The following is a 144,179-nucleotide window of genomic DNA, read 5'->3' on the forward strand; positions in this document are numbered from 1 at the left end:
AACTTACTTTAATTATTAAAGAAATTTAAAATCCATTTCAAAACCTCTCTTTGAGGTTAAGAATACCTAAATTTATGGAATGCAGCAAAAACTTCCTCCAAGAAGGAAGTTTATAGTGATAAGTACCAACATGAGCACAGTAAAATAGGCATCTAGTCAAAATTATGGCATGGGTGGATGTGACACTCAGAAACAACCACGTGAAAACTACAACTTAACCACAGAACCACAGCATCAAGACTGGTAGGACTGGTGGAGAGGCAGAGCGGGCTGGGCCTGCACCCGGGGGTGGTGGCAAATATCTGGAGGGATATTTAGGTTTGGAGGTCCCCTCTAAGGAGCCAGAGGTCTCCGCCCCACATTGGCCTCCCAGCCCAGGCTTTCAGCAGTGTGAAGAGAAGGCCTCACAACTTCTGGCTATAAAACCAGTGGTGATTGTGGCCATGTAAGATGAGGACTCCTGGAGTCACAGTGATTCTTCTTAAAGGGCCAGCACATGAACTTACTCAGACTCCCTTGCCCTAAACTCCAGAGTTGAGGCAGCAGCCCTAAAGGCACCAGGGACAAAAGGGGAGGAACTGAACTGTGTGAAACCAGGCAAGAGCTTGAGCGGCAGCTTCCTCCCACACAAAATGCTGGTAAGGCCATTGTTCCTTTCTGTGCCAGGCGGCCAGTGCCATACCCAATTTCTGGGCCCACACAACTTTTGGGCCCACCCAATCTCTTTCTGATGGCTTTTCCATACAAATGCTCTGTCTTGGTTCATGCTGCCAACCTTCCTCAAATCTCTTGATGAAGCAGCATCTGGTCTCGACATGCACTCTGCTTCTTGCTAAGTGGCTTCAGGTCTTGTCTTGGTTCTCAGCTTAGCCTCTCCTGCGCACTTCTGAGCCAAGCACAAGTAGTAACCATCGGCAGATCACTTTGTAGCTCATGCCACCTGGCCCCGGACAGGGCATAGGTGGTGGCTGACCTTGGCCTGCACCTCCCAAGAGGCCACTGAACCAGCACTGGTAGACAGCTTCAGACCATCCTGAAGCACCACCCAACCACAACCAAACCAACACCCAACCACCTTCAGGAGCAACAGACCCAAAGGGTGGATTTAACAGGTCCCTGAGCCAGACTGAAGTGAGCTCTGTTCCTTATATGGTGTCAATCCCTGCCCAGCAGATCCTCCATGGTGGTTGTGGCAAATCCTTACAGTGAATTGATCTAGGACTAAATTTCTCCCATTGACATGCCAACAGCAATCAAGATTCGACTACTGCAGGGCCCTAAGGACACCCACTACATTAAGCCATTCTCTCAAGATGAGGAACCATAGCAGCTCTACCTAACACACAGAAACAAAAAAGGCAGGCAGCTAAAATGAGGAAGCAAGGAACATGCCCCAAATGAAAGAGAAGAGTAAAACTCCAGAAAATGAACTAAACAAAATAAGAGACAAGCAAGCTACCAGTTGCAGAATTCACAGTAGTGATATAAGGATGCTCTTAGGGGAAGAGTAGAGGAACTTAGTGAGAACTTCAACAAACAGACAGGAGACATAAAAATGGAGATAGAAAATATAGAAAAGAATCCGTCAGAAATAAAGAATGCACTAACTAAAATGAAGAATAATTTCTAGGGAATCAACAACATTAGAGTAGATGAAGCAAAGAATCAAATAAGCAATTTGGAAGATAAGGAAGCAAAACACACAGTCAGAATAATAAAAAGAAAAAAAAATATCCAAAAATATTAGGATAATAGGGGAGGGATTTAGAGGAACATATATAAAGGATACATGGACAACAATTGAGAAAGGAGGAAATGGGAGGGAGGGGGGATCACGGGGGGGTGAGATGGGATGGGAGTAATAGACAGAAAACTGTATTTGAAAAATAATTAAATTAAGAAAAACAATAAAAAGAAAATAAATAAATAAAGGAAAAAATATGAGGATAGTGTAAGGAGCCTCTGGGACAATTTCAAGTTTGCCAATTATTGCATCATGGAGGTGCTGCAAAGAGAAGAGAGAGCAAGACATTGAAAATCTGTGTAAAAAAAAATGGTAGAACAGAACATCCCTAACTCGGTGAAGGACACATACACTTCCTGGACACATACAAGTCCAGGAACTGCAGAGTACCAAACAAGTTGAACTCAAAGAGGCCCACACAGACACATCATAATTAAAATGCCAAAGGTTAAAGACAAAAAGAGAATCATTCTTAAAAGCAGCAAGAAAAAAGAAGTTAGCCACCTACAAGGAAGCTCCCATATACCTCCAGCTGATTTCCCAGCAGAAATTTTGAAGGACAGAAGACACTGATATCAAATATTAATAGTAATGAAAAGCAAGGACCTACAACAAAGGTTACTCTACCCAGCAAAGCTATCAAGGTGAATAATAAAATGGCAATGAATACATATCTTTCAGCAATTTCTTCAAATGCAAATGGGTTAAATACTACAATCAAAAGCCATGTAGTAGCAGAATGGATAAAAAAAACAAGACCCTTATTATTCTGTCTATAAGAGACTCACGTCAGATCAAAAGACACACACAGACTGAAAGTAAAGTGGTGGGAAAGATATTTCATGAAAACAAAAACAAACAAACAAAGAAACAAACAAAAGGTATTGTAGCAAAACTTACATGAAACAAAATAAACTTAAACAAATTCTATAATAAGAGACAAAGAATGACCCAGAAATTATACTTCTGAGTATTTACCTGAATAAATCCAAAGCACTAAATCAAAAAGACATATGCATCCCTATGTTTATACAGCTTTTTTTTAACAATAACCAAGATTTTGAGGCAATCTTAGTGTCCATCAATAGATGAATGTATAAAAAAGAAGTGGTTTATATACATAATAGAATATGATTCGGCCATAAAATAGAATGAAATCTTGCTGTGTGAAACATGATTGGACCCAGAGGGTGTTGAGTGAAATAAGTCAGACAGAGAAAGACAAATGCCAGGTGATTTATGTTATATGTGGAATCTAAAAAATAAATAAATGAATAAACAAGGGAAAGAGGGACAGACTGATACACAGAGCGTTTTGACAGCTACCAGATGGGAGAGGTTGGGAAAATGGGTTTAAGAAGCACAAACTGATACCTGAAGAATAATCATGGGGATACAAAATACAGCATGGGGAATGTAGTCAATAATATGGTAATAACTATAGAGGGTAACAGATGCTGACTAGTTTTATTGAGGTGATTGCTTTCTGAGTTATATAAATGTCTAATCATGAGGTTGTACACTTGAAACTAATATAATATTGTACAGTAACCATAATTTAAAAAGTTAAAACAATTTTTTAAAAGAGATCAAATAGTACTCCAGGGACTAGCACGAGAAGACTAAACCAATCCCGTTTAGCAGATGGAAGGAAATAATAGAGATTAGAGCATAAGTTAAAAAACAAAGAATAAAAAACTACTCAAAAACCCTCAACCAAATACTAGCAAACCAAACTCAACACTCCATTAAAAAAATCATATACCTTGACCAACTGGGATCCGTCCTTGAGATACAAGCACAGTGCTACATATGCCAATGAACTAATGCAATCGATCACATTCATAGAACAAAGGATAAAAATCACATGATCATCTCAGTAGATATAGAAATGGCATTTGACAAAATTTAAGAACCTTTCATAATAAAAGCTCTCAATAAACTAGGTATAGAATGAATTTACCTCAACATAATAAGCACAATATACTCATAAGCATGATACACTCAAAGCAAACATCATATTCCATGGAGAAAAACTGAAAGCTTTTAGGATAAAAAATAAGACAAGGATGCCTATTCTCACCACTTCTTTTGACAACACGATACTGGAAGTCACAGCAAGATCAATTAGGTAGAAAAAGAAATAAAAGGCATTCAAATTGTAAAGAAAAAAGGAAATTATCTCTGTTTGCAGAAAACTTTAAAGACTCCACAAACTGTTATAACTAATAAATAAATTCAGTAAAGCTTCAGGATATACAATCAACTTCAAAAAATTAGTATCACTTCTCTACACTAGTAAAAAATATATACAAATACAGAAATAAAGGAAACAATCTTAGTCACAATGGTATCAAAATAATAAATTACTTGAGAATAAATTTAACCAAGCAAGTAAATCACTTCATACATTGGAAACTGAAAAGCAGTGATGAAAGAAACTAAAGCAAACACAAATAAATAGAAAGACATTATGTTAATGGACTGGAAGACCTACTATTGTTCAAAAGTCCATACTAATCAAAGTAATCTACAGATTCAATGCTAACATCAGCAAAATCTCAATGACATTTTTTACAAAAAATAGAAAAACAAAACTATCCTAAAATTCATATAAAACCACCAAAGACCCTACAAAGCCAAAACAATCTTGAGAAAGAATACAAAACTGGAAGCATCACACTTCTCAATTGTGAAATACAATACAAGACTACAGTGTAACTGGCTGGAAGAGAGACATAAGGGTAACAGAAGAGAATTGAGAGTCCAGAAAAGTGTCCATGCATACACTGTCAACTGATCTTTGACATGGTAGCCAAGAATACACAGTGGAAAAAGGCCAGTTTCTTCAAAAAATCATGTTGGGAAAGTTGGATAGCCACATGCAAAATAATAAAATTGCACATAAAAATAAACTCAACGTATACTGAAAGCTTAAATATAAAACCTGAAATTCTAAAATTCCTAGAAGAAAAAAATAGAAGACCCTTGACATTGGTTTGGCAATGATCTCTTGGATATGACCCCAAAAGAACAGTCAGCTAAGCAAAATAAACAAGTGGGACTACATCAAACCAAAAATCTCCTGTGCACCGAAGGGAATAACCCACAGAATGAAAAAGGCAATGTATAGAATGGGAGAAAATATTTGCACACTATATATCTGATTAGATGCCAGTATCCCAAATATATGAGGAACTCCTACAACTCAATAGGAAATTAACAAATAACTCATTTAAGTAATTGTTAAAGGACTTGAATAGACACTTCTTCAAAGAACACACAGAAATGGCTACCATGACAAGGTGCTTGATATCACAAATCATGAGGGAAGTGTGAATCGAAACTGCAGTGAGATACCACAGTTTCTTACACCGGTTAGTGGGGTTACTGTCTTAAAAAGAAGATAACCAATAGTAATGAGGATGTGAAGAAATGGGCCCCTTGGACACTGTTGGTATGACTTTCAAATGGTATAACCACTATGGAAAAACAGTATAAAGACTTCTCTAAAAATTAAAACATAATTAACATAAGATCCAGCAACCTTACTTTCGGGTATCTGCAAAAGAACTATCCAAATCAGGATCTCAAAGACATAAACACACTCCCATATTCGTGATATCCCAAACAGGAAAACAGTCTAAACATCCATCAACAGATAAGTGGGTAAAAAATATGACACATACACACAATGGAATATCATTGATCCACAAAATAAATGGCATTCTGCTGCATGTGAGAAGATGGATGAACCTGGAGCTCATTGCGCTAAGTGAGATAAGCCAGTCACAGAAGGACAACCTGTATGATTCCACTTATACGAGGTATTTAAAACAACCAAATTCGTAGAAGTAGAAGATGGATTACTGGTTGCTGGAAGCTGGGGGCAAGGGGAAAAAAGTATTCATTGTTCAATGTTTATAACTTTTCAGTTATGCAAGAAGAATAGGATCTCAAGATCTGCGGTATAACTTAGCACCTATTACGTCTACCATACTGTATGATGCAGGTAAACATTTTGTGGAGAGGGTAGTTCTGTTGACTGTGCTGATGACACAGAAGAGGGGGTGGAAGTGTAAGGAAACGTTGCAGGCAATGGGAATGTCTGTTTCTGTGACTGTGATGAGGGTTTCATGAGTGTATGCAAGTGCCCGCACTCATCAAATTGTAAACATTAAATATGTGCATGTTCCTGTATCAATCATACCTCAGTAAATGTTTTTTAAAAATAACTTTAAGCATAAATATATACATAAATTAAAACAAAAGAATGAAAAATATTTTTTATTTGAACACTAATTAAAATAAAGTTGGAGTTATAATAATATGAGATAAAGAAGATTTCAGAGAAAAATATTACTGTGGATAAAGAAGAGCCCTTCATAATGATGAAGTGATTAGTTCCTCAAGAGCATATAACAAACCTAAATTTTTATGGAGTTAATAACAGAGCATCAGAACACACAAACCAAGCACTGACAAAATGCAACCGAAGGCAGACAAATTCACAATAACTGTAATTTCAGTACTACTCTCTCATTAATTGATAAACTAAGCAGACATAAAATCAGTACAGATATAGGAGACTTGAACACTATCAACCACTTTACTTAATCAATATTTATAAAACAATCTACCCCCAAACAGCAGAATTCACATTTGTTTTCAGGTGCACAGGAGTATATACCATATTCTGGGCCACAAACAAGACTTGATTCATTTTAGAAGAATTATGTCATTACAAAGAATGAAGTAAAATAGAAATCAAAAACAGGAAGATAGCTGAAAAATGCCCAAATATCTGGAAACTAAGAACACATATCTAAATAACCTACGGGTCAAGAAGAAGTCAAAAAAAATTAAAATTTTATGCTAAATGAAAATGAAAAGGTGAGTTGTCAAAACTTATGAGATATCAATAAAAATCAATGAAATAGAATACAAAAAAAACAATGCAAAACTGAATTAATCCAAAATTTAGTTCCTTGAGAAGATTAAATTAATAAACATCTGAACACAGTGATTAGGAAGAAAAAATGAAGGTACAATTTATCAACATCAGAAATGAGAGAGGGGAAATTCACTATGGGTTGCACAGCTAAAAAAAGAATATGATAAACAATGTGATGCCAATAATTTTGGCAAGAGAAATTGCAAAGTCCCTTGAAAAACCCACTGTCAAATATCACACAAAAAGGAATCTATTGAGGAGACCAACTAAAATGTAAGGGTAAGGAGATCCAAAAATTTGCTTCTCCATAAAAGTGAAGAGAAAACTGGTGAACTATCAAAATCAACATCTTAAGAATTCTAGAGACTGATTAAAGACTTTCAGTAACCAGGAGAAAGAGAGGTTATGCATGGAAGTTGTCTGAATATCATTAAAAGTAGTTAATTTTGTGTGTTTTACCTAGCTAGTCTGTCGTCTATTCCTAGATCAATGGTAGCCTTGTTGGGTGGGGGTAGGGGGAACAAAACCACTCTGGAGCGCATTCAAATGCTCCTTTCCAAATAATAGCCATTCCTTAACCTTTTTATTTAAGGTAAAAGAAAGAACCTCCCAAGAAGCTGTTGAAAGGCTTGTCGTTATTTGTCCAACTCAGAACTCCAGTGTAGCGCTAAAGCCACAGCCAGGGGGAAAGTGGTGTTTGTTCAAAACTTTACAGGCAAATGTATCATTGCTTCTGCCTGAANAGGTTATGCATGGAAGTTGTCTGAATATCATTAAAAGTAGTTAATTTTGTGTGTTTTACCTAGCTAGTCTGTCATCTATTCCTAGATCAATGGTAGCCTTGTTGGGTGGGGGTAGGGGGAACAAAACCACTCTGGAGCGCATTCAAATGCTCCTTTCCAAATAATAGCCATTCCTTAACCTTTTCATTTAAGGTAAAAGAAAGAACCTCCCAAGAAGCTGTTGAAAGGCTTGTCGTTATTTGTCCAACTCAGAACTCCAGTGTAGTGCTAAAGCCACAGCCAGGGGGAAAGTGGAGTTTGTTCAAAACTTTACAGGCAAATGTATCATTGCTTCTGCCTGAAAGACCATGACCATGGCCAAAAAAAAAAAAAAAAAAAAAAAAAATCATAGCCAAATCAAGTTTATCTCAGCAATGCAAGTGTTGATGGAAGAAACTTCCAAAACTGTAACAATTTTTATGAGCTTATTTGAGCCAAACTCATGACAGATCTCAGTGGATTGAGAAAATGCTGTGGAAGATGGCAGTTGTCCCTTTTTCTTTCTTTTTTTAATTTTATTTATTTTTAGAGGGGAAGGGAAGGAGAGAGGGAGAGAAATATCGGTGTATGGTTGCCTCTGCCGGAAACACACAATGTACCATGTGTCCCCTGCCAGGAACTGGCCTGCAACCCAGGTGTGTGCCCTGACTGGGAATCGAACTGCGATCCTCTGGTTCGCAGGCCCGCGCTCAATCCACTGAGCTACACCAGCCAGGGCTACCAGTTGTCCCTTTTTCATATACATCAGAATCAAAGGAGAAGAAGTAAGAGGGTTATGTGAAATCCACTGGTGATAGATCAGAGAGACAGGAGAAAGCAAGGGGGGAAATCTCTGGGACTGGATAAAAAGTAAAACACACACTGCTTTGGAGTGGTAGGTACAGGACAGTTAACCATCAGCATTGACAGCACACAGAGAGGGTGAGCACTGAGCAAGACAACAGTGCGGGGCTCTGTGGTCTCCCGCTCTAAGTGCAGTAGGTGTGCCCTAAGCAGTCTGGAAAAGGGGACTACTCTGGCACTTCAAAGGTATGTTATTTTAGATACAAAAAGACAATAGACAGGCTGTTAAGGAAAAGACTGACCTTTGTCAAGGAAGATACTGGCCTAGGCCATGGCTCCTGGCCGCCACCTGCTTCTAGTTAGAAAGTTTTAATTTCGGACCACCTTATATGTTCTGTCTTCAAGTTTGTGAGGCCACCATGCAGGCCTCCCCTGAGCTTGTCAGGTTTAGTATGCAGACCCCTTTTTGGTCCACACAAGATATATTTCGTATTTGAAAATCAATCACTGTATTCACCAACAGACTAAAATGGAAAACCATACCGTCATTTCCATAGATGCAGAGTGTTTGATAAATAGCATCCATTTTTTATTTTAAAAATACCCAAACTGTCAGTCATTAGTGAATGCTTAATCCTAGGGCTAGCCCAGGAAAAACACCAAATGAGGCTGCCCACTCACCTCCTACTCTCTCAAACAATCTGCTGGTCTTTCGTAGCATTCACGAAGCTTAAGTGGCTACTCATTGCCTACAGTATAAAGTTGAGCTTCTACACATAGTCTATAAGAACACAAAGTTTAACTCCTACATGTAGTCTATAAGATATCTCAGTTCTTGACCTTTCTTTCTAGATTCAATTCCTGCTTGAATCTGCTTGAAACATATCCAGCTCTTAGCTACATGAGAGTAATTCAAAATTCCACACGTGTGCATTTTACTTTCTTGCCTGCATCCCCTTGGCAAGCTGTTTCCTGGACTTCAAGGGCTCCGCTCTGTATTTTTTTAGTGGCAAAATCCAGCTTACCCTGATCTATCCTGATCTAACTTCTGTCTGTTCTTTGCAGGCATACAGGGTGATATTTGTTTTGCATACACATCTGGTCATGGTATACCCTGCTAAAATATTTTGTAACATACAAAAATTTCACAGGCCATAAATTCCCATAAGCCATTTCTTATTTTTAATATATCTATATAACATACATTTTTAATATAACTTTTATTTAAATCTTTTCTCAAGACTCTCTCATGTGTGCGAGAAACTTAAGCCAGCTGTTTTCAGATTCACTTAATTAATGCTTTCTTAGTCATTTTAAGTATAAGTGCTGTTATCTGTAGATATTGAAACTGGAAAAGCCAGCATCTGTGCTGCCTGACACCTACCTAACCCAATAAGCAGAGACAGGGATTAAATCTTTATGGACGCCTTATTCAGCTGCCTGGCAAGCTAAGAATATAATGGGTTTGTACACTAACAGACCATGTTAAATTTCATTTTCAACTGAACCTTTTTACCAGAAGAAAAGTGTAGGTAAGGGATTTAGAATTCAGGGGAAAAGTTAATCAGATATAAATCGACAGCATTCTTCAATCGTTGTCCTGGGTAGTGGTCATCTCACCCTGGACCACAATGGCTCTGATACCATCTCAATGGCTTGCAGTCCTCCTCAAGGCAAAGGTGGAACCGCTTATGGTCTCTTGGAGTCCAGGTGGGTCATTCCTTCAGTTCCTGAAACAATAGCTTTCCTATACACTGATTACTAAGCTCATTAGCTCTTACCTGAAACTAAAAAAACTCTAGCATTGGAGTCCCCCATCTGTATCATTCTTCCCAGACTTCAAGTCAAGATGGCATCTAAGGTGGGGAGGCTACTGGTGTCTACATCAATAAAGACATTTGTTCTGGGATCATTTTCTCTTCTCTGGCATCCACTGAAATGGGTAAGTATCTCCCTGTGGTTTAAGGTCGTAAGCATATATCCCAACTGGTATCTGCTGAAACATCCTTTGTCTATTGGCTTCCATTGTATAATGCACATTGACTGAAACACTATTTCAGGTTCTGTGTCAGTTAACTGAAGTTCTATATCAGCTACTCTGGATCACAGCATGTGACTGCTATCTGATGTTTCTCTCTGTGACCTGTAGTAGACCAGGGTTTTTATCAGGCATATTTTCCTGTCACCTACGTAGCCATCTCTACTCTACTGCTTTTATGCCACTCAAAGTCTGTCCTTGAGTGAAAGCTTATTAAAACCCTTCATCTAAAACCTTTGTTAAGGACCTATTAGTTTTGCCATTCCTTGGGGTTTTATTTGGAGGACATTCAGGTAACTCCAAACATAAAGGCATAACTCAATTAGAATCTCATGATTGAGACTACTTTGCCTTATTAGGATTTACTGCGTGATGTCTGTACCTCACAAGACTATTAGTTCACTGAAAGCAAGGGCTGTGTCTGTCTTACTCAAATTGATGTCTGGTACATAATAGGGTCTTGAATGGACAAATGAATGACTCAGCTTACATGCTCTGGCCTTTCTCAACCATAATTTTTCTACTTAGCATTAAATATTTTGCTCTTGATAGAAGTAACTACTTGCTTTAATCTTGGTACAAAGATCATGGCATTTGGGTTGCAAGAGGTAAGCAACACCAACTTAGAGAAAAGGCAGACGGAACATGATATAGTGTAATCACAGCAGAATTAACAATAGTCAGTACTTATAGCAGGAAGGAGCAGAACTTGCTTCTCTGGTGTCAGGAACCCATGAAGAAGCAAACCTGCTGGGAAAGAATGCATTCTTAAACATCCCATTCTGCTCCAATAATATTCCATGTAAAGCTCTTCTTATTACTTGCACGTCTTTTTGACCACAATAAACACACCATAGATTTTTGTTAAATGCCACATTGTAGTCCTGGAAAGGTGTTAAAAACTGTTTGGTTGATTTTTTTGTAAGCTAACTAAATGCTATAGTGCTAAGAAACTTTTGTAATACCAGTTTATAAGAAACTTTGCTCTTCAAAGTTATATCATTGAGAATGGAGCATCCTATTCTTGGCTAAAGAATGCAAGCAAGGGGTGTCATTTGACCCAAGGAAGCTGGATTTACACCCAGGTGCAGAACTACAGATGAAGAATTTGGAGACGCTACATTTCACATTCTCCCCAACTTTCTAGTGTCCGAGGAAACAGGACCTCGAGACCGTCTGTCACTCTACGCTGATGACAGACTGTATTGTTCCTAACAGAACTCTAAACAGCGTTCCTAGTGGGGCATAGAGAAGCCACACAACCCTCTTTTGGAGTGATTGCTGCTTCCGCCGCTTCCCTAGCCCTGCTTCCTCCCCCCGCCCCACTTCCTGAATAAAGATCTGATTCTGTTTCCTCTACCACATTTTCAGACTCAGCATAAGGCCTTAAAAATCTCATAAAAATCTCCTTCTGGGTTTACTTTTACTGAGCCACTGCAAGGTTTCCCATTGTAAATACGCTGCCTTTCGAAGCACTTAATAAACTTAGCTTTAATGAGCTTGTGGATGAAAAAGCTCTTAGCCGGAATTGTGCTTGCAAAGTGGAAGGCATCCAATTGCTTCGTTCTAAGACAGATGAAATCCCTATTTCCATTATGAGCAATAACCAAAGAATGTTTATGAATGAGCACTGTAAGTAAACCCGGCGTTCTAAATCTCATAAACTCAAACAATCTACCGCAATTCAACCTCTGAGAGAGAAAAAGAAAGGAGGGGCAGGAGGATAGAGACCCTCGGGACAGAACCCTGAAGGTCTGTACACCGCCCATCCCTAGCGGGAAGGAGCACGCGCATGCGCACCGGGCGCAGGCCTCGCCGCCCTCCCTTCCTCTCGTTTTGCATCCGGGGCTTAGGGTTCGCGCTCCTATTGCGGTCCCGGGTCGTTCGGGGGTGCGAAGTGCTGGATGTTCTGGTTGTTTCCAGCGTCAGAAGAGCTGGTGGGACGGCGGGTGAGTCCAGGGCTATTGGCTAAGAAGGAGAGTCGGGCGGTAGGACCCGGCTGGTCCTTGTCTCCTCGGTGGGGCTTTGTACCGAGAGAGGGACGTGGACCCCGGGGCGGTTATGGGGTCCGGGGACCCCGGAGGCGCGCGGGGGCGGGGCAGAGGAGGAAGGACGGCCGGCGTCGCACTTGGCTGGCCCTGCAGGTCAGAACTGGGGCTCAGGGAGGGGGCTTCCCTCTGGCGCCTCCTCTCTGGCGGCTTTCCTCTGACACTTGTCCGAAATTCGTAAATCCTCCTCACTTGAGTGTAGCTGTAGTTTCTGGAGTGCTTGGCCCGGCAACCGCGCAGTGTAAGTGGATCTGCAGCCTCAGACCTTTTATTTTTATTTTTATTTTTATTTTTGGCAGAGACCACACCCTTCTCTGCTGCCCGGGGCACCTTCTTTGGAGCGGGCACCCCGCCCCGCACGTGCTCTGCTTGGTTCGTACTTCTGGGACCTTTTCAGGTTAGATTCTGTGTGGTGTGGGGCAGAAGCCCACGGCCACGACCCTGGAAGTCTGGATCCTAGCATAGATCCTACACTGCCCGTGAAACCCTTGTTGTGTGGAAGTTCCCACCCAGCTCTGAAGTTCTGAGATTTGTGTTCAGCAGCCCTTTCTCCAAAATGAATCAGCACCTGGGGAAGATGAAGGAAGGTGTGGTGCTGTGTCACTTTTTGAGAGGTCTCTGGTTGTGGTGCCAGAAAATGGCCCAGGGCCATAGAAGTTTGGATCTCAGAGAAACCCATTTCCTAATTTGCATGCGTAACTGTGGCAAAACCTTTCTGCTTTTCTCTGGGTGAATTGATTCATTTTGGACTCCAGGCAGTTTAAAAAATAGACAAAACTTGCCTGTACCTGACTTAACTTGAACCTCTTTCCAATGCAGCCATCTAGTGTGGTGTGGGGTTCTTTTCCAAATTTAACCCGATAGTAAGAATCAGATGTGCTGTTTGTAAAGTGGGGACTCCCGGAACCCCATTTCAGAAATACTGTGTTCGGTGAGAGTGGCCTGGGAATCTATGTTTTAAATAAGCAAACGCTACTTACCTCTTGTTACTGTATCAGAGTTCTAGATGTTAGTCATTTTTTGTTGTTATGCCAGAAGCCTAAATTGTTATGTTCCCAAGGACATTGTTTAGGTTCTGTATATTCATTGTAATGTGACCTGCCCCTGTGGATTTAAAGAAGTTGACTTGTTATTCTATGTAAAGCGTGTGGACACAGAATTTGGGACTTCTGCTGCTAAAGCAGTTTCTAAAAGGATTGGTTGGGTGACAAGTCCATGTAAATATAAAGCCAAATTAAATCTGGGATTGTAGAAATAGAAAACTTGAGAATTAAAATGTGGAAGTTATGGTTATAGTGTAAATGTTGTAAATCTTGACAATATTAGAAAAGAATACATCTTACAAAAATCAGGATGTAAGAAAGTATAACAGTGCAATTTTTTCTTTCATTATACTAGGTCAATCCACATTGTCTAAAATGGAAGCATATAATTTTGAAATGATTCTGCTCTTTTAATATTTGTATAATTCCTGTTAACTGTACAGTACTCTTTTAGGAACTGAAATTGCTTTTTGTGAAGAAATAGTTTCCCCGAAGGTCAGCAGTTTCTTAGTTCACTTTGTTTTTCTTTTGTTTAATGCAGGGAAAATTTAGTGCTATGATATCTATTAAAATAGTATGTCAAAAATCAATATAATTTTATTAAGCAATGTCATCCCAATAAGTCTAATTAAAAATGAAAAAATTGTCTCAAATAAAAGTATCTTTAAACACTCAAAATAGCATGTATAGTATGATCTCAATATTAAAAATTATTTCTATACATTCTGTTTACTTGTGTGCATTGGATAACTGCAAGATGTAAGCCTAATAATAATAGAATTATTTATGAGTCATAGGATTTGGGTGGATTTTTTAAACTGTTTTTTACCTTTCTATATTGATTGAAAAAGTTTTAAAGTCCAAGTATCATTTTTATAAAAACATTATTTAATAAAGGGAGGTTTGATTTTTATATTATTTATAGGGAGAATTCTGGATGTTAGTAAATAACCAAAAAGTTGCTGAGTAATCATTACACCATTAACTTGCAATCAAGAAATGAGTATTGCTTTGTTTCCCTTTAGGTTTGTTTTATGTTGATTCATACAGTATCCTTGTAGAGACAACATAGTGTCCTTATAGTAAATTTGTCTTGATAAGAATTCTGGCTTCCTCACTTAGTAACTGTGTAAATTGTGTAAGTCTCTGTCCTCATCTAAAACTGGGCATTATATTTACTTTTGCGGATTGTTGTTAGGATTATTATATGTACTAAAATAACTTAGCCTACTGCCCAGACACCAAGGTCTGTTTAAAAAAGAACAGCTATTACTACTATTAACAAAGCACGGATTGTATTTGTATTCATGCGTGTCATTCTTAAGTAATGTCTGTTTTTAATTCATCAGGGTGTTACACTTCTGTTTAAGTGTCTGTAAGTTATTTCAAGGGTTCTGTAATGAAATTTTCTCAGGTTTGAACTTCTTGTCCTAGAAGCTGTTCATCACTGTGATGAGGCTTGTAATTCTCGATAACTATGACTTGGCTAGTGAATGGGCAGCCAAATACATCTGTAATCGCATCATCCAGTTCAAACCTGGACAGGACAGATACTTCACCCTGGGTTTACCAACAGGTAATACATCTTTCCCCCATTTTAGATATTTGAAATTATGGGATTGAAGGATTTCCTTTAATGAAATGTTTCTCCTTTATTTCTTATCACATCACTGATTAAATATATTAGTATATAAAGCCAGAAATCTGTCTACCTATCTATCTATTTATCTATCATCTGTCTATCTAGCATCTACATTTTGTTACTATATTTTGTTTAAATTCTCTCTCACCTACCACTCCAAAATACAGAAGGAAATACCCTAACTTAAGTGATGGTCATAGTATTTTTTGTACCTTTTTTTGTAGGTTTTTGTTGTTGTTGTTTTAGGGATATCACTTTCACTATTCATATAATTTCTATGAGATTATTCTTCCTATTAACCATGAAGAGGTACCTAGAGTGTGTGTTATTGCCTGTCACTTTCATCTTAGCTGCTTCATATTATTGTATTAGCCCTTTGCTATTTCTGTTTATTTTCCTTCTTTTATAGAAGGATTCTAAGTAAAAAATTACAGATTGGTATGTTTTCATGACAATAAGTACAAGCATTAATTACATATTTTATTGAATTTAGTTCTCTGTCAAGTTTTTTCTTAAAAAATAACCAAGTAGTGTCATTGGCATTGTGGCACTTTATTTGATACTGTAGGTTTCCACAGGAACAGTATTGGACCTGGAAACAGAACTGCTACTTTTGTGCTTTCTGCAAGGCGTTTGTTCTACATTCCTGGGCCTCAATTTCTTTACTTCCTAGAAAGATAAGGATACTGACAGCTTACAATCTGTTTGAGCACAGATAAGAGTGCACGTGCAAGTCCCTTATATACTACAAATATTATATAAATTTAAAGTTCCCATAAATGTGTTTTATTCAAACAGTACTTTCTCCTCCTGTTCTCCCCATCCCTAACACATGCCAACTACATAAAATGTACAATCATAATATTTTTTGCACTGGCATAATTTTTATGAAAGCTGATCTTTATTTACCAAGTTGACTTTTTTTGTCTGTTGTTTTGCTTTTTGCTTTTTGGTCCAGTGCAATAGATGGCAATGAGCATGGCAAATGGCAGAGGGGCACTTTATACAACCAGCCGCACACACCACTACTGGGTCTTCCCAGCGGCCACGGTGCTGATCCGTGAGCTCTAGTGGTTGAACCATGGCTTTCTTACCAGTTTGTACACTGCAGACCTGCGCTACATTCAGGCCACTTAACTCAGTCACTCTGGCTTAAGTATGGTGTGGAAATAAACTAATTTGAGTGTGAGGGCAAATCAGCTTCAGAGTCATAAATGCCAACAGTGCTAAACATTTTGGGGTATTTAGATATACAACTTTTGCTTTGTTTTGGCTAGTATCACTGCCTAGTAATGTACCTGCCAGGAATGTATCTCTGGAAATCTGCTGGTGGTGTTTCCTGCTTTTCTCCTTCATGGACCATTGGCCATCAACAGTGTTAATCATCTCCCCTACTCTTTGTGCTTTTGAAATGTGAGCACACGTTTCTGTAACTGCAAGGAACACGCTCTATTGTAATTACCCTCTAACCAAGCACAATTTCTGAGATGTATCTGCTCAGTGTATTTATTGAAGTGATTTTAACAAGCTTGACATTTAAGGGCATGAATGCTCTGGGCCTGACCTACTTCCCTGACTTATTCCCACTGTTCCTCTGAACTGAATCATGACAGGAAAATTAGCCTGCTTTTAGTTTAAGGAATAGGCCTGAACTTGCCGGCTTTGCTTTCACTCATATTGCTAGTGTGTTATATAATGAAAACTATATGAGCTCTGGAACCAAACTATTGGATCTCTGGCTTCACTGCCATGCGATATTTAGCAGATTCTTTCATCTTTTTTGACCCACATCTTTTATCTTCATAATGGGAAAGATAGTGCCAACTTCCCAAGGTTTGGGGTGTACATGAGCTAATGTGTGAAAACATTAGCATTGTATCTAGCACGTGGAGGGCATACAAAGGCTGTCTGTGAACCTCCTCCCCCATTTTTTTCTGTTCTCCACTACAACTTACCCTCTCTTTGCCTATTGGAATTCCGCTCCTTCAGGACTTAGTTGAAATGTCATCTTCTTTGATCCTTCTACCAACAAGCAAGACTATAGTTTTCTTGGATTCGTTACAGTTCTCTGGACTTCTTATAGGTTATTTATAATAGTTTTCTTGTGTTAAAGTTACTCTGTACTTGCTACCCCATTTTTTGAGTTCTCCTAGGATAGAAATAGTCTTAATCTTTATTTTATCAGAATTATAGTAAGCTCTTGCTAAATATTAATTGTTACTGAGTATTACAAAGCAAATATTTCAATGAATTTTTAAAATCAATATACCCTATACCATATCTTCCATTGTTTTTTTTCTTTAGCCACTTTGATTAAAAAGTGGAAAATGCATGTTTTTTGTTTTCACCATTGTGACAACTTCTCACTTTTTAATTTATATATCCTTAAATTAAAAGGGATTTCCATAGATATAGTTATAGAAAGATAGGCCCAGAATACTTATGCTTTTAGAGGAAAGAAGGAAAAGCATATTTATCTATTTTTTGGCCATTTTTCATGTTAGTGGGCTGTGGTTCTTTGAGAAGGAATCATAAAATTTGACAACATAAATTTTAAATTATTAATTGCATTTTAAAACAATGTGTATTCCTAACTTTAAGAAAATCTATTAGTCTTTTGTTCTCTGAATTGTCCATATGATATTTATTATTTACAGCCACTCTCTTATTGTCTTCTCAAAAGAGAGGCAGTCTTTTTACTATAGAATTTGTTTCTATGTGTGTATATATTCACATACATACATATACGCACATGTACATATATATTTATATGTATAAACATATACACTTTATTTTTTGCCAGAAAAATATAGTGTATATGTTTATACACTAAACTAAACTGTTTAGTCCTGCCTACCACTTCAGTAGAAATTTTGTGCACAGGTGCTTTGTTTTGCAATGATGGGTGGACAAAGAATCGGCACCCTAACCCAGAATGTGAAGACCAGGGCACTTGCTGTTAGAATGCAGCCAATCCTGCCTTCCAGTTTGTAACTAAATGAAAAAGCATAGTGTATTCAGAAAATAAAGGGAGGCCATTCTCAAGTGGCTAAATTGACTTATGTTTATTGTACTATATCATGAAGGATTTTTTAAAATTCTTTTGATTTTATAAACCGTATAAAGAATTACATTTATAAAATAATAAAATAAGGGACTCAGAGGAAATACCCAAGATCAAGATCCCGTTTCCTGGAAGTCATTTTACGTATGCATTCTGCTGATACGTGCTGAAGATAACATATAACAAATGAGGAACAGGAACTCCAGTTAAAAACTTGAAGACTAAGTTTCCTTACTCAATCCTTGCCAATTTCAGAGTCAGTTTAGAAAGTAGGTAAGGACAATATTTAATTTTGGCTCTAGTTTTCCTTTTGATTTTAATACATGGTCAACACTTGATCCATTTATATATCCTTTAGGGTACAAATCCTCTAAATTTTTTTCTCAAGAGGTAGATTTTTTAAAAATTCAAATGTGCTAAAAGTTTCTAATCTTGGAATATATATATATTAGTATATATGTGTATATATATGTGTATATATATGTGTATATATATACTAATTCCAAATACCTAACAACTCAAGAATAATTTTCTGAACTGTAATTTCTATTGACAGATTTCCGACTTTATCAGCACATTCTAGTTTAATAAAATATCAGTGTACCTTCAAAAGAGACTAATTAATCATATATGTGTTAATTGAATACATATTTAAATACTAAGAATTGTTTGCCTATTATAATAGAGATATAGGATAAAGTTAACCTAAACTTTTAAATTAAATTTTTGTTCTGTTAGAAAATAAAATTTTTATCTTTTAGGCAGTACACCATTAGGATGTTATAAAAAACTAATAGAATATCACAAAAATGGAGACCTTTCTTTTAAATATGTGAAGACCTTTAACATGGATGAGTATGTAGGTAAGCTATATTTTTAATATATTATTTGGATATGTTATATATATTATTTTTAAGTAGCGTGAATATATTTTGAGAATAATGTAATTTTGCAGTTATGTTTTCAATATGAATATACTTCTAGAGTATAATATATAGCTTATGATGAGGTTGGGGATTTATTATAAAAAGTCTGTGTTTTTGCAGTAATAGCACAATATAATAGAAGGAATGTGGGACTAAGAATCAGAAGGTCTGTATTCATCTTGGGCTCTGCAATTTACTAATCTTGACCTAATTTGCTAACTTTGACCTAATATGTTCACATTTCTTATTCTTTTAAAAAAAATTTCCTGAAGGCAAAGTTAAGACCAGTCTTCTTGTGGGGAATAGAGTAATAAATACATCAATATAAAAGTAATTAGCAAATTAAAGATTTTGTAAGTTTAAAGCTATTATATTTATAGCGTTAAAGTTTTTATAATTTATTGATTGTTAACTTGCTTAACTAGAAAGATATGTGATGCATATAAACAGTGCTAACATTTAAATATAATAAAACATGTTTATTGGTAGCCTAAATGATAGCCAAGAACTCTTGTGATTCAGTCTATTTTGTAGGCACGTAGGAAGAATACAGGAGGAACACGGACCATCATTTTAGTTGTGTGGTTAATTTACATTGAGTTTAACACATCAGTTCCATTGGTTAAAATTTTGCATGTTCGACAAATGGAATCTAGTGACTAAATGCACATGAATTAGACTTTGGTGTTTGAGTTCCAGCCCCTATATGGCTTATGTAACTGCAAGAAAGCTGTTTGCCTTTTCTGTGCTTCTGTTGTAAACCTGTAAAATGGGACTGATGATATTTTTATAGATGTACAAATTAATAGAGTTAGCATGCATGTACAGTGGTTAAAATAATACCTGGCATATATTCCACATAAAAGTGCTCTTATGTTGAATGTGGTGTAGAAAGATTATATGTTTTAAATAGCATTGAAAGCTTAATCAGAAAAGTACATTTTAGATTTATTTCTGAAAATAATTACACTTATATTTACTAACTTTACATTTAGGACTTCCCAGAAATCATCCGGAAAGCTACCATTCTTATATGTGGAATAACTTTTTTAAGCATGTTGATATAGATCCTAATAATGCTCATATCCTTGATGGAAACGCTGCTGACTTACAAGCAGAATGTGACGCATTTGAGAAGAAAATAAAAGAAGCTGGAGGAATTGATCTCTTTGTTGGAGGTATGTATGACATTTTGTCATTAGTCATTTATTAATACTTGGTTAAGGTGCTGTGAGTAAAAAAACTCACCATTGCATAGTGTGAAGAACACCTGTGTCTTCTACAACACACATTTACTCAGCTTCTGATTTCTATTTTACCTTATTTTCATCAAAAAAATAATCTTATGTTTGAGAAACATAAGAATCCTACGTTTCTTTTCCTAAACGATATTCTTATCCTATTTTTTTAAACATCAACCCAGCTTGTCATGTTAGAGGGTTAAATTTCTAAAGGTCACATGTGGAACAAGTGGATTTTAGCATTTCTCTACTAGTCACTTAATTTGCTCTATCTTACTAAGAAATCAGGTAAGAAAGATGTAAGATTTTATTATCAGCTGCCTTTGGTTAATATGATTAAGCAGTGTGATTATCTTCATAATCTGCCAAAGTTATCAAATGCTGAACTGCCTAATTCCACTAGAAACTTCTGTGTGGAGATGTCTGAGTGTACATACCTATCACTGAAAATAGGTGAAGAATTTCTTCTTTTGTGATAACAACATCGTTTTCTGTCATCAGTTCGAAGCATTTGAAACAGCTAATTTGTTACCAACAAAACAGTGTCTTAACATCAGAATAACATCAACTTCACTGAAATTAAAATAGTTTTTTGGCACATTCTTTAGTATTCAACTAAACATACTGAAGCTCAAAATTAACGTTAATACATCTTTGGATGTATCTTATAATTAACTGATTAGAAGGCTGCTGAAAATTACATGAATTAGCTCTTCACTAGAACTGTATGAGGTTAATTTATGGTTGAGGTGGCCAACTATGGTTGAGTCGGCTGGTTGCCCTTGGGGAAAATTGGGTTTTCCAGTCAAACATAAATTTTCATCCTGTTTTGGCTACATGTTGTCTGTATAACTTTGGGAAGTTAATTGAGGTTCAGTGTAATGAAATCATTTGTAGAGCAGAATTAATATTAACCATTCCAAAATGTGTGAGCACTAACTGTGTTAAAATGTATAAAATGCCTTGCACAATGGTTGATATGTAGTTGGTATTCTATTAAGTGTTCCTTCAGTCTTTTCTCTCTGAACTGTGGATGTTGAAATGATTGTTCCTTAAGTCACTACATTTCCTGCTTTTAAACTGAATAACCTACCTATGAAGGTATCTGGCAAAATTAAAATTCTCTCTTTAAGGGAAGAGGGAATCTCTGCCCAGCAGAACCACTATCAGTTACTTTCTCGTGCAGATGGAATGATTTTTATTTGAGCAAGAGTCTCACTTAGACTGTTTTGCTTTTCAAAATAGAAAAGTTATTTGCATTTTAAATAAAATTTGCTCATATTACCTCAGGATTCCTGGAAAACATTTGTACTTCATTTTTGTCCATCTGGCTCAATTCTGAGATAATTACTATTTGCACTTGCAAATATCAAGGCTAAGGAAGTAGATACTTGAGAATGTTTAAGGAGGCAACTACCCCTGTGTTCTTTAGATTTTTTAAACTCTGGACCAAAATCTAGTAAAATTACTATTATATAATATACCTAAACGGTTTACTTTAGTTATATCACGAAGTATTTTTTCTTACTGTTATACAAAAAAGACTATAGTTAGTGAGATTTTCATTATTAAAAATGGCTGCATAAAACATTTTTAATTTCATTGAAAACTCTTTTCTATTATTTTATTGACTTTACAGAAGGATCCATATGTCAAATTCCTTAGGGACTCAATGTCAGGAAGTAGAACTTACTGGGTAAAAAACTGGTAACTCTAACTCCAGTTTATCCTTTCGCACGCTTGCCAGAAAGCATCCATAGATCAGCATAATATTTAAGGCTGAATCTAATCTCCCTTGTCAAAGATTTCTGGTAGAGCTTTCTTCTTTCCTCGTAGCTTTAAGCCACTTCTCATTTCCTTTTAGCTAACCTTTTTTGATTCATTTTCTCACTATAAGTCACCTTACTTCTCCTGTTGCATAAATTATAATTATCATTCACTTCTACTACTAAAAAAGAACTTTATCTTGTTTTTAACCACTTTTTATCTTAAGCTTTCTGTAGTTTTTGGCCCACAGCAAAAACAAATAAATAAATAAAATTTAACAAGAGGATTTTCTTGCCTCTTCTATTAGCATCTTCACTGTAGTCATGTGATGGTCTAGGGTGCCACAGTTTGTATTTACCATTCGAAGGACGTAATTGCTCTGTGTATACAGAATGAATGGTTAGTTTATTTCATTTTCTTTAAACTTTTTCCTCTTTGGTACCCTGTTATTGGATGTGTACTCATGAAAGAATCTGATTTGATTCTTTGCCTTTGTTGATCTAGGTTTCTCATCATTGGATTTTTAAGATGAGGCTTGGTATCTGGGTCTTACCACTTACCCTTCTTTTGTTCCAGGGTTTGGTTAATAAAAACACTAAGAACTGAGCCAAATGGGATCAAAATATCAGCTTTATTAAAGGTAAAGTTGGATTAGAGATTGCAGGTTGTGCTTGAGGCCAACACGGGGAGTTTAAGGTGTTTAAGCCACAGTGCTCACTGCGGGAGAATGCAGCCGGAGCCCCCTTCCTTCAGAAGGAAAGGGGGAGGAGGAAGGGCCCTCACTCCCAAAGGTTCTCATCCTTCCTCTGATGAGGGAGGTGCTGAGATGCAAGTGAATCCTGCTCTCCCTGACCCACTGCAGCGATGAGGTACACAGACATGGAATTTTATAAGTAACACTCTACAGGCATTGTTAACTTTATTGTAAGACAATTTGTTTTAAAAAGAAAATAAGACAGTGAGGAAGACTTTAACACATTCCTTTGGATACATGATTAGAATGTTTTATTTCCTTTGGTTTGCAAGTAACCTTAAACTACTAATGGAGTCAAAGTTGAATGAATTGGGATGATTGTTGGGTGAGAAGAGTTGAATAAAACCAAGTCTTTGGGAGAACAGGAACCGGGGAGCCTCAGATCTCTGAAGTAGGGGCGACTCATCCACCCTTTCCCACATTGCTATCATCAGATGCCTCAGCTCCAGGTGCCTGTTTTCTTTCTGTTGCCCTCACCAAGTTTCATAATCCCCAGAAAGAAATTCTGATTTTTTCAGGTGGGGACAACTACTTACCCTAGACCACAGTCATTCTGCCTGGGAGACACGCAGGTATTAGGACTGCTCTAGCCCCTGTTCTGGGGGAGCAGAGCATGGCGGAAGCAGCAGGGAGAAACTATGAGAATGTTCAGGGACAGCAACCATCCATTCATTTATTCAGCCGTTACTTCGTGAGGACCTCCCGTGTGTCGTGTGTTGAGCTAAGTGGTAAGGATACAGTGATGGAGAAGATACAGTTGTGCTCTTGTGCAGTTCAGTGTACCCCACAAACTGTAAGGTACACTGGAAAAACAAGGTAGGACAAATGTAGGTTTGCAGTTGTGAGAACGTGAATCAGATTATTCTTGTATTATTATTTATTGTTGTATTATTTTCCATGCAAACATCTGCAAATCTACTTTTGCCCCACCCTGCATAATCCAGACTCTGAGGTTTTAGAGGTGTTTCATAAAGGTTCTGATATCCTAGTTTTGACTTAGACCAAATAAGAATTAGCCATGGTTTTAGATTTCATAATTATTTTTTAAAAAGTTTTATAAAGCCTTGTAAAACACTATGAACATTTTAAAACTGTAATGTTATATCAGAAAGCTCACCTTCTGATGGTTACTAAAGGAAGATATGGAGCCTTCTCCATTAAGAACTGGTGCTGTACACTCATGTGACCCAAATAACCGGTGAGACCACTAGTGTTGATCTGGGAGGACTTCCTGTTTCCCCCAGAATTTTTATTTTCCTGGTTCCATCCTTTCCTCTTTATACACACATGGAGAAATATAAATATTTGGGCAGAAGCATATTTAAGAGGTGAAACAAAATAGTTTTACAAATCTAGAAAGGCGGATGTTTATGATTTAAAACATGTTTTCACAAGCAGATAGATACTTAATAATGGAAACAGTCCGTATGAGCCACTTGTGGGTCTGGCTTTGTGTCTCCACATCAGAAACTCCTGGGTGGTTGTGCTTTGGTGGTAGTATATCTGCTCCCTAAGGTTTTCCTTTCTTCTTTCCTCCTTCAAAACCAGGTTACTCTTTGTCATGTTTTACCTTGTCACCTGGGAATAATTTGTCAGAATTGTGTATTAAAGAGTTGGTAAAATACAGTATCATTAAAGTAAATAAGCAAATTATAAATGTAACCGGATTTTTGACTCAGAGATCTGGTGGGTGTATTTTTTATTGGGATTGCCAGAAATCCAACTACTTAATAGGGTACATTTAAATGAAGCTTGATTTATTATGTTGTAGACAGAGTGTTGATTGTATAAAAAGGTATACCTGCAATATCCTTCAAATTAGGAATGTCATATTTTTACCTAAATTTTAGGGGCAAGCCTAGAATATTTAGAGCTGACAGATCTCCTTGAAGCAGTATTTTCAAACTATATGTCACCCACTATTAAGTAATGAAATCAATATAGTCAATCACATGCAGTATTTCCTTTTTGTATGTGTTGAATGTAATCCAAACTACATTCAAATGAATGTAATCCAGAGTAGCTTGTATGGCTCCTCGCAAGGCTGTTGTTCCATGCAGTTGTTTCAATTATATTTATGTGTGTGTGGGTGTGTACATGTACTAGATTGAAGCCTCAGATGTGTTTCTTACAAGAGTTTACAGTAACAAGAAGTTTGAAGGAAACTGCTACCCTAGGAAATATCTTGTCCAGTCTAGACACTTTCATAAGTGAGGAAACTGTACTACAGGGAGGAGGAGGAGTTAATTGTCCTGTCTAGACTGGAACCAAGCAAGTTCAAGTGTGAGTGAAAAAAAGACCACTGGGTCGGCATCAGAAAATTTAGATTTCAGTTGTTTCAGTAGTTACTGTGTTGCTAACTTGAACAAGTCATATATTATCCTGGAGCAGCAGTCTTTCCTTTTGAGTTTAAAAAAAGTTGGGGGCAATGAGGGAAATAGATAAATCTAACCTGTCTCACGAGGTTGTTAAATATATCTGCTGTTGAGGTGATGCATGTGAAAATGCTTTATAAATGTAAAGTATTAATCTAATATAAGGACATACTTAATTTTACTGCTAATGGAATTATGCCAGCTCAATGCTAAGCGTATAAAAAACATTGAAGTACTTGTTGAATCAAATACATACAGGAACAGATATGTTAATGCAGCATTAGGAATTCAGCTATTGAATAAACAAGGTAAGCATGATTGTAACTGTTTCTTTCTTCTTAAAGACATGTTGAACTTTGAAAGCCTTATTTACTTATCTACATGTGTGTGTGTATTTCTTTTGAAAGGAATTGGTCCAGATGGTCATATTGCTTTCAATGAGCCAGGATCCAGTTTAGTATCAAGAACAAGATTAAAGACTCTAGCGATGGACACCATTCTGGCAAATGCTAAATATTTTGATGGAGATTTATCGAAGGTGCCAACTATGGCTCTGACAGTCGGTGTGGGGACAGTGATGGATGCTAGAGAAGTAAGAATTAACGTTTTTCCTTTGATATTAATAGCTATTGGAGGAATTATGGTGCCTAATAAGTTATATTTTGGTTGCATCCTATTCACATTTTAAATTGTCTAGCTTCCAGTAACTTCTTTTTCTTATTGCCATGTTTAGAATTCAGCTAAATTAAGGCTTTTGAGCTATAAACTAAGAGTTAGGCACTCCCTCTTTTGGGGTACTCCTCCCCTTGCCTACTCCTACTTTACAATTTGAGGTCCTAAAATCACCCAGATTTTATTTATCTGTTTTTAAGTGACATATTCTTATAAAGAACTTTGCATTGCAACAATGCAGTGCTAGATGATTCTCACCTACTTTTGGAGGCTCAGGATAAGTTGGGGTAACATACTCCTTACTGTATGGGGATGTTGGTTTCCAGCAGGAAAAGAACTCCTCTAGGACTGAATCTGTTCTAAATTTAGTACATTTTTAAAAAGGTAAGATCTCTGAACTAATTTTTAAATTACCCTAATTTTTAAATTACCCTATCTAATTTTTAAATTTTTAAGTGGGCTATCATTTCCTTCCCTGAAAATAGCAAGACAGTCAACTCATGGGTAGAAGTGGTTAAATCATAAGGAAACACTAAACTCCTTTTGTTTCTGGCAGCCAGATGGGCAGTTTCAGAGGAATGATTACAGACAAGGGAATGATTAACATGTAACTCATCGTGACATAAATATGTCTAGATTTGAACTTACCAACCGAACTGTCATTCACAATGTAGTTTTTCATCTAAAGTTCATCAATATATGAAAAACCTTTCAAAGACCAAAATTTATTTTATAAATAAGTTGAAAAACAGATTTAGAACAGTCTTATTTCTCAAATACAAAACTGAAAATTATACAAATATTTCTTTTAGTTTAACAAGATTTAAATTATAATGCAGTTCTTATGCTGATTCGTAAAATGAACAGAGAATAACTCAAATACTGATTTTTCTCGTGGGTCAGTTTTTCCAACAAAATTACATGAGGCCATTTGTGCCCCAGTGCCCACTCCCAGCGTGATCTTGAAGAAAGCCATTTTGGCAGAGCTCTTCAGGGGCTGTGTCATCTCCCAGGGCTCAGTGCACTGATGTTTTTGTAGCATTCTTTTGAAACAAGTAGGTCATCATACTTAAGGATTTTCTTACCTTCCATTGTAGGGCTTAATGTGCACGGGTTTTTATTTACCTGTTACCTTAAAGAAGTGAATAAATACTTTGCACTTTGAAGAAAAGTGGAGCTATTTATTTTTGTTTTACCCTTAGAAGAATAGTGGTGCTAAAGTCATTTTAAAGGAAATAGAGGCTATCCATCATCTAGAATGTTTTAAGAATTAACAAGTAATGTTGATGATTTTTCAGGTGATGATCCTCATAACAGGTGCACACAAGGCATTTGCTCTCTACAAAGCAATAGAAGAAGGAGTCAGCCACATGTGGACTGTATCAGCTTTCCAGCAGCATCCGCGAACTATTTTTGTGTGTGATGAGGATGCTACCTTAGAATTAAGAGTTAAAACTGTGAAATACTTTAAAGGTGAGCATTGAAATTTCAAAAGCAGAATGTGAGAATTTTCCCTTATAGATGACAGTTAAAACTGAATGTGCTTGTAGAGTTACATCCTACACTGCGGCCTATTAAAAACTGGCAATGTGCTGACATACTGGCCAGTTATTTCAAGGATAGAAATGGTATTCAAGGAGTATCTCACCTCATATAAGAGCTTTCAGATAAACAAACAGCTTTCTGTTTGTTTTCATGAAGAAAACCTCTTCAGTCTATATTTTCAGTAGATTTTTCCTGAAATCCAAAATTTAGTAAGATTTTAAATTTCATATGGAATATACAAGATTAAATACCCCAAAGGACATTGTGTGTGCGTATCCCTTCTGATTTTTATATCTGCCCACCTCTCTTCTGGGCTGTGTTTAGAATGTAATTAGTGGGTAAGATGGGCTGCCCTCTATCTCATTTAATCTTCACAATTTCTAACAAATTATTCCCACATATTAAAGTTATAACTGTTAAACTGTTAAGTGTCAGACTGTGTGGCATAGTCTCTACAAGCAAGCAGGAGTTTGCATAGACTTGTACGTGTGTATTTTCTTCTTGCTTCTTCCTGCAGTCTGTCAGTGTATTTCGGTAAATCTTAAACCTCACCATACTGGGTTATATATACAAAAGGACCTATGCTTGATGTAACGGGTAATTTAGGATATTTTTAAGGAGAATTTTGAGTATGACACTCAGGTTAGAAACCATTTCCTGCTTGAGTTAATTCCATATACAAATACACGCACCTAAACAAGCTGTATAAATAGGTACTTTTTATAAAGCACCTGTATTTATATAGCTGATATAAAATATTATGTAATTGGTCATAATGTAGGTAAGTAATCCATAAAGTATGTCGCATGTGAATATAAATTTTTAATTTTTCCTCCAGTAACTAGGTATTTACTTAACATGTATTAATAAAATTATACTGAACCAATCAAACATGTATTTCTTGGATATAAAGGTTAAGAAGTTACCATATTTCATTGCCTCTTAGACATATTTTCTTGCACTTTTTTCACATTTTTTTTGTTGTTGTAGTACAGTTGTCTCCATTTTTCTCCCACCATCATTTTCTTTACTTTTATCTTGTTTAAAATTGGGATGTTTTTAAAATTGGTGGCCTATCCTAGTTTATCCAGTAGCACTTTTTTCTTAGTGGTACATAAAATAGTGGTATGTCTAAAAGTTTCAGTACTTCATGAAATATAGTACACACCTTAAAAATGATAAGTCAATTTAAAGGATACCAGTAACTCGTAGTTCATCTGAATGTGTGAGTACGGCGAAACTCCAAAAGCAGACACACAAATGCAAGTTTGGCAAACAATTAAAGTAGTCTAGTTCATAAAACAGAATTGTGATTATGTGTATATAGTTTTGTATTTGCACTTATGTGTTGTGAATTTTCCTGTTACACAATATTCATCAAAAGTATTTTTATGAAACGAGTATTCATTAAATTGTGTACCCAGAGTTACACAGCTTATGTGTGGGTGAGCCAGGTGGGATCAGTCTTACCTCAAGTCTGGGATTTGTCCACTGTTACAATGCCTTGCAGACGAGTGAGCCCTAGATGCAGTATGATGCAAATGATATTGCTTCCAAAAAGGCACAGGTATATGTTTAAATGTGAAACAGAAGGGAGGTAGATGGTTACATGTATTTAGTTCTTTCAGTTCACCTGCCCAGACTCTAGCTTTTCTGAAACATTTTGAAGTGTACAGCCAGCTAGTCAGAAAAGTGCCGCATTGCTTTTCTGATGGCACTGTATTTCCCCTGGGAGCCGTATGTATTTGAAGGGGTTCAGGATATTAGGTTCTGTCGGGATGCCTCTCTTAACATGGAGAAAAATGGAACTGAGATACTGTCTTGGGGCTCATATAGACCTCACCTTACAATAAAGTATTTTGATATAGGTAGAATAATCACTATAAAATGCATTTATAATACTATCAATAAATATAAAATCTATTAATATAGCTTTTATATTTGCTGTACCTTACTTGGGTTAATATATCACTTCACTGTGTACTGGAGGATATGAATCCTAGAGTTATCTATAATTCAAATTCCATTCTCATCATTACCATTTCTTCTGCCATAACTAAAAAGTACAACAGGAATTTAAAGGGTTTTGCTGATTTAGCTTCTGAAGAAAATGTAGGTTAACTCCATACAAAACAAAATCATCAGTAAATGGAAGTTTATTTTAACATACACCTTTTGAAACATAAGTCTATTACAGGAAAACATAGTAATACTTGTTTCTGTTTTTTTAAAATAAAACTTATATTTTATGTGCTTTATATATTTTTAAGACGAACACTGTTGTTGTTATTGCTGTTGCATCCTTTTTAGGCCCTGCTCCAATTTCTTGACGATGGTAAAATGAGTTTACAATAAGCCCAAACTGTAAAATTGACATTTAAAGTTTATGATATTTAACTTTTCTTCTGGCAACATGTCAGGAAGTCTGTACATTTTTCAATACTCATTAGAAGAATTTTACTTATTACTTAAGTAGCAGTTATTTATTTTACCAAATTCTTTTTTTGTAGAAAGTTACCAATTTTTACCTTAAGTCATAGTAAATTCTTGACTTATCCAAAATCAAGTAATAAAATTTTTAAGATTTCTAGTTGGGAAGCAGCTTTACCTTTTGTATAAAAGATAGCCCCAGTGTATAGTTTAAAAAAGAAAAAAAAGAGAGAATTTTATCAAGGAGTTGAATTTTTAATGTTTATACTGACGTTTTAAGTTGTGTTTTTAAAGCATTAATACATTCTTTTCCATGATCAAAGCTGTAAGAAATGATAGATAAATTGTATCAAGAATGATCCTTAAAAGCTGTTCCTCTAGAAAACAAAATATTTTGCGCACCACATGGTTGAAATTACAGTCTTTGTTGTGCCCTCTTCTTGGTTCTCTCCAGTCTTTCTACTGTTCTTTATATACTGGTTGTGGAAATGGATTAAACATCTCAATTAAATACTGTTTTAGGTAAGACTGGTTCTGTCTGGAGATATCATCTGGTAAATCTTTCTTACTAGCAAGTATTTCCTTTGCACTATAAAACATTGTCTTTTGATGTATACTTTTGGAAAATGTAAATATGTTTCCCAATTAATTACATCAGCCAAGAAACATGGGCGAAAGTATTTTCAAGTACATTGTCTGACACAGGGTTAATCAAACGTAAGAGTTATCCTTGCCTGAAAGTGGTTGACGTTCTTCTTAAAAAGTTGGCTCATTCATTTCCTGATTTGAGAAAATACGATGTAATATATTGCATTAAAACGAAAGTTTTGCAAAGGTAAGGACTTTCTTGACTACATTGTTTCACCATCTGGAAGTGGACCTGGTACACTGGAGGTGCTTGATCAATGTGTGGGTGGTGGGATTAGACCACAGGACTAGGAGACCCTACCAGTTCAAGCGCTTTATTATGTAAGTCACACAATGAGGTCCAGAGGATATTGAATGAAGGAGAGAATTATAGTCAGTCATTGAAGAAAACTCTAGTTGACCTACTGGTATTGAGAGCCCTGGAAGAAGGGTACATGATGTAAGGATGAGCTAATATAGTAGTAGAAAAAGCTATGTTAATGGAACAGAGAACAGAGAACATTAATTTGTGTTAATAAAATGGGCTAGATTAAAAGGGAATGTATAAATTAAGAGCAACAAGGCAAACCAGGGTTGACTTGTTAGTGATTCTTCACCTCTTTTAGGACATGGGCCACTTTGAAAATTTGGTAAAGAGATTGTCCTCAGAAAAATGCACATAGGTGTGCTCACGCATGCACATACATCATGCAGATGAGTTTATAGATTAATGCAGGGGAATTGAGGACTGCTTGAACCTTTTCTAGGACTCCAGGTTGACTGATGCTCTGCTTGATTTTTGTCAGGTGGACGGCTTCTGTCATCAGAGGTGGTTCAGTACTGACTACTTTTTCCTGCATTCTAAGTTTAACTTGTTATTTTTAAATATGGAGTGTTTAACTTTGTTTTTTAACAGTGATGTTACCCTATGTTTTGTCTTTTTTTTTAACCTTGAAAATTCCAATATTAGAATGTAGGCCATGGGAAAAATGGCTAGTTTAGTTTAAAACTAGCCTCCATGAAGAACACAAAGAACATTCACTGAAAGGGTGCTTGTGGAGTCATTCTGCTCTGGCTTCCCTCAGAACTCTTTGAACATCCAAGAGCTGATTTCTTCCCTATGAGGGTATAAAAGTAACTGTAGCAGCCTTTATAGCACCGAAAGGATATGGGAAGGAGGTTTTATTAATCCTGAGAAAAAGTTTTACATATTGAGAACTCAGTGATTTTAAATCCAGCCTCAGGGATACCTCTGCATAAAACAGTCTAATGAATGAAACAGTCATAGGTTTGTCCACATATTCATGGATTCTTATCACAGGCTTTTTGTCTTCAAAGCACTAGTAAGTATCTAGGGTCAGAGTTGTATAACATTATAGGAACGGTCACTATGGAAACATTCAAGTATTAGATACTATACTATTTAAGACATGTATAAACCAAACATGTTTTGAATTTTTGAGCTGAGATTGGTCATTTTATAAATAAGTCCAGATAGTTAAATGGCTGCCATATATCTGAGGCGGAGGCTGAACCAATGAAATGCCCTTTATGGTTAGTTTAGAATTTGTACAAAATCCTTTTATTTCCTGGGTTAGTTGTTGCTCCAGGTTTTGCAGTTTTTAAACTTTTCCCATTATTCACTTTAACTTTTTGACCCTTCTTTCCTTCCAGCTTCATGGAAGGCTTAACATGCGCCCCTCCAAAGCTCTATGTTCAAGACTATACATTTACCTTGATGCTTAGCCATCCTTTCCTTAAGGTCTAACCATTCTGTCAGTGCCCTTGACCTTTCCTGTCCTGCCTCCAGGACTATGAACTACAGAATCTCTGTCTCCTGTCTGTTCCTACTGCCTTCTTTTTAGCATTATATGTTCGATTGATTTTTAAATTTTAAAAAGCTACTAGATATCACCATCTCAGTAAATCTTCACAGACTTTTTAAAGTAAATGTTTATTGAGCTACTATGTGCAGTGACCTTTATAAACCCTGGACTTAAAGCAATGAATAGAAGGTCCTGGACCTTAGTTTCTAGTTGGAAACATGGCAGAAAATATTGTCTATGAATGAAAACTGCTTTTGAGAGCATAAAGTGGCATTAATATTGTAAGGTGATGTGTGGGCTGAGACCTGCATACCGGGGAGAGAGTCGTGCTTGGCTCAGGGAGAAGAGCATTCCATGCTGAGTCAAACAGCAACTGTAAAGGTCCTGCACTGGAACCAAGCCTAGCTTTTCTGGGGTAACAGCAGCAAACCTGGGGTTGAGTTCAGCGTAAAGGTGGCAAAGTGAGAGGACAAGAGATTATTTTCTAAACCTAAATGATTTCCTAAGTGACCAGAACAACTGGAGAATTTTAATCAGGGAAATGGTACAATCCAGTGTGTTTTTAAAAGACAAGGTGCATGCAGTCGTGGGGAGGGTGGGGGTTAGCATCTGTAGTGCCCAACTGGTCTTGCTGCTGAATTATAAAAGAGAAGAGAGAAAATAAACAGTAGATTGTAGTTGTCTGACTTTGATTCATTGAAGGGTAACAGGCTTTTCAAAGATATGGTTTGGAAGGGAATGGATGGGACTGGACCCTGTTGAATTTAAGGTGCTGAATAGTTAAGACAGTGGAGTGGGCTGTTGAGCGATTAGCACTATCTCACTTTCAGATCTAATGAGTTTTCTTTTCTCTCCTTTCAAGACTCTTAGCTTCTGGTTTTTCTACTACTACGTGAACACTTAAGTGTTCTTTGCATTTTCCTGTCTTTGCTTATTTCTTACAGGTCCTCCTCCCAGTTTAGATTTTAGGGTACTTTACAGCTTTCCTGACAAGGACTACTTATAATCCAACACTCACTAACCAAGTGTGCTGTCTCCCCAATCCAGTCATCCCATTTCCCGAGAAAATGACATTATGAGTCCATTTCCTCAGCCTCTTTGTTCTGGACAATCTGAAAAATTTAGCTAATTTCTTTAACTCTTGAAATAGAAAATCTTTAGTTCATTAATTGGGACAATCTTTGTTTCCCTCAAAGAAATACAGTATGTGTGTATGTATGTATTAAAGCATTAGTAACTGGAAGATATTTCCCCAGAAGGTTTAATAAGAACAATTTAAAGCATACCAGTTATAAGAAGAAATTTGAATTTGCATGGAAATCAGCAGTTAATGTAGGTTCTCTTCTGTTTTGGTTTAGTAAACCTCCCTCCGTGTGGTTTGTAATCAATCTCTATTGTATACACATGCCCGAACAGTGGGAAATCACTGCCAGATGGATGGATGCAATGACTTTTGGAGAACTAAAGCTATCCCAGTGTTAGTGGGCATTTGATCCCGTCCAAGAAGTCCGTGGAGACATTTGCTATACACCAGAAGGTCCTTAATTTTTGGTTCTGAGACATCCATGAAGACACTTGGACCATGCCAAAAAACGGTCTTTGAGAGTATTTTTCTATGTATTAGTTCTGTAAACCAAAAGTGTAAACATTATGGGCTACTTAAACCCAGGGATGTTTTCTAGGCACGGACATTTCTGATAGGGCCAAATTTCAAGGACCATTTGGTGTGGCCCGAGTGTCTCCGTGGCTGTTTTCAGTGAGACTGAATGTCCTGCAAGCCTATCCTAGTGGACGGAGAGTTCTAAGTGTTTCACTGGAGTCTGGCAGAGGAAATGACTGAGGCTCAAACTCAACGCTTCCGCGTATGATTACAGTGTATCAACCGAGTCCATGTTAAACTGTGTTATTTTGTCTTACCAAAGCTCTGAAGACAAGAACTGTTCCTACTCCTACATATTCCCAAAGGACCTGTACACATTCTGGAACTACAGATTCATAAATAATTGAAAATTGGCATTTACTAGGTATTTAAAAGTAAACATTCTGAAATATTTCTATTTACATTTTTAAGAAAACAATTTTATATCATGTGGGAACCTACATTCTCCCATTCTTCCACATCTTTTGTTTTCTAAAGTATATGAGACAGTTCAAAATTTCTAATGCAATAGAACTGTGCTTTTTTTCTTCAAGGTTTAATGCATGTGCACAATAAGCTTGTGGATCCACTACACAGTATGAAAGGAGGAGACTGAAAGCAACTGGAGCCAAATTCCACTTGAACGAACAGAACACTTTTATAATAGATGGATTTGCAGCTATGCAATATGATAAAACATGGAGAATTTTGAAGACTCATTTTTGAAGCCCAATATCTATATATTAAACATTCCATATTTAGAATGTATCCATTTTATAGTATGGTTTAGGAGTAGTTGGCTCTCATAATTAATCAGCTGTTAATTTTAAGGTACAGAAACCACATATTCACTGTAAACAGCAAAGAAATGAAATGTCTACCTGTTTAAAAATTTCAAAAGTCTTTTTAAAGATGAAGAGTCTGTTACATCAAGTACATTCATATTTCTCCAGTGGCATTGTTAGATTAACACTTTTAATCACATGAAAATATACTATCATTGCAAACCTTTACTGGTACTTTTGAAACGCTCTTTGTATTTTTCTGTGCATTACACAAGCTTCCTGCACGTGGTTGCCTTAAGTCATTTTCTGGCATTAGTATCTGGACATCAAAAGTCCTGCTATGTGTTGTAGGTACAGAAAATCTGAGGAGATGACAGTGCCTAAAAATACGTATGCGACCTTCTGACGAGTATGAATGAGGGCATGGTTTTTGTGCGCCTGTTTTTACATCTGTGCTCTTGTTTTTATTTAATGACTTGGGTTCTTGCTTTTAATATAAATATTTTGGCCACTATGAGCTTTATACCTAGCAACACACATAAATTCTTTTGAAGAAAAATTTTCTGATTATTGTTAAACTTCATAAATGATTACCTTTATTCCTTACATACATCTCTAAAAGGATAATATAATGAAGTATATATAAAAGTAATTATTGTAAACTATTTTACTTTGTCATAAGAACTTGAATCGTTAAAAATAAAAGATATTGTTTTCTATCTTTAACTCCAATAAAGCTTATAATAAACAAATATCAAATATATCTAAATTTTATTTCAAGACATGAAACTGAATATATGCATGAGGTTTTCTAACAATTAATAGTGGCTGTTGAGCCTGCATTTAATAACTTCAATTGTTGTCATCATGCAAATAGGAGAGACATTGTCTCAATTTAAATGGAGACAATGATTCTGCCTAAAATTTCTTAGTCTTGCTCCTTGAGAGTAAAAACAACACTCCCCTTTTCTCTGAATGTTTTGCATGTTATAAGCCTAGTTAGTAGAAGCAGCATTACTTACGTACCTGCTCAATTAATTGCATTTGTGATTGAAATGTATTTATAGTTAAGTTCCTTAAAATACTAAAATAGCAAATAAATTAAAAGTTAAATAAAAATAAATAAAACTATTAGGGTAAGAAAATATATACCACTTTAATTCCAGATAATGAAGCTGTAACAGCCTTAAGTGTTATAAATGGTTTTTTAATGACTAGTCAGTCAGTATCATCCTCCTCAAGTCACACTTAGTAATAAAGTACTGGTTACTGAAAACTACCTTAGAAGGTTAAGCAACAAGAGTGAAAAAGCTGAAGACACCAGTTTGGGTGCACGGCTCACCAGTTATCCCTGTGCTTTAAATGTGTTCGCTGAGACACAGTCTTCCTGCTTCGCGGCCCCTGATGTGAGGAGGGCAGTTTAGGTCCCTGTACTCCATCCAGCTCCTCGGTGCATGGCTTTCTGGCCACTCTCACTCAAGTTAGGAGCTAAGCTGCTGTGAAGGAAAGACTGAGAAACCACTGGGGGTATTTTCACAAGAGGCAGTAAAGCGGGGTAGCCAGGAATTGGGGTTTGGAGAAGGAAGCCAGTTTGAACCCCAGCTCTGTGAGAAACTGCTGTTGGATAGTACAAAGTCTCAGTTTCTTCCCCACGAAATGGGACTGTGACGTAGTTTAAAGGGGGAAGGCATACAGAGCTCAACACAGTTGCTATCACTATAAACGGGGGCCACTGTAACATTCATGTCCTAGTTTATAATTTTAATGTTTGCAAATTTCTTAGAAACATAAGGTCCTCTGGAGAATGCACTTAGAAGACATACAACTTCAAGTCATGAAAATCATCTGTTTGAGAGCATGGCCAAGGAAGAGAACTTAAGCTTATGCTAAAAATTTGAAAAATGGGTTTTGTATCATCATTACTACCAGTGAAACTTTCATAGAGGTTGAGAATGTGTTCAAATTGAAAGCACTGCACACATACAAAATATTTAAGGTTCACTGAGCGCTTAGTATGTGCCATGCACTCGTCTGAGTATTTTAACCATATTATCTCATTCAACAACTTATGGAGGTAAGCAATAGGAAAATCTGACTTTACTAAGGGATAAACAGACTGAGAGAGGTAATTTACCCTGCTAGTAAGTGGTGGAACAGAAATCTGAAGCCCGGAAATAGGGTTTCAGAGTACAAACTCTTATCCACTCACTATTACCTTTCAAAGAAAAGCCAATAGGTTATTTAAATCTGAAAATGCTGAAAAAGTAACAAGCACATTTTATAATGTTCATTCTATGTCAACATATTATAAATTTATAAGAAAAACTAAAAGATAAATCATTTTTAATTCATAAAAAATCCTTTTATTTTCATACCCATTATTTATCAGAGTGTGCCTTCAGAACTTTTATAAAAGCATCTTTTGGAACTTCAACATTGCCAACTTTCCTCAGTTTTTTCTTTCCTTCTGCTTGTCTCTTCAAAAGCTTCATTTTTCGGGTAATATCACCACCATACTGAAAAATATTTTAAAATTTGGAAGTGCAAATCACTCCACAGAAAAATAATCTTACAATTACATATTGACATCATTACAACCACGTTACAATTACCACCCGTGAATCATGAGGAAGACATCTACAAATACGCCTCTCTGTCCCTCTCTGGCAGATCCGATTTTTACTGCCTTCAAGGATGATAAAGGCTTTATTTTTGGATGGAGATGAAGATCCACAAGGAAACGCAGTACTAAATCATGTGTGTCAAGGAAGAACTGTCAATCTCCTTACTGATTCAAGACTCCAAATTTTGGATTACATAGCTGTAGTCTATACATAAACTTGCACAGGTATAATTGTGTTAGTCCCTATGCAAGGGATTTAGAAATAGCATCATTTGATTCTCAAAAACTGAGCTAGGGACATTTTTGTTGTCTCATTTTAGATGAGACAACAAACTTGGCAAACCAACACAAGAGAGGTGGGTTTCAATCCCATATTCTTTCCTCTGTTTAGCCATTGTCTTCAAAATCTTTCCTTATGAATTAGATCAACAAATGCGTTACCTATTCATAACTGTTATAAACTACACAGTCTGGCACAAATAACGCCTTTTTACTACAAAATCTTTCACAAAATCATAAGCATGTAATTCTGTACCATAACAATATCACACTCTAACACACTACACGATGACATTTTAGGTGAAATGTTCGAATTAAAACTATAAATTATTATACCCATATTGTTACCCTACCAACCACACCCAAGCAGGCCTTACTTCTGCCAGACCCTGTGCTTAGTGTTCCACATAAGAACATTTTTATAAGTAAGATGAAAAATACTTAAGGATATTATCAAAACAAGTATGCTATTTTAGTCAAGCTGAAATTTACTGATTTAAAAAGAAAACTTGGAGATGAAATAAAGGATATTATAAAAATGAACAATGGAAACCAATGTATTTATACATCTTTAATTTTAAACTCATAAAGTAGATTTATTATTTATTAGGTAAATACGTACACATTTTGCCAAAACATTTTTCCTATAGGCTTTCACACTGTAAAAGACAAAAATGTGTTACCAGTGCATAACAACTTCATTATACTGTTTAAAAATTTATTTTCAAAGTCTCACCTTTATTAAAGATTTAAATGATAGTGTCAGACCTATGTAAAACTGTCATAAGCAAATCATTAGGTAGCTCAAATACTCTTATATTTATGTATTTGGGATAACATAGGGAAAGATTCAGCATGAGTACCAACATACATTTTACTAAGAATAAAAAAGGTCAAGCTTGTAGGTAAAGCTGAGGCCAAATTTGAGCATGGTATGACCTCAATTACAAGAACTGTATCAGGTCAATGCTGGCTCATCCTAAAAGTATAACCACTTCTATTTCCAAAACTCCACTGAACGTGGGGAAAGAGTGACAAGGGATATAAAATATATTAGTTTCATAAACCCATTTTAGGGTAAACTAAATTTTCATATATCCATCCAAGCACTTATAAACTAATCTAGTTTTACTCCTATAATGTTGCTGAGAATTTTGGAGGATGAGAAATTTGAAAATAGCTCCATTTTTATGTATTCCAAAAGAGAGAAAAATCTGTTTTTTCTTTATTATCTACCCCAGCATTCTTAATGTTTGCTAACTATTCTAAATTGCACTTTCCAGGAGGTTCCCAGTTTATCAGCTTCCCTCTGCCTCATGTCCGGGTGTTCAGGAACATAAAACGACTGCCTCTCAAGCAAAATGGCGTTAGAAAATTAAATTCATTGCAAATGTTGGCATAAAATTTATTCCAAGATTACATAAAAGTGACAGACCATCAAGGAAAAAAGAGGAACTGCTCCAGGATACCTCCTGCACTTTCCGTTACCAGGAAAGCAGCTCGTTCGGTGCCCTGAGCTACACGCATGTGCACCACAACGTGAGAGAGGCCAGCTTCTTACACACATTCCCCTGCCCCACACATCTCCTGTGTCACATGTGAAGTCTGTGTTCTAGAATGCAAAAGCTTAACATGAAATTAGCATTTCTCTCTCACCTTTCTGATTTGCAATCTGACTAGCTTTGGGGAATGTTTCAAGTAAAAATCATATCTTAGTTTTTGTCTCTTGGGAGAATGTCTCCAAAACCTTTTCAGTTTTGGTTACTATTAGCTTATCATCTACTTGAAGGGATAAAACAATAAAAACTTCACAGAAATTTCTTACCTAGGAAATTCAATAGTCATTTGATAAAATGAGTAGAAATAAAGCAATTTTTCAAACTCATATACACTCTACTAATCAATGTAAGTAATATTACTCAAAAGTGTTATATAGGTACCGTGTTTTTTAGACCATAACACACACCTAAGTTTTAAAGGAAAAAAGAATTCGAAGCAAAAAAATGTGGCAAAATATTTTATAACATAAACAACAATATTTCACAATGTAAACGTAAAGAGAACTCAACAGTCGCATTAACAACCATTATTCCTCCCAAATTGGGACAGGGTGGGGGAGAGAGGGAGTGCGTCTTATAGTCCAAAAAATATGTAATTAAAAGTAACAGTCATCACTTAAATTAGTGTAATTAAGACACAGGTTAATGTTTCTATGAGTAGCAATAAAGCTTACACTAGCAATTTTCAATCCTTTTCCTCTCATGGCACACATATACTAATTACTAAAATTCTTCAGCACACCAAAAAATATATATTTTTTGTTGATCTGACAAGAAAAATAGGCATAATTTTGATTCATTCACATCAGATGGCACACTGAATGTAAAATCACTGGCTTTGGCCAATGTTAAATTTTTCAGTATTTCATTTTCTAGGTATATCATTTCTAAGATCAACCAGGGAAAAAAGGAATTTCAACTCACGTTTCTCTTGCAATGATTTTACTTCCAATAGCAGCTTGAATTGCTATCTCAAACAGCTGCCTAGGAAGAGAATCCTTCAGACGTTCACAGATGGTTTTGCCAACAGTATGTGCTTTGTCTCTGAAGTGGAGAAAATTTAAGTATTTACTGATACTAAATAAGAATGTTAAGTAACTTTCTAGACCATATGCATAATCAATGGAAAGGTGGTTCCTTAAGGATGTTCGAACAGATCTAATTTATCATAAACATCACTTGTTGAATAAAGAACTTTTCTGGCTGCAAAAATAACATGATCTAATACAAAAAATAGAGAAAAATATACATTAGAGAATACAAAGCATTCTTGATGCCTTTCCCTCACCCATACAAAACCACTGACAAACATTTTAGAATGGTCAGGTTAAACATACCCTTCTAGTTATTTTTCTACATACAGATACTTTTTTGTACAGTTTGGACTATAGTTGATTGTACCATTTTATTTAATAAGCACTTTTATGTCACTAAACAATAATCCACAATATAGTTTTAATGGCTTAAAAGAAATTACATGAGTGCCCCATAAGTTATTTTAACCAATCTACTATCTGTTATTTCTTGAACAGCTAGGGTATATTTCACTTTTCATTATTACAAATTATTATGAAGATAAAAAGCTTTTTATTTTCAATTCTAAACTGATCATTAAGTTAAAAAATTTTTCTTTTATTTCATCATACCTGGTAAGGGAAATATTTCTTCCCTGGCCACTATTCGTTTTGACTATCATACATATTCTCTTTTTATGTTTTAGTAATCTTGAAAAAGCATGGATAAAAAAATGGAAGAAAAAACTAGTACTAGTAAAATTTAATTACCTTTTAAGTTTTCAAAATATAGCTGGCAAAATAGAGCGACGAGTAACTGAATAAAAATATGTCAAAAGTGGTTACTGTCACATTCCATGATCAGTTTCTACTCACTTACTTGTGTACAATAGTTATTAGCTCCTCTACAACATTCCCATTCAGCAGAATATCCATTTTCACAAGTTCCGCAGTTTGGTAGCCTGCATCTTCATAATCAAAACTAACGAGGAAAAATGTCCAACCAATAGATAAACATTATACTTCCCAAAACATTATATATTTTTTTCTTTTCAAAATACCTTCTTTTTTTGTACACTGCCATTGTCCCCCAAAAGATTTAACTTTCCTTCAAAATGTTACATATACATTTCAGAAGAATGTATCTAAATAATCACAGTAAGGAATAAACCTCACCATCTTTACATTTATGAGATGAGGGGTAAAGGCAGGGGAATATGTTCTAAAGGGGAAGGAAAAGATATTGGAAAGCTGGTCTACGAAAATGGATAACTGAAGGCAAATGTCACTTTCTTCCCAATGTTCTCACCCCATAGCTGGCTGGCTATAAATATTATTATATACTAATGGGTCATTCTCAAATTCATAAGCTGAGTTTCTGTTTAGTTTTCTATTTTCAGTTAAATAAATGCTATGGCATTGACAAAAAGCCATTAAGGAATGAGACATGGATTTCAGATACGGTTCCTCGGTTTGACCCTTTACAGGGTTTTTTTGAGGATGAACTAAGTTAATGCATGTAAAGCACTTACACAGGACCTAGTGCGTAACACAGTATTTACAACAGAGCCTAACCTAATGAATATAAGCATTTAATGCCATCCATTAATAAAATCGTCAAATCAAAATACAGGTTTAACTCACAAAACAAAGCCTAATAAAGTTACAATTATGCTTACATGTCTTTCCAATTAGAAATAAGAACATATGTATTCTTACTGTCCTAATTTTAAAAGAGGCTGGTACCTAGAGCTACAAGTATGTTTCATTTCTAAACCATGAAAGTTGAAAGGTGATAGTAATACTCTCTAAAACCAGATTATGGCCTAAAATGTTGCTAAAAATTCTTTCTCTCTTCAATGAACATCATTAAATATAACGTGTTAAGTACTATGCAAAATACAAAGAAGAGATTAGATATTCTTGCTGGTCAATATTTCAAAAAAAACTGTTCAAGTATCTGAACTGCCCATTAAATATTTACCTAGCATATCCAGAAGACAGGGACTTCAAAGAGTCATAAAAATCCACCACAATTTCATTCAAAGGTAGGAGATATTTAAGCATAACTCTATTTTGATCAATAAACATCATATTCTTCTGAACTGCTCTTCGAGCCTAAAAATGGCAGAATAAAATGTGTTTAATGATCACCTATTCAAACAATGATTTGAAATTAATATAGTCAGATGCCAATTACCAACTTAAGTATTATCTTACAAATGTTAATAAAGAGTAGACAAAATAAAGAAATATTTCCTTAATTGTGTAGTAAAAATTTGCAAGCAATATTTATAACACAGGGAGAATGATTCTGTATTTCAGTTTCAGTATACACCAAAGGTTTTAATTCTTTGTATTTAACAATTTTATCTTTTTGAGTTATGAAGTATTTAACAATGAGTCAAATGTAAATACAGATAAAGTAAAAAGTTTAGTTTCATATTTTACAAATAAACAAACTTAGGTTCAGCAAAATTAAGTGACTAACCAAAGTTATAATCTGGTTTATGATAACAGAATTAAAACTCAAGTCCACTAGTCACCATTTAAGAGTTCTTCCTAATATATGTCAAAGTATTTCAAAAAGGTATTTTTGAGGACTATCATTATATCCAGTATTTGGAATAAATCATGTATTACAATATGGTAAGAACTAAAGCAAAATGGAAAACACCTTTCAATTAAAGGTATATCAAGTATTACTATTACATTTCAAACTATATTCTATATCACATACTGAAAGTGTAAAAGAAATTGTCATTTTATCTACTCATGATAAATAAATATAAAACTTCTTTCCTTTGGGGTAAAATATTCAGTGAATCTACAAAGGTGATCAAAATTCTGGCTCTATTTTCTCTTATATGAAATCAAAATAATTTTTAGAGTATGTGTATCTGTATTTATATATAGATAGATATTTCCATATGGAAAATAAAATAAAATATGTATATATGTATGAAGATACAGATCTGTAAGAAAATTTGTTCCAAATTCTAAGAAATCTGTCAAAACCGCTTGAGAGGATGAAAACTTAACTCTTACACTAAATTACATTACATTTACCTGGCAGAGCATCATTACTTTCCCAGTGTATTCATCTGGTGTTATAATGGTGCCCAAAACAACCGGCTCCAAATATTCAGACACCTTTGACTTGTCAGGGAACTGTGCAGGGTTGATGATTGTAATCTCCTTTTCTCTGTATTCCTAAAAATAGGAAATATCACCAACAGTTAAAAAGAAGTCTCAATAAATAATTACCATGTTTTAATTTAAAGTACATGTTAAAATTTATTGTTATTGAAATTATTAGAATAAAAACAACAGAATCCCTAAAAGTTAGATTATCTTAACATGCTTTAGATTTTAAAACCCTCCAACTGTATTATTTAATAAGCAATATATTCTGGTGATATATATTTACTAAACATATTTCATGTATCATGTAGAAAAACAGGATGTTAATAACATATTTTAATCTCTCCTTTACAAGGCATTATGATCAGTTTTCTAAGTTAATTTTGTTGGAAATACTTACAGATGTCAAAGTTATTATTTCTTTAAAATAAACGTATTGCTACTGAGCTGTAATACAGTGTTGCCCCCATCATTAAGTTAAAATCTAAGGTTTCCTGCAGCCAGGGAGGAATGAATGCCTCATTCTTTTAATAAGATAAATTACTTATGACCAAAATGTATATTCATTATTTTTGCATTGGATTTAGAACAGTATTTTCATTATTAATTCAGTAACAGACTAGTATTTATAAAAATGGGTATTTTATCAAGTAAAATGCTGTGCAAATTATTTTTCACAGCTTCTCCATCACTAATCATAAGGTAACTCAATTTTTATTGCTATGCATCAGGAAATATGTAGTTGTAATGGGCAGTCAGCTGATGACGTATGTAGCAAGCGGCTCTGGCATTCTGCACACACATGCACACATTTGGTTCTTCCCTGTGTCCTGACTCACAACAGTACCTTTATCAATTTGGCTGATGAAAGAACAGCTTTATATGGAACAGTAGGGGTTGTCAAAATGACTGAAGCATTATATTCTTGCTCTAGTCGCTGGTTGAAAACTTCCATATGCAAAAGTCCAAGAAATCCCAATCTGGGGAGAAAAAGCCAAATTCCAAAATGTTTACCTCCCACGGGCTCTATATATCATTACTTTGTGGGGAAGGGTGGAATCAAAAGTCATTCAGCAATTCACATCATAATTAAATGCCAGCATAATTTCATTAAGTAAGATTCCAATGTTGCATTGGATTCTATTTAAAATTGCTATAAAACTTGCCTAGAGAATATGAACCCACAGTGTGAAATAGGAAGACACTTATTTTATTTCATTTTACACCAATAGGAAATTCATCTTCAGAGATGACCAAGAGTAATACACCATTTAAACTTCCCTCTTCAATAAACACGGAGCCGTACAATGTAACTGAATCTTACCTCCAGCCAGCACCCAGAGCCAGGCTGCTATCCCGGTGGACTGTCACGCTGGAATCGTTCAGAGTCAATTTCTCTATAGCGCTCTTCAGGTTATTATATTCAGACTGATCCACAGGGTACATTCCTAAGAATATAATAATTTCTAATTTTCACATGTGAAAAGGTTTTTTTTATATTTCATTCATTAAAATACTAGTTTGTGAAAAACTATGAATATTAATTTACACTGACTTTAAAGTATCTTGCAAGTCTCACAGCCTTAATAAATTTATAATTGGATTCATACTGCAAGTGGTCTTTTTATGGTTTTGCAAAAATATAAAGAAAACTGAAAAGAACCATGGGAATTAGGGCTAGGAAAACACATTGTGTTTATTTCAAGAAAAAAAAAAATGGAACGCATTCCACAAGCACAAATGAGACTCCATTAACAGTTAACAAAAGGAGTAGAAATGGAAACTACACCGAATTCTTAATTCTCTATATTATCCATCAAAATCAAAGATAAATTTTGCCCTTTTCAATTCACTGACAAAAACCACAAAGAACTGATTTATCAGATTCTCTTTCATCTGATACCTCAAAGCCCTCACCTCCCAAATCCTCAAAATCCAAATGCTAACTTTGCCTAGCTGTAGAGATAGACAAAGTTCACAATTCCCAATGAGAGACACTAGGGGAGAAAAACAAAGTCTGAATGGACACCCAGCACTGAGTAACTTCACGCCTTTCAATCGGGTCTTCCTTTCCCAAATGTCTGTAATTCCACACAGTAGTTAAAAGCTTGTGAAGTTACACACATGTGAGGTGACACTATTCTCTGCCATGTCTACACTAGTACAGTGGTAAAGAAAGTCCAGCTCAGGGGAGGGTACGCAGTAATAAATCAGAAAAATATTTTAAATATAACGACCTACTCTCTAAGGAAACAAGTAGGAAATCCATAGTGCTATGCTCTCCCATGTACCAGAGAGCTCATTTCCTAAAAGAAACTATGAAGTTATTACCCATATTAAGTTTTATTCTACATATGAAATTAGCTAATATGTAAATAGTACACACACATACAAAAAAACAGAGTATCCTGGAATTAACTGTTATTTAAGATGAGTATTTCTGGTAATTTTTATTTCAAATGAGAGAAAAAATTTGACCCTCATGCTTTGAATATGTGAGCTCCTCACCTGCAAATACCATTGGTTTCGCTGATTTAAACCCAGGCAAGGGCTCCACTGGTTGTTTGTGTAAATATAATGTATCTCCTATTTGTGCTTCAGTGACATCTTTCATCCCAGCAATCAGATAGCCCACCTGTCCTGCATATCTAAATAAAATTATTATATGGAAATATTTACTGCTTTAATGTTTCAAGTGCAGACTCACAATAAGCTCTATTCTTCCTGCAAATGATCACCTTCCAAATAAAACTTCATGAAACTGAAACTAAGTTCTGCTTATCAATTCTCAACTCTAAGGATAACCAGCAAAAGCACATAGCGTGCCTCAACATCCATTACTGACAATACGCCTAAGGCCTTCTTCATGACTCTGCCCGCCTCTGCATGTTAAATGTCAACTAAATAGAATGTGAACACAGGGAAAGGAGTAAATGCAAAAACATAAAACACTTGTTGTAAAGTGCTATTTATCGATTATGTTACAAATATTCTTTTAAAAAATAAGCAGAAATAAATGAATTCTCAACAAATTGGGACACCTATTTGATATTCCTTTTGTAGAAAAAGAGCAAATCATAAGATTCCAGAGTTTTAGCTTAGTTTTTATTTTTTAAGCAAAGTTCCTACATAACAACACACTAAAGTAATGGTCAGTATGTCATATATGGCAGAATATGGACAGACTTTAGAAATGTTTGAGTATAATTAAGATAAACTACTTTGTAACTCTCAAATGAAAGGTGTAATGAGCAAAATGTGCTAGGTTTAGACATGTACATTAAACTCTCAAGCATGACCCATAGGGTCACTTTGTTCAGTATCTTAATTCTTACACATAAAAAGACACTGACCACAGAAAGCTCCAACTATGTGTCCAAGGTAGTTTACCTCGCCAGTATCCAGGGTACTGGTGGAGTGGCATTCAAATATTTACAAGTGAGCTCAGAATTTAGCTTTTCCAGTGCACACTACCTTGCTAACCCCGCATGCAGGAATTCTAGTTAATCAAAGTTCTGCCATGAACCCCACACCAATTATGGAAAGAATTATGACATTTTCTTTACTACTTGTATATTGAAAAATCTAATTATAAAAAATTAAATGTCAAAATACTGAGTATGAATATAGATATGGACGAGGGAACTCTTTTTCCCTGTCTCATCAAATACATCAACATAGAATCCCATCTGCACTGGATCACAAAACTAGTTATGACTAGACAAAAGGCATAAAAATGCATCAAATTTCTACTATCCTTCACACATTGCACTCCTTTCAAAAGATTATTCACTAGGTAGTCGCGTTTAAAAATCAAGTTTTTGTTTTTTACTTCTGAGTCTCCATATTAGGATCATTCTAAGTATACCAAGCTGAGAACGGACAGAAACGTATAAGTGTATTTTCATCACTCCTGTAGAATACTTACAATTTATGAGTTGGCTGCTCATTAGGATTCAGAACTCCTACTTCATTAACTTCATATGCCTTTTGAGTATGTGCAGATACAATTTTATCTCCTTTGGAAACCACTCCATCAAATAACGCTACACTGGCTACCACACCCCTATACTGGTCAAAGGTGGAGTCGAACACCAGGGCTCTCAGGGGATCTTTGCGATGTGCGTTAGGACTATCAAAAATAAGTAAATACACATACAATAAATTAAAACCTTAATAATAAAATGCCTATTTTAACCCAAATACTATGCTTAATTTATTCTAGTCCTTCAGAAAGGTTGAAAACTGAAAGCTAAAATAAAAAGATCTTTCCATAAAATAAGGTATAATGTCTATTTTCATGTTTTAATTCAACCTCAAACTTTAAGTAAATGACTATATTATAGTCACTTATAAAACTGATGAAATATATTTGTTCAGCATTAAAGCAAAGAACAATAACTGTCACTGTAATCAAGTCTCCTACTGCATTGTTACAAAATTCCCATAGTTTTTCCTTTATTTTTCTGTACTGTATTTGCTTTCTATAGTACTATAAATTTAAAAATTCATTTTCTTTGATCACAAGAGTATATTTTCCATATCTACTAAACTAAACAACAGATCATATTGATGGTCTTTGTTCTCTTAAAGATAAACAGTAGAAAAACAGCAAAAAACTTACGGGGGTATTCTTTCAATGACTGCCCGAAGAACACTTTCAACATTTGTTCCAATTTTAGCAGAAATCTAAAAATATATATGTAAAAAGACAAATATTTAAACTTAAAATTCTGCCTTTCTTCTGTCCTGGTAATGGAGCTTTATGAGCAGAATAAATAAAGAATTCTAACAGTTACAAATTTGTTTAAAGAACATCGTAAAGGTAATAAGCACACAGCATACTGACAAATGTTGCCACAGTACAGCTAGGGGACTCCGTGGTCCTTGCGTGAAATGACAAGAGCGTTCTGATGGTGGAGCTGTAAGAGTAGTGGACTAGGAGCTCAGGAACCCGAGGCAACAATCATGACTCTGCATGGACTGTAGGATTTTGACCCATATGCATTTCTTTGAGCTTCAAGTTCTTCATCTGATAAATAGAGTAATTATTCAAATTTTGCCTAGATCTCAAGGTGGCTGTGTGAACAGAATAAACAGTATGTGTGGCTGGCATACAGGTGATACGGAAAGCATATTATCACTGCTGTTCTTGAACTGAAAAAGCCAAGACTCCAAACACACGTGCATGCCTGACCTATGCCATCACGGGTGACTGCACTGTCTCTGAAATTTTGATTTTAAACCCAGTCCCAGAACCACACCTCTCACCTTTCAAACTCCCTCTAGATCAGTTTTCCAACTCAGCAGCAAAGGCGTATGGGGCTGAATAATTCTGTTTGGGGGCATATTCTGTGTGGGGCATTTAGCAGCATCTGTGGGATCTCACTTGTCCACAAGATGCCAGCTGCACCTACCCCTCACTGTGACAAGAAAAAAATGTCTCCAGACATTGCCACAGGTTTGCTGGCGTGCAAAACTAATCCCTAATGAAAACCACTGCTCTAGTTTCTAGTACCTTGTTTGAACAATCCTTTAAGATCACAACCTCTAATCCACCGAATGGATGGCTTTTTAAAATTATCCGTTATTCCTCCACTCCCTCTTTTCCAGCTGAGACTTCAAGGTCCACTATTTATAATCACTGTCCAACCACCTTCTATTCTCTATGATAAGCAGATAGTAAACCCTCAACCGTGACCGTGCCCAACTACACGCCTGTTCTATGCTTATAGCCAGAGTGCCTTAACACAACTAGAGAAAAATCAAGTAACTGGTCTGGCTAGTTTCTGTGAATTCATGACCACAGATCTCACTAGGTAGTTAACATTTCCTGGCCGTCCAAGGATGCATCCCTAGTAAATTCACATTACCACACTCAGTAAGGTAATGCACCCCATCTTCCTTTTTTCTACACACTTTCTCCTCTCTCTTGAGAACTTTTCCTCTCATTTAAGAAAACAGAAAATATCAAAAACTTACTCAGATTCACAAATCTATTTGCATCCTCTGCCTTCTCTCTTGTTAACAATCTAAGAATTATTCCCACTTTCTTGAAAACTCAATCCTTTCACACTTCTATTCTGAATCATACTTTTTCTAATCCTTCTCAAGTTCTTACTCACAACGCTGTAAAAACTGACAATAATGTAGTCGAACTCCTAGGACTTCTTCTCTAAACTGCATCCGCTTCCACCGCCTCAATAGCACGTGCATGCTAATGACTCCTAAACAGCTACCTCTGACCAGCCCTCTCTATAAATGCCTGAATTGCAGATTTATGCAATTATCTCTACTTGGACAAGACATTTCCAACCTATGTCCAACAGAGAGCTTTTTATTTTCCCCTATATCTATTTCTCCACAGATCTTCTCTTTTAATATAAATATTAGATTAGGTGCTCAAACCCAAAGCCCCCTGATTTGTCCTTTTATTTCACTGCCTTACATATAACCCACAAGCAAGTCTATTATATCTACAAAGTATTACAAAATATACATCAAATGTGCCCACTTCTCCAACATCACCATCAATCACATACTTAGCCACCACCATTTTGTACCTGGGCTATTACTGCAAGCTCACTGCCCTTATCTCTGCTCACTCTTTTCCAATCAATTCTCTATAAGGCAACCTCAATGATCAGTTTATTTCCTCTCTTGCTTTAAAATCCTTTCACTATCTCAAAATGATTTTAAGACGCTGTAGTGCAGCCAGAGTCCCAGCATGATTTGATTCCCATCTACTGCTACGAAGCCATCTCATCTAAACTGCCTCCTTTTTGTTCCATCAGTATGTCAACCCTTGCCAAACATGTCAAGCCTTTCCACTTACTCTTTCCTCCTCCTAGAATGCAACTGCCACAAGTCTTAACTTCTGCAGGGCTTAGTTCACCAGAGAGGACTTCCCTAAGTTACTCCGTAATATCTTCGTTCCATTGTTAACTACCGTGTCCCACTTGAAACAATATAAGCTGTTGAATGAATTTCCTTGACAACATCTGTCTCATTCAACAATTAATGTTTACTACTTTCTTTACTTATTTAATGACTACCTTGCAAGTAGAACATAAACACAATGAGGTGGGATCTTGTCTGTCCTGTTCACTGCCCCTAGCTGCCCCTTTCATTCAAACACGTATCTGAATGAATTTTGTAAAGATATATTAAAATTCAAATCGTTCATTAAACTTTAATATAATGATCCAAGTTATGAAGCCAAAATTTCAGAACTGCTTTATAATAGGTTGACTTCATATTAAAAAACCATTGAATTCTGAGTGTATGTGTGTGTATTCAAGAAAAAAAAAGATTGCTTTTTCAGTCATTACCAAGTGGTATATAATCATCCACTGTGTTAAGCAAACAAAAAAATTGCATCACCTGAAATATGCTTTTGGGAAATTTAAACAAGATCGAAAGTGAGAACTAAAAATTCTAATGTTGCACTAAGCACTGACATACTTACTACACACGCATGTAGCAAAGCATAATTTGACTGTGGCTATTTAACACCCAAACCAGCACTAGAAATGTCAATTTAACAATTCAAATTCAAAATAGTATTAACTTTGACATAAATAAAACCTATTGTTTCTAAGATTTTTACTCTAGCGAGCTCTTTTATTAAATTTTTAAAAAAGTTGTTTGTCAATTCCAAGAATACATACAAATGCTTGTAGCTAGTTTGAACCTGCTCTTCAAAGACAGTATTTCCATAGAGTCAAAATGGCATACAACAAATAATATTGCAATGTGTTGCACAAGACTTACATTTTAGTCCGGGCACACTAGCTACCTATATCCGTAATCTTAAAAAATGATATAATCTTTGAGCTCGTTCTTTCAACTGTATAACAAGAATAATTTCTATCTGTCCATGTCCAATTTCTAACCATGTAATAAGAATTTTTGGTGAGGATCAAATGAAATACTAATAAAAACAACTTTGTAAAACTATAAAAACACTATGTAATGATGAGTTATATCAAATAGAGTACTGTGGAATTTCACTTAGGCCAATTACTTGAGATTTTCAAGAAGTCTTGGGGAAAAAAGTATTTTACCTTAATACATTCATCACTTGGAATATCAAACAGCTTTTCAATTTGTTTTTCAACCCTTTCAGGATCAGCATTCTTCAGATCTATCTTTAAAAAAAAAAAAGGAATTCACTGCCTTAATTTAATAAAAATAAAGTATATTACTCATTAAATCATAGCATTTGGAGGCAGCTGAAAGCATAACCAGCCCCTCTATAATTTTTATTTCAAAAGTATTAAAATAATGCAGGGATAAGGAATACAACGTTAATAAACACGGCGCCTGACAAACAGGGCGGGCTGCGGAGTATGCCAACAATTCAGGCTGCACAGAGCAGAGTTCCAAGTCAACTCCTCAGTTAACACCATGTAAACAGGTTTCGTAAGGTAGATGTGACTTACAACCAACTGTCTCTCATACAGGTCAACTTTGCTTCTTTTAAAGTTAACTCCAATCTCAAAAAATATGCTAAATGCAGTACAGATTTTTAAATTTTCTTAATTTATTATTTAAAAAATCAAAGTTAAGCTTTTTCACAGTGCTTAGCTTTGCGCTTTAACTGTTTTATGACATCTGTCCAGAATAAGTCCAGCCATTGTTAATATAACGAGAATGGTTTGGGCAACATCAATGTAACCTGGCATCCAAGGAAAGTGGACTAGAATGCACATACATGAACAATGATGACTTCAGTGGGAGTGGTAAACACAATTAAGAGCATGTGAACTGTGTGGCTACAACATTCAAAATGACTGAGTGAGTAGAACAATGGATCTGCATCACATTTTGTGTCAAGCTTGAACATTCCTCCACAGAAACTACTCAGATGACTCAGAGGGCCACAGCTATGGGCAACTGTGATTGGCAGCTTCATCACAGCAACATGCCTGCTCATGCATGTCTTGTGCAGAGTTCTTCAGCAAAACATCAAGTCACCCAGGTGACTCAACCCCACTGCAGCCCAGGTATAATACCCTGCGCCTTCTGTCTTTTCCCACAATTAAAATCACCTTTGAAGAGGAAGAAATTTCAGACCACCAATGAGATTCAAGAAAATACAATAGGGCAGCTGATGGCAACTGGGAGAACTGTGTGAGGTCCCAAGGTGACTTCTATGAAGGGGATTGGGCCACCATTGTCCTGTGTACAATGATTCTTGTATCTTGCATTTTCAATAAACTGCTCTATTTTTCATATTATATGACTGGATACCTTCTGGACAGACTTCATATTTCATCCATAACATGTAGATCACAAGCTTCTTTCCTTTTCCCATACATACAGTTTAGTGTAACAGATATATTTTAGCTGTCCTGTATGCATCCTTTCCTATAGAACAGCCCTCCATCACTGCATGTTATTCAGGGTAATTATTTTCTCAACTACATGCAAGTTTGTAGAAGTATGAGTTACAATTCCATCACTTACAATTCAAAGAAATAGTATATTTAATAAATAGTGAAGTCCCTCATGCACAGAAATAGCACTCTTGACATTCAAACACTAATTTTAGAAAGTCCAATAATAAACAACATTGTTGTCTCATTATAATTACCTTGTTTATAACCGGAATTACTGAGAGCTGTGCTTCAAAGGCAAGAAAGAAGTTTGCCACAGTTTGGGCTTGAATACCCTGGAAAATCAAGACACAGGATATTGAGATGCTCATTCTACCATCTAGCACAAAACTTGTAATTCCAGACCATTCCACACACCAACAAAAGCACAGGAGTGAGGCAAACTACAGTAGCTACACTTCCATGCACCGACTATTCTCTGTGCGATTCCTTTCATGCCTGGGAGCATTCGTCAGAGGGAACCGCGTTAGGCAATAGAGGCACAAAGGTGACATGAACCCTCAAGGTCAGCAAGGCCTCCCACGAGGCACAGCCATGCCATGCAGTTTATAAAGCCCAGTTCTGTGTACATAAAGTAGAGGCTGACTTTCCTGACAGAATCAGGGAAGGTTTAAGACAACAACAAAAAAAATCTCTGGATTTTGAATGAAGAATTTGTGAGAAACTGAATATGTCAAAAGCTTATTTTAAATAGTATGTCATAGCTCTTACGTGGTTATCTCCTAAATTGGCTTTTATGGATTGTTTATAACACTAAAGAAGATGGTAATATCACTGGCATGTTTCTTTAAATCCAACACTTCCCTATTATTACCTTAAAATCACCCAAAATAGCCTCAAAAATAAAATTATTTTCCAGCTTTGCTAAAAATTAATATGGAAAACTCAGATTAAAAATTGTTAAAAATTGAGGGTATTTTTGGTAGGATATATGTATGACATGCTTCACCAAAAATACAATTGAGCAGCCCTGGCCAGATGGCTCAGTTGGTTGGAGCATCGTCCCATACACCAAAAGGTTAGGGGTTCAATTCCCAGTTGGGGCACATATGGGAGGCAACCAATAAATGTTTTTCTCTCCCCACCCCCTTCCTCTCTCTCTGAAATCTACAAACATATCCTTGGGTGAGGATTAAAAAATACATATAATTAAACAATTCCTCTGATCAGCTTAAAAATTTTAATAGACGAATTAGTCCGCTTCACAAAAAGCTTCTAGTGTATTAAAACTTTATATTAACAAGACCAAAACTTATGATTTGGGTTAAGTAATACAATAAACCTTAGTTTTTTAAACCCCAAAATTCTATTTCCAAAACATATTTTAAGGAAAACATCTTGAAACAACCAAACAGTATGTCACACGATGTCAAATTAAAAGTACCTACCTCATTCGCATCAACCACAAGTAAAACACCCTGGCAAGCAGAGAGAGACCTGGATACTTCATAACTAAAATCAACATGGCCCTATGAAACAAACAAAAAAATTGATACCTCTAAATATTAGCTATAATTTTTTTAGGAGGGAGCATTATGGCAAATCTGTTGATTCCACTTGGTGGAAGACAAATACCACATGACACAGGTGGCGAACCCAAGGCCCATGCACCTTGTTTTATCCGGCCCACCACCTTATTTCTACCCAGTGGCAGCACCAAGCTCTCACTTAGCTATTAAGGAGTAGTTATGTTTATACAGTCCTAAAATGACATTCGGCCCTTTGAAGGCAACCACAAGGCTGATGTGGCCCCTGGTGAATGTGAGTTTGACACCCTGGCCATATGATCTTACCTATAGTGCAACCTAATCAACAAAACAAACAAGCAAAATAGAACCGGAGACACTGAAATAAAGAACAAACTGACAGTAACCAGGGCCTGGGGGGAAGTGGATAACGGGAAAGAAGGGAAGGGTCGTCAAGGAACATGTATAAAGGGCCCCTGGACAAAGCCAAAGGTGGGGGATAGCATCTAAGGTGGGAGGTGGGTGTGGCTGGGGTGGGGGAGAGTGGTGGCAGGAACTATACACCCACAACAACAAAAATAACAATAATTTTTAAAAATGTTAGTAGGTTTCTTCTGTTTAGCCCATGCTTGTAAAACAATTTATATTAACCAAAGAACAATGAATGAGAAAACAAAATGCAAAGTTAGGTGTTAAATGTTCATTTCAAAAACTAAATAAGGATCTGTCTACATTATTAGTACAGTCTATCTTCTAACAGTGGAGACAGAAGTGATATTGACCTTACCGGTGTATCAATGAGATTTAAAAGGTACTGCTTTCCTTCATGATTATAAAAGAGAGATGCTGTCTGCGCTTTAACAGTGATTCCTCTTTCTCGTTCCACTTGTAATTTGTCAAGAACTTGCTTATTATTCTTTGTTTTATCAATTGTCCCTATAAATAAAAACACATATTTATATGGGCTTTTAAAAAGAAATTCCCTGGCTGTCGTGTCTCAGTGGATTGAATGCCAGCCTGCAAACCACAGGGTCTCCAGTTCAATTCCTAGTCAGGGCACATGCCTGGGTTTCAGGCCAAGTTCCCCAGTAGGGTGCACGTGTGAGGTAACCACACATTGATGGGTTTTTCCCTCTCTTTCTTCCTCTCTCCCCCCTCTGTCTAAAAACAAACTTTTAAAAATCTAAAAAAGAAAAAATAAAAAGAAACAGTACTGTATACAAAATTAAAACCAAATTTAAAAAGCATGGAAAAGTAACTATCAGTTATTCATTGCCATCAATCAAGTGTATAATACAAAATGAAAATACCTGTTAACTCCAGGAGCCTGTCAGCTAAAGTACTTTTTCCATGATCCACATGTGCAATGATACTGAAATTTCTAATATTTTCAACAGGGAATCGAGACATGTCAACTTTTTCCTAGAAAGCAGAAATATTATACTTATGACTGTAAATTTCACACAATATGAAATAAGTATACTAATTCAGAGTATTATTTTAGCCTTCTTTGAAAAACTTCATTTATAGCATCTATATCATTTATATTATTACTCTGACAATAAAGTCACATATGGCTAAACTCATAAGCAATGAATTATAATATGCCTTACTGAATGTTAGTTTCACCGTCAAAGGTCACTACACAGTTAAACAAAAGTTTTTTATAAAATTTCTACCACTAAAATGGTCAATGAGGAACAGAATTTTCTTGAAAGGAGAACATGATACGTAGAATTCATGAACTATTTTAGAATACAGAGTCTAACAAAGTCCCTAGAGCCCCCAAAAAGCTACAGAAAAGCTGGAAAAAAAATGGAAATCCTGTGCCCACATCACACATTTAATCACCAGTTACTCTATTAAAAAATCTGTGCTCCTAACTGAGTCTTCAAAGTTTAATTTAGATACTTTGTTACTCAGCAACTTCTCTGAAGAGGGAAAATGATCACATCTGCAAAAACAAAAAGCTCTTATTTAATATAAAAATTCAAAAATATTTAAAACTATAACTCAATTTTTAGTTGCATACATCTTTAACTTTTACTGGGATCCATTATAAACTGTTAGAAATTGGTATTCAAGTAAAATATGTCAGGTTTTTTTGGTACTCTAAACATTGTATTTTTCCAATAAAATCGTTATTTTATGATCAGCAAAAAAAATCTCATGAAATCACAATGAAAAACATTCTCATAAGCTTTAAGTTTCCTGTTTTATAAATGCTCCTATACAAGGCAGACGATAATGGTGCAACTGCATCTGAAAGAAATTCTACAAAACTAAAATTGATGTTTGCCCTGTAAGTTTCCTTTTTCCCCACCAAACAACTCAAGAGCTATAAAGAAAGGACTGGAACATATTTAAGATGCTTCAATTGTAATACAGTTTTAAATTCCACATTTTGGAAATGGTCAAAACTAATTTTATGTAGTCTTATTTTTTCAAGTAACTCAGAACTTGCAATCAATTACTTCACTTTTCTTCTAAATTATATCTCTTCACCGTATCAGATAGGGTAGTTTTTAGAGTTGCTGAACCCCAACCTTCTCCAACCACAAGAACAAAGAGTCAGAATTACACCTGTTTGCTTTGGCTGATGTAAAACACAACAGAAGTTAAGGCATACCCAGCACTTCTTATATTCTAGGAATTAGACTAACAAGTTCTATGCCTTCCATCGTGCAAGGCTTTCGATGTTTTATTAGTGTATCATCTAACAAATTTAGAAACATTTACATAAAGGTCAAGAAGCTTGCCCAGGTCGCATGGCTAATAAATTTCAAGAAAATGAAGGGTATACTAGCAGCTTCCTCAGTAGGATTTTAGTAGTATTAAAGTAATACATGCAATCCTAGTATGTTCAGCCTAGTACCTCGCATAATGAATTCGTTACTGACATCACCCCTGAAACCACACAGAAGAGTGACTTGTCCAAGGTCACACAAGTGAGCGGCGGAGAATTCAGAAACACCCAAGGCGCGCGTGCTCTGAGCTCCGTCTCCTTTATAAAATCACTACCTGCGTTCACTGGTAGTCTTAGGGAGCCCTTCAAATCTCCAAATTCTTACGAGGACGAATTTTTTCCAGTTTTTAATACGTGACTAATTAGAAACGAAGGGTCGGTCACCTTGCGCTCTGCAGAACTGTAGAGCCTGCTCAGACCCCAGGACTCGCCAGCAGCACCCAGGGTTGGCGCGCAGGGAGGCCTCGGCAGCCCCAGGCAGGCAGCCCGAGTAACCCACACCGCGAGCGCGCGTCCGCGCCACCAGGCCGGACCCGCCGGAGGCCACATGCCCCTGCGCGACAACAGAGTCAGGAGGGAGTCCCGAGACGCGGAGGCGCCATCCTTCGCTTGGCCCTGTCTTCTCCAAGATACCGCGCCTAAGGTCCTGGGAACAGATTTCAACTAAACTTTCGGACGCCTAGAGAACATCATAGAGAGTGCGCGGCCTGGTGACGTCCGCACGTTGAACTACGTCACGACGCTAGCGTGCCTCCGCGCGGCGGTTTAAGAAAGTCACGTGAGTGGAAGATCTCCCAAATGGTTTTCCTTGTGCTTTTAGTATGGCGTTGTGGTGTAGCTTCTTACCACCTAGCAGAGTAATGTTCGATTATTTTAAAATACGGAAGTCTAAAGGTATTCTTCGTGTTGTCATGGTTATTGCTAATCTTTTAGTGCATCTGAAAGGAAACCGGTGGTAAAATTATTGTAATGTATCCTAGAAAAGTTTCTATCAAAAGTGAAGGTGGGAAAAAGTTACACTCAGAATGCCCTAATGTCCCCATCATCTTCAAGTTTATTTCCACACTAACATCTCCTCCGAATGTCTAGGTTTCTTTGTTCTGCACCTTCTGCAATAGCAACTGTCCTTTACTTTTAAAATTCATCATTATCATGTATAGGTTTGGCAGGCATTATACCTTGAAATGTCTCTCTCTTCCATCAAGCTCTCTGCTATCCACTTGGACACAGGATACACACGTGTGTCCAAAAGGCACAAGGAGGGGGTCCGTCTTCAGGTTCAGTATTGCTTCTGTTACCTTCGGCAGGCTTCTCCGTAACTCCTGTTTCTCAATAAGATATACCACTTCACCACCAAGAACTGTGGTGTTTGAATCATTCAAGAGCAGGAATCTTCTTTTTTTTTTTTAAATGTCTACAATGCATAGGAACTTAACTTTAGTTCCAGTTGTGTGTTCAGGCTTTTTTTCTCCATATAATTATATTCTGCTGTGCAACTTGTATGACCATCAGTCATTTGCAAACAGCATTCTTGGAGCACCCTGAGATTCTCTGTTATCCTTTGACACAGCAACATGGTAAATTGAACTTGCAAAACACATGGACCCTCAAGACTTTGCACCTTTCTTGGCCCTGTCATTCTCTGGGGAGGAATTTCTTGCTAATTGTTCTAAAGTCTGTATTGAGAACAATCAGGAAAATGTCATTTATACTGACTTTGTCAGGAGAACTTGTGCAAGCTTCAGTGACTTCATCTGAGAGATACCACCCTACCTTGGACAATGTCATGCCAGGAACCTTGGCCAATCTTCCCATGTCAATCTCCCTCGATTTTTAATGACATTTTATGCATTTTATTTATTTTTATTTTTTATTGTTTTTCAAGTACGATTGTCTCCCTTTTCACACCACCAGGACCATGCCCCTGCACCACCCATCTCCACCTCCCACCTACTCCCTTCTAACCTACTCCCTTTGTCCATGTGCCCTTTATAGATGTTCCTTGATACCGCCATTACCCCCCTCGCCCCCTCCTCTCTGGTACATTTTATATATTTTAAATTTTAATACTGAATACATAAAGACTATTTATGCATTTGTAAGTTATAAAAATACAACAACAAACCAGAAAAGCTAAAAATTCCAAGTCAGCTTAAGAAATAAAATATTATTACTAGGACTTCTGTTATCCCAAAGTGACCCTTCTTCCTCAATTTCCCTTTCCCCCTCTCCTTCATAGGAAAAATTTTATAGTACCTAGTGTTTCTTTTCTTCTATCTACTACTACCACATTTACAAATATATCATGAAACAATGTACTGTTTTTTGTTGCATGCTTTTCAACTTTATGTAAATGAAATAATACTGTATGCATGTCTCTGATTTACTTTTCCTTCCTCCAAGATATTTTCACTTGATTTATGTTGACATGTAGCCTTAACTCATTTCTTTTTATTATTGAACACTATACTATTTATCTGTATCAATAGACACATATAAATCTATATCCATCCTCCTGTGATGCTCTTCTGTAGTTTAAATTATTGCTATCCATTTTATTTTCCCAGAGAGAGTCAAGGCTTCTAAAATATCTCACATGTTTTAAAATATACATAAATCATTACTATTTTATTCATCCTATACCTAATTTAAGAGTACATGCAAGAAATTTCTATATGTAACTATTTATTAAATAGAGAAAACTTTGTATCAAAAATGTAAAATATCAGAAGAGTTTTCAGGTACATGGTTAGTGCTCAGTAAATATTTCCTAGATGAATGAAGTTGCAGGGTTCAATATACATACATATTGCAGAATCTGTGAAAAAATTCCTGGACTCAGAAGAGATAAACTAAAGGATTTAAAAAAGACTCATCATGTACCAAATTACAAATACTCTCTCTATATGATATATGTATGCATAAAATATTTTAAGTAGTTCCTCAAGATAATTTTTATTTGTATTTGAGATGTTTATAAGAGTGTTATGTAAACTACAATACCTTATATTATTCATCTTGATAGTGCTTTTACTAACGTACCCAGTGCCAACTGAGTATGATGGCAGAAATGGCATCATATTCAAGCCCAGAGGGAACGTAGTCTCTGGGAGTCGCTTTTCCACCTAATTCCACGTTCCATCAAATACGTGTTGAGGTTACAGAAGATGGCGAGAAAAAGGAAAAGCGCCTGAAGCCTCGCCCTCGCCCTCGCTTCAGTTAGATCACCTGATCTTTGATCTGTTTTAACTGCTGGGATTTTGCAGAAAACATCCTTAACTTTCATTTAGGGTATGTAACACCATATACTATTATCAAAAACTTTCAGAGTTAAGAAATGGACCTTAGCGATTCCCTATCCCAATCCATTTGTTTATAAATATGTAAACATCCAGCTCCACCGTAGCAGAAACAGCTATCAAAGTTCTCTGAGCAAGAAACTAAATATATAAAAAGACATAACCCAGACCTTAAAATACTATATGACTTTCCTAATTTTTAAGACTAGTTAATTGCTATGTTTGGCCAGAAAGTTTCTAGCCTTACGTTACAGGTACACTGGTGCCGTTTCTATAATTGGGCCACTAGAACAAATTTTCAAATTCAAGGTTTTTGCCAAGAGGAGAGAGGCACAATGGATAGAAATTTCTTTGAAAACGTACTTGTTGACACCAGTAACTTGGCAGATTACATCTTTACTTCATATGATTTGGAAGAATTCTTTACATGGGTGTCAAGTAGTACTCAGAGAAGCAGACACGGGCTTACCCGTGATCCTTTTTGCAGTGCTTCTACAATGCATGGCATTGCATCATCTCAGCTTTAAGTTCACCCAGAGAAAACAATGTCACCATCATCTGCTTCTAATTTAGCATTGTTTTCTAATGGAGTTAAAAGAGTGGCCACATTTTGGGTTGAATCACTAGAAAGTATTGAAAGGTAAAGAGATGGCTGAAAACATAATAAATGTGATTTTTATGGTTTTATTTGTATTCAGATTTAATGTGATATTTAAGTTCAAAAGGTGATAAGGGTAAGTTCAAAAGGATTTTTGTAGCAAGGTGATAAATAATATGTCAAGATAAATGGTAAATTTGGAAACATTAAAAGCAGTCTGATGTTCACAGTGGGAAAACCACAAAACCAAATAATAAACTTGCAATCACTAGGGGTTTTGTGAGAAATGCCAAGAGTATTGTTTTATTAAAAAATAGAAAAGGAAAACCCATCAGACTTATATTATGAATGGTTTGCCTAGCGGGAACACCTAGAAGCAAGCATATGTAGTCCCCCACTCTCCAACCCTGCTTATCCACAATTTCACTTTCTGAACTTCCAGTTACCTGCAGTCAACTGTGGTCTGAAAAATATTAAATAAACAGTTCCAGAGATAACAATTCATGTTTTAAATTGTATGCCATTCTAAGTAGGGTGATGAAATCTCAAGTCACCTCTCTCTGACCTGCCCAGACTGTGAATGATCCCTTGGTCCTGTGTATCCATGCTTCGTATAATGCTGCTTGCCTGTTAGTCACTTAGCCGTGTTCGCTGTCAGATCAATTGACAGTGGTATCACAGTGCTTGGGTTCAAATGACTCTTTCTTTCTTTTCTTTACTTAATCATGGGCCCGTGGCACAGGGGCCGTCATGCTTATAATTCAGATAGGCTACAAAGAAGCCATAAGAGCTTCCTATAAGCAAAAAGGTATGTGTGTATTAAAAAAAGAACACAGTATACAATATATATGCAGGGGTGGGAAAAAGTAGGTTTACAGTCATAATACAAGTAAATAACAATGGTAATTAATAAATAATACAAGAATAAACTCTGTTTTCTGCACTCAGAACTGTAAACCTACTTTCCCCCATTCCATGTAACTGTCTGTTCTAACTTGTGTATTGAAGTTCTTAATATTGTGGGACATTTTCAACACTAGCAGACATTAATAAATTTTTTAAAAACATCAGGATAGCCATCGCAAGCACTCCCGCAAATTTACAGCGTGTTTACATCAGGTTAGTTCTGGCGCTGCTGTTCCGGCCACTACAATGGCACCACCGTGTGTCTGGAGCGGAAAATACAACATGGGAACCACTTTTTCTGTCCAGTTTTTAAAATCTTCTGTAATCTTTTCATATATTTTCAAATTGTGGAGGTGAATTGGGGCTTTATAAACGTTTTCATATCACAAAGTAGAAAGTGCTTGGAAAAAGAAGGAGAGAAGTGGCAAGAGTTCCATATAAAAAGAACAATTTCAGCCAAGTTTGTGAGAGGCCTTGAATAGGGTCTTGCTTACTAATATTTCACCATTATCTATGCAGAAGCCACTGGGAGCAAGGAGAAAACACACGAGGATTTTGCTTTAGAAAGCTCGTTTTGACAATGGTGTGAACATGGACCGAAGAGGAAGGTGGCTGAAGTGACCAGAGAGGAGAGTCGTTTTAATAAAGTGGGTGAGACACAGTCAGGGTCTGAATGAATTGCTGACAGACAATAGAATTGAAGGAGTGACTGATACACATTTTAGAAATTGAAGTAAACACAGTTAATTTGCTGTAAATATATATAGAGAGAGGTCCAGGATAACTCCAAATTTCTAGCTTTGCTAGAACGTGAAATCTAGAAATTCAGTATCTAACAGGTCAGATATGATGCTTGGGGAAAAGTTCAGGGCTAGTGGTTTGGAAACTATGTCTAACAAAATTGTAAAAAAGGTATCGGGTGAGTTTTTGATGTCTGAGAATAGGAAATAAAATAGTGGAGAAAAGACTCGACACACCTGAGGGTACCCTTTTATGAAATGAAAGAGGCCTTACGGTCCCAGAATAACATGTATGAGGAGCGTTTTCAGTTTTTCAGAAACTTTCCCATGCATCCAAGAGCACAGTATGAAGCCACGGGGACTCAAAATGAGAACAGCGTGGCTGTGCTGCTGGAGGGAGTCACGGCCGGGGGAAGAAGCCATCGCACAACAGGTAACTGCATTACCCGATAGGTACAAAAGCAACGTCCTTACAGTAGGAGGACAGCTGCTCTTTCTTCTACTTTGTGTGAAACTTACCTCTTCAGGGGTCTTGACTCTTACTGCTTCTATTTTTAAAAGCAAGCTGTTCTGTAGGAAGGCAAGAATGGGACAGTCAGACATTATTTTCTTGCTATAGACTCATCAGTTTTACCATAGAAGTTTTCCCAGATTCTGGTAGCAGGTAAATTCCAAGGATTTTTTTTTTTTTTTTTTTTTTTAGATTGCAGAGTATTTATCCTTTTAGAAACATCCATGAGTATTTTTCTAGGAATTGTCAGGCAACTTTCTAGTCTCGTGCCATTTTAAACTAGATACCTAACAATTGTTTTTAAGAGAAATTATATTCAAAATACAATTTTGTTACTCCATATACTACTTCCCCTAGTTCATGTTTATAAATGAGTATATGAATGCTACAAAGTGCAGAGTTATCCTTAGAAGGGCTCCTTTATATCGAGGCAGTGTTTGAGTAAGTGCCCCATGAAGTTAGAACTCTAAGCTGTAAGTAGTTAGTGAGATCCCAGTGGAATCTAATGAACAAACCGGACTAACAAGGAAATGGGGACAGACTCAGAGATGGAGGGCAGGGTGACAGCCAGTTGGGGCTGGGCCAAGGGGTCGAGGGATTGAACAAAAAGGAAAAAAGGACTCATGGACATGGACAACAGTGTGGTGATTGCTGGAGGGAGGGAGTATAAGGGGACTAAATGGTAATGGAGAAATACAATAAAATGTTTTTAATTTTTTGAGGTAAAAATGTCAAAGAGAATTATTGTAGTATTAATGAAGGAAAACACTGCAATTCTTCTTGCCATAGAGCACAGTAAGGTCTTTAGAATGAATGCATTAAGACAGAATTTTATGCCCATTTTCATGTGACTCTGTAATATTCAGGGCTGCAGTTTTAGGCTCATAAAATAGAAGCAGCCTGGTCTTTAAAGGTTAGATGTCAGAAACAAATCTTAGGTGGTATTAACAAAAGAAGCATGCAGAGAATACTGATCAAAATACATTTAAAATACACTATTATAGCAGGATACACTGTATTTCTCCATCTAATATGGGGAGTACTTTAAGGCACAGTGGAATCAATGCACATTAAATTACAGTACAGATTGCCAAAATAATTACTATCAAAACATCAATAACAAACCACCCCTTCCTCTGTCAGCGGAGGTAGAAAATGATGATGTATTTTTCTCTTGATTTATTGGCAGCCTTGTTCAGTTGAAAAATATGTTTGGGAGTTCATGAATAAATATTATTTAATGTTTTCAAACAGGTACATTTTTAACGCCAGTATTTTGGACAACCAAACAGGCTTTTGGCAGAAACAGTGTGAGTAATGAAAGGAAACTGGGCTGAATGAGAGAACTATTTTTCCAAACTGGGTTCTGTCACATACTAGGTGTGTGACTTTGCACAGGTCACTTAGCCACATTGAGCTTCCTTTTTTATATCAAAGGATTGCAGTAAAGGATGCCATAATCTTACATGATTCTTATTGGTACATGCCACTAGAAATACAGAATTCCAAGTATTAAACATCAGAAGTAGTGGTCATTCATTCATCCACCTAGCCTATCCATCCTCTAATTTAATACACACATGTACACACAATTGTTACATTCAGAGCAAATTCAGACACACAGACAGAGCTGTTGAGCAGCTCACAGTCTTCAACACCTGACCGGTTACCAAAGAGAATCTAAGAAAGTACAGAAGGAGGTCATTCTCTTGTTCTCTCTGCTAATTGTAGTCGGCAACCACAGAGGACTTTTTCCCTGATTTTGACAAGTCACTGTGCCATTAAAGTTATAATGTTTGGGCCTGGCTGGTGTAGCTCAGTGGATTGAGCGCGGGCCTGCGAACCACACGATTGCGGTTTGATTCCCAGTCAGGCCACATGCCTGGGTTGCAGGCCAGTTCCCAGCACGGGACTCACAAGAAGCAACCATACATTGATGTTTCTCTCCTTCTCTTCTCCCCTTCCTCTCTAAAGACAAATAAATAAAATATTTTTAAAAAGTTATAATGTTTGCAGTCCTTATTATGTAACTTTATTACTATCAAAAAATTGGCAACTTATTAAATTTCTATTTCTTTTTTCTGTAAAATGTGGCAGTAATACTTCATTAATGTTGTTACAAATATTAAATGGCTTACACCTTAAGTTCATAGCATGATGCCTGGCTAGTCAGTATTATTTGTTGTCTATGTAGTGGAATCAATACTAAAATGTAACTTTTTAAAATGCAGGTCTGTTTAATTCGTCCACTTCTGTAATTATGGCATTTACAATGCAGTCTGGTACTCAACGGTAGACTCTCATTAATTGTATGAACTAGTGTTGCCTGATTAAGTGACCTGGTTAAGGACAACTCTTAAAGAAATTCAAATTCCAAATGTTTTCCAATAATGTGGAAAACATTTTTTCCCATTCTCTCTCTGGCTCTAGTTGAAAATTCCTGGCTGCCAAATAATTCACCCTTAAACAACAGATTTTAGTTACTGAAATCTGGGTACATGCTAAGTCTCAAGCCCTAGATGCAGAATCAGCATGAAGTGGATTATAGGGGAATGTGACCTTGAGCCATGAGCCTGATATTAGGGACAAAAAACCAAATCCAGATAGGAATCCAAAGCCAGGTTACCTGGGTCCCTTCTGGAAGGGACTCACAGATGTAGAGGAAAACAACTCAGGTAGTTTCCTGGGGTAGAAATCGGTCTAATACCTTCTACTCATCAGGACTGGCTGGAAAATGGAGCATAACATGCCCACAAGTGAAAAGTACCACTAGATCACAGTAGTGTATCAGTCTTGGGCTCTGCTGGATAAGTAAAAAGCAAGGAAAAAAACCAGACGTAGATCATAGGTAGCCTTCCTAAATATTGTTTATGTAAATTGAACAGTTCAGATTTGGATCAAAATAACAACTCTCGGTTTTCAGATAGTCATTACCATTGCAGTCTAGGTTGATTCTCATAGGCTGTAAAGTACAGGGGTTTTCCTCTCACTTTCCATTGTCTGCCTCAAATAAATGATCCTAAGTCAGAGTTGAATGAGACATGCCCACACGGAAACTGAACCTACCATTTCACTTTATCATATTTTATGTGTCTACGCCTCACACTGTGTTAGTAAACTTTAACAAGTGTTATAAGATACTGTGTCTGGCTCTGGCTTTTGGCAAACTTCTGGTCAATGTCAGAGTCAAATTTAGAAACCTATATATAACCAGCAGGTCATCTTTTCACGAGCTGATTTGTTATAAATGTCTCAAGTAAAGCAACATTTGTTGGAGGATCTTCTGACAAAAAGTAATATAAAGGTACGTGTCTGATCCTTCTAAAAGAACTTGGCATTTAAGGAAAATATAAGGCTGGGTTATGTAAGGACTCTGATAGTCATATTACATAAAACTTTGCATGTTATGAAAACTTAGTGTAGTTTCCAGTGAAATTGCTCTCTATGCTTTATAATAGCCTTTTAATGGGCTGAGAAAGTCATGCTATTAAATTTTAAATTTTTTAAATTATAAGTTGTTAAAAGATTTAACATTCTCCTAGTGATTTTAGCTTACATAATTTATAGATACTTTTGTACATATTACTAATGAAAAAAATCTTGATTTATTAAATCAGATATGTGAACCATTGCATCTAACTTTAGAAAAGTTTTCTGTGTTTTTATTGAACTAAGATTTTTTTTGTTTGGCAGTTGTTATTCAAATATTACTGATTTCTGATTAATGAGGCTTTTAGAGCTATGATTATGCAATGCATTTGAAATATGTTATAAGTAGTATTCAATAGATTATTATAACTATATGAATTACTCCTAGTGATTTTAAAATTTGCTCTTTTGAAATAAAAAGTTCTTCAAGAAAAAACAAAGATTAAAATGTTGAATTGAATAACCATATCTGTCCAGTTGAAAAGCTTTTCTACTACATTCTCTAATTTTTACCCAAAAGCCACCATTCTGTCCTATTACTATCCCCCCCAACTTCTCCTCCTCTCTGATATTCCTATTTGTTAGGTATAAATCAAGGTCATGTATTCCCCTCACGCCCCACAGTGAATAGAAGCCATGCAGAGAGTTCGCAGGAAGACAGACGTTCTGGTAGCAAAGCTGAACCTCCTCCCCTGACGCAGCCGGGAGGGAGTAGGGAGGCCTTCGGCAGACTTGAAAGCTCTGGGGAGAATCAGAATGAGACACTATTATTGTTATCAGTCATCTGCTTTCTGACATGCAGCAAGACCACATATGCATATATGTAAAAAGTTCACATGTAAATGATTATGCATAATTCATTAAAATGAGGAACTATCATTGTTTAAAATAAACCTTCTAGATGCCTCCTAGCTGTATACCAAGGCTTAAATGTTTTCTCTTAAATTGCTGAGGATAAGGTATTTGGGGAAGAAAGCCAGTTCTTTCAGGTCAGTTAAAGTCTGTTTAGTTGAAGTCTGTTTAGTTTCCAGTGAGTGAAAACCTCAGAAAAGTTCACTGGATTTGAAGATGCACGTTGAAGATGTGAAAGGCTTTCTAGCATATATTTCCATATTCTTCTCCCAACCAAAGAATATACCCCATCCAAAGAATACTTTGTTCTCTGATAGTAATCTATCCATCATCACATTGCCAATTGATCTTTGTAATGTACCTAAAGAAGTTTTATTGATGGAACCACCTTTTGCTCCAGCAATCCCACTGCTGGGATTGATTATGCCCTAAGAATCCTGAAACACTAATTCAAAAAAACCTATGCATTCCAATGTTCATAGCAGGATTACTTACAATAGCCAAGTGCTAGAAATAGCCAAAGCTCCCATCAGTAAATGAGTGGATTGAAGAACTAGACTACTACACAATGGAATACCACACAGCAGAAAGAAAGAAGGAACTCCTGCTCTACATGAGAGCATGGGTAAAACTGGAGAGCATTATGCTAAGTGAAGTAAGCCAGGTGGTGAAAGACAAATACCATATGATCTCACCTATAAGTGGAACCTAATCAACAAAACAAACAAGTGAACAAAATTTCCAGAGACATGGAAATAAAGGATAAACTGACAGTGACCAGCAGAGAGGGAGGACAGGGATAATGGGGAAAGATAGGGGAAGGGGAAAGTCAAGGAACGTGAATAGAGGACTCGTGGGCATGGACAATGTGGGGGGATTGACTGTGGGACCTGGGGGTGGGATCAGGGCATGGGAGAGCAGAACAACTATAACTGAGCAACAATAATGAAAATAAAGTTATATTGACTCCTAAACTTCTCAGTGAAAAAACATTCATATTTTTCAGGATGTCAAACTTGGAACAATTTGACTCTAATTTTTACCAATCTAATTATACCATTGATGATCAAGAGGAGCATTACAATGATTCTGATACCTATGGAAGTCCTTATGGACCTAGAAAGTAAGTACTTTGTGGTGAGAATATAAGAACAATAATATTATGACAAGGGGTTACAGGTAGGGAGGTTCCCTTGGAGGAAACAAAAGCATACCTTTGTGAAGTGCCTAAGAAGAAACATCAGGAAAGGGTAGAGAAATGAATTTGGTTCTCTATGAATCCCCTTGATAACCAACCTCAAACCCATTCATATCTGAATGGCTTGACTCTCTTTTCAAAATATCAATCACTTAACAGGGAGCCTGAACACAGGGACTACATTTTCTGAGACACTGCTTGAAAAACATGTTTTATTCAATTTAATACATATTTATTGAGCACCTGCTGTCTGTCAGGAATAAAAAAAGGATAAGTCTAAAACCAAACATAAAAATTCATAATCTTCTACCTCACAATATTTAAGAATTCAGGTTGCATAGAGGTGCACAATTAAATATGCCATTATAACCCAGTGTGAAAGAAAACTCCTAAATGGAAGCAAGATAAATGTATTTCAGACTGTGTTAGTTATTTGAGTTGACAGTTCAACTTGCATTGAAGATAAAAATAATTAAGAATTTAGTGTTCATCCTTTACTAGTGCCCCAAGTAGGCCAATTAGAGGGAGAAGAATTTGGTTCAAGTTTTCTGGTCCTTGCATCTGTTCTCTGTGACATTGGGAAAGATATAGCTTGCTTGATTGGTGTCTTGACTGAGAACTGAGGACACTAGTAACACTCACTTCATGAACTTGTCATGAAGAACATTTGCAACAGTGTGTAGGAAAGTGGGTGTTGAAGTAGAGCTGCTATATAAAAGTTATTTATTTATGTAATTATAGTTTGCAAATTTACATTTTGTTGCCTAAAGTTACCTAAACTTGCTGTATTGGGTTATAGAGTTGTTTCTTCGATATCTTTTATGGGTTTACATGAGTGAACCGTGAATAGAGTCAGACCTTTCAACTTTCATAATAACTAACATTCACTGAGCTCTTACCATGTGTTAGGAACAATTCTGAGCATTGCATATACTAACTCATTGACTCCTCAAATAACCCTGATGTAAGTATCATTATAATTATTAATTATTATTATTATTTAACATTTAAGCATCTCTTTAGTGTTTCTCTAAGCAACATCTGTTCTAACTGATGCTGCTAAGGCAAAGTTGCCAAACTACACATGTGCTAAAGAGTTAGGTTTCTCTCTGTTAAAGTTCAAAACAAGTCTGATTTAATTAGTCTTAGCAAATACACATATGCTCTCAGACACGAGCAAAATTCACATTTTGAAACCTATTATTTTCTGTGTTATTATTTTACTTATATATGATGACCAGGGATGCAGAGAAAAGAAGAAAAATTTTCCAAAGTCACATAGATAGTAAGAAATGAGGTTCGGATCTTAATGCAGGGTTGTTTGATTAGGCCCATAACTAGAGTAGGCATATGATTCATTGTAAAATCAAGGCATTTTTGAAACTAAAGACAGTACTATTGACAATAATATTAGTAACATATGAATATTAGTAAAATACTGAACACCTTGGGCAAATTGAGATATGAGATTACTATGTTATTCCAGAAAGCTTAGGCCAAATAACCACTTAACAAACATTTCAAATTTGTTAATTCTTGAAGTTTACTTTCCTTAACACAGATAAGTACCTTGAAAGGTTCAGATGTAGGAAGAAAAGACAGAGTAAATACAACAGGCAATGGGGACTCCTTCGCTCCACCTGTGCCCAGGAACGTTTGGACGTGTTTTCACGCCTACCTATGCAGTCAGAGAGGTGCAGCTCACACACACGCTGCTTCCCAGCCACTCCTTCTGAACCACTGCTCTCCTGATAGACAAACACATCGGAAGAAAATGTTTTAAAAACTGCAACAGCTAAATATCTGGAATTTTACCTCGTGCATGCCCTTATTCTATATTGTCCAGCATCAGATTACTATAAGAATTTAGTAGTGGGAAACAGTCTATGCATCCATCTATCTATTGCCTGAATAGTATCACAGGGAAAATTAAAATATATTTAAAATGGAGGAAAGGGACAAGGCTATGTGGAATTGACTAAATCACTGTGGAATTGAACAACAGAAAAAGAACATTTTATTTCACTGATGATTTATATCTTGAAAGGTCAAGAGAAAAAACAAACAAACAAACAAACAAACAAACACTTCCGGCAAAGGGAGTAGTTTCAGCCCTGAGGTATCACAGGGCAGTAACTCGAAATACATCACCCACGGGGAAAGCTACCTAAAGGGATTTTCAGCTCTGTTCTCTTGTTTCATTGAAAGAAACCAGTCACCCTGGACTTCCGTTTTTCTCCCTCCTCTGCTCCACACAGGACGAGCACAAAGGCAGCATCTGCAATCTGTGTGTTCAGGCCAAACCTCATTGAAATGTCTAATAAGAGGGAGACAGAGCTTTTCCCTTTAAGTAGGGACTCGTGGATCGCACTTTTCTCCCCTACTCCATTGAGCCCAGTTTCTTCTCCATTTGATTGTACATATCAGTGTTGCCCAGAACTCAAGAAGACCGAGAGATGGCGGTCAATACAACCAAAGGAGGAAAACTCTTGATTACATTGTATCAGGTTAACAGCCTTGCCTGCTTAGCAATGAAATCCAAGTCCTGATTTGGATGTGGTAACATTTAAATTCTAACCCACACTGCAGGTCTCAGGAATTAGAAAAGGGCATATTAGCTGTGGTGGTTTTATGAGGTACATAAAACATGGAGTCAGAGCAGTGATTTATTAGTGTACATCAAACAAACTCCAGAGATTTGACCTTTTATTCATTCAGTGAATAGTTCAATTAAAGTACACCCCGAGTCAAATAATATGCTGATCATCCTGACAAAAGATATAGCAATCCAGAGGGTAGTTATAATCAATCTCTCTCTTAGAGTCTGTTCTCCCCCACATCCTGCCGGCTGCTCTAATATATGGGAGCTGGTTTTAAAAAGCTTGTTCAGCTCCATGGCGTGCTAATCTAAAAACTGGCTGACTGTGCTTACTAAGACAATGAGGATATTTCTATTTTTAAAAAAAGTTTACTTATTTTACAATGAACAAGAAAGAGCTTTCTCGTTTGAAAACTACTATCCAGTCATTTGGGTAGTCACCATTTCCATTCACTGGTAGTCAGTTATGTAAGTTATATTTCCTCACTGTATTTCTCCAGTTTTTGAAATGGGATATTGAGTCAAGTTATTAAGAGAAAGAAATAGATATTTCTGCAGGAAGGTGACAACTAGAAAATTCCCTTTGTATTTTGAAAGTACATTTGAATAGGACCTTAACAGACGAATACCGAATCATCATTTTTTTTGAATCCCCAAACGCGATCTTTCTCTAGTGTTTAAACATAGCTAATGGCATGTCAATGACATGGTTACTGTTCACTCGCTAGACCAGCCAGGATTTGGAAATGCTATGTATGCTAACTCCCCCAGCCACAATTCCCTAAGTGACTGCACTACCGAATGGATCCTAACGATATGTTCTAACTAAAGACACTTAGAAAGCCTGATGTTATTGGCTTGATGGGAGACTTAGGTAGATAAAAAGTTTCTGCGGGTTCAGACTAAAATTTTAACCAACAGCACATTTGTGTTACAAATCTGTCATATCATTTGTTGTCTTAGGCCATTTCCACTGATGGTGTTGCAAATTCTGAAACTCTTTGCCGTCTGAGGTTCCTGCAGGAATACAGTGTCACCTGATTGTGTGAAGTACAATGTACTCGAATGGGACTCCAAACGTGGAAACAGACTTACAGTGGCTGGGCCTGACTTGGTGGTGCATTTTCTAGTACTATCTGAATTATACTCTGGCTCTCCGTAGGACGCTGGGAGTGAGCTCAGCCCNAGCCTGATGTTATTGGCTTGATGGGAGACTTAGGTAGATAAAAAGTTTCTGTGGGTTCAGACTAAAATTTTAACCAACAGCACATTTGTGTTACAAATCTGTCATATCATTTGTTGTCTTAGGCCATTTCCACTGATGGTGTTGCAAATTCTGAAACTCTTTGCCGTCTGAGGTTCCTGCAGGAATACAGTGTCACCTGATTGTGTGAAGTACAATGTACTCGAATGGGACTCCAAACGTGGAGACAGACTTACAGTGGCTGGGCCTGACTTGGTGGTGCATTTTCTAGTACTATCTGAATTATGCTCTGGCTCTCCGTAGGACACTGGGAGTGAGCTCATCCCCTGAAGCCGTCCAGGGGCCAACTGACAAAGGAAAGCAGCTCAGCTGACCATCATGATAGAAGCCCAAACCTATAGTTTTTTAAAAAACAAACCTCTAATAAAATAGGTAGCTAGTGATTATGTGATGGGCTTCAGAAAACTGTGTGCAACAAACAAATCTGCAACCATAGAAATGAGAACCGAGTCTTCTAACAGTGACCTTCTACATTTGCATTGGAAGATGAATGTTAAGTCTTGTTGATTCAGAAACAGGTCAAAAATTTCCCCAGCCAAAGACTATGCATTACCTTAACATAATATCATATAAAGGAAGACAAGCCTCTGGAGGCTAGTTGGAACAATATAAATCCAGGTCTGGATTTATATTTATAAATATAATTTATAAATATATTTATATTTATATCTGAAAAAAGAAACATTAAAGGACTGGTGAATATACAGAGGGTTTCGCATGGGTCAGGTGTGTGGCCATTGCTGTGCAGCTCCGAGATAGAAATCCTGACATGTGTGTAGTGGAGGTTCTTCTCGTAGGAAAACACGGACTGTCTGGGATGTGGTCAGAGTCACTTTGAGTATCTCAGGGAAACCAAAAAGGGAGAAAGCTAGAGATGGTCAGCACAGAAGGGATACAAATTCTTGGCCTCCCATTAATATTGTTTTCTTTGAGAAAGTGGCTGACAGGAAGACAACTCTTACAAATATAGAAGACACTCTTCCAGGGTGTGTGAAAGATGTTGAGAATATTTTAGTGTAAGTCCCAGGAAGGAAGACGCATACACATACTTACCTAAAGCTTATTGATCACTTTTTGTGTGCCCAACACTATTCTAAGTGCTTTGGTTATTTTAGCTAATTTAATTCACAACAACTTTATGAGTTCTTTTATTATCCTCATTTTACAGATGAAAGACTGAGGCACAGCATATGAGGTAATTTGCCTAACACTGTAAAATTGGAATTCGACTCCAGGCAGTCTGACTTCAGACGCTGTGTTTGCTAATTACTCTACGTGGTTCAGGATAAACCTACCGTCAGGCTATCATTTCAGGCCGAACTATAACTCCATGGAGTCCGGAAGCCATAGAGGGGAAATATGACCAAGAGCCAATTGCCAATTTGAAAGGGGGATTTTGTAATCACCTCACAGTTGCTTGAGGTGATGGGTATATCAGTCTGACTCATGCAATTGCCTTTAATGGGTTACTAAATTCATGGGTGTGACAGCATTACTAAAGTGTCCAGTCCCATTCCTTCTGAATTTTATTTCTTTACAAAAGGATTGTGTAGGCTTGAAAGACATCACTAAAAATATGAAAACTTCGTTGGCTTAGTCATTTAGATTTGGAACCACCGAGTTAAAAGGGATAGCACGAGAAGCGTGGGACTAGGTGCCAATTCAAGATATATGGTAAAAATGATGATGGTTCAGAGTCATTTTTTCAGAGAAGAACCTAAAACATGGAACTCGGGTATTTGCAGAGTTTTCAGGTGGGAGTATAGATAAATAATGTAATTATTTTGGTATTGCTTAAACTTTTTTCATTGAGATACAGTGTTAATCACCATAGTCAACATGTACAAAGTCAAAGTTATAAAAGAAAAGAAAATTTTAATTTAGACACTGATAAAAATGACCCTAGTAATTACTATAGAAAAGGTATTTTGAGTTTTTCTTTATAGGAACATTTTTTAAATGTTGCTTCTTGAGTGAGAGTGGGGAAGTTTTATATTATGCATCCATTGTAACAAGGTCAATAGAGACCAAACTCCTGATGAATGTGTTTTATTGGATAAAGTAGCAGAGAGAACAATAGGAAGAGAAAGAGATAGGATTTACTTGGCACTGGGGAATTTTTTTTCTGTAAAAATGTATTTTGCTCTTGACAGGGGTGAGGATGAGTCCCATATGAAATCCCCTCATTCACAGAGATTGCTTTGTCTGGACTGGAGTAATTGTGAACGCTGTTTCCTCAAGCCTGGTTATTAGTACCTAGGCATGAGTTTTGGTGAGGCCAGATAATATGTCAGAGCAATAGTCTTGTTTAGACACTGGTTCATTGAGTCATCTTCATTTGCCCCTTTTACTTCTCTAGAAATAGGTACAGTAAAAAATACATATATAGGAAAACCTTTATCATTCGACAGTCCATTTACTTTCTTAATTATGAGTTGTTTCTACCAGTACTTTTGATGGCCTACTTTGTTGGAAAAAAAAAGATTAGAAATATACTACATGATTAAATGAACAATACCAGAATCAGCATGTGCCGTGGGACAGTGATTTTCCATCTTTTTTCATCTTACGGCACACATAAGCTAATGACCAAATTTCTGCGGCACACCCCAAATTATATTTTTGCTGATCTTACAAAATATTGTATTTTGCAGTGTATAGTACACACTGTGTTGCCCAAATTGTTGAGGGGGGGAAAGGATGTGCATTATACACAGGTAATACTAATTCCATATCTATATAAATGTTTTTAAATCTTTTATTTATGCTTATGTGTTAAAAGCATAACTCTGGAAAGCAATAACAATATCCTTATGTTCAAAAATAAATGCTCAAATATCTTGATAATACAAAAAAACAAGTATCTAAATAAATTAATAAATAAAACGTTGAATTAAAGAACTAAAATCAAAGATTTTTTTCCTTGAAAGTTTGGGCCAAGAATGTGGGTGTGCGTTATACACTGCAAAATATGGTTAATACGGTTGATTCATTCACATTGGACAGCTATGGTTGTGTTAGCTGTTGTCTTTTTTTTGTTTGTTTGTTTGTTTGTTTGACTACTTAGGGGAAAAGAGGCCAGTACCTCTGACTACATAGTCAGGTATTGCACATTTTAAAAATTCTTGCAGCACAGCAGTTAAAAAATCACTACTGTGGAGGATTCAAGAAGTATTGCACCAGGTTCCTGCCCTTAATGAACTTGTGGCTGAGTTAGTGAATGATTAAAGGTTGTATCTCCTTCTATCTCATAGCTTTATTCTTCAAAAGAGGTTATTTTCTCTGTCAGGCTTATATAAGGGAGGGTGATATGTTATTCTCAGACTTCATATTAAGATTAATGCTGGAAGGAAAGTCTGAAAAGCCATTTTGTAACTATTGCAAGATAAACAGAGCATAAAGAGCTACAGAGTTCAGAATGCTGGATTGTGTGTTTGGCTTGGTTTAGTCTAAAAGCTTTGATGGAAGAAATTTAACGAGCCTTAGTAAGGACAACTCCTTACATTTCTCCCCCCTCCTTCAGGAAAAAACAATTACAAAAGACCAAATAACCTCACACACTCTCATTTTCCTTCTTCCTTTCTCTAGCTTTTGCAATAAAGTATTTCATAAGATTGTTATTTTCCAGGTTCCTCCCACTAATGATGAAATAAAAAAACAAACAAAAGCATGTTCAAGGAGGTATCATGTGGGCCAAGACACATGTGAGGACAAACTAAATTGCATACTTCAAAAGAGGACACTAAAGCCCACCATCAAATACTTTTGGTTAGGGAGTCAAAGATTATTTTTGTCAATAATTGTTTGGGAATCGCCGGAGCAAGAAAGTCTGCTTCTTCACGGCCGATAGTCAGTTCATGCACTTATTTTTCCTATGAATTGATTATACTACTGAAATTGCGGTTTTCGCCTTCCTGCGTCCACGCATTTATAGGGACTGCCCTCCTCCGTGGTTGCCCCCGGAGATCGGGGAAAGCAGCGCGAGTGAGAAGCGGGGCGCTGCTCAGACCGTGGCAGTGCGCAGTCCGCCCCTGCAGTGCTGCGTGACCCCGGGCTACCATTCGCTCTCCGGGATCCTCTGTTTTATTCCGTAAAATGGCACTAAAGTCACAGCTTTTTCATTGCTGAGTTTAATTTTATGAGAAAAGGGTCCAGCATATCGTACATAATCAATAACTTTAGGGGGTATGGGTCAGTCTTCCAGAAGTCTTCATGACCCGTTACTTCATGTTTTTAACTAAAGTTAAACTTTAGGCAAGTTAGTTTTTTCATGATTAAGTGTTCATAAAACAGGACAGTCCATGAAAGAACAATTGTGGTGTCTTCCCTTGATTTGTCCCGATATGCCTTTCTCGGACGTATAAACACCCGCTTTTCCTTCCTCTAGCCCACGGGCCAGCGACCAGCCTCAGCCTGCCTTTGTGCCCCCGGAGGCCGTCATGTCAGCGGGGTACACCGGGCAGGTTTTCCAGCCAGCATCCACCTCGGCGTATTATTCACCGTCTCCCTACGTCGACGGGTTTGACGAAGAGCCTCCCCTGCTAGAAGATAAGTTAAGGAAGTGCTAGTGGTGTGTGCACAGCTCGAGAATGATGGCAATAATCCGCACTTACTGCGCGCCGACAGCATGCGGCGCACCGCGTTTCCCGTGTGATCGTTCCACGTGTAAACACGCCTGCCAGTTCAAGACGCTAACGCCGGTGGAGGTCTGTTGCATGTCTGGGTGGGGGGAACTGCAAGTAGGTACCTGCTCTTGCTGTGCCATTGCTGCAGTTGGTACATGTGTCCTCACTGTTTCTCCAATTTGAACAACAGTGAAGGCGTCTCGTCTTTTCGAAAGTGTTCGCATCAAAGTAACCACCCTGGCAACCCCAGTTAATGAAACTATTTTTTTAATGAAACTACTTTTATTACAGCCTATTTTATTTTATGCTCTATTTTCCTGGAAGCAAAAGGTGTAGTTTCTGAACTTCCTAGTGTTTGTTTGTTATCATGAAGACAGGCCTAGCTCATATGTGCCTGCTAATCTCAGCTAGGCATGGCTGGATGAGGATTATGGTTCCTGTAAGTAGCACTATTGGTTACAAGGAAACACAGAGACCCTTGCAGTTGGAGATCCTCAGGGGATTTCAGGTGTTGGGAACCCCTCTGCCTGGTTTCAGAAACTGTAATCTGCCCCCATGGCTAGGGCTGAGTGAGCAACCTTTAGACCATAAGCCACTGAAGAGACAAAGCGTATCTCCCTGGCAGGAGCACTGCTTCTGCTCCTTTTACTTCATCCATAACTGGCCTCCAATGCTTGGTTGGTTAGCCAATGACGGGTAAGAGGGGAATGACCTAAGACAGGCACAATCATGGAGAGGCCCCCAGGGAAGGACTTGGGGGGCTATGGAGAAAGGGAGTGATGGACCCTAGCCCTTGGCTTTGACATAGCCTGAGTTCTCATTCTGTCTGCAAGAAGTCTCCTAATCTCTTGGCTGCCTTCCTTCCTCTGCCTGATTTAAGCCTAAAACAATGACAGAGTGTGGTGCAGCCCTGTGCTGGAAAGGGTGGGTTCCCTGGGTGATCAGGCCTAAGAAAGAATATATAAACTCCTATGAAACCTGCTTTGTTAAGAATGCTCTCAATTCAATGATAAAGGTCCAAGCAGAAAAAGAGTTTGTTTCCCAAAGTTTTGTAGCCCTTTGGTTAACAGATCCTGACTCAGAATAAGTCCTCATAGTTCTTTGTATGTTATCTATTGTTTGATCCTTACTGCCTGATAATGATATCCCTTTACCTGTATTCCTGTGCAAAATGAACCTGACAAAAGCCCATTGAGGAAAAGGCTCTGGGCCACCTTTTCTCCCCAAGCAGATTGTGTCTTGGTAGACTTATTCTCATCCACGGTGGCCAGTGGGGGGGACCCTGTGGGGGGAACCCCACCCCACATTCAGGGGTGTTTTCTCTCTCTCTCTCTCTTTCTCTCATATATATATATGAGAGACACATTGTATATATATATGTATCTACAATGTGTATATATATATATATATATATATATATATATATATACATTGTGTTGATGCTTATATCTCTCATTAGTGTCAACAGAATGCTTTAAGTATAGGTGCTCGAAAACTGAGACATGAGAGCTAAGGAGAAATATTCAGGGTTAATGGCTCCAAAGCCTTTATTTGTTGTCAAGTGAAAAGGGATAGGTTAAAATTCCCTGTATTTTGCATCAAAAGATCTTTATTTGCTTTACAGTCAGCCAACTGGCATTAAAATATTCTTTCTTTGCCTTAAAAGTTTAAAAAGTTGAAGGGTTTAAATCATTCAGTAAAGCACAGAAAATTCTAGTACATTTTTTGGCTCATTTAAAGCCAGTTACGTTTTGAATTGTTTTTGCTTAACCAGTTCATTCTAATTTGTCTCTGTGATTAATAATCAACACATGAAATTTACATGCTACTCTCATTAAACATTTTCCTTGTCTCAACCAACAGCTTTATTGTTAAAAACTGACAGTTGTTGAATTATAAAGTAATCAGTGTTCATTACAGAGATTTGGAAAATAATGGAAATACACAAATAAAAATAGAAAAATCACCTAAAATTTTATCTGAGACATGACCTCCATTAACAATTTGATGTATTTTTAAGACTATATTCTGTTTTCCTATGTATGTGTATATATGCATGACATTATGTATCTTTGCAGTTACATTATATCATGAGCATTTCTATACATGTAGTCTTTAAAATCATTACATATTACTTGAAAACATGATGTACAATACACTCCATGCATTTTGCTAAGTGAAATAAGTCAAAGAAAAACAAATATCATGATATCACTATATGTGGAATCCTAAAAAATGAAATAAATGAAAAAGGAGAAAACATGATATGGAATGGATTCATAATACTTTATCACACAGAAATGCCATAATTTAAATTTATCAGAGTGTTTTAAAAAAATTTCAATGGTTGTTCAGTAACAGTTGTCCCCACTTTCCCCCTTGCTCTACCCTGCCCTGCCCCCCATCCACGTTCAATCCTCGTCCTGTTTTTCTTTTTTATAAAATATGATATTTTGGCAAAGTTCATGGTAAACAACTTTGACCTGTACCATTGAGCCTGCCGTTGGGATGGAATCGTACGGTGGGATTACTGGTCAGTGTGCACGTACACCGGACACTGCCCCGCAAACCCATGGAAACGGTTTCCTGCTACACCTCAGGAGTAGAATGTCAAGTGTTTTTGTTAATTTGCTCAGCAAAAAGGCACAAGTTAATGCTTTGCATTTCTTGGTTACTAGAAAAGACAGACATTTTGCATGCTTATTGACATTTTACTTCTATCTGCTTGTCACATTCTTGGATAGAATCATAATTTTCTTTGTTTATTTTTAGAGATATTTACAAAGTAAAGATATTAACTATTTTCTGGAGTATGTATTTCAAACATGTTTTCCTAGATTGTGTTTGCCATCTAATTTGTTTATGGGACATTAGGGAATATAGACATCTTAATATTTATGTTTTCAACTCCACAATATTTTCCTTGATAACTTTTAGTTCCAATCGCTATTCTGTTTAGAATATATTCCTCAAACTCTAGATACTGCTTATATCCTTTTATGTATTTTTAAATTTTTAGATTAACTTTTGGTTTTGCATTTAAAATTTGGAATAATTGAACATTGGGTTAGTATGCGAAGCAGGATTTAACTGTATTTTCTTTAAAAATTAACCATTTTGGGGTAACATTTATTGAAAATAATTCTTTTTTACTTAACTGAAATGGCTCTATTGTGGTCTACTAAACTGTAATACATCTGCCCCTAATGTCTCTTTAAGTTTGAACAAAAACTATGCCAGATTTGCCCTCTCTTTATACAGCTCAAAGGAAATTTCTCAATTATTCTTTTCCTTTGCGATTATCCCCCCCAAATGTACAGTATATTAGAAGACAGAGAGCTTAACATAATTTTTCATTTTGAATCTATGAAATTTCCAACCTTTGATCTAATATGCTCTTCAGTCCGGAGAACTTTATGAGTCTCAAGCTTCATCTCTGTAAGAGCTGTGAAAGGGCCATAGGCAGAATTTCTATAATAAGGTGGCAAATGGCATTTTCTAGCTTTTATTTAGTGTACACTGAAACAACCCCTAAAATCATGAATCTACAATAATTAATATACCCTGCACAAAAACATGCTCTTTGAAGCTGTGCTTGTTTATTCCTTAAATACTTTGTGTCTAAAAGACTTTTTGGGCCCAGGCTGGTGTGGCTCAGCGTATTTTGTGCCGGCCTGCAAACCAAAGGGTCGCTGGTTGGATTCCCAGTTGGGGCACATGTCTGGGTTGTGGGCCAGGTCCCCAGTAGGGGGCACGCTAGGGGCAACCACCCATTGATGTTTCCCTCTCTTTATCCCTATCTTCCCCGCTCTCTAAAAATAAATAAATAAAATCTTTAAAAAAAAGATTTGTTTGGTTTTATGTAAGAATAACTTTTGCTATTTTGATAATGTACAATCAATATGTTAACAAATACACTTTGAAGACTAATAGTCAATTTAAATCTATCAAACTAGAAAAATTACTGTGATATTTGGTATTGGTATTCGTATCTGTGGCATAGCCTGATGTTTATATTAGAAAAGCCAATGACACAATTCGCAGAGAAAATAGATACACTGACTGATCCTATAGCATTTATGTCACATACTTTACTACCACTAGATGGCGGTAAAACAATAATTTTGTATTCAAATTTCACAGCAACTTTATTTTTCATAATAAGGTTTTATATTACATTATCTAATAATAAATACTTATAATCTCATTTGCATACCTTTTAATAAATTTGAAAATAAAATAAAGGGTTAGGCAAAAGTAGGTTTACAGTTGCTCATATGAAAAATAATGCAATAATTAATAAATATAGTATAATAATAAGCTGTATTTCACAAACTCACATCTGTAAACCTAGTTTTTCTCACCCTGGATTATGTCAGTATATTTTGGTAGAAAACATATATCTTAAGAAAATATATGTTAGGTCTTATTATGTTCATTCACTGTTTCATGACTCAATGTTGAAACCTGTAGAAGTTCTTTGTGCCATCAAATAAGTTTTAGAAATCAGTAATAATGTCTCACAAAGTATTTTTCATCTCAATTTCTTCAGGGATAATTATGCTCTTCTGAGAAAAAGATACTTTGAATTGAAGGCCATTTTATGTGGTAAATACTGAAAATATTGTTAACATACACACATAAAGTGAAACTAAAGTTTGAAAGCAATGTAAGTCTCAGGTAGAATTAACTTACAGTACTTCTCAATTTTCTAAAGTCTGCTATTTTAAAAATTGCATTGGACATTCTAACCTTATTTTAAGCTTGGTGAGCTACTCATATTATCCAAAGTGTATGTTCATTAAGAAATATAAAGTGGTTGCAACCTGGATGTTGTAAGTAGCTTGTTTGCTCACAATTGAAGCAGCTAATTTTTTTTCCCTTTTCAAGCTTGGAATAGCAGTCATCAATCTGAGCATGAAATCAGTGAAAGAATATGCTTTCTACCCTAATTCAGACCAACTTCTGCCTGACCTTCTGAAAGATGTCTAGGTCCCGAGTAAAGCAAGGCCCCTCTGTGGCAAGGCGATTATTAAAAGTCCATCCAGTCTTCTGCATATAGAATGTCATTTGCAAGTTATTTAGATGGTATGAGCCATTGTAAAAGAATTTGAACTGTACTCTGTATCTGACTGGAGTTACTAAATCCTGAGAAGGGAAGTTGAAAGCCACAGGCAGGAGATTGTAGGAGACCATGTTTCACATGGGAAACTTGGGTTCAATTAAAAAAATACAACCATTATCAGATTAGATGCATATTGACTTGATTGAAAGCATGGGTTGTTTTTTTTTTTGGTTGTTTTTGCAGGGATTGAGGTGGAGTGGTTGTACCCTTTTACCAACCACTCCCTATGTCCCCCACCCTTAGCCCCTGGCAACAACTTTTATACTCTGTTTCTATGACTTTGACTATATATTTTTTAAACTGTTAGATTTGACGTATTATTTGTACCATGTAGTACTTGTCTTTCCTGGCTTATTTCACTTCACATAACCTTCAACCACGTTATTGCAAATGGCAGAATATTTTATTCTACCTCCATCACTCATAAAAAGGAACATATTCTCTCATTCAAAAATTTAATCTTTAAATGCATGTATTCAACCACATAGAGTATTTAACTTATTAAAATATGCATGCACATATGATTGCTTTCTTGCCTTTTCTCCTCAGCAGCACTCCAGGCAATTAGCATAGCATTGCTCTTCTCATGGAGCAGTGTGGGAGTTAAATCCAAGACCTGGGAAGAATACTTTCATGTTAGATACCTCTGCTAGGTGAAAATCTATGCTGTGTTTGATAAGACAATATTCTGACAGTGTTATCAATAGAATTGCAGGCAATAGAAATGTCTAAATGGGCAATAGGAAGGGACTTTGGGTCTGTTAGCTACCATTTTATTTTATTTTATTTTTTACTGTAAATTATCCATTTCCCAATTTCCAGCTAGATTTTAAACTTGCATTTGCTACATACATCATGGATATTTTTCCCTATAGAATTTTTTGTCTAAAATATATTTTGGCTCATTGGGAATACAAATCTATATTTATTTACTTATTTTTGGTTTATATTTTACATAAAATTTTAGATTATGAAAGTACAACAATCAGATTAGAGCACCGAGTAAATTAACCAGATGTTAAATTAAAGAATATTGCTGATTTTTATTTTTCTATATTTATATTGCCTCTTTTTCCCCCTTTTTGCAGAACTTGGAATTAATTTTGATCACATCTGGCAAAAAACCTTGACAGTGTTAAACCCACTGAAGCCAGCAGATGGCAGCATTATGAATGAAACCGACTTAGCAGGGCCCATCCTGTTCTGTGTTGCCCTGGGAGCCACCCTGCTTCTGGTAATGGACAGCGGCATCAGATTTTAACGTGTCCTTTCCAATGTCATTTTTGCAGAGATTCGTTGTAAATACAGAAGGCAGTGTGTCACCGTATACAGTGAAACTTGTTTGTTCAATTTATAACTACATTGTTTGGCGGGGGGTGGGAGGAGAGACACATTTAACCGAACTAGAAGTAACAAAAGAGAAACTGCCACGCAAAATTATCAACAAAGCAGGAAATCGTTTACGTCGTCCTTGTTATTAAGAAAAACTGTCAATCTGGAATCGTTGAAGGAGCACATGGGTTTGGGAAATATAAGGCTTCGATTTTCTTTCTTGCTTCTTGTGAAACTTGGGTTATGGCAGTAGAGAAATCCTTTTTCTTTGTCCATCATTTTCTTCGCTGGGGTGTCTCTCCAGAGTGTTTCTAAGACCCTGTGATGTATGAGGTGGGTCTCCTTGTTGCTTTCTGGCTAGGCTACTATGGGTACATTAACTTGTATCCATAACCTATGATTTGTTTATTCGATCAATGTATTTATTTCCCTTGTTATTTTAGTTTTATGCTTTTTATGAGGACATTTTTTCTTCCTGACTCTACCATTTTCCTTGTGGAAAATATACCTTTTTCATCCTTTATATGTGGAAGTAATGATAGTAAAAGACACCTCAAACATTAAAATGCACATATTTCCTCCCAAATTAAGTTTAGATAGCATCCTAGCTCATAGTTTTGAAAAGTGTTTCATTTTTTAAAAAATGGAAGAAAAAGAAGAAATGAGAATAGGTCTATTATTTTACACCAAGATGGGCATGCTAAAATATTAAAAACAGAGGATGAAAAATATGATTGAGCTAGTCTTTTTTTATCAATAAAAAATATATATATATATTTTTAGCTTTTTTTAAATATATTTTATTGATTATACCATTACAGTTGTTCTATTCCCCCCCTTCAATCCCTTCCACCCGCACCCTCCCTCCCCCCCTTAGTTTATAACCACGTGTCTCAAGTTCTTTAGATTCTATATTTCCCCCACTATTCTCGCCCTCCCCCCTATCTATTTTCTACCTACCATCTATGCTATTTTCTGTGCCTTCTCCCCCCTTCTCCTCCTCCCACCCCCCTGTTTCTAACCCTCCATGTGTTCTTCATTTCTATGGTTCCACTCCTGATCTAGCTGTCCTCTTGGTTTGCTTTTGTTTTAGGTGTGGTTGTTAATAACTGTGTGTTTGCTGTCCTTTCACTGTTCATATTTTTCATCTTCTTTTTCTTATATAAGTCCCTTTAGCATTTCATATAATAAGGGCTTGGTGATGATGAACTCCTTGAACTTGACCTTATCTGAGAAGCACTTTATCTGTCCTTCCATTCTAAATGAAAGTTTTGCTGGATAAAGCAATCTTGGCTGTAGGTCTTTGGATTTCATGACTTGGAATACTTCTTTCCAGCCCCTTCTTGCCTGTAAGGTCTCTTTTGAGAAATCCGCTGACAGTCTGATGGGTACTCCTTTGTAGGTGACTGTCCCCTTATCCCTTGCTGCTTCTAGGATTCTCTCCTTCATTTTAGTCTTGGCTAATGTAATTATGATGTGCCTTGGTGTGTTCCTTCTTGGGTCCAACTTCTTTGGCACTCTCTGAGCTTCCTGGATTTCCTGGAAGTCTATTTCCTTTGCCAGACTGGGGAAGTTCTCCTTTATTATTTGTTCAAATATGTTTTCCACTCGTGGCTGTTTCTTTCCCCCTTCTGGTACCCCTATAATTCGGATGTTGGAACGTTTAAAGATGTCCTGGAGGTTCCTAAGCCTCTCCTCATTTTTTTGAATTCTCATTTCTTCATTCCTTTCTGGTGGGATGTTTTGTTCTTCCTTCTGGTCCATTCCATTGATTTGAGTCCCCGTTTCCTTTCCATCACTATTGGTTTCCTGTGCATCTCCCTTCATTTCAATTAGTTTAGCCTTCATATATTCCTCTAATTTGTGACTTTGTTCCTCTAATTTGTGACTATAATCTACCAGTTCTGTGAGCATCCTGATAAATAGTGTCCTGAATTTTGCTTCTGAGAGGCTGGCAATTTCGTGGTCGCTTAGAGTTATTGGCTCTGGGACTTTGAGTTCTTCTTGTGCCATCTTTCGGGTTGTTCGTGCCTGTTCCATAGCAGGATCAGAGCCCTAATGTGTTCACTAGAACAGGGCAACTAAGTCGCTGGGTTGTGACGCTGTATGTGGGCGCGGGGTCAAAGAGCGACAATGGCTCTCACCGGTATTGCAGGGCAACTAAGTCGCTGGGTTGTGACGCTGTATGTGGGGGCGGGGTCAAAGAGGGACTATGGTGTCCTGTCCGACGCCTGCCGCTGCGGCCCTCACCGGTGCCGCAGTTGCTGCCGTCACTGAGCCCACGCGTTTCGTCCCACTGCATGCGAGTGTGCCACCGCCGTCAGCCCTCGCCCCCTGGGGCCTGCGTGGTCTGTCTCACTGTGCTCGAATATGCGCCCACGGTCTGCTCCGCACCCCAACTGGTTCCCGTCTGCCTGCGCGCCTGAGTCGACCTGCTCGCTGCTGGATCCGCCCCTCTTACCGTCCCGTTGAACGGTTAGATGTAGTTGGACTACCGTATAATTCAATTTTCTGTCCTTTGGTTGTGTCTTTGTTTCTCCAAACCTTTGTTGTATTCAAACTTGGTTGTGGGAGAAGGCACAGTGTTTCCACCTATGCCTCCATCTTGGCGGAAGTCAAGCTAGTCTTAAAAATATAGTTTTATTAAGGCACAAAATGATCCTTAATAAGGCAGAAGAAATAATATAAGAAATTAAAGATTTTAGGCCTGTTTTACTTGCTCCTCTTACAGCTACTTCCCATAATTGTTTTCCAATGTAATTACAATTTTTAAAAGTAGCTTTAACATGTTATTTGCAATTAAATAAATGTTCAATTTTTATTTATTAACTACTTAATACAAGTATCAAAACACTGACAGCCATCTAGTTTCTGCTTGATAATGGGGTCAATAATCACAGTATATTTTCTCGGTACAATAGTATTTGGTAGCAGCATTTTATTTCTTTCTTTGAACTACAACAAATACAAATACTCTGTAAATCAAACAGTATCTCAACTAGAGTTTTAATTTAGTCTCTAACTTCCCTTCTGTCTTTGTCACAGTAATTCGATAATCTTAGATTAAGCTGCTAAGTAAAACCGTGTCAATTAATCAAATAGTCAGAAACAATCAATTTAATATATTAACTCATCTTTCTTTTTCAAGTAATTTGCAATATAACAGCTGTTTGTTTTTCTCTAGAAATACTCCCATTACCATCCTTTAAAGGAGAGTATTAATACCATTAAGATCTTTCTAGGGTATATACAATTTTAGCCAGGGCTGTTTAAATATTCTCTGGTTTTTTTCTTTTTTTTAATCTCTCTTTTTTAAATTTAATTATTATTTAAGTACAGTTTTCTGTCTATTACTCCCATCCCATCCCACCCCCCAGTGCTCCCCCTCTCCCTCCCATTTCCACCCTTCTCAGTTGTGGTCCATGTATCCTTTATATTTGTTCCTCTAAATCCCTCCCCTATTTCCCCTGAAATTCCCTTCCCTCTTCCCTCTGGTCACTGTTTTGACTTAAGCACAGACCAACTTAGGCAAAGAGCTCAACTACCCCTAACTTTGCTTCAAGGTGTGATCTTGAATCTTTTGTTTGCTGTTTCTAGGGCTTCATTTCTTAATTTTGAAGACAAATATTGTTCATTAAATGGCTACTTAAGCTGTCTTTCAGTTCTGATATTATGGGGACTATTTGAAAAGGAATATTTTTGAAACTTTTTAGGAAAACATTATTACCATATTTTTGGACCATAAGATGCACCCAGGTTTTAGAGGAGGAAAATATAAAAAAATTGCAGCAAAAAATGTGGTAAAATATTTAATAACATAAATAACCTAATATTTCAACAATGTAAATGTAAACAGAACTCAACAGCATCATTAACAACCATTATGCCTCCCAAATTGGGGTGGGGGTGCATTTTATAGTCTGAAAAATATGATACTTCAATTTTTTACCATGAGTATATGGTTACTTTGGAATTTATTCTAATATATGTAAAGCAATCAGATCCGAAACAAACAAATAAAGTAGATGTTGGTGAAGTCAAATTTAACTCACAATTCACTTGAAGTTAAGTGAGCCCTGCCATGTATCTCAAATTAAAACATAACGCAAAACAGAGACAGACTCATAGATGGAGAACAGATGACAGCTGGTGGGGGCAAGGTGAGTGGGGGAGGGATTGAGCCAAAAGGGGAAGGGACTCATGGACCTGGACAGCAGTGTGATGGTTGCTGGGGATGGAGGATATAAGGGGGCTAAATGGCAATGAAAAAATACAATAAAGATTAAATTAAAAAGCGTAAAGGATGATTTTATGGGCTGGAATATATATGTACTAGAAAAATCAATAGGAAATCCAGAAACAATGTCCCAGTCCATTCATGGTCTCTGGAGGTAGATGGTTCGCAGTCATGTACTCATCACTTTTCCGATTTTGAAGCAAAAAATGTGGTAAAATATTTACCACAGCACCTTTCAGTGGGCTTTCCTCATGTTGAAGAAGGCCAACCTGAACAAACAGCTTCACACACTTAAACAAATTTAATTTTACTTATTATTTCTCTCAAAATTATGTTCATCCCAAATGCAATAAGACAACTGGTTTAAAGCTATGGTTTTATTTTGTATGTATTTATTTATATGTTTATTAATTTATTTATTATGGAAGTAAGAGCGTGATCTGAGAAAGGAATATACATGGCCAATATAGAAGCATAATCACATGAACAAGTATTTCGTATAAAGATTTAGTAATGAAGGTGGTACAGGGAGAATTCTGAAAATATCGAGGTTAAGAAAATGGTACTTTTCATTTTTCTTTCTTTTTAAAAAAACTGAATATGTTCCAGGAGTACAACACCGTAATCCGACATCCGTACTCACTAAAACGATCACCCCCAGAAGTCTAGTTACTATCACCATGCGGTCAATACCTGTCCTCCCTTTAGTCCACTCCCAACCCCCTGCCTTTCTGGCAACTCAGCTCTGTGATCCCTTCTCTGTGGGTATTTACAAAAAAGGAGCACTTACTTTTCATTTTTCAAGCCCTTGTTACAATCTGAAACAAATTAAACGATGGCAGCAGCCCTTGCCAAGTGGAATCAAAATTTAAATTGAATAAAGTAACAAGAGAAAATTATGAAGAAAAATGCCAACAACTGACCTGGAAAGAGACAAAAGTATTTTTGCTACCAAATTAGTAACCTTTTTTCTTTACTGCTTCACCACTTATTCACTCCACGCCCTTCACAAAACTTCTTAGGACCAGGAAGGGCCAGCTATGTGTCCTTTAGGTGTAGAGAACCTGCTTTTCACCATCACAACTATCACTATCTCAGAATTATCACATTCAGTTCAAGTAGTACATACAATATTTTTCTAACACATCAAAGTGATTTGAAGTGTCACTGTTTTCCAAGTGGAACAAACTCACCCAATGGTACGGTACAAAACTGATGTTTTTTTTTCTCTTAGCATGTCCATTAATGTTATTAGTGTTCTTTCACAAAAATACCCCTAAAATACAAAAGATGTTTGGTAAGAACTTGTTATGACTAATGCAGGAGAGAATTCTGCCAGCATAGCCCAGGGACGTTTTGTGAAAGAACTTGGTAGGGAGTGACTAACCTCCTTAACTGCAGAGGAAGAAGAAATGAAATTAGCTGGACAATTCTGAACATTAAAGTGGCCATCACCTTCTCCATCACCCTTCATTAATCACAAAATACCCATCCTTCTGTTCTCTGAGGCACAGGGATTTCATGGATAACAGCTATGGAGAGGGAAAAAATGACAGCTGATGAACTCTTTCTGAATCACTTTTCCAGATCCTTGGCTGTTTTTGCATAGCTGCTGAGGGAATTCCAGCGAGCTGATCCGGCCTTTATCTAGAATTTCTGATCAGATGAATGCAAATATAAAAACTAAATTCATTCTTTACTGGAGCTTTAGCATCCTCTAGTAGCCAATGGTAAAATGGCCTCTATTGAATTAATAGTAGACTGGGACTTTCCCTAGACTGGTTTAATAGAGATACGTAGTGAATAATGGCTGTTTGTGTAAGTTCTCAGAAGATCAGTGGTCGATTCTGAACACCACTGAATTCCCTTAACAGTAGCTCTTCTATGATTCATTACCAGGTAGCTCATATAAATCAGCTTTTCATGAGATGTGTCCAGTTAAACGGGCAATGAAAACAAAATTGCCTGTGGCCAAATGAGTTTGGGGTATGCTGGGTTGTTAAAGGTTAAATGAGTTCCTTTATTTTAGGACTTGTGAAAGCTCCTATAGATGTTAAGGACCTAAATTTTAGAGCCAAATTGCCTTGGTTCAAAGCCAAGCTCCGCCAATTGGCATTATGTTATTTTGGGAAAGTTACTGAAACTTTCTCCCTCTCACCTTTCTTCTGTGTAAATTGGTAAAATAATGGTACCTATCTCATAGGATTCTTGAGTGGATTAAGTGAGTTATAAGTGTTAAATGCTTATAATAGGTCCAAACATAGTAAATTCTATAGATGTTTGCTTATTTTTATTATTATTTTCTTTTTCACATTTTTTTATTTTTGCTCAAGTACAGTTGCTCCATTTCTGCCCTCCACTGCCCCACCCCAGCCATCCCCACTTCCCACCCTTGACCCCACCTCCCCTTTCTTTTTGTCCACGTTCCTGAAAACCCTTCCCCTAGGTGTTTGCTAATATTACTAATATGCCTTGTACATCTCCAGGATTAAATTGGAGTTTTTTCACCAAGTGATTCATTTATTTAATTATTTGACAAATATGAAGAGAAACTATATTCTTACCTATGCCCTGTATCTCTAATAGGCAACGTGTGATACAATACTTTCTGTAGCAGGCTTGTGCCATCCCCAGTATAGTCGGGGGTGTTTGTTTTCAGGAACTGAATTCATATCATAGCCAATATTTTTTCCTGATAATTGTGAGTACGACAAAGAACTGGAACAGCACTGAGCTGATTGATTCTAATATGCTCTCTGATTTGCTGACATTCTGATTTTTCCCTTGATGTGTTCAGAGCGTTTTCCTCTCATCGTTTCAGGCAGGAAAAGTGCAGTTTGGGTACCTCTACGGCATGAGTGCCATCGGCTGCCTGGGGATGTACGCCTTGCTGAACTTGATGAGCTCTTCCGGCGTGACCTACGGCTGCGTGGCGAGTGTGCTGGGTTACTGCCTGCTCCCCATGGTCATCCTGTCCAGCTGTGCCGTCTTCTTTTCGCTACAGTAAGTGTCTGCGCTCGCTAATCGCCCCCTCCGCCCCCCCCACCCCCACCCCTTCGCAATCACCGCCAAGGCTCGCCACACCAGTCCAACAGTTAAGCTCTTGGTGGTCATTTTGGGAGTGGACTTGGGGAATCCAATGACTCTTAAAAGCTACAGGCAGACTCAGGACAGAAGGTCAGTTTTGGCTAAGGTGCTGTTTCTCTTTTAATAATTTAAAAAATGGATTCAACGAATCTTTAAAACTGGCCGTTTGTAATTTGTCACATTCTTCAGTATGAACTATTGTCATGGGTAATATAAAAAGTAAAGAAAATTCACTTGTTTGATTTGGGAAGAGTAAGTGCCTGGTGAACACTGACTGACTGCCTCAGCTTCCAGGCACTGCGTCTTCCAGGCTGGAAGCAGCCGTGCCCAGGAGCTGGGCTCCACGCCGTGCAGAATTCCCAGGAACCCTGATGAGGATGTGAACGCGAGAGAACTTTATGGCATATATGCTCAGTCAAGAAGCTGCCTTTGTTGCTTTGACTCTTTCTCTTTGTTGCTTCCTGAGCAGTTAGTGTTTGTAGTTCAAAACTGTTACTTAGAATGCATTAGGTAAGTTTCTGTCCGGCGCTGTCTCAGGGCATTTGGATTCACGACCACTTTGATTTGGGGAAACCAAGCAATTAAACCCTCCTTCGTCACTTGTCATGTTCTAAACCCAATTAGAAATAAACATTGGCTATCCATGTTCATTATTCCACATCCTGATGCGACACCATTTGCATTTTTTTCTTGGATGATACACATTTTTAGTTATTAACCCTACACTAGATAAGGTATTATATAAAGAATTGACCAAAGCCAAGTTAGGCATTTTAGAAAATCCTTTAATGTTTTTATTTAGATATACTCTCATAGAATATGTTTCATAGCATTATTGAAAATGATTTTGTTGTAAGTGTTTTTACAGTATGGTCTTATTTTTACAGTAATATCCTTAACAATAACTTAGAGTAAATTCTTATTAGAAAATACTCTTAACATTTAAAATAGAGGAACAAGGAAGAAATGAATACTTTGAATTTATAAATACAAGTGAGTTGGAAGTGTATTTAGTGAGTCCCATCCATGGAAAAATTCCACCTTTTTGCATATGGAGTTCTTTGGCAAGCAGGCTGCCCCATGTACTATGTTGTTTGGTATAAACATAGATAGACCCGTCGTTCTCACAAATAATAAACTCAGTTCTCAACTTCAGATTCAACCAGGATCAGGGGAGGCAGTGCAGTTTGATGGTGAAAACCACCGTGTGCCAGCAGTTAGGAGATTCTGATTGGATGCCCATTCTACTGTGCAGGTTTTGCTAAGGCACTTCTTTGCTTTTAAGCCGGGAACTAGCTAAATCCACAATCTCTTCTAGGCCTTACGTCTTATTTTCCTAAATAATGCACTCGGCTTTGCACATGAGAAGATAAATCCACTGGCTACCACCCGCATCTCCTTTTTTATGTCCAAAGTAGACTTAACTACCTTATCCCCCCATTTCTTCTTAAATAAACATTACCCCATGGTTATTCTTAAAGATACCAACTTCAACAAAAAATCTACACATACATATTAAGGGGGTCTTCAGCAATGAAGTGGAAAGCAACACACATAATATGTGCATCGCTGTTCCATGTATTCTCTCCTTGAGCTGTGTCAGGCTTTGCCATCTCAGACAACCTGGGCAGTGGGCTTGGGAGCAGGGGCAATGAGGCTCCCTCCTGAAGTACGAGTCCAGAGATCTTTGTGCTCCTACTGTGGGTACATTTAGGAAGAAAAGGCCAGGGATAGAAATCTGTAGCTATAAAGGAAGTTTGTGCACACCATTTACATAAAAGAACTTCAAGCGTTGTGATTTGAATGTCGACATATGAGAATTCACATGAGTGAATTCTTCAGTTTCTGTTAATTTGAGTTTTACTGAAATAGCCTCTGATAGTGAATTTAACTTAAATGTTTTCTAAGTGGCTAAGACCTTTGACTTTGTCTGGTTCCTTAGTCTTATTTTCCAAATGGAGAAAGTAGTTATAAATATTGTGCCAAGGACATTTCAGAGGCAGCTCTAATTCAATAATCTCTTTTTCTCCTGATGTAAGGTAATCATCTCTTTTGTCTTTGCTATAGGGACACAATTGGAACTGTGTTGGCTCTGGTCATCATCGGCTGGTGCAGTCTCTCAGCTTCCAAAATCTTCATTTCGGCCTTGGACATGGAAGGACAGCAGCTTCTCATTGCCTACCCATGTGCCTTACTTTATGGGCTTTTTGCCCTCCTAACAGTTTTCTGAAAGACATTTGAGATGGCATTATGAAATGTTACTTATTTGCTGTTCAGATTATTCAGGAAATTTATCAGCATTCAAATTTGGAGATATGATTTCTGTTTTGTTGCTATTGAGAGAATAATAAGCAGAAAAAGGTAACACTTAAGGTAGATGTTCTAGTAGCGTGTTTGGTTTGAATGATGTTTTACTTTTCAAAGTTGGTGCATTCAAATATTTAAACATACTTTAAAATTAAAGGGATAAAGCTGTAATGATGGGCCTTGATTTCCCAATAGATACATTTCTGAGATATTTTAAGTAAATAAAATCACATGCCAACTGGACAGTTAGCCTTTTGGGAAAACATCGTGGCTCAAGTTGTGTATGAATGGTTCAAGTCACATTGTCAAGTCCCTTAAGGGAATTGTTAAGAATTCTCTTACCAATTTATGCTGGGTTTTATTTACCCGAGATTAAATAACTCCTGGCTTTCCACTCCATTACTTCAGCAACTGTGGTAATTTCTCCTTTGTATGTATCTAAGTAACTTTGTCATTTGCTCCCTAAATACTTGAATGCAACTGGAGGAAACTGCACCTGTGTTACTTCAATTGTATTACTGTACCTTAAAGAGGTCCTCAGTACTGTCTTTTAAAATTCTACTCCATTAGCCTATTGAATTTACTTTCACTCTTTCTGGGATAAATATGTTACACCATTTCTTCACTGCTCAAATTGCCAATGTTCCTTTTTCGTTTATCACTGTTAGTTGTTGAACCTCCTTCTTATTTTATTGAAAATTAGAAACATCCAGAAGAAAAACGCCTGTATTCCCACCAACAGATCTTCCGGTCTACATGAATCTTTGTAACACACACACACACACACACACACACACACACACAAATGCTTCACATTCTTTCTTGCCCCGCTCTCTCCTCCTCTCCACAGCCAGCGCTGGCACTTGCATTGTCATTGTTTTCCATTTGACCTATTATTTGTATCAGCACACAAACATGTTTCAATATCGCCTATCTTAAAAAGAAAATTGTTTCACTCAAAGTTATTCTCCAGTTATGGCTCATTTTTCTGTTGGAAATATTATTGAAGGGATTGTCTATTGTCTCCACCCCCACTTCATCACCACCCATTCTGGTTTTTTAATTATATTTTCTTGATGATGCTATTACAGTTGTCTTAGGTTTTGCCCCTTTGTCCCCCTCCACCCAGCACCTCCCACTCCCTCAGGCCATCCCCCCACCATTGTTCATGCCCATGGTCAGGTGTATAAGTTCTTCAGCTACTCTGTTTGCTGTACTGTACTTTACACCCCATGGCTCTTCTGTAACTACCTATTTGTACTTCTTCGCCCATGATATTTGACTGAGATGGTCTTACTGACTCTTTGTTTAAGGAAGGTGAAGCAAGGGTTTTGCTTATTGTAGTGATTTTCTACAATATTATTCTATTTCTTAGAGATATATTTACATTATGGACTTTAAACTTTTATCTTTTAGAAAGTGTTTTTACTAAAAGTAAGTTATAGGTAAAAATTTATATAAATGCAGAATGAGGGTTGAAGCTATTCTATGCATAAAAGGCCATGCACCAAAAAAGGTTTGCTTTTTTTACTATAAAAATATAACATCTGTAGAAATAGCTACTAAACAAAATACTAAATATTTCCTAATAATAATAAATAAGAATATATTCTATTTAAAAATCCTAATGGCAGAATTATGAATTATCTAAGAATTAGTGTAAAAATCAGTATAGATGGTCTGTATGAAAATAATTACAAAATACTAGAGGCATTTTTAAGACAACAACATGTAAATAGATGTACTATACCCAGGATGAGAAAATTAGACTTTGTAAAAGAGACTCCCCAAATAAATGTATATAGGTTTGATATAATTCCAGTTAAAATTCCAGGAGTATTTTTCTTAGAAGTTAGCAAAATGATTTTAAGGCTAATCTGAAAATAAGAAAATATGTAACTTAAAATTTGAAAACAATATAAAAATTCATTATAAGAGGCAGTGAGTTAAAGTCAACTATTGTTCATCTCTATGGCTGAATACTAAGTAACTACATAAAATATTTTGAAAGAAGTATAACATGAGAAAATTCATGTATAACATTTTCACAATTTTGAATTTATCAAGGACTATGTACCATGGGTCGCCCTGGATGCTTTACATTATTAACTCACTTAAACCTCATAATTAGTCCATGAAGTGCACTTACCACCACATCCATTTTATGGATGAGGCCGCTGAGCGATAGACAGGCTAAATCGTTTGCTCCCCATTTTTCAGCCAATAACCATGATTTGAACCCAAGAAGCTTGATTCTTGGGTCCATTACCATGACATAGCACTACCTGCTACTGAGCAAAAAACCTCATTATATCTTCATGGTCATCACATGCCCATTATAGATTCCACTTGGATTTATCCTTTCCCCTTGACCTTGGACAATATTAGAGAGAACCAAAAATAAATAAATAAAACCTTTACCTGCTAGGGAAAATAATACTGTAAAAAGACAGAAGGAGGATCTAAATTTCTTTTGTTTTGCTTGGTTTTGTTTTTATTTTTATTGTTGACACTGTTCTACAAATCTCCACTTCTCCCCTCTTTGCCTACCTCCACCTAGCCCCCACCCTCCCTTCTCTGGCCATCACACCATTGTCTGTGTCTACGGGTTATGCACAAAGGTTCTTTGACTAATCCTCTCACCTTCTCTCATCCAGCCATTCCTCCCCCTCCCTGCTGACAACTGTCAATCTGTTTCATGTGCCCATGCCTCTATTTCTATTTTGTTCATCAGTTTATTTTGTTCATTAGATTCCACGTATAAGTGAGATCACATGGTCTTTTCTTTCACCAACTGACTTATTTTATTTGGCATAATACTCTCCAGGTCCATCCATACTGTCTTTTGCTGCCTGTGTTTTCTTCTAAGATTTTTATGGTTTCCCAACTTACATCTAAGTCTTTTATCTTAAGGGGACTGAAGCGATAATCAAGTCATTCCTGCTTACCTTTCTGAACTCTAGTCAAAATAAGTTATGCATATTCAGATCTAGTTAACATTAGGATAGAAAAATCTCACAAAATATAGGTCACTTGCTTTGTTTCAAGTAGTGTTTACATTATTTAGATTCATATTTTTCTTTTTGAATAAACTGCGACATTTATTTATGGAAAGTAGGATGTGTGACAGAACAAATGCTGAAATGAAAGAAAGCACAATTAGGATGTACAACTAGAAATGCATCTTTTTGTGTATAATAGACCCTGGCAAACTTTGGCATTTTCCCTTTTGCTCAAATGCTTTCAACTTCTTTTTCTGTGAGAGTGTAACATGTTTCTAGTTTTCTGTCTCTTCTGGTTGGATGAAAATTACAGACTATGTGCTAAGGGTAAATGGCACATTTGGAGTCAAGAGGTGGCCTTCATTTCTACAGGAATGACTGGGGACATGTGCTGAAAATAAAAGTCCTGAATTACTCAGATTCAAGTGCCCCAGGTCACAACAGTTTAACTAGAGCAGTGGCCTTAGCAGCATTTGATGACAGGTGCTTTTCTACTCTGTTCTTGTTCCCAGGGACAGATGCCAACTGTAAAGCCACATGGACAATTTCTGGTATTTTCTCTTCCTTAAAGAGCACTGTAGAGTGTATTCTGTTTCTCAGGGACACAATCAGAGATCTATAGCTTTGAAAATCAGCTTTTGTTTTTGAGTAGAAGTCTGAAATGCTTTAAATGGATTTTCTGGGACCCAAACTTCTGTGTGCAGATGCAAGGAGAAGCTCCCACAACACCAGCAGCACATCGTGGACACCATGAGGGTACACAAGAATTAACTCAACTCAGAGCCAACATATCCAGCTATAGCACCGATTCCACAGGTTAACAATCCTTCAATACTATTCACTCACCTTCAATGAGCCCACTTCAGAGGCCCGTCCCAAGTTCACATTGCTGGCTGTAATTTTGACCTTGACTGACTGGCTATATACTTGAGATTCCCATAACCCTTTCTTGGGTTTGATGAACTAGCTAGAGTAGCTCAAAGAGCTCAGAGAAACATTTTATTTCAAAAGGGTGTGATAAAGGATACAGGTGAACACTCAGATGGAAGAGATGTGTAGGACAAAGCATAGGAAAAGGACACAGAGCTTTCATGTCTCCTATGAGCTTATCACTCTCCTCCAATCCCCACCTGTTCACCAAGCTGGAAGCTCTCTGAACCTCATCCTTTTGGGTTTGTATGGAAGCTTTATTACATAGGCACAATTGATTAAACCATTGGGCATTTGGCAACTAGCTCACCTTCTAGCTCTTCTTATCCCTGGAGGAGTGAGGAGGAGCAGGACCGAAAGTTCTAACCTTCTAACCACATGGTCGGTTCTCCAGACAACCAGCTGCCATCCTTAGGTGAGTTCCAAAGGTCACCTCATTAACATAATAAAATACACTTTTATTGCTCTCACCACTTAGGAAATTCTAAGGGTATTAGAAGTTCTGTGCCTGAAATGAGTCCTAAGACCAAATATCTAGTTATCATTATACATTGTAACATCACAGTGTGATCAAACGCAGCTCCAGCTGTCTGCCACCACAAAAGCCAGTCTCTCGAGACAGGTGCAGGTGAGAAGGAAAGAGGTTCATTCAAATGTCAGCAAAGTGAAAAAATGGGGGACTTTTTCCCCAAAGCCGATCTTAACATCTCAGTGCAGGCAGATACCTTTACAAGGAGGAACAGAGGAAGCAGAACAACGCAATCAAGATGAGGGAGTTGGAAAGTTTTCTACAGGCAGACCAGCATAACCTGTTCAATAATGGCCTTGAAACTGGTCAAGCAATGGTCTGGGGTCCATCATCCTTGTTTTTGTCATCCTGTTACAGTTGAAGGTCAGTAAATCTCCAGACCTAGGATGACTGAAGGTCAGAGTCTGTATCTTTTGTAGTTAGTTCCTAAGATTCTTATACAAATATGCTGTTTATCTACAAGCTACATATTGGCCAGAGTCAGCATTTATAGGAACAATATCAAAAGAATGGTGGGATAAGTTATAATTTCCCACTGTTACAATTGCTTTTTTTTCTTTTAAAAGCCAATCAGTCTGTCTTACAGAGAATCCATGATGCTGGTGAATAAATACATATTTTGTTTAAAAATAGATTTTTGTGAAGGTAATGTTCATGGGCTTTTACACTGCTGATTAACAACACAAGTGATGATAATGCTATGAACAAGAACTTTGATGTAGAAGAAAGAAGAGAGGAAGGAAGGAAGGAAGGAAGGAAGGAAGTTAATTCTAGATTCTAGTCCTTGCTCCACACAGAAACAGCCTAATGACTTTGAGACCACTTTATACCTTTATGAATCTCATTTTCTTTATATAGGAAATGAAGTGAATGATACAAAGTTTGCAAGGTCCTTATGAGAACTAAATAAATGATGCATATAAATTACCTAATCCAGCACTGGAATACAGTAATTTCTCAATAAATGAAGCTTAACAACAGTGGTAATACATCCTCTGGGATGAGATTATAAGGCATAGTCTTTATTTTTCCATTATATCATTAATAAAATTTGGGGTAAATCATGATGAATTTAACTGACATACATATTTAGTAAAAAATAATTATTTTGGTGAATGGGATCATGTCAGGTCAGCTAAACTTTTTTGAAGTAATACTAAAATTAACACAATTTTGTTAATTTGAAAGAAGGGTCTTTGTTAAAGTTTTATTATTTGGCTACCAAGCACCTGAAACTCCTTCTTATATTGAAATTATTCTCCATCTCCCAAAGTAGAAACCAGAACAGTTAAACCCTCTCTCTATCTCCTCCCTGGCAGCTAGTGGCATGTGAACTAGAACCAGCCGATCAGAACCTCTTGTTTAGTACCTGGAAGGAAGATAAAATAATACAATGAAAGGGCATTTAGAAATACTCATGGAGACAAAAGATGAGACTCCAACAGTGGTGGTGGCCATGCACATGCTGTTGAAGTTATACCGGCTAAAATAGACTTTCTCTCTGAAAAGACCTATGTTCTCTGGTCTCTTGCATTATGCCTTTTTTTCTAAGCTTAGTGCTCTTACTTCAAGGTTGATTCTATGGTCTATCCTATATCCTTCTTATAAATAGCGTTTTCTTTGTATAGTAACCAGGGTCAAATTCTGTTTTTTGCAGTTAAGAACTTCTACGGTATTAGTAAACTAACGACCATTTTCTCAATGTGGTATCACCAAACCTCGGGAGTGCAAATTAAGTTATAATAAAATAGAAGGTTTAAAAAAGTATATTCTTTATATTGTTCAAGAAGACGTAACTGTCGTACTGTATGTGGCTCTCGCCCGTGGAACACCTAGCACCTAAACTCTCACTGCAGAGGCATTATCACACATACGAGGAACTTGTGACTGTAGTTTGGGGAGGGCATTGGTAACTAAGGTGTGATTCCCAACTCTGGGGGTCGATTGAGAACATGGGTTTTGTCTGTCCCACCAGCAAACCTGAGACTGTATTTGATGCTCTGTACTGTGGCATAGAGGGACCATTTCTGCCAGAATAAAAGCAGCGTGTGTGGAGGACCAGGTGAACTGTTTCCTAGAGGTAAGAAATACTGAACTGAGCTGGGGCAGGGATGCTGAACACCAGCCAAAGGAAGAGCAGCGTGAGTGAAAAGCGCACTTGACCTCAGTCATGCCTAAAAGCTAATGGTCACTGCAGTCAATAGTGCCTTTTAGAGTGTGGAAACTAGGGAATTCATTTGTATTTAGTAAAAAGGTGGGCCTTGTAGATAAATGATCATTCTGAACTTCCTTCCACAAGGTCTTTTACTGAACAAGACGGGTGAGAGAAGCTGGTGTAAGTACAGCACGGTTGTTCTGGTTTCAAGCGTATTAGAGGAGCTTTTACAGAACACTCTCAATTTTCTTGGATTCTCTTGAAATTGTTTGTAGAGGCCCCAAAATGCTGTTTAGTTTTTCTAGGTTTGATATTCTTTATTTTTCAGACAGATTGCCGGAGTGAGTCCAACAAATATATAGATTATTCAAGGATATTTTTATTCCTACCATTATCTTTGTAAACACTGCCTACAATACACACACACACACATACACACATGTGACCCTGGGCTTGTCTTTCTTCAAGGAATCGGGAGCCTGGTGTAACATTTTGCTTCCCTATAATCCAAACACTATTTATCTGCCCTGGGTCATGAGTTTTATTAAGACATAATGTTTAATTAAAACAATACATCAGAAATAAAAACAACCCCTTGATGAATGATATGCATTCATGTTTACTTATTTTTATTAGAATTACCATTTCCAGGAAGATTTCCCAAGTTCCCTTTGGCATGAACTCTTTTCAATAAGCTTTTCATTATTTAGAAACCTTGATTAAATAAAATCTATCAATAACCATTAATATTTGCTTAAACATTATTTTTTCATTGATTACTGTATAAAAATAATGAGAAATCCTATTTACTAATCTTTGTTCTCCATCATGTTTAAACTAACATTGAGAAGACTTTTTTTTAATGTGAACACAATGAAATGATCCAGAATGTTTTCCGATTATCATCAGAACCGTCCTCGATCACAGGCACAGCCTCACTGAACTTCAGAAGCAGCAACCATCTTGTTGCGAATGGCTTTTCTTCAAAGTGACCTAAAGCTGCCCCTGCCAGGCCTCTGCCCCAGCTCTGGTGTGCAGCCAGTGGAGTTCTTTTCCAACTTTTCCACTCTGGCTTTCTACTTTTTCATCCATGGGTAGAAGGAGAAAAACATGTACGTACACAATAGGCATGAAGGAAGTAGCTTAAAAAACCCTATTATATAGTGGACATCTATTACACTTCAGTGTTTTGTATAGAATGTCTCATTTACCATCGGAAAAAGCAATGAGACATGCTAAAGGAAAATATAAGCTAAGAGAATACCATACCCTTTTTACATGTCCCCATGGAATCCTGTGTCTGCCTACCCCTGTCACAGATATTAGAAATTTCCACTTATTTATCTACCCCTTCAGTGGAATTATGTCTTGAGGATGCTGATTGTAGTAAGGCTGCCATCACAAAGTTCCACAAACGGGGTGCCTTAAAAAACAGATTTATTTTCTCACAGTTCTGGAGGCCAGAAGTCCAACGTCAAAGAGCAGCATATTTGATTGCGTCTGAGACCTCTCATTGGTTTGCAGGTGGCTGCCTTCTCCTTGTGTTCTCGCATGTTATTTCCTTAGTCTGTGTTTTCTAGGTCCTAGTTTCCCATTTTTATAAGGATATCAGTCATCCTGCATTAATGTCCACCCAAATGACCCCGTCTCACCTAATTACCTCTTTAAAGGCCCTATCTCCAAATATAGTCATATTCTGAAGGACTGGGGTTAAGGACTTCAATAAATAATCATTTGTGTGTCTCACCACAAAGTCAGTGTTTGCTTCTATGATGCCACCTGTATACATAAGTAATTTTCTAACCCCCCTCTCAATCTGCTAAGAAGTGTCCTTCATACCCTTCTTATGACTCTGCCACACCTCACCCTCTTGTGCAGGATCTCTCAGGAGATATGGCTGCTGCCAGTACTTCCTGCTCTGTCTACACACACGTGCTACTCCCCTTCCTGAGTCTGGGCTTCGTCAGACTGGTTTGACCAATATAACATGGTCAGAAATGGTGCTGTGCCCATTCTGGGCCCAACCTTTAAGAGGATTGACTACTTCTGCTTCCTGGGTCTTGAAGTTCAAGTCCCTCTGCTGGAATGAGGAACCAGCGGAAAGACCACTGAGATGCTTGAAATGTCAGTGAGGAAGATGTCTTAGACAGATAGGCTTTACCTGTTGATGGGAGCTCTAAGTAGTAGTACTGTCTCTTTCCTGATGCCCATCCACTGAGCAAAACTACCACTATGCTTATTCATTCACTGAAGCCCCTGCCCACATTTTGCCACCTGGGGACAGATAGATGCCATCACCTTAGAGAATTACTTTGCACTATCCCAGTACATAAAGTAGGCAGTGGGTGCCATCTTATATTCTGTCCTCAGCTGAAAGGCCTGCTGTCTCTGTCCAAAGGGAATTAAGACTCTAAACAATTTAACACAATTAATGCATTTTTAGGACAAATGCTTGCACTTTTAACATAAAACCAATTTCACATAATTTGAAATCTGTTCACTGGAGCAACCATCCACTGAATGGTTCTCAAATATTCTTAAACCTGAAATGCCTGTTAAGGTACAATTGGCACTGTCAACATTCCCTGCACAATTTAATGAGAAAAAAAATTGAAAGCACACTTCTCCATATGGCCAGTCATTAATCACTGTAATGATAGCAGGGAAGTAAATTAACTGATAATATAACCTCTTACCCTTCAGAAGCTAAGTAATCATAAATGTACCACAGGAAAATTGGTCACATCTGAACAAATTTTGTAAGGAGTAATGATAATTAAAAATGTTAAAAATCAAAGAGGTTTTTGAAAAATTTTTTAAATTTAAGAACGAAACATTTCGAGAACCCAAACTTGGAGGCACTACTGCTGTTCTGTCTTCCCCCCGCCGACACTTCCTGTGTGATGCTCAGGCCGTGCCAACTCTCTCTCTGTCTTGCCACCCCTTCCTCCATGGGTCCCCCTTTGCAACCACTGAGGACTTAGGGTCCTTATTGTGCCCGGCTCTTTTCTCCAAAGACCTGCCCATGGAAAATACGTCCATGTGGATGGTGTGTCTGGCACTCCCTCCTCTGAGAGCCTGGATGACTGGAGCAGCCTTTATGTCTTCTCTCTCCAACACCCTACTACCACAGCAGCACGCTGGGCCTTGCTGCCCCCTCTCAAAAGAAAAAAAAATCATTACATTCTCCCTTTTTTAAGTCTTTCCTTTTCTTTCAGTAGTATTTTCCCATTTCAAGGAATTTCACTTTTGTTTCTATTCACGCCAGATAGCATTGGTGTCTCACATTCTCAACTCCTTAGGCCCTTTATTCTTCTGCTGACTTGCTTTGCTTAGCTGCATACAATCATAGGTTACTACAAACTCCTAATTTCCTACTTGGTCTTAAGGGAGCTTTCGGAAAACTGGAGAATCAGACAACTAAATTTATTAGTTTGATTTCAAGTTTATAAACTACAATACCAAATGGGTTCTCACAGCAACTCAATTTTTACAAGAGTAAAACATGTTTATAATAGAACTCATGAAAGCAAAGAAAAAACAATAGTCTGGGAGAAAAGGCACAGTGTATTTCATTATAGAGAAAAACTGCTATTAAGATTTTGGTGCTTCTGCTTTCAATTTGATTTCTATATATGTAACAGACAAAATGTGTATATCATTTTATAAAATGCCCTTACTATTATACAATGCACTTACTTCATGTCATGGAATTTATTTCCAATATCCCATTTTCATTGACTTCATAATAGTCCCCCTTTTATGTATGTGTGAACATCAAAAATGGAGTCACTGATGTCAAAGAGCCCTACCTAACTTGGAGTTGGGAGGCCATTGGGGAAGTTGGACTTATTATATCCTTGCCTGGATAAGACTTGAGATTTGAACATTTTTGGTTGTTGTTCTCCTTGCAAGGCTATGATCTAGATCTTATTTCTCTGTTAGCATGCCAACACCTGCCAGGATCTCTCCAACCTCCCCTCACTAGAAGGCTGTGTTAGCCAATAGGGAAATTTCAAAACAACTCATGGCTTTTGACTTTATAATCTCTAGCTTTCTTTGTCTTTTCAAGAGCAAATTTCAGTTTACTACTGGATCTGTGACTCCCAATCTGAAGCCTTAGAAACCCCAAATCAAACTTTGTTTTGCTTTGCAATCTTAGTTCTTTATTCTTTGACTTATGTTGCAATTGATTTTTAACTTTGCTTTACTGGTGATATTTAGGTTGTTACTAACCAGCAACTCAATTTTTTTTCTTTAAAATGAACCAGGAAGAAATATTACACTTCCTGCTCAAGGTTAATTCATTTTCTCTGCCATGTATTCACTCATTCGTTTAAGCATATTTATTAAACATCTGGTGCTATGTTGTTATCACTGATACTGTGTTAGTTCCTGGGAATATAAAATGAAGATTTGGTCTATGCCCTGAAGGAGTTCATTGTCTTCTCCTTGAGACACAAAGAGACAGATGATTACAATTTACAAGTAATCACAGGGCATAAGGGCAGGACGTGAGTCCCATAGGACTCACTGTCTTTATAAGAAGAGGTGAAGACACCAGGCATCTCATTCTCTCTCTCTCTCTCTCTCTCTCTCTCTCTCTCTGTCTGTCTGTCTCTTCCCTCCTCCCTCTCTCCCTCTCTTTCTTAGTCTTATTTTTGCCCCCATCCCCATGTACACACAGAGAAAAGATCATGCAAGGGCACACAGGAGATACATCTTCACACCAAGGAGAGCTTTCTCACCCAAAACCTACTATGCTGGTAGGTCAGTTTTGGACTTCTAGTCTCCAGAACTATGAGTAAATAAATTTCTGTTGCGTTTTGTTATGGCAGCTTGAGCAGACTAAAACAAACCTGAAGGAGGAAAGTTAGTGGCTCTGTGCAGAGTAGGGAGAGAAGCATATCCAGGGAGGGGAAACAGTAGACGCAAAGTCCAGGATGCTGAAAAGAGCCTAGCATGCCTGGGCGACTGAGAGAACAGTCCACCTGGAATCCTACAGACCCATTGTGCATATCTCTGAGATATTTTCAAAAAGTGAGTTCATGATGATATGATAACTAATTATGGAAATAGTAAACAGATCTTGCCTCTCTGGTGGGTGTGAGTTCCAGTTCCAAGGAGTACAATGTGATTGAGACAGGAGAAGAGGCCAAATTTATAGATGCTGGCAGTGACTGAGGCACAGCCAATGACTAAGTTCAACTTTTGCATGTCACAAGCGTCAAAATCAAAGCACAGGGATATAAAGAATATTAACAGGGCTTGAACAGATACATAACAGATTAGCATGTTTAATGAATCTCAGTCTTCTATATCCCTTTCAAGTACATTGAAACAATGGCATATAAATGAAACCAATTTACCATTCCCAAAATTATGTCTCATAACTGGATTATTGCACCAAACCTGGCCATTTAGAAAAATGGTCCCCATGGTATCTTTATAATCCTGAGGAAAACTGAAACTGCAATCTAGAAGTATTAACTGTGAACACTCTTATTGAGTGTATTTGCCTCTATATTTTCAGGAGTGTTGATCAAGCACTATTTGAAGGTGTAGGGTTTGCACATGTTGTTTATTGAACTATATTGCTCAAAAATCTCACTTTCGTAATTGTAAAATAATAATAGCAATGCACATTTATTGAGTATTTATGATGTGTCTAACAGGTGGCTAGATGTTTTATAAAACATATTTTGCTGTTGTACTAGGGACTTTCAGTACCAACAGATGAAGAAAATAAAGGAATAGCTGGAGAAGGTGCTTGAGGTTATTCAGCTGAGAAAATTAAGAAGCTGAAAATGAAGTGATTTGCTGATGAAGGTTTAACAACCAGCTTTACGAAAGTAGAGGGAGGGAGGCATTGATCTCTAGCATCTGAGGATTTCTGTAGTGCTGATGTGCTCATTGTGATTTCAGTCTGCAAAGGAGATGCCACTGAGCTGGTAACAGATGTGCAGTAGCAAACCATTGTGCCGTCGGCCCTTGAACAATGTGCATTTAAACTGTGTGGGTCCACTCATACCTGCATTCGTTCAGTAAATCCACTTGGCCTCTCCCTAGATTTCAAACCAACCACAGATGGGAATTTTTTTCACATTCCCAACCATAGTTTCCCAAACATGGATTCTCAGCAGTCTATCAAAACATTATGTTTTTTTAAAATTAAATGTATTGGGATGACATTGATAAGATTACATAGGTTTCAAGTGTTCAATTCTACGATACATCTTCTCTGTACTGCACCATGGGCCCGCCACGCAATGTCAGCTCATCTCCCCTCACATTGACCCCCTTTATCCCTTGACCTTCCCTTTGGTAACTACCACACTGTGGTCAGTGTCCATACACTTTGTTTAATTTTTTTGTTTGTTCATTTATTGCTTTCGATTTTATATCCCACATATGAATGAAATTACATACTCTTAACTTTTTCTGTCTGACTTATTTCACTTAGCATGATATTCTCAAGGACCTTCCATGTTGTTCAAATAGCAGTATTTTATCTTTTGTTATGACTGAGTGATAAATAAAGAAAGAAAGAAAGAAATACGAATTTCAATCCACAGATGGAAAATACTGTTTTCAATGAGTATTGAAATTCAACCAATGAGGATTGGTTGAATCCGAGATGCCAAGGGCCTAGTGTAGTTTATGGGGAGTCAAGAGTAACAGCAGATTGTGGATTTTTGATTGATTGGCATTGGCACCCCTAATCACTTCATTTTTCAAAGATCAACTGCATGGCACTTTCATCCTAACCATCCATTCTAGTGAGCCATTTCCACGTCCACTGTAAAGGAGAAGTATGAGTCTAGAGTTTGTACATCTAAAACTTATGCTTATATTTGTTCTCTTTGCTACTGGGCTTTCAAACTGGTGCAATGAGTATAACTTGCCAGGTATATAATTTATAAGCATTTTGATTGATGTTTTATAACTTCAACTTCACAGCAAAGGATGGGTTTCTTTAGATTTGATTGATATTGTCAAAGATTGCATCCATTTGGAATGACATTGACTTCCTATGTGAATTCCCATATCTTCAAGTAGATTGGGAAATGGGTTGTCAAATTCCTCTAATAATATTGTGAGAAACACATGAAACCTGAAACATTAATTTTTGGAGAGAATGTAGGTAAAACTGAGGCTTGTTCATACAATGCAGAGCCTAGATTTTTTCTGGCTTTGTATCCCAAGGTCCCCATGTGCTGTGGTAAATACCTATGGTTCTAAGGCAATTTTCAGGTCCCATGAACTTTGGCAATGATGGGTTTTAGTTTGGGCATGTTACCCAAAAGTGGCCAGGGAGATATGAAGCAATGTCTGATGCCTGAAAAATGCTTCTGAGCCCTTAAACACAAAGACAAAGGATAGTCACTTTTCCCACCTCTCTTCCACTGGCATAAGAATATTTGATAGCAGGAGCCATAGACAAATTATGAAAATAGGATAAGCTCACTAACTGACTGTGACAGAGTAGGAAGATGGCAGAAACTTGGGTTGTTGCTAATGACTTTGAGCTGTTAAATTAATAACTTTAGAGTTTACTTCCTTGGGGCTTCTTCTTCTGTAAACTAATAAAACCCCTTAGTTGTCATTTGAGTGGATTTTCTGTTTCTTGGATCCTCATATCTAGTCCTGTGCTATCTTTACACCTTCATTTTTTTAGTCTCCCTTTCTTCATCATTTTTTTTGTTTTATCTTGTCCTATTTAAAACTTTATGACAGGATACCCTGGCTGATATTTGACCACAGATTTGGAAAACTTTGAGTAACAACTGAGAGCAAAATAAAACTCACATTTTCTGCCTCTCAAGAGCTGGGGGCATCAATGATCTTTTAAAACAAATTAGTCTAATAAAAACGGTAAATAATTGGTATAGACATTTTATTTGTATACATTTACAGGCAGTGCCCCCTTATTATGCATGTGAAAAAATAAAGAAACACTACTCTAGAAGATTCTATCTGTGACCCATAGCTTTGACCCTTTTTGTAACTTCGTGTTCTGTCCCCACGGCTGGTGTCTTTGTTCTTTAACTTACAAAGTCTTTTCATTGCTTCCAAAATCACTTGGGAGGGTTTATTCATTCTGCCTAGACTTTAGCTTATCTTTGTTGTTAATAAAATACAAATTTCAAACTGAAAAGAAAAACGTCAGCTCTTTTAAAGTGAAAGTTCTCTTTCTGTAATGCAACTTGTTGTTTGGGACAAGGCAGTGCTCTGTCATGGTAGGTATTTTTGTTGGGGAGGTACTCCATGTGGAAATGGAATGATCTTTTCCCTATTTTTCCCTGTGTGAGTATTGAGTGCACTGCATGTGTAAAGTTTTGCATATTCTTATGGAGATATGTATCTGTGTGGGTGTGCGATAACTGGGTGCTCACCAAGAGACAAGCACTGAGATGTAGGGAATAGGAGGGACCTGGGACCTGTGCCTCACCTCAGTGTGAGCTGACGAGACAACTTGCCATGAGAACAATCATATTTTCTGAGTTTTTAGGCTATCATGATGCTTTCAAAACACCACAGTCTGTTAAGGCATTTCTCTTTCATGCAGAATCTCTACTTATACCCCTGAGTTTGCCAACTGACTATTGATGGAACCTTCCAGAGCCTGAATGAGAGCTGAAGTGCTGCATTGATCAGCATGCCTTTTAGAGAGTGCATTTCCTGTGTCTTGATGACGCTGTTGGCAAGGTCTCTCTGCCTTTGAATTATCCATAGTACTGATATGAGAGGTTGCTCCCTTAATTTGTGAGCTGCATTTCAGTAGGGCTGTTAGAAATGTGGGATTTGGCTTGGTCGTATGTGATGTCCATTGAGAATGATGCAGTTTCCTTTGCCCCCCTCCCACACCATTCTGGGTTAGTATTTACAGTGCCCCTTTGCCAAAGGATTCTCATATTCTCTGCAGGCTATTGATAGCAGTTAGTGCTGATAAGAAATATACTTTCAATCATCCACATATTCATAAAATGTTAGTTCCAGATGAAGCAGAGATGGTATCTAATTTCAGCATATAGTTAGACCTTGTAACTACTAACCCTAAAACAGTGTTTTCTCTTCAGGACTCTTAACCTAGCTGTTTCAGGACAGATTATTGAGGCTCTAAGTACAAAGTTTAGGAAATAGGCCAGCTGATATTAAACTCTCCAGTATGCCCCAAGGCTGTTATCTTAAGCACAGATTCTGCTCAAATTCCAACATGGAGACTATATTCAGTTTAATTTCATTTTACAATCCAGCTTTATTTTTAATGTTATTTTGTCCTCTGTTAGAAGATTGTTTATGTGAATTAACAATGCAATTTGACAAAATCATTTATTTTCAGAAAAAGATAGCCTGGTTCAATCTCGCCCTATAAACCTCAGAAATAAACCTGATCCATCAGATGATTTTAACATGAACAAAACTACTCTAAGCTTAACCTGGAAGGCTTGAGAAACATTTTTTTTAATTTAAATGGTTCTTTGAAAGAACATTCACTAGACACAGAAATGCTGATCTGCTTTTGTGTGAGGTGAGGGCCCCCATGGTGCATGATTAATTTTCAGTTTCTTTGTTTTGTGAGGTGAATATTTCTTTAAAAAAAAAACACTTTCAGGTGTTTTCTGATTTAATTCATGAGCATGAGCTCCATTGTTTAGAAGCAAACAAGGTATGTGTGAATGTACGTATATATCTATCATGTTTTATCTTTCCGAGGTTAAACACTAATGTTTTAACTGAAGGAACTAAATCATGATATGAAAGCTACACAACATAACATGAATTATCGATAGTAACTTGTACTTATAAAATATAAATATATATGTTTTAAACTTATTTAAGAATATATGCACATGCTGGAACATTTTTGGAGTGTTATTTATTAAATGAGTGCTACTGATGTAATGAATAAAATCAAGTTGCTTTTGATTAGGTCATTAAAGAGCATTTTAAAAATAAGAGTATTGATTTGAAATAATGGTACTGTTAATTTAAGAGAAAAGATAAATATGGAAATTTTATATTTTATTTTCAGGTAGGACAAGGGAGAGAATATGGAGTGATCACAATAAATCCAGGCACATGCCGTATCAACTATACAGAACTATGCATGTGTTGTGGTTTAGAAGAAAAATGACATAACTCTTCCCCATTAAAATCTTGTAATTCATGTAGTGAAATTTTGTATATAAATACAAGGTGGGACAAAAGTAGGCTTATAGTTGATTCTGTGTAAAAACAATATAATAATTAATAAATAATAATGTAAGAATAAACTCTAGGTTTCACGAACTCACAACTGTAAACCTATTTTTTACTCACCCTATGTTGACTGAATGTATTTAGCTGGCTGTATAAAATATAGTAGTGTATCATGACCTTGCTGCTACTTATTCCTAGGGAAAAATGACGAATGTTGTCGTGACTTTCAAGGCCAAGTGTGTATTAGTTTATTCACCAAGATTGATGCATTAGGTAGAGTTCTGCAGATGTTTGAGTTAGGATCTTTTAGTTGAAGGAAACAGAGACTCCCTCAAGTTGTCTTAATAATGAAGGATTGATGGTAAGGAAACATTTAGGGCAATTAGAGAGACAGAGATGGAATAGGACTTCAGGACGGGAAACTGTAGTACAGCTGGCCATCACACAAATGGAACTTGATCCAAGGCAGCACTAATAATTTCAGCAGCAGAAGTTCATGAATTCTCAGGAACTTGACAGCACTGCTATGTTCTTTGTATTGACTTTTGTTTTCCTTCCACTACTCTGCCTTCTAACTTTGCTGTCTCAGTGAGCTGCTATTATTTGCAAAGAATTGAGACCCTGTAAGACCCTAACATGAAATACTTCTTGGTCATTTGATCCACATGGCTTCTCCTTCTTCTCAAAAGTTATCATTCACATGGTTAATTTCTTTAATTTTTCTTGGTATTTAACACATACAATTCTTGAGATCTAGAACCTTACAAGCTTTTGTATTAGGATGCTTATTTTTATTGATATTTGAACAATTTAATATATCAGCATTAACTTTGGGTTATATTTACAAATAGTTTCCCAATTTATTTTTGTTTTTTAAATTTTGATCAGTGTTTCCTGACATGCACTTTGATTTTAAATTTTTACTTGTCAAATCTATCCATCGTGTCTTACTAGATTTTGCCTTTTCTAATGGGCTCAGAATGGTCTCCTCCTCTACAGCATTATGTAATCATTCCTCAGTCATTAGTGTTTTTCAACAGTGGTCTACTCACCACCTGAGCAGAAGCACCTGGGTTTGCTTATGCAAAATGCGGAATCTTGGTACCCTGCCCTAGACTTATTTTATTAGGTTAGATTTCAAGATGAGACCAAAATAATCTGCCTGTTTCAAATCAAGAGAAAGGGTTGATCATTTTGCATATTATAATTTGACACAGTTGACATATTTTTTGAGTACTCCATTAAAACTACACATTATTCTTTAAATAATTAAAAAAGGAGATTGTTTTTTGAAACTGTCATGCAAAACAGTGTATGTAAAAATAAATGTGAGAGTTATGTTCCAATTCATTCTTTGGGACTAAAATCTATTATTAATAAGTTTGCTTTGAGTTTTTCAGGACATGTTTTCTATCACAGTGAAATTTTGACTATGTCTTACAAGGTGGGACTATATCACCTTAAAGACCAAAAACTGGTTTATAAACACACGTGATAGTTTTTCTTTTCACAGAGGAATTACAAAAAATTAAAATGAGCCCTGGCTGGTGTAGCTCAGTGGATTGAGCGCGGGCCTGCGAAGCAAAGGATCGCGGTTCGATTCCCAGTCAGGGCACGTGCCTGGGTTGCGGGCTGGTTCGCAGTGGGGGACACATGGGAGGCAACCACACATTGATATTTCTCTCCCTCTCTCCTTCCCTTCCCTGAAAAATAAATAAAATATTTTTTTTTAAAATTAAAATGAGGTTTTTTGTACAGTTGATGGATTCTTCCATTAATACCATATTATGCATCATGCTATGTTCTAAACCTTATAAGGATATTTATATATACTTATATAACATTTTAATGCAGCTTGCTTTATATTATTTAAAAATTCTAAATAAAAATCACTCACTAATACATGAGCTGGACACAGTAGTAAAGCTGCTCATATTTTGTCCTCTGTCAAATCTACCAAGTTCTTTGAAAATTGTTATAGAGTACTTTTAAAAGTTCTAGTCTTGTACAGTTAGATAAAAATTTCAAAAGACATTGAATGTCCTCAGAAGTGGCAGTTTTACATCAAGTGCCAAAATACATGTTAATCTTGGATGACAGTTTGTCTTTTATCAGGGTTTGCCACGTATTACTAAACTTGAGTTTGAGGATAAGCAGGCTGTCTTACTCCATTATTTGACTAGGAAGGGATTTATAATCATTCGGTACAGAAGTATGGAGCTTTTTATATTCTTACCTGGGGATATCACCATTGATTTCAGAGAGAGACAGAGAGAGAGGGAGAGAGAAACACTGATCAATTGTATGGGGGCTATAGTATGGGCCAGGACTGGGGGCTGAATCTGCAATCGAGGCATGTGCCTTGACTGAAATAGGACCTGCAAGCTTTTGGTGTATGGGTCCAACCAACTAAGTCATCTGGCTGGGGTGCAATTAAATACAAAGTTGAATATAGGCTTTTATTATATTTTAATTGTACTACTTTATTTAGATACTGTGATACTGAATTCCCATTAATGTATTATTAAAATACTTTCTTCTGAAAATGTATCTCAGGCTTAACCTCTCTTTGTTAGAATACATGGACTTTTTAGCCAATGGCCTTTCTGACCATTGGCTGAGGCTGTGAAATTTATATAAAAGAGAACTCATGGCTATTGTTCTACCCAAATGCTAATTTGTTTACATATCTGGTTGTGTAACATCAAGCACATTTTTTAGACTTTTTTCTTCTGTATCTAATACTTGTTCCCAATGCAGTAACCTCAACCAGCAAGAAGCTTTAAATTCAGGTTTAAGCCAATGAGTCCCACAATTTCTGGCAATTAGGGGCTGGAAAATCAATGCTATATCCGCCTCCCACCCCTGGGTTGAGTGAAGGACCCCGAGAGAGCCTTCCCTGGGCGTATTGCTAAAGAGGCTGAGACGTTCCATGGCAGTTCCTAAATGAAAAGTAAACAAAGAGCATCTTGGGATTTTTTGCCATTTTGTGGGGTGAACTAACTAAGAATATAACCAACATAGAGAAATGCATCAGCTAAAGATGAATTTTCAATTAATTCAATTGAACACACAAGCCCAAACAAGCTAACTCCTAATGTTTTCAGTAACCTTTCTATTTATACAATCCAAACTGTATATTTGCCTGGCAACTCTTATTTGCCATCATTTTTAATAAGGTCTCAATTCTTTGCAAATAAATCAATGACACAGAAAATGAATAAATAATGTCACATGGTAAAAAGCCACATAATTTTTAAATTTCTAATGTTATTTCAGATGGTAAAGCATATGCAAAGAAAAACAAAAATGTAATTCTCTCTGGGAAATAGAATTATGAGTGTCATGTTTTGGTGACTTGTTTCAATCCTCAAACTTTCTGTAAGCATCTATTATGTTTATAGTTAGAAAAGCTGTAAGTCTGACTTTACAAAAATGAGGTTTTCCATATTATGAATGCCGTTATTTCCACAGCATTATTACTAACAATTTTTTTGTGTTTAACTATGGTTTTGCTTGAGATTTCAATCTGTATTTATTTTTATTGGATGCATGATTTCTAGTTCATTTAAAAAATACCTAGCTAATAGCTTTAACCCAGTTTGTAATGATTGTTGTTTCCTGTTTTATTGTGTGCTTTTTTAACACATGAGTTTCACCTCTAAATTTCTAAATGTTCTTTTCCTTTGATTGGCTATGGATTATCTCTCTACTTCTTGTTTTGCGGTGTTCTAGTAATTAGAATTCTCTGTGTCTTTGCTTTTCAGACTGCGGTATCATTAATGTATCTTCTTCTAATGGTTGTTTTAAGTGCATTGAAAGCAATATCTTTCGAATATTCTCATAAAGAGCTGTGATGGACGTGTACAATAACTGCTACAGGAAATGCTGCTGCTACTCGTGTCTCTGTAAAACCACTAGATTGTGAAGCCTTTTTGTCTTGAAACAGAAAGTTTGCAGACAACCCATGCATGATGTGAGTTGGCTCCTACTTTAGTTGGCTCCTATCTTGTATAATTCATACAAAATTATCATATTAAAATATAACTAAATATTGAATAAAGTTTTTATCTAAACAGAAAGAAACTGTGTGATTTATTATAAATGAGTTTGTCCAGTATGTGAAGTACTGGAAAATGCAGTGTGTAAATAGCTAGTATATAAAAATGTATGCAGAGCATTAATAAATAAGAGGCTTTTGAATGTTAAAATGCCATGTAAGAATATAATTTTTAATATTGGGTGAAGAGTTTTATTGAGCATGGAAGTCATTTTCTAACATTTTAATGTTCTGTCAAATACCAGAGGGCTCTTCAGCAACAAGAAGAGAAACTATAAAGGAGCAGCAACACCCCCCCGATGGAACCTCCACACAGGTCCTCAAGGAGAGAAACACTCTCTGGGAATTCTCACACCCAGGCTGGGGAACATTCAGCAGAAGAACAGCATATTGAAAGTTGGCAGGTTATAGGAGCGCAGTTGAAAAAGTTTCTACATTAAACTCAGCTTGAGTCAGTTACGGGAGAGACTGAAAATTCTCTGAAACGTGTATAGAGGCTCTTATAAAAGGAAGTAATTAGCCTGACATGAACCAGTTCAGGAGCAGAACAAGGTTAGTGGATAATTTGAAAAACAATGGTAAAAATAGCAGAAACAGATCCAGACCAGACATTCCCATGGGGACTTCAAATGAAGAGTTTCACTCTGTAGAAGTGAAACTTCTACAGTAGAAGGCCTGATCATTCACACCAAAGCCATATACTAGCCTTACTGCTTCGATATTCTTTGTTATTATTGTCATGATTAAGACTATGTATTCCATAATAATGTTCAATTCTTCTCAACTTATTTGTCCATGGTAATAGAGCTTTAGGGATTGTCAAACTGAACTGAAAAGAACCTGAATTCCATTCAATTTAGTAGAACAACTATTTCTCAAAGGCCTGGTAAATGTCAGGCACATGACTCAGTGAGAAAGGTAATAAGACATCAATTGTCACCTGGAGGGACACAGACAGCATAATGCAGGATGCTAAGTAGCGTGAAGATGAGATGATATAAGGTCACTTGAGCCCTCAGTGCTGCAGGGGACAAGGGGTGGGGGGCAGGTGAGTCTTGCTAAATAGGTGATGCTAGAATGAACATCGAAGAGTAAGAGTGTGTTATGCAAATGGTGATGTTAGACATGGTTGAGAAAGATGGGGGTGGCAGAATAATCTGAAATCAGAGAATGAGATTAGTAGAGGCATGTCGAAATCCTGTGGCAGAAGTAACATGGCTTCTGTGACTTGGTTTCTTAATGTTTCCTTTTTATTGAATTTATTAGGGTAACACTGATTAACAAGATTGTACAGGCTTCATTCCCACAATTCTTCAGCACATGTTCGGTACACTGTGTTGTGTGTTCTTCACCCTAAGTCAAGTCTCTGTCCATCATATTTGTCCCTCCATATCCTCCTTCACCTCCTCACCCCCTCCTCCCACAGCCATCACCACACTGTTTCTTACTTTTTATTTTTTAAATATTTTATTTATTTATTTTGAGATAGAGGGGATGGGAGGGAGAAAGAAAGGGAGAGAAATATCGATGTGTGGCTGCCTCTCAAGCACCCCCTACTGGGAGCCTGGTCCACAACCCAGGCATGTGCCCTGACTGGGAATCAAACTAGTGAGCCTTTGGTTTGCAGTACAGCACTCAATCAACGGAGTTACACCAGCCAGAACTATTTTTATTTTAAGAGTATTTTATTGATTATGCTATTACAGTTGTCCCATTTTTTCTCCCCTTTATCTCCCTCCTCCCTGCACCTCCCCACCCTGCAGAGTCCCCCCCCTCCTTAGTCCATGGGTTGTACATACAAGTTCTTAGGCTTCTCCATTTCCTATACTGTTCTTAACTTCCCCATCTATTTTGTGCCTACCTACCATGCGTCTTATTCCCTGTACTTCCCCCCCATTTTCCCTCCCCGTCCCCGCTGACAACCCTTCATGTGATCTCCATTTCTGTGCTTCTGTTCCTATTCTACTTGTTTCCTTAGCTTTTGTTTTTGTGTTTTAGGTTCAGTTGTTTATAGGTGTGAGTTTCTTGTGCTTCTTCTTCTTCTTTTTTTAAGTAGAACCATTGGTTAGACTTAGGAAATACATACATTTGTAAAAGAAAGATATTAGAAGCTTAACAAATACAGGTATTCCCAGCTTTTCAAAAGTTTATATTATGACATGCCACTTAAATGGAAGACCTACTTTAACATACATTTTCACTAATTGAAAGAAATCCAAAAAGGATTTTTGCTTTTATTTTAAAAAGGCAAAAAGCAATTACACTGAGCATCTCAGCATCAAGCCACCATAGCTTTGAACTGAATCTGTGGGTGTCTGCACCTTACCTCGATTTACTTTGTGCATCCATTAGCAAGATGTGCCCTAATGTATTGGAAAAGCCTAAGCGTTCATGGGCGCTAGGCTTAGTGAAAAACCAGATGTAATTGTTAAGGTCATGGTGGAAACAAAACGATATAGTGCATGCATTGAACTTTGGGTCTGGGAACACTCAAATATTTTTCATATAAATTAATGAGAACTGCTCCTTTTACATCATTTCTGCTTACACAGTTTTCATAGGAATGTTCTACTTTTAGATAACGTGGGTAACCTATAAATCAATTGCTCAATGATTATAAATATTTACTTATGATTTTGTACTTTAAAAACGTGGAAATATATTCTTGGTTCCATATAGTGTATTTGCAAAAAGCAAGTAGAACTCACCCATTATTACAGACATAATAAGAGAGCAGGAGAAACACAGGACAGGAAATGGAATCAAATTCTATCACCTGGGTGTTTTTGTAATGCTAGTGAGCCAGAAATGTCAAAAAAATATTACAAACATCTGAGTTTGTTCAAAGAACAAATCTCTCCATCTCAGTTTGTTTTTTCCTGGGCTCTATTTTGCTCCCTTTCTTTATTCTCCTCTTATAGCCAGTACATGGAGAGTAGAACCTTAGATGTTTTAGAATTTCAAAGGTTTCTCTGGGTTTCTTTAGAGATAAACTAATTTTCCCATGGCACTTAAAAATTAGAATCTATCAGAATGCTAGCTACTGCTTTTGTTTCTAACCATTTTATTTCTAAATGCTTCAGCTTCTATTTCCTGAAATACTATAATTTAATTAGGTCGGTGTTATGAAGATCTCCTTTGATTAGCATTGTTTTGTGATTCTTATAATTCTTTGGAAGTGCATTGAATTTAGTTATGAATGCATACATAAACTTTTTTTGTAGTATATGTCATTGAAACTTTCTGTCTTCAGTGGTGAAGATTTATACTAAATGATTCCAGGTAAAGTACCTGGATTTATTTCCTCTCTTTGTTCTTTGTGTCTGCAAATTTGCAGTCAAAAATTAGTCTGCATATTTTTATTATTTCTAATCTTTAAGATTAGATTTGCTCTCTTTCTAAGCCACTTACCATAATGTCATTGCTTTGTTTATCTTTGCAGCTATAGCCAAAAGCTCTGAGTGTTTTATTTCCTTACTTTATATGGATTGGGAAGCTTTCAGTGACAATAGGTTAGCTTTATTGACTCTATTATCTAAATTATAATAATTTTCCAATTACCTCATCTGTGGACTAGGATGGCTGTGTGCAAAAGGAGAACATAATTGTGTTTACTTCAAAAGAATAAGAGTGTTTTAAATATTTTATTGTAGCAGTGTTTCTTCTTAGTTTTATATATGGTTGCTTTACTCTTCTAGAATTATTTAACTTAGTGTTTTGCAAAAACTAAAGACTCTAACACAGAATTTTTTTAACCAAAGTATTACAACTAAATTACCTTGTATTAAATTTCCCGCCCTCTTCTTTGAGATAATATTCAGACTAGAACTAAATGAAAATATTGCATTGCTAGGGTGTAAAGGTTACCTATGATAAGAACCTCTTAATGGCCTTTATTTTAAAAGAAAGGAAGCTAAATACAGATTTGAATAGTAGGAGTGTAAGGAAGAAGTGTAAGGTTCCAGAGGCAAGGGACCAAAAATAGTAAGGAATGGAGATCTTGCAATGAGGTGCTAAGTAGGGAGATTCAGATGTTTCTTGAGCCAGAACAAGGCCGATGGTCCTTTTGGCATGAATATGGCCTTAAAAGTTATGGGATCTCTAGTCCCAGAGAAGAACTAATGAGAGATGACATTCTCCTGTCAGTTGTTCATGTCCAGTACCTAGAAGCATCATTGCTCAGAGGGCCAGGTCTAGAACCAAGGATTGGAGCAGCCTGTCTGGACAGGCTGTTGATCACATTACTGAAGTATATTGTCCCAGCCATTCCCTTATACCTTACCCAGCCTTATCGTTTCACTTCATGAATGGCACCAGCAGCCTACTATTGATATAAGTTCTCCAAAACCAATGCCTTATCTATATATCCCAGGCATTTCAGTTGCATATCTTATTTGTCGCTTAATCCTTCTTGCCAGGCATAGTGCTTTGGACAGAGCATGTGTATAATGAATGAATGAATGAATGAATGAATGAATAAGGGACACTTGAGATAACTTAAATGATAGAAGGCAAAAAAATTCCTATTTGTCTATTAGGACATAATGGAAAACTTTAGAAATCCCCAAGTTGAGTATAGAGGTAAAGGGCCATCCTATTTATAGTTTAATTAGGGCTGTTTCTTTTTTAAAATTTAATTCTTGTTCAAGTACAGTTTTTTGTCTTATATTCCCAGCCCTGCCCCCCATTGCTCCCCACCTCCCTCCCATTTCTGCCCCCCACCTTAGTTATTGTCCATGTGTCCTTTATACTTGTTCATGTGAGTCCTTCCCCTTTTCCCCTGTGATTCTCTCCCCTCTCCCCCCTGGACCCTGTCAGCCCATTCTGTATTTCAGTGTCTTTGGTCACATTTTGCTTGCTTGTTTGTTTTGTTGTTTAGATTCCTGTTAACGGTGATAGCATATGGTATTTGTCTTTCACCGCCTGGCTTATTTCGCTCAGCATAATGCTTTCCAGTTTCATCCATGATGTTGCAAAAGGTAGGAGCTCCTTCTTCCTTTCTGCAGCATAGAATTCCATTGTGTAAATGTACCATAGTTTTTTGATCCAGTCATTTACTGATGGGCATCTAGGTTGCTTCCAACTCTTGGCTATCATAAGTTGTGCTGCTATGAACATCAGGGTGCATAGGTTCTTTTGGATTGGTGTTTCAGGGTTCTTAGAGTATACTCCTAACAGTGGAATTGCTGGGTCAAAAGGCATGTTCATTTTTAGTTTTCTTAGAAAATTCCATACTGTTTTCCATAGTGGTTGTACCAGTCTGCAATCCCACCAACAGTGAACTAGGGTCCCCCTTTCCCCACAACCTCTCCAGCACTTGTTGTTTGTTTCTTTGTTTATGATAGCCATTCTGACTGGTGTTAAGTGGTATCTCATTGTGGTTTTAATTTGCATCTCTCTGATAGCTAGCGATATCGAGCATCTTTTCATGTGTCTCTGGATTCTCTGTATGTCCTCCTTGGAGAAATGTCTGTTCAAGTCCTCTGCCCATTTTTTAATTGGGTTGCTTGTCTTCTTTGAGTGGAGTCGAGTGAGTTCTTTGTATATTTTGGAGATTAAACCTTTGTCTGAGGTATCATTGGCAAATATGTTTTCCCAAACAGTTGCTTCTCTTTTTATCTTGATACTGTTTTCCTTAGCCATGCAGAAGCTTTTAATTTTGATGAGATCCCATTTGTTTATTCTTTCCTTTATATCCCTTGCTCTAGGGGACGTATCAGTAAAAATATTGCTGCGTGGAATATCTGAGATTTTCTTGCCAATGCTCTCCTCTAGGGCTTTAATGGTTTCACGGCTTATATTTAAGTCTTTTATCCACCTTGAATTTATTTTGGTGTATGGTGTAAGTTGGTGCTCAAGTTTCATTTTTTTGCATGTAGCTGTCCAGTTCTCCCAACACCATTTGTTGAAAAGGCTGTCTTTACTCCATTTTATGTTATTGCCCCCTTTGTCGAATATTAATTGACTGTAGAGAGTTGGGTTTATTTCTGGGCTCTCTGTTCTATTCCATTGGTCTATGTGCCTGTTTTTGTGCCAGTACCAGGCTGTTTTGATTACAGTGGCCTTGTAATACAGTTTGATATCAGGTATTGTGATCCCTCCTACTTTGTTCTTCTTTCTCAAAATTGCAGCAGCTATTCGGGGTCTTTTCTGGTTCCATATAAATTTTTGAAGTGTTTGTTCTATGTCTGTGAAATATGCCATTGGTACTTTAATAGGTATTGCATTGAATCTGTAAATTGCTTTGGGTAGTATGGACATTTTGATGATGTTAATTCTTCCAATCCATGAACACGGTATATGTTTCCATTTGTTTGTGTCTTCTTTGATTTCTTTCTTCAGTGTTGTGTAGTTTTCTGCATACAGGTCTTTTACCTCCTTGGTTAGGTTTACTCCCAGGGCTGCTTCTTTTTTAAAGACACACACATACATTCTTTCCTGTCGCTTTCTCCCCAGGACCAGGGGCACAGCTTCCTTCTGCAACTCCATGCCTGGAGCTTCCCAGAATGACTCTCTGGCCCACATTACTCACTCCTACTGATTCTTTAATTAAAATTTTTGAGGTATCTTTGCTGAAAGTCCTATACAACCATAAAATAAAATAAATTTAATATGCTCTTTTTCTAGGTATTGAAAGAGTCAAATTCAAGCAAGAAAAATAAATTTCAAGACAACTTGGAGGGCTCTGAAAAAACGCTTGAGCAAAAAGTATATTCCAGAATACTTAAAGTATATTAGTTTTTTAAAAATTTTATAAGAATATAAATGATTGTTCAGTTTTCTGTTACTGTGTAAAGAATTGCCCCAAAACATAATGGCTTAAAATGTTATTTTTATCTCTAAAGTTCTGTGGGTTGCCCAGGACCAACTTAAGAGTTCTCTTAGGGTCTCTCACAAGGTAAGATTGGAGTCATTCAAGCCTTGACTAACTTACGGAGTCAAAATGGCTCACTCCTAAGGCTGGCGGGTGATGCTATCTGTCAATTAGTTGCTAAAGACCCGACCCCCTGCACAAAGGACTGATCTTGTAGTTATGTCTTTTTGTAGCACAATGGCTGAGTTTTCAGAGGATAAAACCCAAGAATGAGAATTCCAAGAGGCCCAGGAAGAAACTTAGCTTCAGAAGTTTCCACATATCACTTTCATAGAATTTTATTAGTTGGGCAGTAGAATCTGGCCTGATTCAAGAAGAGGGGAATTAGACTCAGACAATTGATGTGTCTGTGTAACATGGGAGTATGAGGAAAGGAATAAATGGCGTCATATTTGGAGACAGCCTACCACAGGGTACACAAGTTATAAAAGAAATCAATTCATCAATTGCAGTTATGGCCACTGAAATTTGTCAGCAGCAAGGATTACCCATTCGCTGATAAATAAAATTGATTAAAAATCGAATCTTGCCACTAATATGTAAAATTATCCTTTTAACCAGTATTATTGCAGACATAAAGTGATAGAATATGAGGTTGTCCAGAAAAAATACAGCCATTGTTAATATAATGAGAACGGTTTGCACAACATTGATGTAACCTGGCAGCCAGGGAGAGTGGACTGGAATGTGCATGTGTGAACCATGATGACTTCACTGTACTCGTCAGTGGGGGGTGATAGAAGCCCTTGAATGAACATGTGTGCTGTGTGGCTGTTGCATTCAAAATGCCTGAGTGAATAAAGCAATGAATCTGCATCAAATTTTACATTAAGTTTGAACATTTCTCTGTGGAAACTACTTGGATGTTTCAGAAAACTGAAGCTATGGGCAACTGGAGATTGGCAGTTTCATCACGATGGGGCAACTGATGGTGACTGGGAGAACTGTGAGATCCCAAGATGCTTGCTTTGAAGGGGACTGAGGCTTTGTCTTACATTTCATAGGGATATTGTCCTATGTTTCTTGTGTCTTGTATCTGCTTCAGTAAATGCCTCGAGCTTCCATAGAACATGACTGTGTACTTTCTGGACAGGCCTCGTATGCTTTTTATAATGTAAAACACAGGAGGAAAAGCATAAAAGGCCATCCCTTATCTCTCAAAAATATTCACTTTTATCATTTGATATCTCTTTTTTGTTGTATATATAAATACGTTCGTGTTATTTATATATTCCTATAATTTCACATCAATATACTGACATAAACATGATACTTCATAACTTTTTAAGAAAATGATTTATTATGGGACTTAATTCCATGTCAAGAAATCTATAGCAATGTTACATAATGGATGTTGTTTGAATCTCTGGTGGTTTCATGGACAGGTTAGCACTTACAGTGGGAAATAAATCAACTTAATTTGTTTTCTAACATAGTATAAGTTTAAACTATAAGACCAATTGTGATTTTCACAGAAATTTTATGTTGTAAATAAAAATTAATGTTCCCTAGTTTTGTACATATACATAAGGGTCACTTGTTTCAGCTTGCATTAAATTAAGAGTCTAATTCTTGGTCAGATTATTTTCATAGGATTTGCGTATTAATGTTCACACTTATTAAGTTGGCAAACTTTATGGTTTTCTGTTGTATTACAACACATTAATGGGTCAAAAGTTTTTTCCTGAGGGTAAAAGAAGTGATGATAGCCCTGGCTGGTGTAGCTCAGTGGAGTGAGCACGGGCCTGCGAACTACACCATCGCGGTTCGATTCCCAGTCAGGGCACATGCCTGGGTTGCGGGCCAGTTCCCAGCAGGGGACACATGAGAGGCAACCATACATTGATATTTCTCTCCTATCCTTCCCTTCCTCTCTAAAAGATAAATAAATAAAATTTAAAAAAAGAAGTGATGATAATGGCGACAGCAAAACTATGATTTAGAATAACATAAAATTTTTAACTCCTGTAATCCAGTATAATGTTGTTTTCATTGTTAAACTTGGTCAGGCCCCTTTATAGTTGCTGGGATTGCACTTGGGCAAAAGAGTGGGAAGACTCAAAAGACTTGTGCAAAGGGCATAGTGTGAGGAACTGAGACTATGGAGGGAGTTCAGCTTCCGTTGTTGCAAAGATCTGGTGAAATAAAGAGAAAGGTCATTGAATGGAGGAAAATAGTGATTATCATCGAGAATGGTGATGGAAATTTAAAATATAGAGGATCATTCTGGGGCAGAAGATTAAAATTCAATCGCTTTAAACAGTTCCTGCAGAACAATGTTAAATAATATTGAGCCTAAGGAAACGATCTGGTTTTGTTCTTAAATGCAATAGACATGCTCCTGGATATCACCCTTCAACATGGTGCTAAGTGTTGTTTTGAAATTCATCTTTTTTTATAATCTATTTTAGAAAATGGGTTATTTCTACTTTTAAAATTCAGGGGTTTTTTTGGCACTTAGCTATAAGTTCACATTCTTTCTCTTGATGTTTTCATATTCATTTATATTTGAAATATATTTGCCCCATAATTTCCTCTTCTTTCTATCTTTCCTTCACTACAATCTTTTGATTCCCACCAGGACCTATAAACCAGGGATGAAGTCACCTTTCTATGTCCCTCATCCTTCTTACGTCATCAATATCTTCTTTAAACTCAATGACATTATAATTCCAATCTTGGTGAGTGGCAATGTTCTAGGGTTAAACTTACATAGGATGGAAAAGGGTGCCCTTTGGAGTTTGCACTCGGAGGAAACAAGGCACAAAGCATATCTGCTGGGATTAGTTCATTCCTGTATGTAGTACCCACCAATAGGGCATAAACATCTTGCATTAATACCTCTTCTACAGAACTGTCCTTTTAGATGATACAAAAATCTTACCTTATGAAAATGATCTGTAGAGTTATAGTAAACTTCACTATAAGTAAATTTCTGATAAAATGTTCCAGTCTTCTAGCCCCTGACATAGAAGGATGGTCTATTATAGGAGCTACAAAATCAGAACCTATACTTTATCTTATCTATTTGTATTTATAACATAAAGTGTTCTTTTGAAAATTGTTCAAAACAGTCGATATTTTGCCACCATTGAAATCATTAGTCAATATTCACTAAGCCTGTGCAAGAATCTATTTTTAAAAACTCCATATTCTGAGCACAATAAACAGAAAAAAAAATAACCAGGAGAGCTTTGCCAAATATTACCTGCTATTCTTTTTTCCTTGGAATTCTTATTGAAACTTTGAGAAAAGCATAATTTATCTTTAGCAGTATATGCATGCTCTTTTACTAAAACCTGCTTAAGTTCCTTGTCTGTGGGGTAGAAACTGTAAATTAGGGTTTGCCCTGGTAATGGATGAAACTTTTAAACTGGATAAATATAATATACAATAAATATTCTGGACATGAAAGCTAGTAAAAACTTTCTCACATGTTTTTAAAGGGAGGGGCCCATTGGCATGTCAGTTAGGTGTGCTTTCGGTGCCAGGGGCAGTGGTCAGTATACAGAGGCTTAACAAGGACGTTTGTGTTTGCACACAGCAAGCTGCCTGGAGGTGAGACATCAGTATTTGTGAAGTGTCTTTGTTATGCTTGGTAATGTCCTGGATCCTTTTATCATCCTGATGTGCCCTCCTTAGTGGAATGATTTTTTTCTTCATCTTGTGATCATGAAAAACCAGGTTTTCTCAAGAAGAAGGAGAAAGGGATATTTGGTCATCATTTGCAGTTTTTCACAGGGACCCTTCTTCTCATATGAGATAGATGACTGGTGCCTGACATTAGGCAACTGGACTTATCCACCCCCTGATAGAAATGGACAGGCGGAACTGTCTGTGGCCCTGGGGTATCTTGGTGAGAACTTGAAAAAGGTTGCATGCTGAGGGAAGCATGAGGGAAGGCAGCTGTGTGTTGGAGCACATACCTTGGTGAATGGAGCAGGGCTTTGATTTTGGCCTCCACGTAACCATTTGCCAACCCCCTGTGTCCAGTGAACAGCCTGAACAGCTGTATGTGGCAGCAGTAGGAACAGGACAGAAGTAAAGCAGAAGGGGATTAGTGACTGATTTTAGCTTCTTTGACATAGATCCTGTTGGTTCTAACTGCTCAGCCGTCTTCCTTTGGAAGCAAAGTTAACCATGGTCAACGTGCGTTAGCAGAATCTGTGAAGCAGATGTATGAAATAGTGTGCATTCTTAATAAAATCCCCCTGATGGCTTGTAAACTTTTGACGTAAGAAAAAAGGGAGGGAAAAATCTACCTCCCAGGGATATTTAAGAAAAAGTTTAAGCCATTGAAGAGTCAATGAGTAGGTTACTAAACAAATATGAAGAGATACGATTATTGTAGAAGTGCATGAAAAACTATCTCAAGAAAACGACTTTCTCCTGTGCAACTTTCTCCTGTTGACATAGTCAACAGCTAAAAAATGGAATACTGAGACCGTGATCATCCATCCTTCACTGTCTTTCTGCTGGATTTAGAAGACTTACCCCCTCAGGGTAGAAGAATTTAACAACACCCAAAAGAAGCCCATGATATCCTTTAGCTATGATTGTATGTACTCCATCTTTCCTGTTTCATCTTGATAAAGACGCTGTTGCCATCATTCTAAATGTGATAGGTTTCCGGAACATAAGATGTGATCCCTCTTTAAATAGAATGCTTGCCAATCATCCTTAACTGCTTTCTCTTCAGCACTGTGTCTTTTAGGCAGGGTTATCAAGAGTACGCTCAGCTCCTTCTTTGAAGGTGTCAGATCTTATATTACCTCATTACTCCTTGCCCTGTCCTCAATTCAGCTCTGCTTCTTTTGCTCTGTCTTCTATTTAAAAAGAAATGTAGCGATGGGAATACATTCTGATTAAGAAAATAGCCTTCAAAATAAATACCTTACTTAAATAATGTCAAGGCCACACAGAAGAGACTTCAGTCACCTGCCTCAGTCCTTATTGCACTTTGTTCTTTTTCCAGAGGTTTGTGATCGGATAACCACCTTTCTTGTTATTGTTTGTAAATAGTCTACCATTTTTCTTCATATTGTTTGGTGTTAATTACCTTTGTGTAAAAATTTTCCATATGTTCATTCTCTCATTCATTTGCTATTAATTTCTAGTTTTATTGTATTATATTCAGAAAGTGCTGTTGTGGAAAGCAATTCTACTTCATAGATCTTACCAGTGCTTTCCTTGTGATCTAATATAAAACTGATCTCTGTGAATGTTTCTTGAGACAAATATGTGCACTTTATTATTAGGGTATAACTTTCAGTATACATTTATAAAATCTACTTTGTCGATTATTGGTATTGTGCATATCTTTCATTATTTTGGGTCCACTTGATCATATGAATGATATAGGCTTATTCTTTTTTTAAAGATTTTATTTATTTATCTTTAGAGGGGAAGGGAAGGAGAGAGGGAGAGAAATATCGATGTATGGTTGCCTCTGCAGGGGACACACAATGTATCGTGTGTCCCCTGCTGAGAACTGGCCTGCAACCCAAGCATGTGCCCTGACTTGGAATTGAACTGTGATCCTCTGGTTCTCAGGCCCGCGCTCAATCCACTGAGCTACACCAGCCAGGGCTAGGCCTATTCTTATTTATTGATGTGACTGACATTTTTGAACTAACCCTTCATATCATTTTATAACTTCCTATATATATTACATTTTCTGAATTTCTTTATCTGTTTGGAAATTTTCTATGTTTTTAAACTTTTTTTTACCATGTTTTCTTATATGGACAATTGCTAGCTGGGTTGATAGTGTTTAGTGTCAATATTCAGTGACTCCCACCTATTGCTTATACAATGAGTCAATGCAGTTATTCAACTTTCTTTTTCCCTCTTCACTTCTTCCCAATTTTTACTTGAAATATTTCCTTTTGAAAGTGTATAACATTTCTGTATTATTCTTTAATCTTATCTCTAACTTTTGGGTTTTTTTAAATCTTAGATGTATAATTAAATATACACTTTCTTGACCACAATTTCTTTTGCCAAAGTTTCTCCTGTTCTCTTTTGGTTGGATGAAGTTCAGTCTCTACTTTTACCCAAAAAGAGCTCATGGGTACAGAAGTCTCCCAGTTACTGAATGTTTAATATAATCTTTCTATGGCTTTGGTACTTGAAAAACAGCTTAGCTGGGAATAGTAATCATTGCTTCACACTTCCTATCCTTGAGTTTCTTGAGAACGCTGCTCCACTCCGGCCTTACTTTGGAAGCCTGGCGCTAGTCTAACTTGTTTTCCCTTGTAAATTCTTCGGTGATATGGGCCACTTGTATTGAGGATTTTTTTATCGTTAAGATCTAATATTTTAATAGTATACATCATTGACTTGATTGCTGTAGGCAAATTTTCCCAGAAACTTGGTAGGTTTTTTCAATATATAAATTGAGGTCTTCTTTTATTTTTGAAAAGTAGTCTTAGATTATATTTTTAAATATTACTTCTGTTCCATTGTTTTATTTTGTTCGTCCAGAGTCAATAATAATGTGCCTGTTGAATTTTGTTGGATAGCTTCCTGCTGTTTTCTTCTCTTTTTTTTTCTTTTACATATTTTATGATTAAATCTTCATCCTTTTGACTGTTTTCCTCCTTTTAGTGACTACTGTGCATTTTCTTTGAATGTATTCTCCTTTGAATATCTTGTAACTTTTAAATCAATTGAATATTATGTTATCTTTCTCTTCCATTTCTTTTCTGAATTCAATCATTTATCATTAATTCCCTTCTTGTTGTTTAATGTATTTTATTTTAATTGTTGGATTTATGCTTCACAGTCTTTTAATTTCATATATTCAGTTCAATTTTATAGCTATTTAATTCAATGTGGAGTGTTGTTTTATAGTTTTCTTACACTTTGGGGGGTACAGTTTACTTATTAAAAGAAATATTTAATTCCATTTTCTAGTTGATTATTTTTAGTAGCTTTGTATAATAAAAACTACTTGCAGGCCTAAGTTTTCTGGACATCTGTGGTGTTTTAAGCTTGTTTGTGTGATTATAATTCAAGAATGTATTTTGTCAGATTAAAAGATTGCAGTCTCTTTAGTGGATGAATTTTTCTTTTTTTCCATAAATGAAAAGGTCATTTTAAAAAAAATGCTATATTTTTATCTCGAAAGATTCCAAAATCCTCCCCCCCCTTTTTTCCCTTTCACCACCCGGCCTTCAGAGTGTCTCTCCCTTCCTTTTGGCCATTGCTGCCCCGGAAGTGGTACCTTTTCAAGACTGTCTCCTTGAACCCTGCATGTTCGCTTCATCCCTTTTCCATAGTGTTCTAGAGGACCAGAACTCTTTTTCAGTATTTTTGTTTGTGTGCACTTTCTCACACTGGAATTGGTGCTATCTCATTTTTCTGTTCTCTATTTAGCACGTTGTTTCTGGGCCTTCCTACCACTCTGCAAACAATTGTGCCAGGGACTTGATAAATAGGTATGTTGGGAATTGGTATTTATTTTATTTTTATTATTTTTATTTACAGATCATTTCAAATTTTTTATGCTGAAAAAGGAGGGGTTGTATTGTTTGTTTTCTGTTTGTGCGTTTTGGCAATGGCTGGAGGGTGGGAGAGGTTTGGATTTGGACAACTGTGCAGCTACTTGCAGGTCTTCTATTGTTTCTCTTTTATAGATCAGAAAACCAACACTTAGTGAATTTATATATATAAACTGTATATATAGTTTACATTTCAGTGCATACAACTCACATGTCTTATTTACAGCAATTACTGCAGGAAGCAAGATTGATACAGTGGCAGAATAGAATATCAAAGTGTCCAAACTGTTTAGGCAACAGCTTTAAAATGATTTGGGCCAAGCTTTAGGGGAGGGAGAATAAGTGAATAAGGTTAGAACAGACAAGACTGTCAGGAGCCTAGGTTAGTGATTCAGTCTTTCCTGTAAGTCAGCTGGGCAAATGCTCAGCTAGCTGCCTGCTGAGCAGCCCAGCACCAAGGAATAGACAGGAGTCACACACAGTAACTGTGCTGTTCACCCAGCTTTTATTGAATGCAGATTCACCCAAAGTAGAACATCAACATACATTAATATCCTACTCACACTGTACAATCTAAAAAAAAAACATAACACACATGCAGCAATCAACAGGGGATAATAAGCCCGAGTTCCGGAATCTCAGTCTGCAAGGTCGGGGAGACAGCACGGTGGGCAAGGGAACTGTCAGCATGTTGCAAGGAAGGATCTCCAGAACCAGGGTGGGCAGAGGAAGTCCTGCAGGGCAGAGCCTCGGGCAGCGGATGTCGAGGGAGATCAGCATGTCTTGGAGCAGCACTCTGATGACTTGGTATGGAGAACTTGGCTGTCTGAGCACTGGGTTGGAGCCTGCCTCAGTTATACCTTGAGAGTGGTGTACTCCCCCATTCTGAGTCTTTTGATAAGTGCCTTGGCACCCCTGATGCCAAGTGGGGAATTCTCCCAGGAGCCTATCTATGGGTGGTCCCACTCTGCAGACATGGCTGTTCTGATAATATGTGCAGATATGTTAGTTATGTCTCTTCCCCAGATGTATCTGCTCTAAATTAGATAGTTTTCCTCTTGAACTGAAGTGTCAAGCCATCTTGATTGACATGAGTGACTCCGCTTTGTTTTATATTTTTTATGCTATCCTGATTGGACAAACTGTGAAAACAAGCAAAGTGAAACAGATTGGTTCAGGATAAACACCCAGTGCGAGAAAGCAATTTCAGCAATAGTAAAGAAGTAAAAATGGTGGTGGGGTTAGAGGGATGCCATTTGTTTCCTGGGAAAGAAATTAGCATAAGAATTGGCTTAAGTCCAAGGTAAGTGCAATTAGGGAGATAAATTTGCACTTTCCCAGAAGCATAAAAACCAAAGAAAATTAATGGGCTGTAATTAATCTTTTGGATAATGCATGCCATTATTTACATCTAGAAAATTAAGATTTGTATTTGCTTGGGTACATGTCATCTTATTGTGAAATGACAGGGTGGATTTTCAAGGAGTAGCCACTTTCAAATACCTGAAGATTCAAAAATGAAGCTGCATAGAGGGCAGTTAATTACTATTTCAAGGCTAGAGGAAGTGGACTATGAACTTGCAGAAAGAGAATTGCCTTTGGAAGAACTAAATATTCCCAGTGATACATTACACTTCTGCGCCTCAGATGGATTCTGAGAAATGAGTGTTAAATTCGACTTCTGGTTCTAGGGGATGATTAATATGAAATAAGTATAAGTTCGATATGTTTTTCAAGAAATCTTAAGCTTCCAAGATATTAAGAGACTACCACGCAAGTCTAAAACCACATCTGCCTAATGTCCACGTTGTATGTTTCTGGCAAACAGGCTTAAAGTTTTGATTGATTGATTGATTACTTTCATATTCCTCTCAGGGGGAATGTGGCCTGGTGGAGTAGACAGGTAGCTAGCTGGTAATTTTGTAACCTCAGGTTATTTTATGTTTTGGTGCTTTATTTCATGTTAAGAAAATATTTCTTCTATGCCTATTTTTAAAAATCAGTGAGTGCCTAACTCATAAAGAACAGAGATGTAATTTGTAAGTGAATAAACCTAATTCTTGGGAACACCAGCAACATTTAACATTTTATTCTCACTGAAATGAGGGCAAGCGATTTTACTGGAAGGTGTACAAAAATGTATTGAAATTAAGGGAAAATGTTCTTTTTTTGTCATTTATAATGAAATAAATCACTTACAGCATATACCACCTATCTCATTTGACTTCATTGTTAATTGCTCTCTCCATCTTGAAATTTTCCTTGTTTTCACACTCTCCCCATCTTTCTCTGTCTTTTTTTTCCTCTGGGCAAAAATGTGTATTCACCTTAATTTTAATTTTTTAAGTCGATAAAGCACACATAGCATAGTGTTTATCATCTTAACCACTAACCATTTTAGGAGTGCAGTTCAGTGCTATTGTGTATATATATATATGGAGATATATATATATATAGTGTGTGTGTGTGTGTGTATGTGCAAAGATCACTGCCATCCATCTTCAGAATTCATTTTGTAAAACTAAATCAAATTTGCATTTCCCCCTCCTCTCACCCTTTGGTGAACTACCATTTACTTTCTATCTCTAAAGTTTTGACCACTCTAGCCATCTTATATAAGCAGATCATACAATCTTTGTCTTTTTGTGACTGAGTTATTTCATAGCAAATATCCTCAAGACTCATTCATGTTATAAAATATGTCAGAATTTCCTTCCATTTTAAGGTTGAATAATATGTGTATGTATGTATTATCCACACACATATATATGAAGTCTTTTTATATAAAAAGTCTAGCCATCATTAATACAACGAGAATGGTTGTGTGACATTGATGTGACCCTGGCAGCCAAGGACAGTGGACTGGAATGTACATGTGTGAACAATGACGACCTCACTGTACGAGTCAATGGGGGGTGGAAGATGCTATTGCCTGAGCATCTGTACTGTGTGATCATTGTATTCAAAATGACTGAGAGAGTAGAGCAATTAATCTTCGTCAAATTTTTCATTAAGCTTGAACATTCCTCCACGGAAACTATTGGGGTGATACAGAAGTCTGTAGCTGTGGGCAACGGGTGATTGGCAGCTTCAGCACAATGACACACCCACTCAGTCATCACATCTAGTGCAGAGTATTTTGGTGAATCTTCAAATCACCCAGGTGACTCAGCCTCCCTACAGCCCAGATTTGGTGCGCTGTGACTTCTGGTGACAGATGTCTCTCTCCAGGACTTTGCTTTCAATTCTTTTGGATGTACACCAGAAGTGGAATTACTGGATCATTCAGTAATTTTACTTTTAAGTTCTTGAAAAACTGCCAATATTGTTTTCCATGCTACTTTACATTGCCATCATCATTGTACAAGGGCCCAATTTCCCCACATCCTTATCAATACCTGCACTTTCTTTTATTTTTTGATAGTAGCCATCCTAATGGGTGCGAGATGGTTTCTCATAATGGTTTTTATTTGCATTTCTCTAACAGTTAGTGACGTGTTGAGTATCTTTTCATGTGCTTATTAGCTCACTAATCTTCTTTAGAGAAATGCCTATTCGAGTCCTTTACCCATTTTTGAATGAAGTGTTTTGTGTTCTGTTTTTGTTATTGTTGAGTTTCAGAACTTCTCTATATATTTTGTATATTCCTATTTTTTTCTGAGCATGTTGTTCTACCTCCAATGAATACACCTTTAAGTGTAGTCAGAGAACTATGTAATCAGAACTACCTGGGATATGTGGTTGGAACACAGTTTTTCTGAATCTACCTCTCTACCTAGTCAATCAGTGACTAGATTAGGGACCCTGGATAGCGCATTTAACAAACTTTCTGAGTGAACCTTCACAAATACTCAAATTTGAGAACTATTTCCTTAAACGTTAGATCTTTCTGGGGTTTCTTTCCTAACTCGCTGTTCTCAGTTTCATGGTTTCAGTACCAGCTACTGAGGCCCTGAGAGATTTCAGAGGTGTTATATCAGTTCCAACCATTTATTTTCAAACAACCAGCAGACCCAGACACCCCAAAGTCAATGCTTACAAAAGGTAACTTGTCTCTCCCCACAAACCTGCTTTTTTATCTGTAGTTTCCACGGGTAGCACTTAGTCATCTACTTAGTCAGCAACATTAAAAATGTGAAAGTTAGAAAAGTAGAAATGACCCTTAATTTTCCCCTCTGCTGCTCTCTCCAACCACTTAGTCAGTACATTTGACAGATTTTATCTCCAAGTATTTCTCAAACACTCCTGCTTCTCTGATACAGCCATTATTGGTACAGGTTAGTCCTGCACCGTGTCTCAGCCAGAACACCTTTTCTCTCTGCTTTTGAAATCATTTCCTTTACAGCCCTCTGTTTGGCCTTCCTTCCTTCCTTCCTTCCTTCCTTCCTTCCTTCCTTCCTTCCTTCCTTCCTTTTGCAGCATGAGTTTTCTTTTTTAAAAAATTATTTTATTGTTCAAGTACAGTTGTCTGCCTTTGCCCTCTACCACTCCACCCCACCCCAGCCATCCCCACCTCCCTCCCTTGCGTCCACCCCCCTTGGTTTTGTCCATGTGTCCTTTATAGTAGTTCCTGAAAACCCTTCCCCCCATTACCCTCTCCCACCTCCCTTCTGGTTACTGTCAGATTGTTCTTAATTTCAATGTCTCTGGTTATATTTTGCTTGCTTTTTTGATTTTGTTGATTAGGTTCTACTTAAAGGTGAAATCATTTGGTATTTGTTCCTCACCACCTGGCTTATTCTAAAGGTGAAATGTATCAGCTCAGGTCCCAACAGAAAACAATGGGCATTTTCAAAATAAGATCATATGAGGAAGTTTTTTTCACAAAGAAACAATTTTCACAGGTTTGCATATTGAGCAACCAACTACAACAGATGGTATAATTATCTAGTCAAGTTGTTATCACCTTTAAACTTCGTAGGATGAGGTGAGGGAGCGGTTACTGGAATATGGACAAATTAAGTGGGTAGTGCCAGCTGATTTAAAAGAAGTACAGATCTTCGATTAGTGAAGAGACATCCCAGACCAAAGTGTGTCCAGGTGTCACACACCAGGTCAATACTCTGTTCTCGCTTCTACTCTCTCTCTGATCCCCTAACTAGGGTGCCTATTAGCCAAAGCAACTGAAAATTAGAAAGCGAGAGAACCCTGTGATGCAGTCTGTACTGGTTAGCCTCCAGGGCAGAGCAGAGAACTGAGAAAGATGGAGGCTGGATCTTGAAAGGCAGTGGAACGATCCAGCCTACAGATCTTACAGTGCAGCCTCATTGCTTATAAGCACTTGGATTTCCCCATCTCCCAGAAGGCAGCATTTCTGTTCTTTAAAATGGAACACAAACTTTTCTTTGTCGCCTCACTGCTTCTTTGGCAGCCTCTGCCTGGCTCACCATGTCACAGAATGCAAATTGTGTGTGCTTCCATATTAAGATCCTAGTGTTCTCACCTCCATGTTTGGGTTCAAATCTTCTCTTCTGGAGGAAATGCTCACTCCTTCTAACTTCTTCCCAGAAACAGCTGCCATATTCCTAATAACCCTCTTTTTCTTTTTTTATAAAATCCTGATTTGGCTAGTTCCTGGTTTTCAGCATTGTCTGAATCTGCCATTGGGTTTACGACATTGTTTCGTCACTGTGTATGTACTTGTGAGTTTCTGTTCTGAAACACACTCTGAATTCCTTGAATTCAGTTTATAGCCTGAGGGCTAAGTCCAGTGCCTACTGGTTGAAAGAAAAAATGAATTAGTAGTTTCTCCTTGTTTCTTCTCTCTTGCTATTCATGTGTTAATAGTCAGAGGAATCATTTTCAGATTTCTAACAAATGGTGTGCATCTAAGTACCTCATACCGGGGCTGCAGCCAGCATTAATATTGAAATGGTAAGTAATGGCCAATTTTGTTCCCTTTGTAATGGAAATTGATGGAAGGAAGATTCACTGTGGATAATTAGATTGATTTTAGTTTTACCACTTTAATATCCAGACAGTTCTTGAAAGTGATTGTTGTAATTACAAAAAGACAAGCTGACACAGAGAGCCACTTTTTATTTTCCTCTCTCTAGTCTAGATTCACTGTGCTGGTAAAAAGAATTTCTTAATTCTTCTAATCTCCGCGTTTGGCATGCCTTCTTTAAACCTTCACGTGTCTCAGATGGGCTTCAGAGTGTAAGGGGCTACTTACCAGCCCAGCTGTGATATCTAGAATGGATAGAGCCTCTTATTCACTGTAGTGCTTTCAGTCAAATAAAGTGCCAAAGAAATAAATGCTGGCATCCATACTATGATCAATTATTTTTTTATGATGACAGTGTTCTAGGTGCTATTTCAAATTTTAGTTAAAACATAGAAAGAATTTTTGGGAGCAGGAAGAAATTTTCTCCCCCTGCCCTACTCCAAACAATAACAGCCATTACATCTTGTTGCAATTACTTGATAAATTTTCCATTAGATGGTGAATGCTGTTAATGGAAGACATCAGTCTGATTGCTTCCCTGCTATATCATTAACACTAAGTACAGCGAATGACTTATGCTAGGTGTTCAACACATATTCAGGAATGACTCCATGAAGAAATAAATGCATCCACTAGCTCCAGCCTCTTGGACACTGTAACTGTGCTTTGTATTGTGTACAACAGAAAGTTATAAATCATGCCATTAAATGTTCAATTATCATTCTATTGTTGTGCATCTACTTGTGCAAGAAACTACTGTAAGCATTTTACATGCACTAACCCATTCAGCTCTCATAACTATTCTAGAGGTAGGTATTAATTATCATTATCACTGCTTTAGCTATGTGAACTGAGACAAAAAGTATTTATTTTCCAAGGTCACATGTTAGTAATTACAGAGCTAATTAAGCTGATTCAATGCTCACCAAAAACCTGATTGTAATTTGGCTCCTGTATCTTACAGACAAAGAATGGATGAGTCGTAAACAGGATATCTGTTTATTGCTATTCACATCATTTGAGGTGATGAAATTTTTGACCCTCTATTTGTAAATTAGGTAGAAATATGTAATATTCTAAAAACTGAAGTTACAAAGCATACTTTGTTTTTCTCTGGGGAGAAAGGCAGGGATTATGGCATAAAGAGAGCATAGATGGACGTGGTAAGCAGTCGTGGGTGTGCATTCTGACCTGGACACTTTCTATGTGACCTTGCTTAGGCTGATTAACCTCTGAGCTTCAATTTCCTCATTTGTTAGGGGAATAATTTGGATCACTTTGCATAAAGTTATAAAGGTTAAATGAGATTAAAATGATCAAAAGTCCACTTTTACACTGACTGTCACATAGTAGCTACTTGATCACAGTGGATTGGTGGCTACTAAGAGTATATTATTTAAGAATGCACATTGCATTCTGCTAATTGACACATCCCAAGGAGGTGAGGGCTAATTCCCACTGCTCCACTTACTTCACCTTCCCCTATTTTCTGTTATTCTTTCTCCCATACTTCAGCTATTGAGGATGCTTGGTCTTTCTCTCTATATGAACTAAAGGTCCCTTTCCAAATCTAAAATATAAAAGATCATAAACATTATCCTACCATGAATTACCCCAAATATATTTTTCTTTCATTTTTAGATCATTAGAAAAACAATAACAAATATTACTTAGAATTAGAGGAAAAGAAGTTCTTTTAAGATCTGGATTTAAGTGTTGCATTTATTCCTATTGGACTTTGGAGGAGGTTCTTTTAAATTAAAAAGTAATAAGAATATCAAAGTTTAAAGAAGGTTGTTGGATGTCTCAATGAATAGGAACCAAAGTGTTTAATTCCATTTACTATGTCATATTTTTAAAGCAAGATTATCACAGAAATAGATTACATGGACTATAGCATGTGTTCAGATGGGCACATTAACTTGTTTTGTATTAGGAAAGTAATGGTGAATTTTTCATTACTAAATGATATCATTTTAGGTTACAATTATTTCCACAGTGCCCCCCAAACTACTTAATAAAAATATTCCTTTAGCTTTTTGCAGCTTATTAACAGAATGTAAACTGGGGAGATCTAAATTCAAAATACAATTTATTGTTCTGTAATAATTTAAAAAATGAATGAAAGGGGAATGTGTTTTCTGTGTGTATGTATTATTGTGGATTGAATTATGTCCCCTTAAAATTTCCACATTGAAGCCCTAAGCCGCCATTGGCTGTGTTTGGAGATAGGGCCTCCAAGGAGGGGATTAAGGGGAAATAAGATCATTAGAGCTGAGCCCTCATCCGATAAGACTGGTGACCTTATAAGAAGAAGATGAGCTCTCTTACCCTTTCTCCACGTGCACACACAAAGGAAAGGCCATGTGGAGACATGGTAAGAATGTGACTTTCTGCAGGAAAGAAAGGCCTCACCAGAAGCTAAACAGGCTAGTACCTTGATCTTGGATTTTTAGCCTCCAGACCATGGGAAAAGAAATATCTATCTGTCTTCCAAGTCAGCCAGTCTTTGGCATATTTTCATGACAGCTTGAGGTGATTATATATATATATATAGTGTATATAGTGTATATATATATGTGTGTTATATATATTACATATATATATACATATATATACTCAGTATAACTTTAGCTGGTATATATTATGAATAGCCAATATCAAGTTCTGATCTTTTTAAATATCCACTCTAATCATATATTCTAAAATAATGCATGTTTTTATTTCACAAATTCTACATCTCCTCATACTGCTTTGAGTTACAAATGGTATTTTTTGGGGGGAAGTATACATAATATGATATACCACAATGGTTAATATCTTCAATTAATTCTTCACAGAATTACTTCATTACAATTGTGAATCCATCTAATAGTAATTGGATGTCTATTTTCATAATTGCTATATAGCACAATGTTATGGTGATGTTCAATTTCGTCTAGAGCCCTTACATGACAGAAATATAGTGGATGTCTTCCTAATGGTACATGATTATAATTATAATAATTTCAATTTGACACAACATTATCTTTTCATGAATTCATCACAGCGTATTTATATTAGCTTCTTTACTGGAGTTTAGGTAATAAATCCCAATGCATTACAAGAACCAATTTGCTTTTGAGAGTTTTGTCTTTGTCTTTCTGAAGGTAAATACACTGGCAAGCTTCCTAGTAATGTCCAGAAGACAAATGCCAACCATTCTAAGTAGATTTCCCTCATGTTTCTTCAGTATGTGCTTTGCCTGAATAAGAGCAAGACTGCTGCCCCTTTAAAGACAGCATTTTAGTCAATGATTGGTAGTGGGCACAACTTGAATAATCAAATAATAATTTTTATGTAGCTTTAGAATTTTGCCATAAACACAAGTAGAATCTCAGGGAGACGCTGTACTCTTAAATACTCTATTTCCAGTCCCAAAGCCCTCTGCCGTTACCTCGTGTCTAAGTATTGTAGGTGCCACATGTTGTAGATTTCTGAAGTAGAAACTCTGCAGACAAACCCTGTGTATGTTCTATATTCCGTTTCTTTGGATTTCACTTTCACTGCTGCAGGTGCCTCTGGCTCCTTCATGCGCTTATGTCAAAACACTGAAAGAACACTTAAATTCCCAAATGAAAATTCACATCAGTTCATGTATTTCTAGGGCATAAATGAAAGCATTATAACACTGCAAAAATTCTGCCCAGCTCCTGGAATGTCAGCTGTCCGTGATGTTTCTTTGTGGGCAGCCCAATAATGTGTCAGGAACAGAAAATGAAGGAGTTACCTGGTGTCCTTGGGTAGCCTACGCCGTCTCTGAGGCTTTCTCTAATAATTCTCCTTTCTATTCAGATTTAGCTACTGTATCCCTGTCAAGACCTGACAGTTGATTTTCAGGACCTATGAAAGACCATGTATTAAGGAAAAGAGCTATTAAGAGGCCATTTTGTAGGAACACAGAATTAGTCAGTGGTAGGAGTTCAGTTTAAAGTTGCTTCCAAAGAAAAGATATAAATAAAATATTATTGCATAGATTCAGGGTGGCAATAAAAAGATTTTCTAAAAGGACAGCAACCATTTCTTGAGCATTAGTCCTTTGGGGTTGTTTGTAGAGAACTCCAGCTTGAAAGTCTAGGTCCTGAAGAAAAGGGTGAATGCTTTGGCCTGACCTCCTCACTCACACAGAGCCTAAATTCAGCCTGAGTTTTTCAGGATCTCCACCTTGCCCTGGCAGCCTTTGACAACAAGAGCGTGAGCATGGATCTTGCCCATTCATTTCAACTTCCAGCTTGTTATCAGGAATGGAAGTAACAGGTAGCGTGAAGTGCGAGATGCTGGACATCCACTATCCCCAAAGAAAACGAATGAAAATGGTAGATGGAGGAAAGTCTGGGGTTAATCCCCTAATCCATTCTTTCCAGCCCTCAAGAAAAAGGATCATTTTAAAATAAATAATTTATAATAGGGATCAAAAATATTTTTCCACACAAGACCATATAGTAAGTATTTCAGTCTTTCTGGGCCATATGTCCTCCATAACAACTACTGAACTCTACCATTATGACTCCAAGGCAGCCTCAATAACGCCTCCATGAATGGGTATGGCTGTGTTGCAATAAAACTTCATTCATGAACACTGAAATTTAAATTTTGTATAGTTTACATATGCACAGAATATTAATCCTCCTTTGAGTTTTTTCTATCTGGTCTCTCAAGATGGACATGTGCTACATGTGGCATCAGTTTTCCAAGTATATCAATATGAACCTGAAAAAGCAGTACATATTATATATAATGTATATTAAGACATACATAATTAATGTATGAATATACTCGTGTGTGTGTAGGTGTGTATGTATGTACATACACATGTGTAAAGCCTAGCCAGTGGTGCCTCAGGTAATGTTATATATCTAGATTTCTCCTCTTTCATTGCACTCTGTCTACACTGCCTTCTCGTCTACTATGCAGACTTTTAAACCCTGTATTAGTCATTTCTTTATTTCAATGTTAGAGCTGATAGACTAGTAGAAAATCATGCGGGTGGCTATACATGGAGTCCAACCATTCGAGCAGCAATTCTCAACATTTTCCTCTCATGGCACACATAAACTAATTATTAAAATTTCGTGGCACACCAAAAATATAATTTTTGCCAATCTGACAAATAAAAAAGGTTTAATTTTTATTCATTCACACTAGGTAGCTGCTGTTGTATTGGCTGTTGTCTTTTTTTTTTTTTAATTTGACAGTCAAGGGGAAAGAGGTCAGGGCTCCTGACTGACAGTCAGGTACTGCATATACTAAAATTCTCATGGCACAGTGCTTAAAAACTGCTGGCTTAGAGTAACATAGAAAGTGAGGTCAGTTTAAGAAGGAAATTCTTTTTAATTATACTACAACCTTAAAAATGTTTGACAAACATTTTCATGTGTATATTCTATTTCAAAAAGTTCTATGAAGCAAGACACAATGATTTAAATTTAATCAATGAAGAAACTGAACCTCAGATAAAACTAAATTTTCTACGTTTACAAGGTAGAAGCCTCAAGTGTGAGTATTTAAGTGGAATACTCACTGTGGAAAACTATACTTGGCTGCCAGGTTACAAGGTGAAGGATTGGAAAAAAAAGAAAGAAAGAAACTTGTTAGCTCTTCTCTCTTCTAGCACAATGTTTTTTCCATGTTTCATTGGCATCAGACCCATGATGGAAGACAAACTTCTAGAAGCTCTTGTGTTATCTCTCCTAATGGTTAATATTGTTTTCAGTTTGATGAGAACAAAATCCTAACCTAAACATACTCTAGATCACCAGGATGACCACACTACATTATTATTATTACAATCCAATAGCGCTGGCACTTTCAGTGTCTGGAATGACCGCGATCTTTATAATTGCCTTGAGTGCTGTATTCCACTAATTTAATTGTTGTGTACCAATTAGAAAACAACAGCTGTGAATTTACTACTGAATTGACTCTATAAAAATAAAAATGATATCAGCCTGCACTGGGTAAGTAAAATAATTCTTCCAAGAGAATGGTGGAAGATCTGAGCCAACACAAGAAACCTGGTAGTGCACGCAGGCTTGCTGACCTTAGAACACAAATGCAACAGTAATCAGGGCCTTCTTCATTTCCGGCCCAGACACCCAATGTCAGCACAGCAACTTGGTCCTTCCCAAGAACCAGTGCAGCACAGTGGACAAGTACATCAACTATATGCAACCAGATAAGCTGCTATCAGATCCCAGCTGGGCAACTTACTGGAAGGGTGACTTTGGGAAAGTGTAGTTAGCTTCCCTGTCCCAATTTTATCACCTGGGAAATAAAAATTGTAATTTTTCTGCTTCTTGGGGTTGCTGTAAAGCTTACACTAACAGATATCAAGTACAGAAAACAGTCTCTACAATATAGTAAACCCTAAATAATTAAGTTTAAAATGCAGTTTTTATAAATAATCACCTTATACTAATTTCAAAAACCATTTTATTGAAGTATTATTGACATAGAGGAAAATGCACACACAAAACATGTGACTTATTGCTTCCTTTGTTGTAGGTTAATTGGCCGTACACGCATGGGTCTGTGCCACTGTATTATTTAATGTAAGTTTCTTGTGGGAAAGTTAGCTGGGGTTTGCTTTCCTTTTTCCCTCATGTTTCTCATTTTGTTTTGTTTTGGTTTGGTTTTTATTGTTTATGCTGTTAGTTATTCAAGTATTCCCCCTTTATTCCTCCTTTTTTTATCCAATATGACAATCTCTGTCATTTAATTGGATTATTAAGAACTTTTACAGTTGATTCTTGATACATGCAATGGTTATGTTATGAAGTTAATAGAATCACTGAATTAGTAAATATCTAGGCATTGTTCCTGGAAAAAATACAGTTAGGTTTCTAGAGTTTCTAGCCATAACTGCTTTGTCAGCTAATCAGTATATAACCTTGTTTTGTAGGTGCCTCTTTATAAGACACCTTAATAGTATATTGTTGTAGACCGCTCTGCCTGGTTTTAGGAATTGTATCTCAACCCCTTGTGGCTATGGGCGAGGGATGACCTTTGGAATGCGAGCCACAGGAGACAAAGCTTGTCCCTGGTAGCAAACCCTGCCTCAGTTTCCTCACCCTGCCCCCAAAGCTTAGTTGGAAGTCAATGGCGGGTAAGACCCCTCACAGAGGGGGGCAACCTAAGCCAGACTCGATCACTTGGGAGGCCTTCATGGAAGGACTGGGGGGTTGCAAAAAAGAGCGAGCAATGGACTCTCGCCCCCCACCCCACCCCTGGCTTTGACATAGCCCGAGTCCCCATGTTCTCTGGGAGAAATGCTTCCTGGCTCTAATCCCCTTAAGCCTGAATACCTACTGGGAGAGGTGCAGCTCCTTGCCTTGCTAGAGTGTGTCCTGGGGAAAAAATCTAGCATCACAAAGACTTGCTGATAAACCTGTGAAATCTGCCCTGCTAAAAGTGCTTTCATTCATATGTTAAGGGTTCAAGCAGGAAACTCTAAAACTCTCTTCCTGACAGGCTGACTCATAGTAAGCCCTCAGATTTCTTTGAAATGTTATCTACTGTTTGATCCTTGCTGCCCTGTAATCCTGTGTATTAGAACCCCATACAAGGCCCTGGAGGAGGGGGCTCGAGGCCTTTTTCTCCTTGGAGAAACTGGCCGCTGCTGGCCTTTTTCCCCTGAGAAACCGGCCACTGCCCATGGCTTTTTCACTCTGGGAAAATGGCCACTTCTCTTCCCTAAGCAGATCACATCATGTCTCAGTCATATTTACTCTCATCCGTGGCACACAGGGGGACTTGCGAGGAAAGTCGCCCCCACAGTATATATAGCTGATTAATTAACATTGGGCTCATGGCATGCAGTAACATAGCTTATGCCTGAATGTAGCTAACCTAACACACTCAGAACCTTCTTGTGCTTGGCAACACTAATGTTGAGGAGCATTTAAATAGTTAAGTCACTAGCAAAAAGCACAAAACACACAAAAATGTGGCACAGAATAGAGCACGAAAAGAACGTTTGTTTACAGTATTAGAGCTGAAACGCGAAGACAGAGTGCCACCTTGTTCAACTTCATCTGAGAACTTGAATGTCTGGCACTGGCCCTTTTCGCCGTTTTGCAGAAGTCCATGGATTACTGGGAAGGAGCGACAAATATCGACTTGGGAATTATAAATAAATGTTAGAGAGTAGACAAGTTTGCAAATACAAAATCCAAAAATAATAAGAATTGGCTGTATAATTAATGAGATTATTGATACAGTAAGATTTAAATCTACCATTTTTTTATTTCTCTATTCTACTTTCTTTTGTATCACTCCACTTTATTTTATTTAATGTGTCTTCTTGGTTTAATAGAGAAAACCACTGTTTGTTTTTCCTTAAACTCTATTTACTGTTAGCCTTATTAACTATAGTATACACTTTTATTATATATAACCAATATTCTTGTAATGCTATACACTTTATGGTATTGCAGTTTATGGTATAGTAAATATACACTTTTGCCTTTGTGTTACTGTTATCATAAAGTTTACTTCCGCAGGAAAGAGAGGCCTCACCAGAAGCTCCACATGCTGGCACCTCGGTCTGGGACTTTCAGACTCCAGACTATGTTGGTTTTAACCAATTTTATAATATTATACATTGCATAATTTCCTTTATGTTTTCCTTGCTTGAGGTTCATTGAGCTTCTTATATCTGTGAGTTAATAATTGTTATCAACTTTGGAAAATGTTTGGCCATTATTTCTTTGAAAAATGTTTTTTTATTCTCCCTCTGTGATTACGTTTATGCATACCTGAGATTGCTTAATGTTATCGCACACCTAAAGGATTATTATACTTTATTGTGGATGGTTTATACCACTGTCTTCAAATTCAATAATGTTTCTTCTGTAATTTCTAATCTTCTATGCATTCCTCCAGGTATATATTAAATTTTAAATATTGTAGTTTATCTTTACAAGTTTAAGTTATTTTCAACATCTTTGATGTCTATTCTAAACATGTTCAATCTTTCCTCTTGCTTTGCACATATGGAATCTAGTTATGTAACTGTTGTAATATCTTCATATGCTAATTCTATCATTTATATAATTTCTGGGTTGCTTTTATAGTTTTACTCCTCTGTGGTCTTCTATTCCTTCCCTTTGTGGTCTTATTTTCCTTCTCTGCAGGCCTGATAATTTTTTGATTGGATACTGGACACTGCACATTTTACCTGTTGGACGCTAGATATATTTATAGTCCTGGATACATTTTTGAGTGTTCCGAGGTACAGTTAATCAGAAACGGTTTGATACTTTCCCTTCTGGCTTTGACACATTTTTGTGTTGGTCCACAGCGAGCGTAGCTGTGCATGTCTGAGTATGCTGCTGATACCTCGTGAATTATATTATCTTTCACTTCAGTTGATGAAAACAGGCGCTATTCTTACCTCTTTGTGTGTTCCAGGAATTGTTCCCTCCAATCCTGTGGGTGGTTCTCCCCGCCACCCTTCAATAATTCCTCACATGCTAGTCCTGATTAGAATTCACCTGAATCTTGAAGTAGATTGTCTCTAGATTTCAAGAGTTCTTTCCTTACCAGCTCTTTGCTCTCCAGGATACTTCCCTGCAAATCCCTGCCCACTTTACTCAACGTGGACTCCCACCTCCGTCTCGTAAACTCAGGAAGATGAGCAAGCTCTGCCCGTCTTCCCCGCTCTGCACTGCAGCCCCGGAAACTTTCTCCAGTTGGCAGCCTTGGGCATTTTCAAAGTTCCGTGTGTTTGTTTACCATTGCTCGTATAACTCCTCTTCATGTTTCAGACAGAAGGCCAACTCTTTTCTCAGCTACTTTATTTTGATCCAAAGCAAAAATACTCTGACATTGAAATAATTTTATTAATTTAATGTCTTTCTTTAGCTTTAAGTTACAATTTTAACTTTAATTTTATAGACATACAATACAT

At 36.9% G+C, this 144,179-nt stretch overlaps 3 protein-coding genes across 9 annotated transcripts; 2 read left to right on the forward strand and 1 right to left on the reverse strand.

The window, feature by feature from the left end:
• The first annotated feature begins 5,808 nt into the window (after positions 1-5,808).
• GNPDA2 (glucosamine-6-phosphate deaminase 2) lies at positions 5,809-35,370 on the forward strand. 7 transcript variants are annotated; one of them, XM_037034098.1, is made up of 9 exons: positions 12,167-12,250; positions 12,649-12,746; positions 14,827-14,968; positions 18,860-18,961; positions 20,020-20,202; positions 25,569-25,753; positions 27,132-27,306; positions 34,184-34,285; positions 34,455-34,539. In XM_037034098.1, exons 3-8 carry the CDS (start codon positions 14,845-14,847, stop codon positions 34,258-34,260), a joined length of 846 nt encoding a protein of 281 aa, XP_036889993.1. In that variant the 5' UTR covers positions 12,167-12,250; positions 12,649-12,746; positions 14,827-14,844; the 3' UTR covers positions 34,261-34,285; positions 34,455-34,539. The 7 variants fall into 7 exon arrangements, with proteins under 7 accessions (XP_036889992.1, XP_036889995.1, XP_036889989.1 ...); XM_037034099.1 differs by having other exon boundaries at positions 14,830-14,968; XM_037034097.1 differs by lacking the exons at positions 12,167-12,250; positions 12,649-12,746 and adding an exon at positions 5,809-5,814.
• Positions 35,371-37,024: 1,654 nt separating this feature from the next.
• Positions 37,025-57,465, reverse strand: GUF1 (GTP binding elongation factor GUF1). The gene is made up of 17 exons (XM_037034165.1): positions 57,301-57,465; positions 55,481-55,592; positions 54,958-55,106; positions 54,093-54,173; positions 52,902-52,979; positions 51,370-51,453; positions 47,928-47,992; positions 47,232-47,435; positions 45,812-45,951; positions 44,628-44,751; positions 44,151-44,283; positions 43,229-43,372; positions 42,144-42,277; positions 41,040-41,141; positions 40,071-40,190; positions 38,210-38,246; positions 37,025-37,201 (listed from the first exon to the last, which is right to left on the reverse strand). Exons 1-17 carry the CDS (start codon positions 57,463-57,465, stop codon positions 37,064-37,066), a joined length of 2,010 nt encoding a protein of 669 aa, XP_036890060.1. The 3' UTR covers positions 37,025-37,063.
• Positions 57,466-66,200: 8,735 nt separating this feature from the next.
• YIPF7 (Yip1 domain family member 7) lies at positions 66,201-93,260 on the forward strand. The gene is made up of 6 exons (XM_037034120.1): positions 66,201-66,274; positions 68,258-68,374; positions 76,700-76,860; positions 83,151-83,296; positions 90,453-90,634; positions 92,786-93,260. Exons 2-6 carry the CDS (start codon positions 68,259-68,261, stop codon positions 92,946-92,948), a joined length of 768 nt encoding a protein of 255 aa, XP_036890015.1. The 5' UTR covers positions 66,201-66,274; position 68,258; the 3' UTR covers positions 92,949-93,260.
• Positions 93,261-144,179: the final 50,919 nt, after the last annotated feature.

Source organism: Sturnira hondurensis, unplaced genomic scaffold, assembly GCF_014824575.4.
Source record: "Sturnira hondurensis isolate 20B ecotype Veracruz unplaced genomic scaffold, ASM1482457v3 Scaffold0022017, whole genome shotgun sequence".
Classification (NCBI taxonomy): Eukaryota; Metazoa; Chordata; class Mammalia; order Chiroptera; family Phyllostomidae; genus Sturnira; species Sturnira hondurensis.

Coding starts and splice junctions, on each gene's coding strand:
- GNPDA2 (XM_037034094.1), top strand. CDS start 12,206: ATGTTCTGGTTGTTTCCAGCGTCAGAAGAGCTGGTGGGACGGCGG. Junction 18,962..20,019: donor TAACATGGATGAGTATGTAG/GTAAGCTATATT, acceptor CTTTACATTTAG/GACTTCCCAGAAATCATCCG. Junction 27,307..34,183: donor AACTGTGAAATACTTTAAAG/GTGAGCATTGAA, acceptor GTCTTACCAAAG/CTCTGAAGACAAGAACTGTT.
- GUF1 (XM_037034165.1), bottom strand. CDS start 57,465: ATGTGGCCTCCGGCGGGTCCGGCCTGGTGGCGCGGACGCGCGCTCGCG. Junction 55,107..55,480: donor CAGGCTCCTGGAGTTAACAG/GTATTTTCATTT, acceptor TTTTATTTATAG/GGACAATTGATAAAACAAAG. Junction 44,284..44,627: donor GCTCTGGGTGCTGGCTGGAG/GTAAGATTCAGT, acceptor TTTTCTCCCCAG/ATTGGGATTTCTTGGACTTT.
- YIPF7 (XM_037034120.1), top strand. CDS start 68,259: ATGTCAAACTTGGAACAATTTGACTCTAATTTTTACCAATCTAATTAT. Junction 76,861..83,150: donor AGAGCCTCCCCTGCTAGAAG/ATAAGTTAAGGA, acceptor CCCTTTTTGCAG/AACTTGGAATTAATTTTGAT. Junction 90,635..92,785: donor GCCGTCTTCTTTTCGCTACA/GTAAGTGTCTGC, acceptor TCTTTGCTATAG/GGACACAATTGGAACTGTGT.